This window comes from Leptodactylus fuscus, chromosome 3 (genome assembly GCF_031893055.1).
Source record: "Leptodactylus fuscus isolate aLepFus1 chromosome 3, aLepFus1.hap2, whole genome shotgun sequence".
Taxonomy (NCBI): Eukaryota; Metazoa; Chordata; class Amphibia; order Anura; family Leptodactylidae; genus Leptodactylus; species Leptodactylus fuscus.
Window position 1 is genome coordinate 36,225,453 of NC_134267.1, and position 125,751 is coordinate 36,351,203.

Below are 125,751 nucleotides of genomic sequence, written 5' to 3' on the forward strand. Positions count from 1 at the left end.
CATGCCTATGAGGAGGGCCAGCTCCAGATTTGTGTGGGCTTTTGAGCGACAGATCCTCAGTGGGCCGCTTTTGGAATAACTCTTATGCACTGTAGCGAAAAGAGAACCGAAATTGGGTGGTTTTTACTCAGGCAGATGTACTGGAGTGGGCTGTAATATAGTCCATTCCATACAAGCGGATAGAACCTGTTCAAACATCAGAAAGTATTGCGGAATTTTCGGCAGACATCTGCCTCCAATGCCTCTTTATTTTCTGCCATTGGCTCACGGTAGTGGAATATATACGCACATATAAATGTATTTATACAGGGGCATAACTAGCAAAAACTGGGTCCCATAGCAAACTTTCATCTTGGGCTTCCTTCCCAACATACACACAGCATAGCGCAGTGGCGGATCCAGGGTTTGCGGGGCCCTGGGCAATTGACTTTGGCGGGGCCCTACTTACTGGGGGTCTTGCACTTCTAACCTGTACTTCCCAACTGTTGAAGACTAGAAAGAGGGAACAAAACATGCGGCGTGCACAGCGCGCCGCAACAAATTAGGCCCCGCCCACTTTTATGTTGACTCCACCCATTCTCATTCAATTTTCATGTGATTCCACACAGTATAATCCTCCTACAGTCACCCGTAAATTATATCCCCCCATTTTCATATACACCCTTCATCTACCTCTAGTTTCATGTCCCCCCCTCTATCTCTGTCCCCAGTTTCATGCCATTCTCCCCCTTTATCTGCCCACAGTTTCATTTCCCCCCCGTCTCTGCCATAGTGTCATGCCATCCCCCCCTTCATCTGCCCCAGTGTCATGCCGTTCTCCCCCCCTTCATTTGCCCCAGTGTCATGCCATTCTCCCCCCTTCATCTGCCCCAGTGTCATGCTGTTCTCTCCCCCTTCATTTGCCCCAGTGTCATGCTGTTCTCCCCCTCTTCATCTGCCCCAGTGTCATGCCGTTCTCCCCCCTCCATCTGCCCCAGTGTCATGCTGTTCTCCCCCTCTTCATCTGCCCCAGTGTCATGCCGTTCTCCCCCTCCATCTGCCCCAGTGTCATGCTGTTCTCCCCCCCTTCATCTGCCCCAGTGTCATGCCATTCTCCCCCCTTCATCTGCCCCAGTGTCATGCTGTTCTCTCCCCCTCTATCTGTCCCAGTGCAATGCCGTTCTCCCCCTTCATCTGCCCCAGTGTCATGCCATTCTCTCCCCTTCATCTGCCCCAGTGTCATGCTGTTCTCCCCCCCTCCATCTGCCCCAGTGTCATGCTGTTCTCCCCCCCCTCCATCTGCCCCAGTGTCATGCCGTTCTCCCCCCTCCATCTGCCCCAGTGTCATGCTGTTCTCTCCCCCTCTATCTGTCCCAGTGCCATGCCGTTCTCCCCCTCCATCTGCCCCAGTGTCATGCTGTTCTCCCCCCCTTCATCTGCCCCAGTGTCATGCCATTCTCCCCCCTTTATCTGCCCCAGTGTCATGCTGTTCTCTCCCCCTCTATCTGTCCCAGTGCAATGCTGTTCTCCCCCCTTCATCTGCCCCAGTGTCATGCCATTCTCCCCCCTTCATCTGCCCCAGTGTCATGCTGTTCTCCCCCCCTCCATCTGCCCCAGTGTCATGCTGTTCTCCCCCCCTCCATCTGCCCCAGTGTCATGCCGTTCTCCCCCCTCCATCTGCCCCAGTGTCATGCTGTTCTCCCCCCTTTCATCTGCCCCAGTATCATGCCGTTCTCCCCACCCACATCTGCCCCAGTGTCATGCTGTTCTCTCCCCCTCTTCATCTGCCCCAGTGTCATGCTGTTCTCCCCCTCCATCTGCCCCAGTGTCATGCTGTTCTCCCCCCCTCCATCTGCCCCAGTGCCATGCCGTTCTCCCCCCTCCATCTGCCCCAGTGTCATGCCGTTCTCCCCCTCCATCTGCCCCAGTGTCATTCTGTTCTCCCCCCCTCCATCTGCCCCAGTGCCATGCCGTTCTCCCCCCTCCATCTGCCCCAGTGTCATGCTGTTCTCTCCCCCTCTATCTGTCCCAGTGCCATGCCGTTCTCCCCCTCCATCTGCCCCAGTGTCATGCTGTTCTCCCCCCCTTCATCTGCCCCAGTGTCATGCCATTCTCCCCCCTTCATCTTCCCCAGTGTCATGCTGTTCTCTCCCCTTCATCACCTTCATCTTTAACGCTGAGCTCAGTTGGAATCGGGACATGCCGACCGGGACCATTTTGTTAGGTCCCGGCCGCGCCGCGGGGCCCCACTAAGTGCAGTGCCCCGGGCGGTTGCCCGGCTCGCCCGGCCCTGGATCCGCCCCTGGCATAGCGCCCCCTTTCCTCACCTCCACATGGTGTAACACCCCATTTACATACAATGTGAACATAGTATAATAGCCCAAGGTAATCCCTCTACACAGTATAATGTCCTATAGCCATTTTTTATATTGATATAGCCTGAGACCCCGCAGCGATCAGTTGTTCCAGACAGTCTTCAAGTTGCAGGCACAGCTACTCCCCATTGTAAGTTCCAGCACCAGCATTATTGAAAACAACGGGAGGAACAACCAGTGACAGATCTGGGGTTGTGGCTCCTCTTTTTCCCAGTCCTTGATTTCCCCAGACAGTCCGTCCATATACAATGAATTGGTAGTATATCAGGATTAAAAGAAGAAAAAATGGAGAGTGTTCCTTGAGTAATATCTCAGTACAGAAATGGACAGTGGTTGGAAATGCTATTAAGACATACACTTACATAGTACTGACGCTAGATTCACACTAGCGCCCGGAGTCTGTTCTCAGCTTTCTGTCTTATGCGCTCCACCACGAAACTGTTTTTTTAAAATCGGACACAGAGTACTGCATGTCCAACTCTGTGTCCGGTTTAAAAAAAACGGTTTCATGGCGGAGCGCATAAAACGCTCACCGGCGCTCACGGATGGACATCTTTCAAACCCATTCAAATGAATGGGTATGAAAGAGTCCTGCAGGTTTCCGTCTCCTGCTCAGTTTTGTGCAGGAAATGGAAACCTGCAGAACGGAGATCGGGCGCAGATGTGAACGAGCCCTGACAGGTACATTTCTGATACAAGCATTACAGGATTTGTTGCTTGAACTTTTCTCTGAACTCCAATGGGAAACTTGTAGTCGTGTCCTTTCTGGGTAGGTGAGGTATCCTGGTAAAGCAATTCAACAGCGAGAGGTGACAGTGCTCACTTAAGCCACAGGGGGTCCTACTCAAGAAAGATCCAAATAGAACGTACAACATCTTCAACTCTCAGAAAGAACGCTATGATGGGTTATACACCAAAGATATGCAAATAATAAGCATTATATGGACGGCCACAATGGGTTCCCAATACAGCAGGCGTGACTAGCGATTAGTCCAGTGATGTCATACAGTATATACAGAATAAAATAGATAAATGAGTAAATAAGTAAATATATTGCCACACAAACAATTCATCATAAAAGAGTTAGATAGTTACAAAAAGCCTGAGAGAGCCCAATAAATCATTTCATAGTCCATTGCAAGATATACACCAAGACCAGATCAATAAGAAAATCAGTAAAAATACATAAAGTCTGCTCAAAAGCGCAAAAATCATTGTAAGAGTTGAGTGGATTAAATCCTGATTTAGATACCAGTAAATCTCCACTAGATGTCAGTATTGCTGAAAGTAAGTCCAAAGATAAGACTATTATACCCTCCTATAGGCTGGCATTGTACCTTGTTACGCCATTTCATATATCTAGTGGACTATTTTATTGTGTTGTCCTTTTAGTTAATATTTATTAAAAGTTATGTTTTATATTATTCTTTAGTAGAGATGAGCGAACGGCGTTCGATCAAATTGGTATTCGATCGAACACCAGGCACTAAAAATCTGTATCCCCTCCCACCTTCCCTGGCGCTTTTTTTTACACCAATAACTGCAGGGGAGGTGGTATAGGAAGTAGGAAAACGGAGGCATCGAAAAAAATCGGAAAAAGTAATTGACTGGCTAAATCAGGTAACCTCCACTTTATACGAATGGTGGATTTCAGATTCGGTTCATATAAGACTGTGAACTATGTGACTGTGAGACAGGGATAGATGTACTGGCAGGGTTAGCTAGGGATTAGCTTTATTTATGTGGGAATCTTACTCAAACAGCTCTTTGGTGCTCTATATACCTTCCTTGCCAGCCCGAGACACATGCAAGAGTACAGTCAATGCATTCCTATGGGAAAAAGTCAGCTCCCGCATTATTGCTGGTGTAATACAGTGACTTGGGCTTGTTAGATGCCCCCAGACATGCTTTCCCTGCTGTCCCAGTTGCATTCCAGGGTGTTGTCATCATTTCCTGAGGTGTCATAGTGGACTTGGTGACCCTCCTGAGATGAATAGTGGTTTCCTCTGAAACAAAGCTTTTTTTCCCCATAGACTATAATGGAATTCGATATTCATTCGAATAGTCAAATATTGAGGGGCTATTCAAAACAAATATCGAATATTTCACTGTTCGCTCATCTCTATTCTTTAGTAAACACAATTCCAATTGAGTAACCAGCCGTCAGTGATATTATCAAATATAAGACTAGACCACTTTTATATTTCCTATATTGGGAATAAGGAACAAACAAGTAAGGCTGTGTTCACACAAACAATGTTAGCAGCCATCACATGGTTGTATTAAAATCAATTCATTTGAATTGGGATATTGATGTGTGATTTTTTGGAAGGTCCGTCAAAACATAGAAGATAGATGTTTTCCCAAATCTTAAATTATTTAGTTCTTGAATGGGAATTTGAAGATCTTATTTTAAAGGAAGTCTATCATTAGAAAAACACCTTATTATTTACTAAAAAGGCTATTGTACTTTCCATTCTTTTCTTCTTCTTGCTGTTTCTGATAAAATCTGTTTCTTCTGTTATGCTAATTACGATCACGGAGTACCAGGGGCGTTCCTCCTGTGCACTGAGCACCCCCGCGTTAAAACTTTCCACTGACCCTTAGCTCATCGTGTTCAATCACCTCTACCTCTTCTCAGTATCTTCTGACTTTTGCAAGAATTGAATACAGCGCTGTAACAGGCCACCAAACAATGGCGGCCCGGGAAGAATCAACTGCGCATGTCCGGGCCGCCATTTTCCAGTGGTCTTCTACAACAGGATCCTGAGGCAGCTAAGAAAAAAATGTTTCCCAAATAAAGCTCCTACACATTTCCCCATAATCTGGTTCATCAGGGGACAATTTCTATGGGAGCAACATTCAAATACCTCCGCCCAGATGATGGTTCAGGACGGCAATGGTGCGGGATGTTCAGAAGATTAATATATAGTTCTGTAGGTAAAGGTTTCAGAATAATTTGTCATGTAGAGAAGATGGGAGTAGAATGGTCTTATTAAAGGCTATTCCAACGTGCCATTAATAAAAAGGTGTTTTTCTAATGATAGACTCCCTTTAAGTGGCTGCCAAACCACATCTAGCGCACCATCCAAATAATACAACGGTCCATATAAAGAAGGCAAACAACATAAAATGATATAGTCCTTTCCAGAGTTTATAAAGGGAGTCTATCACTGGTAATTTACATTTGTAAATAAGCCCGTTATTATATAGTCTTTAGAAAGGCTATTTTGGCATACATGTGCTGAAGAGATCCATTCATCCGTTTTCTCCCAAAATCGATTTTTCTGATTATCCCTGTGCTCCGAGCACCCCCGCGTCATCATCCAGGAGCGTTGTTCCCCGCTCCCTTCTTAAAATCAGGACACCTCCTTCTTCTCCTCTTCACTGCTTTCATCATCAGCCTTTCTCATCAACACAAATGAAATCTCACCCATGTGCTGTACACTCAGCCACTTTGGGCCGAACGTTCACCACATGCTCCGTGTACCATCTGTGATTTCTCCTTACACAAGCGTACTGTACTCATCTGAGCTACTAACTAAACTGATTGTGTCTTAACTGTACATGTGGCCTGATTCAGCCGCGGAATGCCGAGACTGGATGCCGGTGCACCGTATGCATTGCAATGGCATCCAGTCGAGGCTAGCCGTTTTTTAGACCGAATTCTGAGGCAACCTCTGCGTCAAAATCCGGTTCAAAAACTCCCATGTGAACCCGACCTAAGAGCTTTTTATATATTCCCATTTCTTTTGTAGACATTCTTGGCTTTGGCTCAAAAAGCCGCAGCAAAATCTGCAACAAAAAAAGCTGCAATGTGAGGCCTCAGCCTATGACGGTGTTGTGTGTCAGGATTTGGGGCCTCGCATTTAATTTTGCCCAAGGCCACACTTTGTCTAAAACTGACCCTGACGACCCCTTTATAAAGTTGATGTAGAATGTAGACTCTTTTGGTGCTTGTACACAGGGCGGCCCCGCTGCGGTAGCTGAACGTGGTTTATCGATAATTGTCAATCTTCACAAGTGCATCACTGAGAATGTAGGGGCCGAAGTGCCACGCCACCATTAACGGTAACAGTATGTAATCCGTGTAGCTCGGACACATCAGCTACCAGCACACTTAGGCTCTCTTCAATAATTCCTATAAAAAAAGTTCCGCAATGACCAGAACAATACATAAGCGCCTAAAGAAGCCCAGGATTGCTAGGTAATATACAGTGGCGTAACTACCACCATAGCAGCGGTAGCAGCTGCCACAGGGCCCGGGACATCAGGGGCCCGGTGACAGCTGCTACCGCTGCTATCATTATGCTCGGAGGTCTTTTCGGACCCCCGAGTATAATGATCGGGGCCCCCTGTTGGTGGAATACTTTCCACCAACAGGGGGCCCCGAAGCTGCAGCAACGGCTGAGACACAGGAGCTGCAGCTCTGGCTCCTGTCAGCGCTTCAGGACGATCCCCCTCTCTCCCCCCTCCCTTTCTCTGTCTGTCCTCTGCCCACCAATGAGAGGAGGCGGGGCTTATCCCTGCCGTCCAGCGCAGAAGAGAAGAGGAAGAAGCTGCTCCAGGAAAATGAAACTGAAGCTACACAGGTACGTACTGGAGTTACTATACTTATTACTATCAGGCATTTGGGGGGATTACTTGTGTTTTAGTAACTCCATGTGCCTCATAGTAATAGCAGTTAACCCTATCATCTCCCTCACATTAACCCCTGTTTGCCTCACCATAAGAGTTACTGATATGTGAGACATTTGGGGGTAATAGTAATGAAGATACTTTATTATTACCTCCATGTCTCTCACATATCAGTAACTCTTATGTGAGGTACACAAGGCTTAATGTGAGGGACATGATAGGGTTAACTGCTATTAATATGAGGCACATGGAGTTACTAAATTGTAATGCACAGGACCAGATTTTTTTTATCCACAATTTGTCCTGGTATAGCGGTCAGTGGTGACAGTATTTAGTCCTGTAGGGGCCACTAAGGGACATAATACTGTGTGCAGGGGGCCACTATTGGGTATAATACTATGTGCAGGGGCCACTATTGGGTATAATACTATGTGCAGGGGCCACTATTGGGTATAATACTGTGTGCAGGGGGCCACTATTGGGTATAATACTATGTGCAGGGGCCACTATTGGGTATAATACTGTGTGCAGGGGCCACTATGGGACATAATAGAGCGCGCAGGAATGCGTAGGAGGGACTCGGTCGAGATCTTCGGTGTCGGGGGGGCCCCATGTCAAAAGTTCGCCACGGGGCCCCGCCATTCCTAGTTACGCCACTGGTAATATAGTAAGGGTGATGATGAAGATGATTAATCTCACCCTACTACAAGTTATTCAGAAACTTTATAGCTTCTTCCTTCAGGAGGGTGTGAGAATTTGTTGCAAGATGGGAGTGAGCGCTCAAAGCCTACCAGATAAGTAACCTCACCCAATAGTTTAGCAACAATAGAAAAACTCTAGCACTGTTTCTGCATGTCTCATACATGTCTATTGGGTAATGTGGAGGTAATATTGTTATTAAGTGTGTCAATGCATGGCGGAGACTGTACGTGAGAAAAGCCAAAGTCTAATGTCATTTAACCAGTATGTCATGTTTTTGATACATTATACAGGACAGTAGTGATACTGAATACAGAAATAAAGGAAATACATAATTTGATTCAGGTGACACTAACCTATCTATCTGCAGGGATGGGGTGATATTCTGGTTCTGGTGACAGTAACCTATCTATCTGCAGGGCTGGGGTGATATTCTGGTTCTGGTGACAATAACCTATCTATCTGCAGGGCTGGGGTAATATGTTGGTTCTGGAGACACTAACCTATCTATCTGCAGGGCTGGGGTGATATTCTGGTTCTGGTGACACTAACCTATCTATCTGCAGGGCTGGGGTGATATGTTGGTTCTGGTGACAATGCCCTATCTATCTGCAGGGCTGGGGTAATATGTTGGTTCTGGTGACAATAACCTATCTATCTGCAGGGCTGGGGTGATATGCTGGTTCTGGTGACACTAACCTATCTATCTGCAGGGCTGGGGTGATATGCTGGTTCTGGTGACAATAACCTATCTATCTGCAGGGCTGGGGTGATATGCTGGTTCTGGTGACACTAACCTTTCTATCTGCAGGGCTGGGGTGATATGCTGGTTCTGGTGACAATAACCTATCTATCTGCAGGGCTGGGGTGATATGCTGGTTCTGGTGACACTAACCTATCTATCTGCACTGCTGGGGTGATATTCTGGTTCTGGTGACACTAACCTATCTATCTGCACTGCTGGGGTGATATTCTGGTTCTGGTGACACTAACCTATCTATCTGCAGGGCTGGGGTGATATTCTGGGTTCTGGTGACACTAACCTATCTATCTGCAGGGCTGGGGTGATATTCTGGTTCTGGTGACACTAATCTATCTATCTGCAGGGCTGGGGTGATATTCTGGGTTCTGGTGACACTAACCTATCTATCTGCAGGGCTGGGGTGATATTCTGGGTTCTGGTGACACTAACCTATCTATCTGCACTGCTGGGGTGATATTCTGGTTCTGGTGACACTAACCTATCTATCTGCAGGGCTGGGGTGATATTCTGGGTTCTGGTGACACTAACCTATCTATCTGCAGGGCTGGGGTGATATTCTGGGTTCTGGTGACACTAACCTATCTATCTGCACTGCTGGGGTGATATTCTGGTTCTGGTGACACTAACCTATCTATCTGCAGGGCTGGGGTGATATTCTGGGTTCTGGTGACACTAACCTATCTATCTGCAGGGCTGGGGTGATATTCTGGGTTCTGGTGACACTAACCTATCTATCTGCACTGCTGGGGTAATATTCTGGTTCTAGTGACCCTAACCTATCTATTTGCAGGGCTGGGGTGATATGCTGGTTGTGGAGACACTAACCTATCTATCTGCAGGGCTGGGGTGATATGCTGGGTTATGATGACACTAAGTTTGCTTTTCAAAAAGGCTTACGGTAGTTTGATGAAGAATTGGTTAATATTATCTTCCAAGCTGCCATTCTTGGAGGTCTCATTATTTTCCCACTTTTTGGGTATCAGCACTCATGCACTTCAGGGCAAAGTCAACAGACATTTTATTATCATTACAGGCAGGATTACAATGAAAGTTAACACCTCTAATACAAACCTGGAGACACAGGATTCACCGTTGACAATAGGCGCTGAGACCTGCTCCCCCTGTGTACATTGACCTCAGGAAACCTGTCACATGGAACATGTAATCTGCAGGCAGTACGTGAAAGAAGATTAATATATATTCTGTAGGTGAAAGATTCAGGGCTAGTTCACACGTGGGCAAAGGGGTGGATTTTGACAGCGGAATTCGCTTCAAAAACCGCCCCTTTACAATGGTGGTCTATGTAGACCACTAGCTTTTTTTTTCCTCCTAGCGGTTTATCACCGCTAGCGGAAAAAAGAAGCGACCTGCCCTATCTTCAGGCGGAAGCCACGCGGGCTCAGCCGCGTGGCTTCCGCCCGCGGCAGCCCCCTCCTATGTCGGCTCATTCATTTGAGCTGACAGCGGAGGAGAAAGCCGCGACCGTGATGGTCGTGGCAGGCGGGTTTTGACAAGAGAGAGACGCGGCTCGCCACGTCTCTCTCGGTGTCAAAACCCGCACAGGCAGTTCACGTGTGAACTAGCCCTCAGAATAGCTTGTCATGTATTCAATTCCTTGACTTGAAGCTAATTGGCTCCAATGCAAATACAGAGGAAACCCACACAAATATGGGGAGAAGATACAAACTCCCTTGGCCAAGACCAAACCTATGACTCCAGCGCTGACCACTGAGCCACTGTCATCTCAAATTATGATGGTTGTAACTTCCAATGGTCATCATGGAAACAACTAATATTGTAAGTTGAAGGGTGGCTGAATTTCTAAAGAAGTCATTCAGAAAATTAAGGCAAATTGGATACAAGAATATATTTCAGTCCAATTTCTTAATAAAAAGTAATAAAGCTGTAGTGTAAATTTCCATTAAAATGGCTGGCAATAGAGAATGCCAACACAGCATTAGCCATACATTAATATTGGCTAGTGACTTGGCATTCATTCAAATGAATCATGCGGCATTTCTAGTGTTAATAGTGCAGGCGCCGGGTTTTACGTGCTGGAATTGGTAAACATTACAGGGATGGTCTGTTTGCATTCACCTTCCCAGATCTGGAATTACAGTGAAAGGAGAGGCTTCACCAACCTCAATGTCTTGGCATTTGTTAAGGACATATTGTGGCACTTATTCTGCACAATGTTATTCTTGGTAGGTGAAACATATTGTGGCCCGAGTAACAGGCTAAAAGGGTATTTCCATCTCAGTATTTCTATATGTCATAAGTGCCTGATATACATAGAGGCCCATAGAAAAGATGTCCAAAAGTGTGACTCTCCATTCACTTCTATGGGTGTTACAGCCAAATAGACACGTTCATTTACTTCTATAACCCTCCTAGAAGTGAATGGAGAGATGCCCACTTACAAAGCTCTTCATCCACTTCCTATATGGGGCTCACAATCTACAAAAAAACAAACACCGGTGGATTTCCTGTAGATCAGTGGTTCTTAACCTTGTTTGAGGTACTGAACCCACCAGTTTCATATGCACATTCACCGAACCCTTCTTTAATGATAAATCAAATATGATTTTTTTCCAAATTCAAGACACAGGTATATGTTTTTTTACTGGTACACAAAATGAACCGTGCGCAGGGCCTAGGGTTCGATCGAACCCTGGATAAGAACCACTGCTATAGATATAATGGAAGCAAGAAAAAAAGTGATATGTTGCCGTGGTAGTTTTTCTCGCAGCGCTTTTTTTTGCCACAGCCCTGTTCATGGACCATTAGCCTAAAGGAAGAGAATAGGGAGTAATCAGAGGTATTGTAAAAAAAAAATCTGTGTTTTCTGCTTCTTTATATTGTTTCTCAAAGATTTCAAGAATATTACGGCATTAGAAATAGAATTAATGGTTTATATATACCAGTCCAGAATTGTCCTTCAAAATACTTCCAAGTATCGGTCTCACCTTTAACCAGTATTTACTGCAGTATTAAAGGGAGTCTTCAGCAGTAAATGTTACAAACTCAATCCTAGGACCTTGTAGAGATGATTCTACAGTTTGCAAATATGACACTGGTATTCAGCCCTATATATATCTATATATATACAGTGGCGTAACTAGGAATGGCGGGGCCCTGTGGCAAACTTTTGACATGCCCCCCCCCCCCCCAACTGACACCGACGCTGAAGACCTCGACCGACCCCCTCCTCCGCACTCTATTATGTCCCTTAGTAAGCCCTGCACACAGTATTATGTCCATTAGTGGCCCCTGCACACAGTATTATGTCCCTTAGTGGTCCCTGCACACAGTATTATCCCCCATAATGTCCCCTGCACACAGTATTATCCCCCATAATGTCCCCTGCACACAGTATTATGTCCATTAGTGGCCCCTGCATACAGTATTATGTCCCTTAGCGGTCCCTGCACACAGTATTATCCCCCATAATGTCCCCTGCACACAGTATTATAGCCCATAGTGGACACCCATAAAGAATTACCTCTGCCAGTCCGCTGATCATTATACTTAGGGGTCTACAAAGACCCCCAAGTATAATGATAGTATTTGTGTGGCCTGCGGTGTCACTTACTGATCCCGGCCCAACCAGGATTGGCAAGTAAATAGGGCCCGTAACGGCCTATTAAAAAAAAACAAAAAAAACGCAGCGGTAGTGGCTGTCACCGAGCCCCCTAATGGCCCGGGCCCTGTGGCAGCTGCCTCCGCTGCCTCTGCGGTAGTATATATATGTATATATATATATTTTCATGTATATGGGATAGTGCATTGGCAGTCATACCTTAGCCTGCCTGGGCTTTGATTCCCATGCAAAGATTACCCCCTCCCCATTAGTATCTAGCATTCATAGCATATAATCGCTTTTACCCTCTACCCAATAACATATCCCTTATCAATAACTAAGACATTACACGTCATATTCCGATAGCTTTTTATTGTAAATTGCCAATCCACACAACACATTACATAGTCACAACAGCGGCTTTGATCACAGGTCCACAATCCACTTTTAGTCCAGGGTCCCACATAGCGAAAATACAGCTTTTTGGCACTTTACATTACCTGCAAAGTAGATGGGATTCTGGGTAATCCCATCAACATATTGCAGAAAAAATCTGCAGTGGAAATGCTGCGGTTTAAAAAATGCAAATCGCAGCATGTCCATTATACCTACGAGAACGTTGGTGTTATTCCGTATGAGTACAATAGAAGCAGAAAACGCTATAGGCTTTCTGGTTTTTTGCAGCGTTTCACTTTGTGGGGCCTTAACCTAAATCTACATTGAAGCTTGTTATTGGTGAGGGCTATCCCTTAGGTACCTGCTGAAAATAAATGACATTTCATAGGTTGCCATCTTAGATGACGTTGTGACACAATATAAACATTCATTTTATAGTTTTATCCTCTTACTCTACAGTTAAAGGGATTGCCCAAAGACTCCGAATATTATATAAAAGGAATACTCACCCCACCAAGTGCTTATATTTCCAATGCTTTCTGGGTCTCTGCACCTCTCTACATGGGATTGGGACTACTCAGCCAATGGCAGGTTGTAGTAGCCGGTCACCACTGTAGTCAGGACTTGACTGAGTAGTCATATGTCTACATCAGAAGGGACCAGCATATATAGAGACCAGCCGGGTAATATAATTGTCAGAGCAGGAGCGGCAGGGCATCAGTGATGTTAGAATTACTTTTACCTATTTTTTAAGCATTCTAATCCTTTAATATAACAAGTATACTCACAAAGATCTTATACAATCTATTCCTTATTAGGCCTTATACATGCACCATGAGTCTTCCACCATTCATGGCCGTAGATGGATTTACCTCCTACTTGTTTGAAGTACCTTAAATCATGATATCCCAATACAATTGTTTCAGGATCGTAACATAGATAGACCAAAACAAGTTATTCTAGATTCTGCCTGTATTCCAAGTCTCAGATTATTCCTCTAATTTTAATTCTAATCCTAAAGTCTACAAATTTCGCAGAGATTGGGTAGACACTAAATGACCCAAAGACTCTGAAAATGACCCAAATAGCAATTCTATAACGTAATCTTTAAGACAAATTGTCCAATTCCATTGCAGAGCAGCTGGGAACAAGTAAACTGCAACTTCATTACTGGTCAGGAGGCAATGGTATATTATGGGACTTTGAGTATCCTATTGGTTCGGCAAAAAACATGACTAATATGGGATATTCCAACAAGAACCTTTTAGGGATTTGTAAAGGAGGAAAGGGTTACAGCAATTTTAAATGGCATCATAGTGGTCGGCAATAACCCTAGGATAGCAATATATACAATTAATATTCACATTGGACAGATACAAAAGGAAAAAAAAAGTTCAAGTCACAAAATCCCTTTATTGTGTACATACCCTTATAAACATTATTACCCTTCCGGTACACTATATTAACTTGTTGCCATGCTCTAATACGTTACAATGTGATTGTAAGACGTGACTCTTCTATAGACTGAATATCTTGGGTGTCTAATATAGTTAAATATAGAAGTGAAACCAGTGTGAAACCGGTCCACTTATGGGATAGGACATGATAATAATGTGGAAATCCTAAAAATCCATTATATTTCTGTTTTTATTACATAAGCTGAAGAAGGAATAGTAAGAGCAATAAGTACGAAAAAAATAAATATAATAATCATTGCAAACGGAGCATAATACAGTGAACGGTGCTCGTACTAAATAAAATCGTGTCATAATAATACTTTTCATGTAACCGTAGTGTCATGAATGTAAAATGGCGTTCTAATGGATCTATCATAGCCTGGTTTATACTGTATCAACCAAGCTCATGGGTTAGCAGATATTTGCCATGGCCTATGTGTCTTATAAAACAACGGGTGCAGCCCTGGTTCTGTTAGTACAAAAGAGGCCGTGCACATCCCACTGTCATATAAACATAGGTCTAATATAATGTACAAAAATACACATTTTACATTCTAGAAATTTACACGGATCATGGGACTCTTAAGAATTCTTATATATACTCTAGGGTGGATGGGGAAGTTTCAAGTTGTCACATTGAGGAACTCTGTAATCCCATCTAATCTGTACATTCACAAAATAATCTACGAGTCTTCTTGGAAGTCTTTAGTGAACGTAGGAATGGAAGCTGTGTAGGATGTACACCAGTGTTGTCAAGAAGGCAAAGATCTGGAACAAAGCATACAGTAAGGTGTGAGATTTCTATACATGAACCAAAGAGTTGGATCCATAAAATGATTTGGTCCTGCAATTCCTTCAATCAATAAATGCTAATTTTTATAACAAAGGAATGGCGGATTGCATAGACGGATTGCTGGACAGCGAGAAGAGCCGTGAACTCTTCATTGGGAAATCTGCAATGTGTTGCTGCTGCGGTTTGATGCTATGTGGGGCCTTAGCCTTAATCTAACTAAAGACTGCTGTATCTTGCAAGTATTACAATACACTGCACAATACAATACAATACACTGCACAATACAATACACTGCACAATACACTGCACAGTACAATACACTGCACAGTACAATACACTGCACAATGCGATACACTGCAAAATGCAATAAACTGCACAATACAATACACTGCACAGTAGAATACACTGCACAATGCAATATACTGCTCAATACAATACACTGCACAATACAATGCACTGCACAGTACAATACACTGCACAATGCAATATACTGCACAATACAATACACTGCACAATACAATACACTGCACAATACAATGCACTGCACAATGCAATATACTGCACGATACACTGCACAATACAATGCACTGCACAATACAATACACTGCACAATACAATGCACTGCACAATGCAATATACTTCACAATACACTGCACAATGCAATATACTGCACAATACAATACACTGCACAATACAATGCACTGCACAATGCAATATACTGCACAATACACTGCACAATACAATACACTGCACAATACAATGCACTGCACAATGCAATATACTGCACAATACACTGCACAATACAATACACTGCACAATACAATACACTGCACAATACAATGCACTGCACAGTACAATACACTGCACAGTACAATACACTGCACAGTACAATACACTGCACAATGCAATATACTGCACAATACAATACACTGCACAATACAGTGCACTGCACAATGCAATATACTGCACAATACAATACACTGCACAATGCAATACACTGCACAGTACAATACACTGCACAATACAATACAATACATTACACTGCACAATACAATACACAGCACAATACAATACAATACAATGCAAGCTGCTCAATTCTGTTCAGTCTCAGTCCCATCAGTTGGGCCAGTGTTCAGCCCCGTATCTAAGCTCATCTGATTTTATGAAAGTTAACTTTTTTTTTAAAGGTATGACTTTTTTCTAAACTTTTTATTTTCTTACTATAGATTTTCATTCTACTTTCTGTACATGATTACAGCGGCCATCTTGTCTGAGCTTCTCCTCTGCTCTATTCTGCTCTGTCCGCACAGTCATGACTATAGGTAGCAATAGACTGGAGCTGAGTCACAGAGGTCCATGGAAGAGTTTTCTAGACATTTTCTGTGCAGGAAGGGGGTTGATAAACTTGGACATCATCTATTGTCAGCAGTGTATGCAATGTTTGGTGTTATCTATAGAGGTGTTATCTTCAATAGTAATTGTGTCTGTGATGTAAATGATGTGACTGTTACTAAGAAAACTGCTACAAAGTGTCAGTGTATTATTAGGCTTAGTGGCCGGGGTAAAAAAAATTGCAGGATATAGTACTTTTTTAAAATATTCACAGTAACATGAAAAATATGATGGATTGATTGGTAACACATTCCCTTTAAAGCATACATACCGTGGCTGCAGCATCCAAGTGATAATATACAGGAGTGCACTGCCTAACAATTGGAGTGTTATATGGTATAGCGGAATCACATAATATTGTAGCATTAGCTTGCAAGACAGCACAACTGAGATAGAAAATTGCTGCAATTCCATTGTAGATGACGTCCTATGAAGTAAAGATAAATGTTTTAGTACATTTACGCACAATGGTGGCAAAAGAAAGCAAGATCCTTGGCCAAACATCATTCATAGTCACAACAAACCATATGCAACGCTACAAGAAATGCAGGTGTCTTCTCAAGGGATAGGAGCATGGTAGGCCTGTCTACATATACTATATTATACAATATACAGCATCTGTGCAGCACAGACTATATAGAACTACCAAGTACGGGCAAGACATACTGGTAGCAGAGTAGATACGTACTGCAGTGTATAGCATACGCCAAATATGTATACAATATATTCATAGGAACCAAAATTGTCGCTGTGTCACAGGACACCAATGTACAAAATCCATTAATCTTCACATCCAACTTTGCAAAGGTTTGTGCTTTTAGTAAACAGTAAAAGACAGTCTTACCACTAGTCTCCATGTACCGCAGTTGTTTCTGTGGAATCCAAACACGTAGACCATCAGGAGCAGCAACGTGAAGAAGAAACACGACACTGAGACGTACATGACCCATCCTTGGCTGATAAAATAATATACTCTAGTAGCAGCGACCAGGATCCAGACCCATGCTCCTAATACCTGCGGAAGAGAACGAGAGTGATTGTACAACATATACCAAGTACTATGGATAGTATGTGGCTAATGGCGGACAGGATGAGCCCCACCAAAGGTCTTGGTTAGGACGTAAATCCATTTATAGCTGAACTTTCACCGTAAAATCCATTATAAGGGCCTATATTTTTTAGATTGACAACAAGGTACACCTTACACATGACGTAAACATGAAACTTTATTGCCCTGCAAGACATCTCAGAAGTCATGTGCGCACTCTTGGGTGTGAGAACTTGGTAAAGTGTGACTATAAATGTTTCATTTAGGGTGTGCACTCGCTGAACTATGTGCCAGGTACTGTAGGAGCAAGCAACGCTCAATAGGTATTATAGGACTCTAGCACTAGTAATGTACCAGTACTGCAGCTTCCAATGGAAAAGAAATAGGCCTAACTTACAACCCAAGTCCCTTTCCAGGCACAAGCATGGCCAAAAACATTGTAATAAATAGCCCTTGAGTAGACCTTATGGATTCGGGGAACGTCATGTTACCCCACGTCCGGTGGGAGGATTCTCACTGATCCCCGTGTGAGTGGAATGACTGGTGACACACGTGTGACTTCTATGGGACTGCCGGAGGTCGGGCTTGATGCATGGTTTAACTATCCAGCCATAAGCTGTTTCAGTGTCTGATATACTGAATATTTACAGGGTAGTCTATCAAGTCAGAACATTCTTACTATACAAAGGTTATCTGAATCAATTCTAGAGAGCGCCTGTCGCTGCCTCCTCCAGCTCCGTGCTTCGTATTCCCCAAATAGGTGCCGCTCCACTGATACCGGGGCTGTTAGATTTTTTTTCTCTAGCCCCCACCCTTCCTGAGCTTCAGCACCCAATATGCTAATGAGGCACACTGTTGTCAGATGGGTGGTCCCAGACTGTCTATTTCAGCTTAAAACCATCTACCTAACAGTAGAGAGCCTACCTGGCATATTGGGTGCTGAAACCAGCAGAAATTATTGCTGGGTGCTAGAATGGTGGGGGCTAGAGGAAAGTATAAAACTGCACTGAAATCGGTGGAATCGCATCTATTAGGGGATGCAAATAGTAGGAGTTGGCAGACATGGTGAACATGATTCAGTTTTGATGACACAAAGATTTGCTCTATAATCATCTATGTCATTGGAGGGGAATGGATTGGAAGCCCCCATAGACATGAATGTATAACGGAATAGACACGGATATCACCTGAGTGTCATCCAAGTGCATTGTACTATAAACTTAGCCCCACATTGGAAACACACTTGGTCGTGTGCATGTGGTCTAAGGAATCGCCACTTAATTCGTATTCCCATCTTCAGGATGATATTCAGACTTGTAGCTTAAGCTAACTGAAGTGTTTTACTTAATACATTGCTTTATCTATTGCTCCATTCGCCAGATACAGCTAAATATGCCTGCTCAGTGTATACAGCTGGTTGTCTAAGTTACAGACCAGTTCTCTGATCCGGCTGATGAGTCCCTATTCCCAGCCATCTATATTCTCTGCTTCCCCTCTGTATATTGCTTTTGGTTGCTGATCCCTGGTAAGGACTAGAGGAGTTTCTTGATCAATGTCTCTGTTATTGTGAAAACTGTGCAGTTTATAACAAGCACCGGCATGCTGAAGTACTGTGCTGAAAACCACAAAGTGCAGGGGAGAGGAGTCAGGTGAACGGCTGAAATCCTGAGCTGGGAAAACTCCTTTAGGCTGGGGCCCCACATGGCGCAAAATAGATGCAGTGTTTTACAGTCCCTGCGTTTCCACCAGATGCTTTTTCATAGCGCTTTTTTGCTGCGGCCCTCCATGTGGGGCCTTAGGCTTAAGCCGGGGTCCTATATAGAGAGCCACAGCCAAAAAACACTGCGGAAAAGACTGCAGCATAAACGCAGCGTTTTATACAGAATTATACCTATATGAAAATCTCCTTCATCTCCATCGGTATAATTGACATGCTGTGATTTCCACTGTAGATTTTTTTCTGCAATGTCTGGGTGGGATTTGCAGGCATATGACATTGGGTAGCGTTAGGTATACTTGATAGGTAATAAATGGGATAAGAACACAGGGCTGATCTATAGGTTCCTGGGAGTTCCCCAATTACTACACTAAAGAATCTTATTATTGACAGTCAGATACAATGTTTTCCTCGCTGGTATGCGGTAAATGGCAGTTTCACAGGCAGGCGTGTCTGGTATTTCTTAGTTAATATATCATCTGAAGTTCAGCAGACAAAAAACAAAAGAACAAAAGAAAATTATTCTGTGCAGAAGGGAATTGAGATCAGACTGCTTATCTATATGTGTAGCCCTTGTTACAGAGACTTTGTCACCGTTCATTCACTTCCTACTAGCATGGGGTGAAGCAGCTGAGAGTCCGCAGCATTCCTGTACTGTCTAAACATGAACACATCGACCTGAATGTTTCTTTGCTTCAAGGAAAAATGTAATATAGCATAGAATCCCGGGAGAACATTAAATGCATTATTGTGATTTTTTTCTTAAACAGTCCTGCGGGATCTCTAGCGATCGAGGCAATGAAATTGAGTGGACGGCGCAACATGACCAGACATATCAGTTTCTATATATACGCTAGGTTCACACCTGTGTTGGGGTTTCCATTCTTCAGGACCCAAAAAACGGAAACCCAATCCACTTAAAAGACTATAATGCGGTCCGCTGGGTTTCCACCCATAAAATGCGGAGAGAAAAGTCCGGCTTGCAGGACTTTTCTCTCCACGTTTTTCAAGCGTAATGGGGACAGAATCCTCGAACGGACACCGAGCGCAGATGTGAGCCTAGTAAACAAATAAGGAGCCCTTTGGGTGTCCTCAGTGTGGGTCATTGGGGTCAGACCTCTAGTAGCCAAGCACTGATGGTCGATAAAGATAGCCATTCATGTTTTAGACTCCAAGAACCCTCTATTACCCTCTAGAAGAGGGATGGATATTGGATGTAGCTCTCAATAGAAAGACAACTATGACCTTAACTCTCCCCCTTACTAAAGCCTTAATAGAGATGAGCGAACACTGTTCGGATCAGCTGTTCCGAACAGCACGCTCCCATAGAAATGAATGGAAGCACCTGGCACGTACACTTTGCCAGCGGCCGGTCGCTTAACCCCCCACGTGCCGGCTACATCCATTCATTTCTATGGGAGCGTGCTGTTCGGAACGGCTGATCCGAACAGTGTTCGCTCATCTCTACATAACGTTTTACACACAACAAATGTTCCTGAAAAATGGATGTAAGGATTTTTTTGTCTTTATCTACTTGACGGTTACAAACATCCATGTGATGTTTATTTTTTGTATGGAAATCATAAAATTGTTGGTTTGGGGTTTTTTTTTAACTGTAATTTTTATTGAAATTTTTGAATAAAGGAACAGGAAATAAAAATGTTTTAAAACCCGTGGAAGTCTATGGATGTATTGCTATGTCTATTTCTTTTAACCGTCAGACAACCATAGGACATATCAGTTTTTGTTGGACCATTTTCACCATCTGTTTCATAAAAATGAACCATGTGAATATACCGATAGGCTTTTGTGGGTTTACAAAATAGCCAGATGATGGCGCTGAAAAGACGGACATAATGCAAAAAAAAATATGAGCTCTGGCACAAAGCAGAGCTGGCTCTCCATGTATGACTTGTAATGGAGGAGACTTGGGTAATGTGGCAATTCATGGAGCCTGATTTTGTTTTTTAGATACCATTTAGGATATGGGTGCTGTAATACAGCTACAGTCCTATGAAAAAGTTTGGGCACCCCTATTAATCTTAATCATTTTTAGTTCTAAATATTTTGGTGTTTGCAACAGCCATTTCAGTTTGATATATCTAATAACTGATGGACACAGTAATATTTCAGGATTGAAATGAGGTTTATTGTACTAACAGAAAATGTGCAATATGCATTAAACCAAAATTTGACCGGTGCAAAAGTATGGGCACCTCAACAGAAAAGTGACATTAATATTTAGTAGATCCTCCTTTTGCAAAGATAACAGCCTCTAGTCGCTTCCTGTAGCTTTTAATCAGTTCCTGGATCCTGGATAAAGGTATTTTGGACAAACAATTCAAGTTCAGTTAAGTTAGATGGTCGCCGAGCATAGACAGCCCGCTTCAAATCATCCCACAGATGTTCAATGATATTCAGGTCTGGGGACTGGGATGGCCATTCCAGAACATTGTACTTGTTCCTCTGCATGAATGCCTGAGGATTTGGAGCGGTGTTTTGGATCATTGTCTTGCTGAAATATCCATCCCCGGCGTAACTTCAACTTCGTCACTGATTCTTGAACATTATTCTCAAGAATCTGCTGATACTGAGTGGAATCCATGCGACTCTCAACTTTAACAAGATTCCCGATGCCGGCATTGGCCACACAGCCCCAAAGCATGATGGAACCTCCACCAAATTTTACAGTGGGTAGCATGTGTTTTTCTTGGAATGCTGTTTCTTTTTGGACGCCATGCATAACGCCTTTTTTTTATAACCAAACAACTCAATTTTTGTTTCCAAAATGAAGCTGCCTTGTCCAAATGTGCTTTTTCATACCTCAGGCAACTCTATTTGTGGCGTACGTGCAGAAACGGCTTCTTTCTCATCACTCTCCCATACAGCTTCTATTTGTGCAAAGTGCGCTGTATAGTTGACCGATGCACAGTGACACCATCTGCAGCAAGATGATGCTGCAGCTCTTTGGAGGTGGTCTGTGGATTGTCCTTGACTGTTCTCACCATTCTTCTTCTCTGTCTTTCTGATATTTTTCTTGGCCTGCCACTTCTGGGCTTAACAAGAACTGTCCCTGTTCTCTTCCATTTCCTTACTATGTTCCTCACAGTGGAAACTGACAGGTTAAATCTCTGAGACAACTTTTTGTATCCTTCCCCTGAACAACTATGTTGAACAATCTTTGTTTTCAGATCATTTGAGAGTTGTTTTGAGTAGCCCATGATGCCACTCTTCAGAGGAGATTCAAATAGTAGATCAACTTGCAATTGGCCACCTTAAATACCTTTTCTTATGATTGGATACATCTGGCTATGAAGTTCAAAGCTCACTGAGGTTACAAAACCAATTTTGTGCTTCAGTAAGTCAGTAAAAAGTAGTTAGGGGAATTCAAATCAATAAAATGATAAGGGTGCCCATACTTTTGCACCGGTCAAATTTTGGTTTAATGCATATTGCGCATTTTCTGTTAGTACAATAAACCTCATTTCAATCCTGAAATATTACTGTGTCCATCAGTTATTAGATATATCAAACTGAAATGGCTGTTGCAAACACCAAAATATTTAGAACAAAAAATGATTAAGATTAATAGGGGTGCCCAAACTTTTTCATAGGACTGTACAAGCAACTTGTCCTTAAAGGGGATGTCCAGTTATTTAAAATATTATAGAAAACAGCTCAGAATTCTGTTGCTTCCCCGTCCTCTGCCAGTCTCTGTACTTTCTGCTCCAGTGATGATGTTCTAACATGGACGTGTGACAGATGAATCCAATCTCTGGCTATGTCCGGTGAGTGACCATTGGCAGCAGACACATGTCCACTTCAGTACGTCATGGCTGGAGCAGAAAGTAGAGAAACTGGCAGGGAACGGAGAAGTTTTGGAACAGGGGTGGTGAAGGATTGGTAAGATGCCTATGACTTCTTATATGACTTTATAACAGTCCAAGCTGTTTTTGGAACATTGCAATGGCTGACAAGCAGATGAATGTATAACCTTTATAACTTGAGTGACATCATTGACTACAAACATGTTGTAAATTGCTAGCAATGTAGTTGTCCATACATATTATACATAGAAACTCCTTTGTCATTCTAGATATCTATTTTAATTACAAAGAGGAACTGGCTCTGTTTTGGATCTGTCAGCACCAGTCTGCTCCCTATCCTTACATGTATGGAAAAAAATAATGTGAATCCAAGGGATAATTGATCAGTACTCTACAATAGGTACCGGTGTTTGTGTATATGTATAATAAAAAGGGAATCCTAGATCAATTGGCAAAATGCAATAAAAAGGTTGTTGGGGATTGTAAAAAAAGGGTCTTCAAACTTTTTGGGGAGCACCACTGTTGTCCAGGGACTATAGGTGTTATACTAGGTTCACCTTAACACTGTGTTCTCTGTCGTTCGAGTCCACTGAAGCCGAGCAGAAGTTACACACGGACACCATTGGACCCCATTGACTATAACAGGATCCACTAGGTGTCCACTATTTTAAAACTGAAACCGGCACCTCCACCAATTTTCAGCGGTTTCTTCAACAGAGTCTCCAATGGAGTCTCTGGCGTAGATGTGAGCCAAGCCTAAGTCAAAGGAAAGGGACCATGTTGCAATAACAGACTCAATGCATGAACAAAACTATCACAGATTCTGGGGTTCACCATTTGCACAAAATCAGATAACACAACAATGATTCATCAGTGGATTAAAGGTCCAAACAATCCCAGAGAGTTGAGTCATGGCAGGAATGCAGAGCAGCTGTGAAATTCTGACCAAATATGTGATTAAAAGACATGTGGCATAAGACCAAGTAACACATACATTCTGGATACCTGCATATCAATGTCAATGCAAGGCTCCCCAAATAGTCGCTGACTAGGTTACGCGCTTGCACAATCAGCTTCATCTGTCATAGGCAATAAAACGTTCAGACTCTTCAAACATCGCGTCAAGTGTATCAGCAAATCCGTATAAACCAACTATGTATTCCAAACCTTCCCAACAGCAGAATACCGCCACAGAGTCCAAAAACCACTGCAGCTTAGGCCCTTGCAGATGACCATGGCGTGGTGTAGTGTGCTATCTAGGTTATTCCTTCATTTCTGTCGGCCTACGCACATGACCGTGAATTACTGGGACCCTTGTGCAGGTCGACAGTCTGGGCCGCAAAACTCAGGACATGTCCTATGCCTGTCTGTTTATGCGGCCATGATACTGCAACTTCTATACAATGAATGAATGGGGCCCCAGAAGCATGGCCAGTGCACGGTGAACAGCACGACCGGCGGCAAGGACACAGTCACGTGCAACCAGTGATATAGTCCAAACACTCATTTTCCAAAGCAGTCAACCTGGAAAACCTTAAAGGAGTTACCCACATTTTTTTTTTTTTTAATTGATGGCCTATCATTAAGCTAAGCCATCCATTTTAGATCATTGGAGCTTTTTACACAAGTGCACAGAACTGTTTGCATCCTGAATGGAACAACCGATCTGATCAGCACCCAGAATGTAAACAATGCTATGAGCTGCTCTCTCAGCTGATCTGCAGGTGTCCTGGCGTCCAACTCCCACTGATCTAAAGTCTATCTTAAAAGATGGATAACTCCTTTAATGTTAACATCTGAATGATATCAATTGATTCACAATTTATCAGTTCGCTTATGTCAATAACTATGATCGATGAATCACTAGGAAGACAAGATCGACTAGTCTGGTCAATGCATTGCAGATAATGGGGTGATCGGCCAATAACCCCGCTGATCTGTGCCCCGCAGATTTATAAGATCAACAACTTACTTGAAGGAAAGCCTGTGGGATAATGACACGAAGAGGTGCAAAAGGGTGGATAAGATACTCATAGCACAAACACGAAATACGAGGTGAGTCACTCTCATTACCATTGTGCAGCCTGTTTTGTATGAATAGATGTAACATTGCTTTAGTATTTTACTAATTCACTTGTAATGAGTTACTTTTGTACAGAACATGGAGTTTCCCGATTCCTTCAGTGTATTGGAGGAGGCTATGGACATAGCATTTTGGGACTTTGAAAAAGTATTTGACCCTCTACATCCCTTACATACGTACTGAGTAAACTAAGGTCTATAGGTGTAAGACCAGCGCCGCACCTCCTATGAGGCGACCTGAAGCAAGCGCTTCAGGCGGCGCTATGTCAGGACCCCAAGGAGGGCGGCATTTTTGATTATCTAAGCCAGTCCAGGACAAGCTGTACAGGACTGGCTTAGCACCAAGCAGTGGTTTGGGGAGGCCACTGAAGCAGCGCTGCTCCAGCAGCCTCCCCTCACGCTCAGGCAGAGAGCAGGTCTTCTCCGTGCCTGCTCTCTGCCTGCGAACGGCGCTAAGCTCCGCCCCTAGCTCCACCACGCCCCCTTCACTCCGTCATGCCCCCTTCGCTCCGCCACGCCCCGCCCCCTCCTCCCGGGGGGGGGGGGGGGCTTTCTGTACTTCGCCTCGGGCGGCGAAAGGGGTAGGTTCACCCCTGTGTAAGACATATAGCGTATAACTGGATTACAGACCGACTTACAGGAATTGGCCCACCAGTACCATTTATCCATTACTTCAACTATCTCTGGCAGTCCTATAGAAAGGAATGGAGTGGCAGCAAGCCTTGAGGTCAATGCCAAACCCCCCTCCCATTCCTATGATGACATTTACTGATACATTTACATCATCTATATCCTATCCCATCTTCCATCACCCATAGTAACTATGTAACAGCTTATCATATTGAATGACTTTACATAATTTTAAGAATTGTCTTAAATGAACAAAGCAGATGTCTTTATATAATGGGAATAATATACAGTATGTTACTGGTCACGAGCCTGTAGAGACAGGAGGAACTATGCAGATGGAAGAGTAAGAGGTTACAGACTAGCCTAGGGAAACGCGTGGTGACTGCCATACGGTAGAGGGTTAAATGAAGATATGGAGCCATGTGCAGTATAGAAAGGATGAGACCAGATGATAAAACAGCTCAGGTTGGATTCTTTAAATGCTTATAGTCATCAAGTCTTCACCATCATTGGTGAAATTGGTAATACAATGTAATTACTATATAGCAATAGCAATGGATTATTCACACTGATGACCTATGTAGGTAAGTGTAAGTTACCATCAGCTATATAAATATATGTTAGTCTGTTTCTAGGTGTCCCATCTGTATTTTCATAAGCCAATATATTATATAATATATAATACAGAAATCACATAGATTAGAAGCATTGCTATAACTAGAATAGATGTGAGACAGCAAAGCTTCAATGTAAGAGATCTTATAAGGCGGATGCTCTGCTTCAAGGTAAAAGACCAATTCACCATGTACAGTATGAAATAAATCCAAATGAAGATGCAAACCCCAAAGGAAACAATATAACGGAATGAATACATAGAAATAAAAAACATATCTTTTTATACATCCATATTAGGCATTTGCCATGTGCAACTGGCCTGCCATGATTTAAAAGCACAGGTGGCACAAGGTGGGACATGCGGATGTCACCCGTGTGCCGCCGTGCACTGGCCATGCTTCTGTGGCTCCTTTCATTAAATGAATAGGAGCCACAGAAGCAAGGACCGAAAAAAAGGACAGCAATAGGACCTGTTCTATATTTTGCAGCCCAGTCGACATGCACACAGGACCATGAAATTCACGATCGTGTGTACAGGCCCATAGAAAAGAATGGATCAGTGCGCTATCCGGGAAATACACAGATAGCACACTGACCACGGCCACGGTCGTCTGCAACCGGCCTTAATTCTATATGTTCTACAGAATCTTCTTTACTAAATAAATTGAAACTGCAAATATGGCATTGGTCACTTAGTGACAACCCCTAGCACCATATAGTTGGTTATACTAGTTGTCATTCTTAATAACATTACCATGAACAAACGGAGAAAAACTGAAGGACATACATGTCATTGGTGAGGTTTCTGTTCTTTAGAGCTAGAACAAGTGCCCAACATTGGAAATACATCAGAGGATTTAAGTTCTTGCTGAAATGTCATGTGTTGATCTCATAAGCTTGCCAAAATGTACACCCAAAATTCCACTAACACACCCATCATTGTAATTTGTCATGTTCCTGCTCCTATTCTTGACAAACTGGCTGACAATATATGAAACTGATTTCAGTTCCCAAAATGACAAGAAGGAAGAAAGAAGAATTATAAGAAACATTGAAGAACATGAAGGTTCTATATCAGGAGCCTTGTATAGAAATGTAAAGGAGACCAGGCCTAGCACTAGAGGATCCGCCATATTAAGATCTTCATGTGCCATACACTGGTGACTTTTACCAGGAAGAGCTACCTTTACATATGCCGAATATATCCTTAGGGCTTTGTGTTTGCAAGAAGAGCGTTGCACTTGCCTATACAAATATATGGCAGACCGTAAACTAAAAAAACGCAGTATAGTTTCTTTCAATAAAAAATCTATGCCAGCTATGAGCTAGTGTAGATTTCAGTCCAGGTGTATGGCCTGGCATAAGGTGTGCCATATCATAAATGAGGGGTAACATCCACCAGCGCAGAGGATATGAAGACATTGAAAACGTCAGTCTTGATAAAGTCTATGAACTTGTTACTAGGGTTGAGTGATTGGGAAAGATTGGATCCCGAACGGCGATCGAGCAAATTTCACGATCGGTATCGGCTAGAAAATGATCGAAAACCGTATTTTAAAAATGATCCTGAAATCTCAAGATCGGCTCAACTCTAGTTGTTACACATTAGGACTAGAGATGAGCGAGTACTATGCGAAACTCCCGTTTCGAATAGCACGCACCCATAGGAATGAATGGACGCAACCGGCACGCAGGGGGTTAAGCGGCCGACCCCTGGCAAAGTCTGCGTGCCGGCCGCTTCCATTCATTCTTATGGGTGCGTGCTATTGGAAACGGCCGTTTCGACTAGTACTCGCTCATCTCTAATTAGGACACATCTCCTAATACTATTTAATAGTCAGACAGTGCAAAGTTGGACTAAACCGTCTTAAACTGCAATAGATTTATCCAAGTGTCCAGTGCTACCTGATAGATCTTCTGCATTTTAGACAGCATAGTCTAACTTTACACCATCTACAGTATTTATTGGCTTAGTTTACATAAACAAGGCACCAACATAGTCCTACATGATGCTACCTCTTGGCCACAGCCCCTCTCCTGATTGGCCACGCCTCTTCCCAAATAAAATAATTGATAAATATGGTGCAGGGCTTTTGTATGGCAGTTTTTGGTGCAAGTTGCACCAGAATTCCAGAATTTCGTCTTTAATAAATATGCCCCATAAACTTTGGCACTATAGGTTTATAACGTCTCAGTATCATAAGCCGCGTGTATACCATGAAAACTGCAGGGCAGATCACTAGTAGCATTTCATGCACCTGAATAAAAACTATTTCTGAATCAGTGTTCTTTCCATTGGGCGTGAGACACAAGGTGTGTCACAAAATGTCATTACTAAGGCGTGCTCATCTTACTATGGAGCATAAGGTATGGGCTAGCCTGAATATATAAATACAAATAAATGTGAGCCGATCCTTCATTTAGGGTTATTATCATATTTAGTAAACTTACAATTTGCAGTCTATGTTGTCACATTGTTGATATATGTGATAATATTTATGACCATAACTTTTATATTATACTAGCAGGAGGACCCAGCTTCGCACAGGTATATTTCATTTTTTGTTTGTGTAGAGGCCCCATAAAAATTGTCACTGGTCTATTTTGTATGTTGTTTGTGTCAAGTTTAAATGTATTTCAATTTCTAAGAATGCTGACATCCAGTATGGTAGTCCAGTATTGGTACAGTCTATTAATGGCTGATTTGTTATGGAAACCTGGTAAATTAAATGTGAACTTGGCTGATATAACTGAATATTTAAGGACCTGTGAACTGCTATTGACTAATACAGGTCATATATAGCTTGGTTGCTATAGAAACCTGGTGTAAAGCTGTGTGTATGTCAAGACTGAAGAACCTGCGAGTTTCCATAAGTGTCATGTGATCATGTGTATCTCAATTTGGAAATCAGTGAAAAACCTGCGATTGGTTGTTATGGAAACCTGGAGTAAAGTTGTGTGTATGTGACCTTGTGTAACAGTGTCATCCACAGTGCCATGCCCCTTTAAATATGACCTACACCAGTGAAGAGCAATGGCTGGGTTGTTATGGAAACATGGAATAAAGCTGTGTGAATGTGGAGACTAAGTGCCTGCAAGTTTCTATTGGCTGATAAGGGACATGTGACCATAAGACAGTTGGAATATGAGTGAAAGACTTGCAGGTTTATATTGGTTAATGCAGGTCATTTTTTTGGGAATAAGGTATCTTAGGAACAGTATGTCTTAGAGAGCTGAAACCTGGTCTAAAACCTTCCTGGACACCCGATGTATCTGTGTGCCAAATTTGGTGAGGATCAGTCCAGTTGTTTGGTCATGCATGAAGAACAAACAGACAGACAGATAGAAACTCATTTTTATATATATAAGAGAAGAGATGACATTCCGGTTTTTATGTTCCTATTGATATCAATATATTGGAGCAATTTCATAAAAACATTTGAGCCACTAAAGATCTACATTGTGCCAAGTATTTTGTGACCTTGTAGCCCACTGTTGGATGGTATAAAGGGAGTCTACTACCCCCCCATGCATATTCACCTGCCCCTTAAGGGGGAATTCACACGTAGTAAAGTGGAGCGCAATCAGGCACATATACGCGTGTGAGCAGTTTGCGCGCTCTAAAAGATCCCATTGATTTCAGTGGGAGTTACGAGCATATACGCCGTGTAATTTTGCGCCCGTAATTTGCAGCCTGTAAGCAGAATTTCAGGGATCAGAAGGATCTTAAGAAGTCCTGCAGGCATCGTGTGGCTATCACTTGTCATAAGGCTACTTCTATTGTCTATTATTGATCGGAGACACTTCTTGAACACCACCCATGCTAGATGAATGAGGAGTTTATAAGGAAGGGGCATTACAAACAGATTAAGGAGTGGGAAGGGTATGATACACATGACTCCAGGAGACATAGATGACATATAGCTGGTTTTTCCCATTCCGTTTTTCACTATATACTATATACTTTCATTTTTGCTATCAATATCAATAAAAGCTCTTTTATAGAGCAGATCGTCCACGCCTAGCCAGCCCAACAGTGACTTGCTATAGTTCAACAGATAACAAAAACATCTCTAAAGCCAAAGATAATATCACAGTATTGAGCAATCCTGCCTTTCATTACTGGGCATTTTGCCTTCATTCAACGCAGTCAAATCCACCCATATGATGCCATGTTAAATACACAACCGAGCGGGCACTGCCAAGGTATATACAGAGAGGAGTGATCTTGTGGCCACTCTATTGACAGACGTGATGTTGTCATTGGAAACGTATTAGGATGAAGATACAACAAGCCTATAATTTATAGTGGACATTACATAAAGCATGAGGTGTGCTGGCGTGTTACTACAACTTCATATCACAGTATTTAATGTGGGAGTTGTCCCTTATACAGCCTTGCCACCCTTTACTATTTTTATATGGTTGTTATCCTCATCCACGTGTAACATACAGCATACCATGTCATGTCCAAGCTTCTAGTCTTGGCCAGTTCTTGTTGCCATAGACTAGTAAACTCTATTCTCCCTCTGCTACAGTGCAGGGACAGGGATGTGACACCAAACACACCTAAAATTCAGAGTACAAGTACATACAGACCAGACCAAAAACAAGGCAACTCAATAGAAAGTAGCAAACAAAAGATTCATAGTATCTTGAGATAACCTCCGATCTCGATCCCGCTGGAAAAGATCGGGTCGGAATTCCGATCGCGATCGTGAAATTTACTCGATCGCTGATCGGAATCCGATCTTTTTCAATCCCGATCGCTCAACCCTACCTATGACCCATCTAACAAGTAGGGGATATCCAAAGTAGATAATCCCATAAAGATCATGTTCCCCTGATAAATCAGTTTAGCACTAATAGTCTTGGTTTTGGATAGTAACACATTAGGTGTAGAGATGAGCGAACACTGTTCAGAACAGCCGATCCGAACAGCACGCTCGCATAGAAATGAATGGAAGCAGCCGGCACACGGGGGATTAAGCGGCTGGCCGCCGGCAAAGTCTGTGTGCCAGGTGCTTCCATTCATTTCTATGGGAGCGTGCTGTTCGGATCGGCTGATCCGAACAGTGTTCGATCATCTCTAATTAGGAGCACTTGTCACGTACATTTCATTTGTGCTTACATTTTATTTGAGCCATAGGGCATTGTTCTACTTCCTAAATGATCAGTCCATCCCTCTTTTTATGGCTTGTGTCTCTGTAGATTTTCTAGCTATGGCTCCTGTGTATCACATCCTACAATATTAGTCTTTGGGTGTGTAAGTGTTCATGTAATATGCCTGTCTATTCCAGTCCTGCTCTGCCGAAAGCTGTATGGTGTACGACAGGTTCTCTATTTACTAGACAGACTAACAAAATTCTGTTTGGTACATAAATATTCTCAGGTGCAATTGAAAAAAATGAAGTCAGCCGCCGATTCCAAATATATCTATGCTGATGTCATGGCTGGCGTGGACACACAAGCATCTAGAGTAGCATCAATCATACTGAAATTCTTAAGATAACATCTAAATGGAGACTTAATATGCCGGACTGACATGCCATTTTATGGACGAATGTACCAGCTATTGTAAATTCTAACTAAAGGATAGAAGCGGATAAAACTTTTCTATTTTTCTAGCCAATAAATGTTACAAATAAAGACAAATAAGAGAAAAACAACACTGAAAAAGAAATAAAGGGACTAACACACACATTATTCTAGTACGTGGTCACCACCAAACATAGTGGACATGTAACATAAAAGAATAGCAACTCCATTAGAGATGAGCGAACACTGTTCGGATCAGCTAATCCGAACAGCACGCTCCTATAGAAATGAATGGAAGCAACTGGCACGGCGACCGGCCGCCGGCAAAGTGTACGTGCCAGGTGCTTCCATTCATTTCTATGGGTGCGTGCTGTTCGGATTAGCTGATCCAAACAGTGTTCGCTCATCTCTAATCTCCATATAACTAGATATAGCATGACATGGATAGTTTATTGGAAGATGCCATCTTTGGTAACTAAGATACATCATTCTTGTCCGCTTCTTGAGATTTAAGCATTGCACAAAGGTATAACCTAGGAAGACCTTATGTATCATAACAACATATATTACAGATTCCATGAACTCTTTAAGTGAAAAATCCCTTTAAGATCTACATAAGGGTAAGGATTCAGCAAAGTTAAAACCAGGACTGGGTTGATAAAAAGGAAAAGTATAATAAGTTCTTACCCTTCACAATCCACATCTGGCTTCAAAAAACCTCAACATATGGACTCCTTACCATAAGACTCTAGAATACTGGATCACATTCTATCAACCCGTACAGAGACTGTATACAATAGAAACCACAGCAGAAGCTACAATTAAGTTCCCGTATCTCAGCTGGGTTCAAGGTTTTTGACCGGCTTGTGAAAGGCAGAAGGGCAATCTCAAAACTTGGTGGATTGTGGTCTTTACCAAAGAGTCTTCCAAGAACGCTCAATAGAATACAATATATACAGCTCCCACATAATGACGGTTTATTGGCACTTTTTGAGATTGTATAGACTGTCAATGTGCAAAATCGAGAAAAAAAAATTGAAATATAATATAATAAAATATATGATAAAATATAATACAAATATGACCACTACTCTACATAATACTCCATATGATAAAAAACATAATTTCTAGGGGATGTCCAAGGTAGTTGTATTATCCATTTATAAATATACAATGAAATCCCTCATAAAGAGCACCAGGACAATGCCGCCCCTGATATTGGTAGATCTGATGGATTTATAGTTTGCTTATATCATGTTTTGATAGGACCAATCCTCTAGAAGACCATATAAGTGAAATTCTGGAATACATAGCATATACATGGGTGAATAAAAAATTTTTTTGCCAATGTAGGGTGGCTCAGTTATCATAAAGTAAAAGCTACAAAGAAGCCCATTCTATCAAATTCCTGGTCCCCAAGTAAAAGCCTATATATTATACGCTCATCTCTGTCAATGCTTTCTACTTGTTATTGTGAATGTTGAGTTTATTGCTAATAAAATTGCTTTTATGATATTTAATGCAAATTTTTCATGGCGGAAATATTTTAGAAGCCGATCATTATCATTATTATTTATGCCAAGTTTCCCGAGGTGTGGCCATAATTACAAGACGGTAGATTTTGTTTCATCGCCTAATGAATCCACATTCTTGTAAAACTAACATATGTCTGAAGTTTTACAGCGTTTATGTAACATGTACTGTACTTCGTGTAACTAAATATATAGATCTGGACAATGAGTATTAAAAATAGCCTAGCGATTGAGTCATTGGTACCGTAAGGATATCCATTGACAGCACAATAACTGGGGAACTGGGGAGTTATGAAATGTTGGATGTGTATAATGGGCTGAAGACGTCAGAATCACAGAGAAATAACAAATCAATGGAAAATGATCTTCTTTAGAGTCTCTAGGCAAAGAAGTTTCATAGCAGGAGAGGTTTCAGTGGTCATAGATGTTGGAATATCTCACCATGTATGGTCAAATCAAGGTTGACAAAACCAAGACTTTTAACTACCATAGCGCACCAACTCTACAAGAATCTCCACCCAACCCTTTTCCTTCTGAGAGGACAACGTCAACTAAATATTACACCGAAGATAACATCCTGGCTTGGATGTCAAATGGGAAGACAAGGATGTGGTTGAGGTGTATACTGAAACATTTCGGAATGCATTCATTGAATTGTGACACTACCATACAGACTGAAGGCTTATCGAAATAATAAGTCTATAACTCATAGCTTTGTAATGTGTACGGTAACTAAATGCGTTGCAATAAGGAATACGAAGATACGATGAAAAGAATGTCATACAAAAAGCGTACTGTATGAGTCACGTCTGTTTGGTTAATGCCATCCATTGCCAAAAAGTAACAAAGACACTTGGAGAAGAAGTGAACATTGCAGAGTCTGCAGCCAACTCGAGAGTACACACTGGTGTGTGTGACCCAATGATATCTGAACTGTTACCAAGTTACTAAGCTCTTCAATCAGCATTAATATTCCTAACAATATGTCCACTCAGTATCTATAGGAAACTGTAGCCATTGGCATGATGAAAGTATCCAGCAGACTTCATTCTCCAAACTTTATATCCACATGGACAGCTGCTTGGTGGGACCAGTGTCAAATTTTTGATAGTTTCCTTTTGGACCAATAGGGTGTGTCTTAAGACCATGTGATGGGTACTCCTCTTTATCCAGAAACGGGGTATTTCATACACTCCTACTTTACATCACATCATAAAAACACCTCGCCAACCCAACGTGACTCCCATTATCCCTAGTAGAATATTTGTCTATCCGTCCTCTCCAGTTCCACATCCTTACCTGGATGCCTTCTACCACTTACTCCTCTCCATACTCCATCCTTTATGGAGATGTGAAATACTCCTTCAATATTACCAGGAGAGTTTCTGCACTGCTGGATATGAGGTTTTCTTCATCTATTCCCAGTCCTATCGCTTTAGTCTAAGAAATCTATCGGGTTAAGCATCCAATAACAATGATTGTATATTAGGAAATTCTAGTTTGCACGGCATATGGACATTCGACCTCTGTGAGTCTAGGATAATATTACTTATGAGAACCTATAATTTGTCTTAATTTTTTTTTTAATCTACCAGCTGTAAAATCTGCTAAAAATGTTAAAAAAAAAATAAAAAATAAATAAATAAAATCAAGTATTTCCTATAATATTGGATAATTTTTTTCTGGTAAATAAAGTATAACATATATATATATATATATATATATATATATATATATATATATATATATTACTAAGGACGCTGTCAGTTCAGACTTGTTAGGACCTGCTGATTTTTTAGAGAAGAATTTGGGAGAAAATCCAAGTCACAAGTAAAACTAGAATAAGTAACTTACCAGTTCAGGGACCATAAATGCATATGGAAGTGTTCTGAAAACCCCAAGTCCATAGGGAATATCCGGCACTTCACAGCTGGTCGGTATCTGAATTCCTTGCGATGCCATTTTGCCCTTAGTTCACTGTGCTATGTACAGATGTGTCTCCTGCGTCGCTCACCTGGCTATCTGTACAGCAAACATATCAATCAGGTAGGTTTAAGATGTTGTACTGCACAGGGACACACCTACACCGACGTACCGGATGGAAAAACCTGTTTTGTCCCTCTCAGGTCCATTGAGATAGCAAAGGTGAGGTGATCTGTGGTTAATTCATCAGGTAAGGAATGATTATGAAATGTGCAATTAAATGATGACCTTCTCAAGTGTCTCTACTATGTGCAAGCATTTAAGGAATGAGTCTGGGGGCCGAGCAATGTAATGGTGGGAAACAGATTGTATACATTTGACATTAAATTGAATATAGTGGCCTGTAATACTACTATTACTCATTATTATTACTACTAATAATAATAATAATTATTAATTATTATTATTATTATTAATTATTATTATATCTGAATTCATAAACTAACAGTTTCAGAAATTACAAAAAAATGGAAATACCAAATTTACATTTTTGGCAAATCACTGGGATAGGCTATAACTAACCTACAGTATATATTGTTGAGTTAAACTTTGTAGCATCTATAGTCCCCGGCATACAATCAAGGAAACACAGAGTTTCAGTATGGGCCCATAGCAGGCTGTGTTATGGGTCTGTTCCTCGTATATCATGGCCATGTGTATCAGCCCTAATGTTAAAGGGAGTCCTCCACTAAAATCACTTCTGAACCCTTATATGCTGTTGCAGGGCCAGTTACGCTAGGTTCACACCTGCGTTCTTCTTTCCGTTCTGTGCTTTCCGTCTTCTGCATTCCAGAAGACGGAAAGCACAGACCGGGTCCGGCCGTGAGCGGCGGTGAGCGTTTTAGGTTCTCCGCCGCGAAACCAGATTTTTTAATCTGGACACAGAGTACTGCATGTCCGACTCTGTGTCCGGATTAAAAAACCTGGTTTCGCGGCGGAGAGCGCAAAACGCTCACCACCGCTCACGGCCGGACAGCTTTCTCACCCATTCAAATGAATGGGTGAGAGAGACTTCTGCAGGTTTCCGTCTCCTGCCTCTGTTTTATGCAGGAAACGGAAACCTGCAGAACGGAGAGCACAACGCAGATGTGAACGAGCCCTTAGTCACATAGTGAACATATAATTCTTGTTTCAAAGTGCAATGAACATTCCATATCCAAATTAGCTGTTTGGTGCACTCAGGGTGGGGCCAGGAGCTGCTCATTCTCGTTTGTGGTCACCCCAAACAGAAAGACGGTCCCACGGACCACAAAAGAATATGGTGCTCCAGCAGATGTGGCTCTTCCCCAAGTGCACCAAATAATTAATTTGCATATGGAATAAAAGTTAGATTTCTCAGCCGCAAGATTACACATTGATACAAGAAAGTCATGTTTACTATGTCACTAACTGCCTATACAACATCATATAAGTGATTTAGAAGCCATTTTGGTGGTGCTTGGATTTTGGTTTTGGGTTTTTTTTTTGGAGAAATTCAATTTGTTTCAAATTTTGGAGTTATATCACATAAAAATCTATTCTCTTGAATAATGGAATCCTATGTCATTTCAGGATATCACTGCTTACTATGTCAGATAGTCGGATCACACACGTAGTCATGTGAATGAAGCTTGATTTCCAATCTTCCATTCCATTTTGATATTTGTAGAGCAAGTCCTATTCAGATCTGAATAAACAAACACATAGATTGAGAAGACCTGGAAGACACTCACTTTCCACCCAGGCTTCATAAAGGCCATGAGCTATCAATATTTGTATTGCATTTGAGAACTGCTGAGATTCCTAAAATGTGCCATTTAGATACATCAAACAATGAGAATGCACTGAAGCCCACTATCGTAAGATTTAATTCTGTAGTTTCCCCACTTTCGCTAGGTTCATACTTGCGTTTGGGTTTTTCGTTCTTCAGGGCCACTTACAGACTCTAAAAAAGGAACCCCATTCCACTTAAAAAACGGTTACTCGTGGAAACCCAAATACCCCATATAATATAATGGGGTCTGCTGGATTTTGGCCAAAAAATGCGGAGATGCAATCTATGAACGGAGATTGGGCACAGGTTTGAACATAGCCTTCCCATCATGGGCAAATCTGGGTTGAAACAATGAGCCAGGAACTGCTCTATGAATAAACCACAGTGCCCAGATAAACAATGAAGGAGTCACAGTTCTCACTAGATATATTCAACATGCTACGTAGTGGGGGTCCAGTGGTCAGACAACTACTAATGTCCGCCATTTCTCTCTTAGCCCACAGTGGGTCCTCCTTTTTTTGTCACCACTTCTTGGAGCCCAAAAAACATGACCGATCCCTTTCCCTTTTGCCCCTTTTCTCTGCTTGACTGAACTGACATAGACATAACTATTGTTATTTGCATTAAGGTTACTGACCATCGTTACCTCTACGGCTACTTTTAGGTAGAAAGGTTATTTAGACTGACTTTAGTAAGGACTCTCAGTTCTCTCTACACTAGATTGAATCCAACTCCTTACATAAACAAGCTTAGCCCTACCCAGGGGTATAAAAAGGCAAGGTACCATGTCACGCTGAGCTTGGCCTGCCAACTGTGATTGTTTTATACTGTTTTTATACACAGTTCTAAGTAAATGTTACACAATCTTAAAACTTGTTACACAATGTCGTTCTATTGGTGCTCTGTTATTAAAGGGGTATTCCAGTAACAAGAAAGTACCACCTATCCAAAGGCTAGTGGGTAACTTGGTGGTCACAAAAACTGAACTTTTTTTCACCCCAGCTTGAAAGGAGCAGCAGGTTGGGCAGCATGTATACCACTTGAATCATTTTGGTGCCGGAGATAGTCGAAAAACACAAATGTGGTGCCCACATTTTTGACCTTCTGCTCCATTCAAACTGGGATACAAAACACCCCAGTTCTCGTGATCGGTGGTGATCGAAGTGGTCAAACCTCTTTAATCAACAGATCTTCTGTTGATACTAAATATTATAAGAATTTGGTTCCTGAAAGAACTACAAATGCCAGAGCATTGCAGAAACTTGAAAGAGATTACACTGAGCAATTGACCAAGTATTTTTGCGCCTCTTCTTGGTGCCAATGTGGTGAGTCAGCTGTAATTACCTATGTGTGACCTAAGAGAGACTGTTGTAGAAGTGTTGCATCCAAGCCTGACTTTTTTTTTAATGGTTTAGGACTAGAGATGAGCAAACACTGTTCGGATAAGCCGATCCGAACAGCACGCTCCCATAGAAATGAATGGAAGCACCTGGCACGCAGACTTTTCCGGCGGCCGGACGCTTAACCTCCCGCGTGCCGGCCGCTTTCATTCATTTCTATGGGAGCGTGCTGTTCCGAACGGCTGTTCCGAACAGTGTTCGCTCATCTCTATTTAGGACTATTGATCCAAGTACATACTTTTAATACATTTCCTAGTTATCAGATGGGCGAACAAGTTGGTAACAAGCTGGGTTTGTCTCAAATATTCCAAATTATTCTTAACAAAAGTGAACAAATGATTTGCTTTGGATGAACAAAAATGTCTGCACTACAAGAAATGACAGGGGTGGATGGACCTAAATGCTGATGTCATGTGGTATATAAAAAGCTTGTGCATTCCTATGAAGCCTTTTGTTGCTGTAAATGGAGGACAAGCAAACAGATCTGTGTTCTGTCTCTCATAGCTAGTAGCTAGGCTATTGGCAGCACAAGTCAGAAAAGTGAACAATAGTTATATAGGAATACTTAGAGAACCAAGCGAGAATTATACACAGGCAGATTAGGAGTTCTAGAATAGAACTGCATAGACAGACATAGATAGGACACAAAATCTGCTGCACAAAGTTAACCCTTTCAATGCCAAACATTAATCTATGTTGTTTGACAGTACTGGCTGGCAATAGAGCAATTTCATCTCTAAACACATTCTTTAAACATATGTTTGCACTTTAAAATGATTTGGTAAGGACTTTTTTTGGGTGACAACATTCTTTCATTAAATATTGTAAGCCGATGGCTGATCAGGTAATGGAGAGGGTGTACATCTGACCCAGACTACTCAGGTGGGTGAGATGAGAAAACTCCAGGAGTGTTTGTTCTCAGCAGGCAACTTTCGTCTGCTGAGCATTTTGGTAAATCCTCAGTATTGGGCTGGATTTTTAGGAATGGCAGGTAGGTTGGTAGTGGGACCTGTCATTCCACCCCCCTCTAGTCCACACTTTGGGGATGATCCGGCAGCGACTCAGCTGCAGAGAGTCTCCTCGTCAAGGAGGCTTAAGAAGTCAGCTCCAGCAGCAACACTTTGGCAGAGCTTGGCTGGAGAGCTGACAGAGAGGTCATATTTTTGGGATTTTTGGGAGCTGTGTCCTGTATGATTTTACTGAGGTTTTTTTTTTTTGGATTTCTGTTATTCTAGGTGAGGTAACCTATTCTATGTTTAGTTAGAGCCTAGCCGGGCAGGGATTTATTTGTGTATTGTTTCCTTTTGTTGCTGCACTGTATTTTTGAGTGAAAATAAACTCTACCTTTGATTTGGACTAAAAGAAACTGGACCTGTGTGTCTATTCCACCCCACCTAGCAACTTCAGACCCTGACAATATATACTACTGTTTTTACAGCTAGCTTGCCTGCGCAAATCTTAAAAAAAATACTTTGGGGTATAACAGTGTTATACACTATGTTTTATAGATAGGTTCCTAGGAGCCTTGACAGTGTTCTACGCTATGTTTTATAGATAGGTTCCTAGGAGCCCTGACAGTGTTATACGCTATGTTTTATAGATAGGTTCCTAGGAGCCCTGACAGTGTTATACACTATGTTTTATAGATAGGTTCCTAGGAGCCTTGACAGTGTTCTACGCTATGTATTATAGATAGGTTCCTAGGAGCCCTGACAGTGTTATACACTATGTCTTATAGATAGGTTTCTAGGAGCCCTGACAGTGTTCTACACTATGTTTTATAGATAGGTTCCTAGGAGCCCTGACAGTGCACTACACTATGTCTTATAGATAGGTTTCTAGGAGCCTTGACAGTGTTCTACGCTATGTTATAAGCCAATTTAATGTGTGGTCTGTTCCGAACTTGTTTGTCCAAAAACAAACCAGGGACCCCAGCAACCAAATCCAAACATGAAAAAAAATCCATAGGATGGAGGATAAATTGCTGATCGGTGAGGGTCTGACTGATGAGCCTCCCACCAATACTGTAAACAGTTTTTTTTACATCCCTTGTGAATGTGGTTGTGCCAAAGGCAGTACAATTCATGCTGGATAGTCCCCCATCTCTATTTGCTTCAATAGGAGTGCTGCATATAGCCAAATTATACCAATTGGCTGGCTCCAGTGCTTTCATTAATATGCAATTGTAGGGAGACAACTGCATCCACCTGAGATTCAGCAGTGACAATGGGATTAAAGCATCGCCTTTCCTCAGGATCAGTGGGGGTTTCAGCAGTCGGACACTCTCCGATCAGCAATTTATCTTCTACTCTATGGACAGAGGAAAAATATTTTTCATGCCATAACCTCTCTAACTAACTGGAATATTGCTCAAAAATATAGTCACAAAGTTACCATATGGTCTTACCTCCCTCCCGGAACTAAAATGAACCTGTTATCGCTGTAGAATAACACACCATAATAAATAATGAGAAGTCAGAATAACCTATGTAATACAACATACAATGAGCATTTACAGTGTATTGATTGATTGTCCGCCACCTCGGCCCTTTACCTGAATATACATTGGTTTAACACATAAGCTTTTAATAGTTACTGTTCGCCCCACCCAGATGACGTAAGACACGAACAGCAGGGGAGACTGTGTAACAATACTGAATAGACAGGCTAAGGCCTCATGTAGCCAGAATCCTGTCCACTTTGCAGGTACTGTAAAATGAAGTGGTTTTTTTGCCGCAACATGGGGCCCCGGCCTTAACCAGCCACTCAATATCCACAGACAACTTAGTTCTTAGCGCACGTATTATATGTCTGTTTTTACAGGATTATTAGAATTGAATCACAAAAGCTTTATCATCTGCAACCCTGAAGAGACCCCCAATAAATAGCATGGTTTAAAGGTTATTTCCATTTTTACAACTACTTTTTTATTGTTGCAATGTATCAAAATTTTGCATTCATTCATATCATTTAGTTTCCACAGCTCTATACAGATCTATGTATCTCCATGGTAATAAACACCCACCCCATCCCTGCTCGCACTATTATGCCCCATAGTGGGCCCTGCACACAGTATTATGCCCCATAGTGGCCCCTGTATATAGTATTATGCCCCATAGTGGCCCCTGCATATAGTATTATGCCCCATAGTGGCCCCTGCATATAGTATTATGCCCCATAGTGGCCCCTGCACACAGTATTATGCCCCATAGTGGCCCCTGCACACAGTATTATGCCCCATAGTGGCCCCTACACACAGTATTATGCCCCATAGTGGCCCCTGCACACAGTATTATGCCCCATAGTGGCCCTTGCACACAGTATTATCCTGCATAGTGGCCCTTGCACACAGTATTGTGCCCCATAGTGGCCCCTGCACACAGTATTGTGCCCCATAGTGGCCCCTGCACACAGTATTATACACCATAGTGGCCCCTGCACACAGTATTATGCCCCATAGTGGCCCCTGCACACAGTATTATTCCCCTAGTGGCCCCTGCACACAGTATTATGCCCCATAGTGGCCCCTGCATATAGTATTATGCCCCATAGTGGCCCCTGCACACAGTATTATGCCCCATAGTGGCCCCTGCACACAGTATTATCCTGCATAGTGGCCCCTGCACAAAGTATTGTGCCCCATAGTGGCCCCTGCACACAGTATTGCGCCCCATAGTGGCCCCTGCACACAGTATTATACACCATAGTGGCCCCTGCACACAGTATTATGCCCCATAGTGGCCCTTGCACACAGTATTATCCTGCATAGTGGCCCTTGCACACAGTATTGTGCCCCATAGTGGCCCCTGCACACAGTATTATACACCATAGTGGCCCCTGCACACAGTATTATGCCCCATAGTGGCCCCTGCACACAGTATTATTCCCCTAGTGGCCCCTGCACACAGTATTATGCCCCATAGTGGACCACTCATGAACAATTATTATACTCTGGGGTCTTTTCAGACCCCAGAGGATAATAATCGAAGACCAGGGGAGGATACAAACATAAAAAAATAATGTTACTTACCTCTCCTGGGCGCCGATGCACTCCCTGCTGATGTTGGCCATCTTCAATGCTGGAAGAGATGTTTCTCGAGCCCGGTCCGCATGACGTCTGGGATGTCTGAAGCCTTCCAGAGCCAGGAGAGGTAAGTAACAGTGTTTTTTATGTTAACCTCACCTCCCCTGGGCCTTCGATCATTATACTTGGGGGGTCTAAAAAGACCCCCTGAGTATAATGATAGTGTTTGTGGGGTTTAAGAGCCGCAGCCTTACTTACCGATCCCCCTCCTGCTCACAGCTGCATCTGCAGCAGCAGCGGCTGCCGCCGGGCCCCCTAATGTAGTAGTGCCCCTGGTAATAAACAACAATCCTTGTGTATTAGACAGGAAAGAAGAACATATATAAGACATTAAGTGTCCACCACAACCTATAATAAATGTAAGAACAAACACAGTACAATGCAATATCAAACACTTTCATTAAGTATATGTCACAACTATAAGTAAGGTCTTATTCACACATCTACAATTTAAGTACATATGCCATTCACACTTTCCACAGAGGTCTGGTAAGAGAGCACTTAGCCAAGTTACAGGAAACCAAGTCCCCAGGACCAGATGATTTACACCCTAGAGTCCTGAAAGAGATAGCAGAGGAAATAACAGAACCCCTTGCTATAATCTTCGGTAAGTCATGGGAAACAGGAGTGGTCCCTTTAGATTGGAAAAGGGCAAATGTTGTCCCCATCTACAAAAAGGGGAAAAGGGACGATCCAGGAAATTACAGGCCGGTAAGTCTGACCTCGATAGCAGGAAAAATCTTTGAGCAAATTGTCAAGGAACATTTACTTCGGTACCTGGATGGGAAGGCATTAATTAACCAGAGCCAGCACGGCTTTAGGACCAATAAATCTTGTCAGACTAACCTGATTTCCTTCTACAACAAAATCACTGAATGGTTGGACCAAGGGAATGCCGTGGACATAGTATATCTTGACTTCAGTAAGGCATTTGATAAAGTATCACATAACCTTCTTATTGAAAAAATGATTAAGTATGGCTTTGACAAAAATCAGTTAGGTGGATTCACAACTGGCTTAATGATCGGGCACAACGAGTAATACTAAATGGCTACACATCCAACTGGAAGAAAGTCAAAAGCGGAGTGCCGCAGGGCTCTGTTCTGGGCCCAGTACTTTTTAATATCTTTATAAATGATCTGGACGATGGAATTATTGGGGAACTCATAAAATTTGCAGATGATACGAAGATAGGAGGAATAGCCAACACTAGAGAGGAGAGAGAGTGTATTCAAAAGGACTTAGACACACTGGAACAATGGGCTGAGGCGAACAAAATGGTATTTAACAGGGACAAATGCAAAGTTCTACATCTGGGTAACAGAAATGTAAAAAACATATATAGTATGGGAGGAATAGAACTAAGTGATAGCATAGGGGAAAAGGACTTGGGCATAATAGTAGATCACAAATTCAACATGAGCCAACAGTGCGGTGCTGCTGCAAAAAAGGCTAATAAAATTCTGGGATGTATTAAGACAAGCATTGAATCTAGATCAAGAGAGGTCATTATTCCGCTGTACTCTTCCCTGGTCAGACCACACCTGGAATACTGTGTACAGTTCTGGGCGCCTCAATTCAAGAAAGACATCGATATATTGGAGCAAGTCCAGAGAAGAGCAACCAAAATGGTGGAAGGTCTGCAAACCATGTCCTATGAGGAGCGGCTAAAAGAACTGGGACTGTTTAGTTTGCAGAAGAGAAGGCTGAGGGGAGATTTAATAGCAGTCTACAAATATCTGAAAGGTAGTCACAGTGCAGAGGGATCTACCCTATTCTCATTAGCACAAGGAAGTACAAGAAGCAATGGGATGAAACTAAAGGGAAAGAGATACAGATTAGACATTAGGAAAAACTTTCTGACAGTGAGGGGAGTGAGAGAGTGGAATAGGCTGCCACAGGAGGTGGTGGGCGCTCCATCAATGGAAATCTTCAAGCGGAATCTGGATAAACATATAGCTGGGATGATTTAGGAAAACCTGCACTCGCAGGGGGTTGGACCCGATGGCCCTTGAGGTCCCTTCCAACTCTACCATAAGAATAAGAATAAGATGGCATGCATAACCATTCATTTCACTGCATTTATTCAGACATACACTTTATTATGGTTCTGTGAATAAAAAAATGGAAGGATGTTTGTTTTATTTAATTGCTGCAGATGCAACATATCAATGCAAGTCTATGGGTTCAAGATTAAAAAAACCAAAACAAAAAAAAACATTGGATGGCGTCCATGTGTAAGATGTGAGAAATAGATCGACCACAGACAGCACATAACCTGCAAACAAGCAGGATGGGGTGATGTCCATCGAAGGTATCATGTACAATGCGGAAGTGTCAACATGGCCGGAAAGGTGATTTCTAGAGAGATTATAGCAAAGGGTCAGAATGGGTTAAAAAAAAAAAAATTTCACCTCTTACCAGCTTCCCATTCGTCTCAACTTACTGGCCCATCTTGGTGCACAGGAAATGCCAAATTACCAGCTGAGTTGGGTTATCGCTGCAGCCAGGGATAGGCTAAGGGGACATCTCCTATGAGCCAAGATGGGATCAGGAAGCAGAGGCAAACAGGGACCTGGTAAGCACCTGGATGACGGGGGGATCCATTGGTTGTTTAAGCTATGCTACTCCTTTACTCAACTATTTCCTAGCATGTATTGCACAAAAGACACTTGATATATCAAAAGAATTATGGAGAAACCAACCAGGTAATGTCAATTAGAATCTACCAGATAATATAAGAAAGTAAGATACACCAATGTGCTAGCCAGTATACACTGTGAAAAAAGGAGTCATACTGTACAGAAGGAATCTAAAGCTAAACCATCAGACACACCATGCCATAGTCACCACCGTGCATACAAGAAGGATATATACATTGGCAATATAGAATACCAGTAGTTACCATTCAGTTTCTTATCTGGACACGTCTTGTTGGTATACCAACTGGTGAATGTTGTATCTTCATTGAGAGTCACTTGTGGCGTATCTGCAGGCAATTGGGATTTTGTAATAGGTTGACTTTAGGATGGTCAAAGAATGACTATAATTATACTATACTATAATAAAATGTGTTCAATAAGTGGAAAGTGAGAGGCTCAGTGGTTAGCACTGCAGCCTTGCAGCGCTGGAGTCCTGGTGTTCAAATCCCGCCAAGGGCATAAAACCATCTGCAAGGAGTTTGTATGTTCTCCCTGTGTTTGCATGGATTTCCATCCCATATTCCAAAAAGACATTCTGATATGGAAAAATGTACATTGTGATCTCTATATGGGGCTCACAATCTACATAAAAAAAAAATAAAAAAAAAGTGAAAAGTGATACAGATGTTACAGAAGACGAGTAGTTGCTTCCTACAATGAAATAAGAAGCCCCATTGCATATTATGCACCGATATACACCTATTTCATAGTCTCAACTGAGGCTAATAGCAAGTACAGGCCCCTTCACACGGAGTATATGTTCCGAATCAGTGGCGTTAAAACAGATCCCATTACTTTCTATGGGAGCTGGCATACGTGCGCTCCCCATAGATATGAATGGGTTGCTCTTTTTCCCTATTGCTTTCAATGTGATACGCGATTTGCGGCCGCAAAATTACGCCCGTAACGACTCATTGAAATGAATGGGATCTGTTTTGAGCGCTCAAATTCTGATGCGTGTATACGTGACAGAACGCGTGCCCGTAAACTCCGTGTGAACTGGCCCTTTCATGTTCAGAATCAGCGAGCGTATACTCCGTGTGAAGGGGCCCTTACTGTCCTGTTCAGGATCACACTTCATCCACTGGTGTCAGCGACACAATGCTAAGGCAGCCGACTATCATGGCTTTAATTACCCAGAGGATACTAGTTTGATCCTGGCTACCCAAAAAAGGGGACAGTGTTTTGTATTTCTGTACCCCATTTGTTATTTACCCTTCAGTTTTCTGCAGTTGCAAGAAAGTAGGTGCTTTAAGTGGTAACATGGGACACTTTTCCTAAATTTTAGTTGTTCCTATAAAACAGGCTGGAAAATGTTGACTGATTTACCACGCTGGATGCAGTGCCTAAAATACATAGCTCCCAAACGTCCTGGATCCGGCGAGACAGTCCCGATTTTAGACTGCTGTCCCACTATAGTTACATAGTTAATGAGGTTGGATGAAGACATCAGTCCATCAAGTCCAACCTGTAACCCTACAATCCCTACAGTGTTGATCCAGTGGAAGGCAAAAAAAACCATGAGGCTCATGCCAATTGCCCCATTCCAGGGGAAAAAATTCCTTCCCGATTCCAAATCTGGCAGTCACTATAAAACCCTGGATCAACGTGTCCTTAAAATCTAGAGTCCATAGCCTGAAGTGTTAGGCCTGGTTCACATATGCGAACGGTATTCTGTTCAGCGAGTCTGCTTGTGGACCCCCCGAATGGAATACCGAATGTATTAAAAAACGGTGAAAGCACACAGACCCACAGACCCCATAGATTATAATGAGGTCCATGTGTTTTCCGCACGGTGTCCACATGAATCATGCTGAGGGAAATCTAGTTGTTGCAGCACTTTTCTCTCCACATGATTCATGCAGAAACCACGCGGACTCCATTATAGTCCATGCAGTTTGTGTGCTATCACTGCTCACCACTTTTTAATGCGTTCGGTATTCTGTTTGGGGGGTCCCCAAGCATCTTCCTGAAAGGAATACCAAATGCAGATGTAATCCAGGCCTGAGAACCCCCATATAATATATATAATAGCATTTGTTTCTTGGAATCTAACATAAAGGTTTGTGAATCTGCTGCATCAATAAAATGTGTAATGCAAGTACCTAGGTGCAAAGGATAGTTGGATTAAGATAAAATAAGATAATCCTTTAATAGTCCCACATTGGGGAAATTTCAGCATGTTACAGCAGCATAGTAATACAGGTACAGGATAATACACAGTAATATATTACAGACGTAGACACACGTATGCTGAGAAGAGAAGATATACTAGGAGTCCATAGCAGCTAAGGAAAAACGGAAGAGAAAGAGGAAGACCTCATGGTCATCGTCATAATCATTAGTTCTCTGTGCGGAGTGATTACGCTAGATTCCCACTAGTATACGTGGATTCCACCCCCCATTCTACTTAAAATATGCAGAGAGAAAAGTCCTGTTCAATTTTGGGCGGAAACCTGACAGACCCGCGGGTAACCGATTTTTAAGCAGATAGGGTTTCTGTTTTTTGGGTTCCTCAAGAACAGAAACCTGAATGCTAGAGTGAACCTAATGTTAGAGATACAAAGATAATGCTGCGTTTTACATATTACAAAACCACTTCAAGGGATTGTCCTCACAGTATCACCTGCACACATACTCCACCACACCGTCAGGACTCTGCATTTGGTGTACCTAGTCATCCATACTAACATCTGAGCTCATTTGTAAACCCGTCACCAACACATTGTGCTGCACATTAAGGAATTAATGAGGAAACACCCAGAAACTTGTTTGCTATCCAGAATATAGAAAACCTGCCGATCAGGCAAGACACACCTCCACTTATAGCCAAGTCCTCCTGTACTTCAAACATTCCTTTCACCTGACGGCCGTATCGTATGGAACACCCATTCTATTTTTGACCCAGTGTGACATGAGATTACGCTGGTAACAAACAGCCGTCACCATGAGAACAGCCATTTGTGATGTCTTACTGCATATCACAAGTAGTCATGTTCCCATTGAGAAAAAGAGAAAAATAGCTGAGAGATGGAATTGATCATTTGTGACATCAATGAACTTTGTAACAGGATAAGGACACATATTGTAGACTATTGCTCACCCGTTTGGGGCTCTTACGTTCCAGTTCGTTGCTGAGGACTATTACTCACCCACTGGGGGCTCATAAATTCCAGTCTAATGTAATAAAAATGTATACACTGTCTATACTTTTTGATTGACCAATGACCCTTAAAATTTTTGGCAAACATTGGTGGGTCTTTGGCTATTTTAACCTAAATGCATAATCTTAGTTGAGCGACACAATTGAACTGCGACCCAGCAAAAGTCTTCCTGTCCATTAGGGCATCTTTTATGTGCTGTTTTTGGTAGATTGTAAGCTCTTGCGAGCAGGGCCCTCAGTCCCATTGTGTGAAATGACTTTCTTTGTAATGTATCTTTTTGTCTGTATTTGAACCCTACAAATTGTACAGCGCTGCGGAATATGTTGGCGCTATATAAATAAAACTTATTATTATTATCATGGCGGCTCAATGGTTAGTACTGTTTCCTTGCAGTGCTGGTGACCTAGTTTTGAATCCAGTCAAGGACAAGGAGTTTGTATGTTCTCCCCTTGTTTGCGTGGGTTTCCTCGGGCCCTGCTCGCAAGAGCTTACAATCTACCAAAAACAGCACATAAAAGATGCCCTAATGGACAGGAAAACTTTTGCTGGGTCACAGTTCAATTGTGTCGCTCAACTAAGATTATACATTTAGGTTAAAATAGCCAAAGACCCACCAATGTTTGCCAAAAATGTAACGGGTCATTGGTCAATCAAAAAGTATAGGCAGTGTTTACATTTTTATTACATTAGACTGGAATTTATGAGCCCCCAATGGTTGAGTAATAGGTTTCCTCCCACAATTTAGATTGTGAGCCCTACTTGCCACTGCTATGACATCGCCCATCCTACTCGAGTAGTCAGAGCAGCGCTCCCATGGTGGAAGTCAGGTTGAAGTCTGATCCAGTGAGACATTGCTTTACATTTTAGCTCACCTATGGCAGATATCATCTACACTGTGCATTGGTTTTCCTTGAGCAAATTCCTAGATTATTTTATAAATTAGATTTATAGTTAGTTATTTTATTTATCTATTTAATATAAAATAATTACAAATATGAAAATAAACACCAACTGCGGTTGGACATACCCGAGGCTGTCCTGAATGTCTCAGTAGTCTCTCACCATTATACATACTGTACAGGCAGAGTCAGGCTTTCCAACACCCCGGGGCAAAGGATCATTTCACGGCCATTACTCTAAATACGTAAAAGTAGTTTTCTGACCCCACCCTGACAACCAGCACCCGGGGCACATCTCTGACTTCCAAAATTCGTAACATCTTTACTCTGCATTAAAAACAACATGGGAACTTTGTCTTTTGATTTTTTTTTTTTTAATTGTAAAGGTGGAAGACAAGCATGCAGGACAACAGTGGCCTTTTGGCTACCAAAGCAACCTGTCAGACCACGTGAACTCATCATGGTAAAACTGAGGGTTAGAGATGAGCGAGTACTGTTCGGATCAGCCGATCTATTTCCAACTTCCTAGTACATTGTACAGAATAAATAATGGCGGCACCATGAAGAAAAATTTGTCCCGCGAACATTACGACCTCATATGGCTCTGAGAGCAGAAAAATAAAAAAAGTTATGGGGTTTGGAAGGGGGGAGACAAAAACAAAAATCGAAAAACACCTGTGGCGGGAAGGAGTTAAAACTCCAAAATTTGTAATTAACTCATATTTGCAACAATTGTTTACAAGGTTGAATATTCGTATGTTCAGGCAAAAAGCCATTTAGCTCCCAGGTTAAAAAAACCCACCCCCATGAGTATTAGCAGTCATGTCACCCGTCCATGGAAATTTCCTTTGACTTTTTATTACCTATTGCATGTTTGAGTCGCTTTTCAAACAGTGACATTGCTTTGTGTGCTTAAGTAATCTTGGATTTCTAAAACGTTACAGCTGCCAAAGCTAAAAATATCTTATCACTTTCTGCAATGTTGTCTTCTAAGTGATGTAGCTGGAACAGAAAGTGAAATGGTGACGGCTATGGCCACCTTTCCCTCCGCAATACTAGGAACATGCCTCTTATAAAGAACCTGTTCTCAATTTTTTCGACTGTCATTTCTTAGCGCTATGTGTTCCTCAGTAATTCCTGCTAAACATCTGCAAATAAATTTTACAAGTGGGTGTTTTCTGTTTTGTCAAAGGGGAGGGTCGGTCAGCACTGATTGGACAATGTCAGATTGTATAAGGACACACCCCAATTGGTAACACCCAGATGTCAAATTATTCATAGTAAATATCTAATAAGAATAATAGAGGAACACATTAACCCCTTCTTATACCTGTCTATCTATCCCCTTTATCTATTCTCCTGTCGCTCTACCTTATGTTTTATAGATGCTGACCATGGTGGCCATCAGCATGTTTACTGACATACATCTAGAAAGAATATATATATATATATATATATATATATATATATATATATATATATATATATATATATATAGTGTATGAGCTCATTCTTTGCTACCCTATGATTTTTCATTAGTTATCTGATATGTTATGACTGGATCAGCCCTTACAATGGTACAGTCACGTCCTTGTGCTATTGCAAAACTAAATTAAGAACATGTTATCATCATAATGTTTAATGACAGGTTAGGGCTACATTCACATCTGCACTGGCGACAATGGATACCTTATAGACACCATTATAGTCAATGGGGTCCCTTGGGGATGTGTTGTTGCCCCTGTTTAGACAGACCAGTTTTATTGTTTAATCTGTTTTTCTGGTCCTACAATGGAGCAGAAGAAAGGACCAAACCACACAACAGAACAACACAACACAGATATGAAGGCACTTTTTTTTTTTTTTTTACAATTTTTTGTTATATTTTTACAAATATTATAAATCTTACAAGAAAAGTGAACAAATACTAACAATAAATGTGTGCTTAAATCAAATAGCTACTAACAATACACACAAAATCTATTTAAATAATTTTTATAAAAAATATAATTTTATATTGTGCAATATTTAAAGGAATGAAGAAAATGCATACGTAAAAAAGAGAAAAAAACACAACAATTCAACCTGTTCAAATCTGTGGTGTAAAAAACATGGCTGTCAGAGGACACAGTCTCTGAAATAGTCTCCCATCCCTGTATAAAAAAATAAAGTGACGCTGTATCATAGAGTTCAGCCTAGGCATAATGTACTGAATGATTGACACTGTGTTATATCACTCCTGAGAAATCCTTGGGCTTAACCCTGACCAGCCTACCACCAGTTACTGGAAGGATTTTCAGGTACTACATGGTAAGACAGTATCAATTATTCAATATAGGAGAAGTTCTTGCAACCTTACAGCAACTCCTTACTGACTCATCAATGTCTTTTTCATGCACAGTATGACCCGACTACTGAAGACGTCCCCATACGCTCATGTGTTGTCAGATTACAGGTTCCTCCATAAGTGAAGTTACAATATGGCAAGGGATGTCCTTGCTGCTTCAGGAAAATCATATGTAATCTCTGAGACATCAAAAGGCTTGTGAAGACTGTCAGGCGACAGCAGGAAATGGACGGCTCCTTCTTTCTCCCGGTTTTGTTTTAGGAAATCAGCGATTGCTTTCCAGCGTGCGGCTTCTGCTTCATCGTCTGCCCATCTAGGTGCCCGGAGGAACGTTGATTGCAGAAGAGAGTAGGCCGTGTCATGGTACACCTGGATGAATGAATTCTTCATGAATTCTACATCTCTCTATAAAAAAAATATAAGATCGAGAGTGAGAAGCAATAGCAAGCTAAGTTCCCTGCACCAGATAGAAGATGTCATAGAAGAGATGTATAATAGGATATGATATACCATACAAAAAGAAGTGGTTAATAAATCAGAGTATGGCCCCCGGATATAAATCTGATTTTGGCTGAGTTCACATCTTTGGAGACCACTGCAAGGCTGCTAACCACTGAGCCACCGTGTGGCCCCCAGCAGCTTGAGATTTTGACATACTGGTGGCATTATCCCAGTAAATAGATTTTGCAGTGGAGTTAATGGCCGATAGTGGCAAATACAACTCAATTCTGGTGGAATTGTTAATACTTTCTTTTACTATCAGGCGTCCTAACAATGATTGACAGCTATCTCTATATGCTCAATTATTACCAGGACCACCCAGTGAGATACTGCCTCCAAGAATGGAAAAAGCAAAGAAAAGAATGGATATGTGACAGGTTATACTAAAGCTTTTCTCACAAAACGATATATCTACCTGCTCACCTCCTTCTGCTCTATAACATGATGCCTGCAAACTAGACAGCACTATCCCTTTAAGTTCCATACGCCATTCTCTACCTCCTGATCCCTCTCACACTGGATGTGCAAGTGGGACAAGAAATTAGTGAATGATGGGATATCCATCCTTTGGATAGATCATCACTACGAAACATCAGTTTGGGGCTGGAAAAAAACTCTTTAAACCTGAACAGTATTGTAAGCGGTCATTTTGTTGTGGCCAGGGGGCATGCGCAGTCGGCTTTGCCCTAGGCCTAGCAGTTTGAAGCCAACCCCGGGAACAAGACGCGTGAAGACCCCATTCCTGAAGAAGATGGAGGCGGCGCGGGAGAGTTCTCTCACAGCATTGGGGACGCCCCTAGTGCTGTTTGAGCGCTGGGGCCCGCCCGCAGTGCTGCGAGATACCTCATTTGCATACCAGCGAAAAATGGGATTTTAACCGAACGGCGGGGCGGAGAAGACATCTCATGTAAATGAGAAAAAAAAAGGTTTTTAATGGTAGGATCCATGCAGACAGAAACCAAACACGCCTGACTATACACTTCTATGTGTTTTATAACAAGCAGACTGTACTGCATTCTAAAAGAACTACAACATAAAACCCGGCTTTCTAAAAGTCGCTGGCAGCCATGCCACATGTCACATAGATCTCAATGATGTCATACAGGAATTTACCTTCTCTGATCTCTTTAACGTGTTCTCTTTTTCGGCCCATCCGCTCTAAAAGTTAAAAAGGGAATAAAGATACAGATATTAATAAGATATCAATGTATTTATCTGTCACCTGGTCAGATCTATATTTTGTTCGATATACAGACCGGAGAGATGGAACTAATGTAAGACTCGGTTTTGTTTGACCTCAAAGTGACAACCTGGAGTCAGCAGATAACTGCCCCGCAGATCACTATAATTATCTACCTGTACATCTGAAGAACTTCACCTCTGCCTTTAGGACAACCATAGTAATAGTATAGGATTAAGGTGTGGGTGACAGCGCCGGCACTTCACATGCTATATTTACTGCAGTAAAGACAAACATGCACTCTTTGACACCAACTACTATTTTGGGGACCAACATATACTCCAACTCTTATCAAAGTGCAGTTCCATCTCCTGTAACCCGAATAAATGTCCCTCTAGTACCAACTAATAACTGAGGAAGTATGCTAGAGATTATGGTAAAGTAAACTAGATACTTCACATGGATCAAAGGGGTATTTTGGTAATGACACGTTAACCTGGAGAAACTGTCTCATTGGTCGGGGTCCAACCTTGGGACCACCAACAATCATGAAAAAAGGGCTTCTGAGTGCCCTATAATGAAAGAAACAAGGTACGCTATTCAATCCTATGGTTTTACTGGAGAGGCTGTATGTATGCAGGACACTTGTTTTCATTGATGGGGGTCCCAGGGGTTGGATCTTGCGGATAGGGGATGTCTTGTAATGACTAGTGTTGAGCGAGTAGTATTCGACTGAATACCTCACCGGCATAGGAATGCGTGCAATCGACCGAACACAAAGGGGTCAAACGCTTTGAATGTTCAATGCGTTTAACCCTTTGGTGTTCGGCCGATTACACGCATTCCTATGCGGGCGAGGTATTCGATCGAATACTACTCGCTCAACACTAGTCATTACCGCTGTACCCTTGTAAGGACTTGAGATTACTGACAAAGGTAGGACTATGACAACTATTTACTAGTTTTCTGGATAAAGGATAAGGGTCATCAACATCTGATCATGAAGACTTAGGGCCAGTTCACACGGAGTTAACGTGCTCGAATTCTGGCAAAATTGTGCCACAAAATTACGCGCATTATACGCCCGTAACGACCCACTGAAATGAATGTGATCTGCTTTGAGCGCTCACATTCTGACACGTGTATACGTGCCAGAATGCGAGCGCGTTAACTCCGTGTGAACTGGCCCTAATATTGGTTTGTAGACGAGATGGATCACTGGACTGGAAGTTGTATTGAAACATGAACTGTAACTGTGTGCACTGTGGATTTTTTTTTTTATTTACGTCGAGCATCTCTGGGTATATAGGGAACTAAGGTTCATCATGAGATCTAGATACTGACGAAATACTGGCAACTATTTGAAGTAATAAGAAAAATGTATCATTTATCTTTCCATGACGTTAACTTAAAGTGCATCTCCTAAGGAAAACGCAACATTGCTAGATCCTCAGTGAAGTCTCCCATTAAAACTCTATCATGTGTGCTACAACCCTCACTTTGCTCCTTGTCACCTTTGTGCTCAGATTACAATTACAACTCAGCTCTCCACTATTAGTGCTTTCCTTCACACGTCCCAAATCAGTGCTGAGGCTGCTGTAATTACAGGGCTCCCTCTAAGGGCTCGTTCACATACCAGAAAAGGTTTTCCGCCGTTTGTTTTTTTGGCGCGGCTAGCCACGACAGGATGCCTATGTGGTGTATCGGCATCCCGCTCCGAATTAGGCCTGAATGAATGGGCCTAAACAGGAGCGTGTCTCAAGCTGCGGACGCCATGGCCGATTCAGCCATGGAATCTGCGGCAAGATATGGCATGTTGCTTCTTTTTTCCGCTACTAGCTAGTGGGGAAAAAAAAGCGAGCGGCTCCCATTGACGTCAATGGAAGCCATTTTTGCAGGCGGATTTAGAGGCGGATTCCGCGTCAAAATCCACCTGCAAAAAAAACTCGCCCTAAAGACTCTCTCTACATATCTGTCTGTTCTTCCAGGAGGATTCCTGGATCTCAGCAGAAAGGAAATAAAACACTGCAGCTAATAATACGCTCATGCATTTTATACTGACCAAGGAACGGCCGCATTTGTTACTTGCATTGCTTTTTGACAGGTAAAAATCAAAAAAACTAACCAGATCTTTACCCTTTGTTGCCAGTCCGCAATTTACTTCATAGAAAGATGGGGTCAGTTTCATTTCAGCTTTTTATCTACTAAGCATAATGAAAAACGAACACGAAGCATCAGGCTTAAAGAGGTTATCCGGTTTCTAAGATTGAGCAATATTAGATAGACCTGTAGTTTCCGACACCCAAGAACCTCGTAGATCATTGATGCCAAGACAGCGCTGCAGTACCTACACTCACCACTAGAGTTTGTACAGTGAGTGAGCAGCACAGCTCTCCTGTGCTATCGTGGTACCGGTGATTGAGAGGGTCTGACACCCGGGACCCCCGCAGATCTAATACAGGCCATCAATCTTAGAAACCAGATATCCCCTTTAAGCCTTGAATAATGGCTTGTAATACAGAACATTTTTGTTGTAACTTGCCTAACACTGAGGTTCTGTATGTAAGCAAGTAATTGTGAGAAGTAGCTGCAGTTCCTCGGAGTCCATCCCATCTATAGTACTTCTGTCATCGTATAAGACACAGGGGCCTTTGGGTGTGCCTGTATCCTGTATGTAAGTTCATTATAAGGAATGCTTCCTTAAGAACACATCAAGTCTCCACAAACAAGTCTTGCAAGAACTTCTATTTTCATGATGCAATAAATATTAGCTGCGTCTTCCAGGGTGGACTGCATATATTATCAGTTTCATAAACATGCCACCTACTCCTTTGTATCTGCATTTATGTACAGTGCAGAGGTTTTTCTTTAGGATCACATATTTCACTATCACATGTATGAAATTTTTTTTCACATCATAATGAATAGTACCAGGGAATTATTAACCACATCAATGTATTACTTCAAGGAAGTCCTGCTTCCTTGTTATCCTTGGAATACAGCTGAATCCAGACAACTAAATTAGTTAAAGGGGTTTTCCAGTTCTTTATTTTCTATCAATGATCTATACATAGGATATGTCATCCATCAAGCTGTGGGAAAGGGCCCTGGCACTCTGGTTACATTGCAAGCGATTTATTTAAAGTTCCATCTCTTCTGTGTATGTGTCGTGGGCATCTTCAGACTGCGCATGCGCTTGCAGAGAGGAAAGGGGTGGGGGGTGGGGGAGTCATTCCCAAAGAGGAAGGTAAGTATTAGAGACGAGCGAGTAGTATTCGATCGAATACCTCCCCTGCATTGTTATTGGTGTAAAAAAGTGCCCGGGGAAGGTGGGAGGGGCATTGAATTTCTACTGCCCCTTCCACCTTCCCTGGCGCTTTTTTTACACCAATAACTATGCAGGGGAGGTATTCGATCGAATACTACTCGCTCGTCTCTAATACGTACCGGTAAGTATGATGGGGTTGGTGTGTGTGTTGGGGGTGAAAATGGTGAAACGGAACATCACAGGATTATCTGAGAGTGTGCCTGGGGCAGTCACATGACCACCCCAGGGATATGGGTGATTGTAGATTTTAATATAAGTAAATTAGACGTTAGGCAGGGGGAGGGGGTTTAGTTTAGGGGTTCATTTTTATTTCATCCTGGACAACCCCTTTAATAGCATAAACACCTCTGCCATCAGCAAATGATTCGACCAATATGTGATTAATATGGGGTAAATTCACCTTAAGGTCATAGTTGTTATCTTTTGCTTGGATGGTGCAATTTAGGAAGGGTCTATAACTTTCATAAGTCATTCCCTGTAATACGTTATGAAACTACCTTGACTCTACAAAAATAAGGACTTTGTGTCCGGCCAAAAAATTTTTTTCCCCAAGGAGAGGCCGTATACGAACACCGGCAGTTTTCAGTTTTAAAACTGACCGCCTGGAAGCCGTCCCCTTATCCAGTTTCACCAGGGGATTAGGACGGAGACCTGACGGACTGACACAGAGCACACAGAGGCACAAGTGTGACCACCCCTTACTAACCATAACCATTTTATAAGATTCGTCTGGAGCAAAAAATAAAGTCCCTGAAAAAATAAGACCTATCCCAAAAATAAGCCCTAGCCCTTTTTTTGAGGCAAGAAATAATATAAGACCCTGTCTTAATTTCAGAGACACACAGGTATCTAATGTCACTTGAAAACATGAGACATGAGCCTTGTAATCCCAATGTAAAAAGAAATTGTGTTTAAACTTAAAGGAGTTTTCCACCACTAAGACATCGATGACTTCTCTTTACGATATGTCATGAATATAAGATTGGTAGAGGTGCGGCACCCGGCACCATCGCCGATCAGCTGCTTGAAGAGACTGCAGCTCCTAACCTGTTCACCGAGCACAGAGCAATAGACTGTATATCGGCTCTGCTTGGTATTGCAGTTTAGTCCCAATTACTTACAGTCCTATGAAAAAGTTTGGGCACCCCTATTAATCTTAATCATTTTTAGTTCTAAATATTTTGGTATTTGCAACAGCCATTTCAGTTTGATATATCTAATAACTGATGGACACAGTAATATTTCAGGATTGAAATGAGGTTTATTGTACTAACAGAAAATGTGCAATATGCATTAAACCAAAATTTGACCGGTGCAAAAGTATGGGCACCTCAACAGAAAAGTGACATTAATATTTAGTAGATCCTCCTTTTGCAAAGATAACAGCCTCTAGTCGCTTCCTGTAGCTTTTAATCAGTTCCTGGATCCTGGATAAAGGTATTTTGGACAAACAATTCAAGTTCAGTTAAGTTAGATGGTCGCCGAGCATGGACAGCCCGCTTCAAATCATCCCACAGATGTTCAATGATATTCAGGTCTGGGGACTGGGATGGCCATTCCAGAACATTGTAATTGTTCCTCTGCATGAATGCCTGAGGATTTGGAGCGGTGTTTTGGATCATTGTCTTGCTGAAATATCCATCCCCGGCGTAACTTCAACTTCGTCACTGATTCTTGAACATTATTCTCAAGAATCTGCTGATACTGAGTGGAATCCATGCGAACCTCAACTTTAACAAGATTCCCGATGCCGGCATTGGCCACACAGCCCCAAAGCATGATGGAACCTCCACCAAATTTTACAGTAGGTAGCATGTGTTTTTCTTGGAATGCTGTTTCTTTTTGGACGCCATGCATAACGCCTTTTTTTATAACCAAACAACTCAATTTTTGTTTCCAAAATGAAGCTGCCTTGTCCAAATGTGCTTTTTCATACCTCAGGCAACTCTATTTGTGGCGTACGTGCAGAAACGGCTTCTTTCTCATCACTCTCCCATACAGCTTCTATTTGTGCAAAGTGCGCTGTATAGTTGACCGATGCACAGTGACACCATCTGCAGCAAGATGATGCTGCAGCTCTTTGGAGGTGGTCTGTGGATTGTCCTTGACTGTTCTCACCATTCTTTTTCTCTGCCTTTCTGATATTTTTCTTGGCCTGCCACTTCTGGGCTTAACAAGAACTGTCCCTGTGGTCTTCCATTTCCTTACTATGTTCCTCACAGTGGAAACTGACAGGTTAAATCTCTGAGACAACGTTTTGTATCCTTCCCCTGAACAACTATGTTGAACAATCTTTGTTTTCAGATCATTTGAGAGTTGTTTTGAGTAGCCCATGATGCCACTCTTCAGAGGAGATTCAAATAGGAGATCAACTTGCAATTGGCCACCTTAAATACCTTTTCTTATGATTGGATACATCTGGCTATGAAGTTCAAAGCTCACTGAGGTTACAAAACCAATTTTGTGCTTCAGTAAGTCAGTAAAAAGTAGTTAGGGGAATTCAAATCAATAAAATGATAAGGGTGCCCATACTTTTGCACCGGTCAAATTTTGGTTTAATGCATATTGCACATTTTCTGTTAGTACAATAAACCTCATTTCAATCCTGAAATATTACTGTGTCCATCAGTTATTAGATATATCAAACTGAAATGGCTGTTGCAAACACCAAAATATTTAGAACAAAAAATGATTAAGATTAATAGGGGTGCCCAAACTTTTTCATAGGACTGTAAATAGGACTGAAAACAGATTGTGTGTGGGCGAAAGACATCAATGGCCTGTTTTCAATGTCAGTCCTCCACCAATCATATATAGATTCCTATCCTAAAGAAAGATCATCAATATTTAAATCCTTAAAACTCCTTTCATAAATGTTCATGGCATAAAAAATCATGAGATCACGTGCATTTGGAATGCTGGAGTGATTTTGGAAGAAACATTAACTTAGTGTAATGGTGATCAAAGCGTAGGCAATGGTAATTGTTGTTTGTAAGGGTATGCTCACGGGGTGAAATTAGTCACTGAACTCGAGGCGTATTCTGCCTCAAAATCAGCTTCAAATTCTGCCTGTAACCAGCTTTCACTGATTTTAATGAGAGGCAGAGGCTGATTTTTTTCAGCTAGCAAAAAAAGTAAGGGCCAGTTCACACGTAGTTAACGCGTGCGCATTCTGGCATGTATACACGTGTCAGAATGTGAGCGCTCAAAACAGATCCCATTCATTTCAATGGGTCGTTACAGGCTTATAAGTTGCGGCTGCAAAAGTACGCGTGCAAAATTAAGTGCGTTATACGCCCGTAACGACCCATTGAAATGAATGGGATCTGTTTCGAGCGCTCACATTCTGACATGTGTATACGTGCCAGAATGCGAGCGCGTGAACAACGTGTGAACTGGCCCCAAGTGTCATGCTTGACCTTCAGGTATATTCCACCTGATAACTTCCATTAAAGTGAATGGGAGGTGGAAAAATTCTGCTTGGTAGGTGCGGAATTTGACGTGGAATTTAGTCACGTGGAAAAATTCTGCTTAAAATTCCTGAAGCTGAATTTTTCAGCTTGGAAAAATTCCTCTGTGTGACCATACCCTAAGGCCAGGTTCAGACAGGGAGTCTGGGGCTGTATTTTGACACGGAATCCATGTCAGAATCTGGCTCAAAAAAGCGCCCATTGATTTAAAAAAAGAAGCGACATGCCCTTTCTTCAGGCAGATTCCGTGGCTGATTCAGCCGCAGACGTCCGCCTTGCAACAATCCCTCCGGACTAGGCCCATTCATTTGGGTCTAATCCGAAGCAGAATTCCACGACTGTATGCACTGCACCAGCATCCAGTCACGGCTAGCCGCTTTTTGGACTGAATTCTGAGGCGGCCACTGCGTCAAAATCTGGTTCAAAAAACTCCCATGTGAACCTGGCCTAAGGCCAACAGCAATATTTATTGACTACTAAAGAAGGGATGATGGAACTGAGCATAAAAGAAAGAAATGTGTGCTATATGTAAATTAATACTGACCCTTAAAGCATCCATGACATCCGGCTGCTCCATAAGTCTGGGAAATGTTGCGAGCAGAGGATTGCAAATCAAGTCTGAAATAGAAAAAACATAGAAAACATGAATCATATCAGCCAGGGAAAGTTTGGGAAATAACTCCGACCATCTTTATTAAGTCCCAAACAGGAAAATATCTGAAACGTGAGAAAAAAGATATAAATGATACGTATTTGTTGCAATCAGTTGTCTTGGTTCACATTTTATATAGACACAAATATACTGTATCTTTTCAATTGTATGGGAGGTGACGGTCACCCTAAAGATTGCCTGTCACCTCTCCTGACATGTTTGTTCTGATACATAACTGTACTCCACATAACACAATTCTGGATCATGGTTTTGTAGAACTCTGTGTTGTATTGCGCCATTCCTCTATTATGCCTAAAGAAATGTAAGAATAATTTGACAAATGGGCGTTACCTTAGTCAAAGGGGTGTGTCAAAGCATAGACTCTGGAAATTCCAACTGGGCAATGTATAAGGTCACACCTCCCCCAGTAACACCCAGCTGTCATTTTTGTTCATAAATTCCTATAAAATAAAAATTTTTGGGAGAAGTCTCCAGTAGTTGATACCTTTATTAATGGCTAACTTAAAAAAAGATGACCTATTGCGAGCTTTCGGGAACAACTAGAATGGTCCCTTCATCAGCCCTGATGAAGGGACCATTCTAGTAGTTCCCGAAAGCTCGCAATTAGAGATGAGCGAGTAGTATTCGATTGAGTAGGTATTTGATCGAATACTACGGTATTCAAAATACTCGTACTCGATCGAATACCACTCACTATTCAAATGGAAAAATTCGATGCAGAACCAGCGTTAATTGGCCGAATGCTATACAGTCGGCCAGTCAATGCTGGTTCTTCTCCTACCTTTAGAAGTCTTCTCCGTGCAGCTTCCCCGCGGCGTCTTCCGGCTCTGAATTCACTCTGCCAGGCATCGGGCCTGGGCAGAGCCGACATCGCATGCCCGCGATGACTGTAAGCGGCCATTTTCTTGTAGTGCGGGCATGCACAGTCGTCTATGCCCAGGCCCGATGCCTAGCAGAGTGAATTCATTGCCGGATGACGGCGCGGGGACGCTGCACGGAGAAGATTTCTCGGAGAATCCAGCCCGACCCTCACTCGTGGACTTAGTAAGTTCAGTTTGATCGAATGTCACCTACCCCTGAAACGAGCATTTTTCCCCCATAGAGTATAATAGGATTCGATATTCGATTCGAGTAGTCGAATATTGAGGGACTACTTGAAACGAATATTGAGTATTTAACTACTCGCTCATCTCTACTCGCAATACGTCATCTTTTTTTAAGTTAGCCATTAATAAAGGTATCAACTACTGAAGACTCTCCCAAAATTTTTTATTTCATATCCACTGGCTAACACAGTACAAAGATATTTCTCCTTATACATAAATTCCTAGTAACAATAACATTGGGATGACACAACACAGACATGCTATAGAACCAGTATATTATGGGAAATACAATTATTTACTGTAGAAAACAAAAATTGTACCGTGTTAGCCAGTGGATATGAAATATAAAAAAAAAAAATTTGAGAGTATTTGAGGAAGAGGCTTAGAGCCTCGAAAGCTTGCAATCTGTCATCATTTTTAGTTAGCCATTAAAAAAGGGCTCAACTACTGAAGACTCTCAAAATTTTTTTATATTATTTACAGAAACAGACATATCCCGTGTCGGGGCAGGTCCCCTTTAAGCAATATAATACTGTATATGTTTAACCACATCCTGTTGGAAAGAGATATAAGGCACCAGCGGCAGCTTCCGGAATAAGCGATAATTCCGATCCTGGGTGATTTACCCCATCAGTTGTTGTGGTTGTGGTCAACAGGAATAACCGCATCTAAGTGGTTACAGGAAATGGATGTGTCAAGAAGGCATTAAAATATATACCGATAACAAATCACTAAAACCACAAGCACTGAAAAGAAAACACAAGACCAGACATAAACATAGTTACACACACAGTAACGGCACAGAACTAATTAAATACTGTACGTCTTATTACACTGATTAAGCTGTAAATGTGAATGACGGGGAGAGTTACTCCTCAATGGTCCTATTAACAACCAAAATACGAACATAGTGGTGCCTGGTTGGAAGAGTCTAGTTTTCTGCTGAGCCACTCAGAATGTAAGGTCAGAATTTGCTATGGACTACTTGATAGAGTACTACTTGATCCATAGAGTCATCTTGCCTTGTTTCAGAAATTAAAGGGGTTGTCCAGTTTCAGATCAATATCAAGAGACAAAGATTTTTGTTTTTATAATGAAAAGCTGTAGAATTTGCTAATATACTTTTTGTTTCTATTCCTCATGATTTTGTAGATCTCTGCTTGCTGTCATTCATTCTTCTTTATTCTGGTGGATAAAAGTCAGACCATGGTCATGTGATATACGGTTCATGGTCATGTGATGAACACATGGGTGCAAAGCTTGTTATAGTCACAGCACAGTAATTAAACATTTGACTGGTAACAAGCTGTGCACCTGTGTGTCCATCACATGACCATGGACTGTATATCACATGACCATGGACTGTATATCACATGACCATGGACTGTATATCAAATGACCATGGACTGTACATCACCTGACCATGGACTGTATATCAAATGACCATGGACCGTACATCACCTGACCATGGACTATATATCACATGACCATGGACTGTACATCACATAACCATAGACTGTACATCATCTGACTATGGGCTGTACATCACATAACCATAGACTGTACATCACATAACCATGGACTGTACATCATCTGACTATGGGCTGTACATCACATAACCATAGAGTGTACATCACATAACCATGGACTATATATCACATGACCATGGACTGTACATCACATAACCATGGACTATATATCACATGACCATGGACTGTACATCACATAACCATGGACTGTACAACACCACTCTACAGCCAAAGCTGGAAATGCCCACCACAATAAAATCCATGTGCATCTGCAACCCCCATACAATGATCTACTGCTCCTGAGCAAAATTTATTACAACAAACATTCAGTTCTAAATACATATTTTGATAAAATTGTATGAGCCTACTTGCCACTATGAAGTGTCAGAAGTTTCTAAACCGATAGGTACTATCTACAGGTAACCAATATCATGAAAACCACATTAGTTCCAATCCTGCACTCACCTCGATAAAATAAGTTTACTTCACTACTCTCATATGTTCCTTATGCCAGAACCCCAAACAAATGTTTAATACCTTTAATTCCCCACCCAGTGCCCCAATGCTCCATCCACCATTACCTATCTCATTACTGACTTAACCCCCTCCTGGATCTCTTCATACCTCACCAACCATATGTTTAGAGTCTCCCATTCAAATCCCACCTCCTCACCGCACCTTCTCTCTGTAAGCGTCCCCCTTGAGACCCCTACTCTTCTTCATCTATACCCTCAGTCTGGCCAACTCATAGTCCCATGGCTTTTCATACCAATGTTATGCTGATGACATAAAGACATTTATCGATTCTGCAGTTTCCTCACCCCAAGACTATAAAAATCCTAGTCCATGCCAACTTCATGTCCTGCTTAGACTTAGACTGCAACACGCTGCGGCTGGGCAGTGTGCGTGTACTGAACTGGAAGACGGCAGAAAGCTTAAGTTAAAGGGATGTTCCAACACCCACAACTCGCACAAATCAGCTTTTGCAACAGCCTCGGGTGCCACAAGCTGCTATCCAAAGTAATAGGAGTGCGCAGGAACCCCGTTCACTGCATAGTGGATGTTCCAGGAAATTGCAAGGAGCCTCTAGTGGTTTCTGGCACCCTGGAGACTGCTGCAACAGCTGATCTGTGCAGGGCCTGAGTGACAGACATCGACAGATCACATACTGATGACCTATCCACTGGTCATCAATATGAAAAAAAAAAAATCGATCTGGGGCCAGAAAGCCCCTTTAAGACTCTCTTAAGATGGCACAATGACATCTTTTTTAGCACCAAAAAATCATGTCAGCCAATTACAAAATGATTGGCTGCCATAGAGAAATGGAGCAGGATGATACCTTAGCGCACTGTGAATACAAGAGAAGGAAGATGTTGACCCCAATGACTAACAACACGGAAGTGGCAAAAAATGTATTAGATTTTTTTATAATATTTAGGAGAAACCCCTAATACAAACACTGGATAGATAGATAGATAGATAGATAGATAGATAGATAGATAGATAGATAGAAAAAGGTGTTCAAGGGTAGAAAATATCAGGGGTCCTATTCCAGATGTACAAGAAACAAGGTGATATAAAATAGAAAATAATAGATTGGTACCTGTGCTCTGCATACTTGTCCTTTCTTTCAGGAGCACATCACCAAGAATCTGGCGGTAGAACACCAACATAGGAATCTGGCACATACTGCCAAGCAACGTCTCTGGAAGCAGACTGCAATAAATTCAAGTTACTCATCATGTCTAAGGAAGGCATTTTTAAGAAAACCTATAATAACAAGTTGTAGGCGTCCAATTCTCTTTCTAACTTTTTACGAGCTGTATATTTAAGTTTAAGAGTCAATGTGAAGTGAAAGGAAGCTCGAAAACTCGATGTATATTATATGAGACATTATACTGAGCACCATCATACCTTATATAGTCCTATAGATGCACTGGGCGATATGCAAGAGAGGCTTAAGTGCTATTGGGGTGTAACAGAGCCTCAAGTTTTCAATCCTGAATGCAGAGTCCTTGAAGATTCTATCACACCCATTGCACGCAAGCTTCGTTGGAAAATGAATAAAAATGGCTTTTTAAAGGAAATGGTGCACCTATAAGACTATCTAAAGAGATGCTTTGTTTAGCATAATGTACCCTACAAGTTTCGTGGTGAAAGGGGCAACATGGTGGCTCAGTAGTTAGCACTGCAGCCTTGCAACGCTGGAGTCCTGGGTTCAAATCCCGCCAGGAAGAACATCTCCAAGGAGTTTGTATGTTCTCCCCGTGTTTGCATGGTTTTCCTCCCATTTTACAAAGACATACTGATAGGGAAAAAAATGTACATTGTGATCACTATATGGGTAGAAAAAAAAAAAAGTTTTGTGGTGAAAGACTCCTTATAACCCATTAACTGGCATGATTCCCAATTAGGGATCAGGTACTTTAACCCACCTACAAACGCCATCTGTAATTAAGGATTAGAAACAAGTAGGGATACAGACTTCGTCCCAGTGTTGAAGCTAGGGTCCCACCCCGTATCAAATAGGAAAAAGAGCTTCACACAAAGATGCGTGCCAACAAATCAGGTGTATTTTATTGGTAGAGCAAACGTTTTCGGTCTTGAATAGACCTTCCTCAGGCTCTACATAAAGAAGAATATCACAAACAAAAAAACGGGATATTAACAACACATCCCAAAAATAAAATAAAGTGCATGACACCAAATGAACACAGTATATACAATTTACATATCCGCAGACAGGAAATACAATATGTACAAAGAACCATGTGATAACTGGTCTAGATGTTATCTAAGGTAGACGCTTGGAGATATATACGGACATTCAGTCAAGGTGAATAACATGTCAAAGGTTGTGAACACAAGATATAGTAAGGAAGCCTAGTTTCCATGTTATTTCAAATAGCAAAAATAAATAAATAACCATCATGCAAACCAGGGTAAAAGGTAAGAAAAAGCATATGTAGAAAGATTTCAGTACCTGTTCAGTGTAATTAGCAGTTACAGATGTTGGTCTGGCAAATAAAGTGGGAGGTAAATGACCTAGAAGTATATAGGGTACACATTAGTCCCTAAATGAAAATACACCCAGGACAAAATATGGGTTCAATATGGATTCCAGACCAGCACATGCTCGTTGTATAGGGGGACCTTACCTCTGCCGCCGCTATTCCGGGGCCCGCTCTCTCAGTGGAGGAATGAAATGTCGCGCAAAAAGAATAAGGCACAGTCTGCCACAGGGAAGCGCACAGCTGCAGCGTCTCCCCTGTCTTAAAAAGGGCGCCGGACCGAACCTCATTGGTCCATCGGGCGCCTGCGCATCTCCGTGCGTGCGGAGGAAATGTTAATGCGCATGCGCGAGTGCGCGCTCAGTTCAAGCCCGATGTACGGACTAAAAAACAGTCTAGGCTTCCTTACTATATCTTGTGTTCACAACCTTTGACAAGTTATTCACCTTGACTGAATGTCCGTATATATCTCCAAGCGTCTACCTTAGATAACATCTAGACCAGTTATCACATGGTTCTTTGTACATATTGTATTTCCTGTCTGCGGATATGTAAATTGTATATACTGTGTTCATTTGGTGTCATGCACTTTATTTTATTTTTGGGATGTGTTGTTAATATCCCGTTTTTTTTTGTTTGTGATATTCTTCTTTATGTAGAGCCTGAGGAAGGTCTATCCAAGACCGAAAACGTTTGCTCTACCAATAAAATACACCTGATTTGTTGGCACGCATCTTTGTGTGAAGCTCTTTTTCCTAAGGATTAGAAACAAGACATTCAGGTGCTCCAGCAGGATGTCGGCCGTGATAGGAAACCTAAGCTGATCACGTGCATGCATCGCCTTGCGCACACGAGGTCATTTTCACTGTGCAGTTCCATAGTGTTGAAAAACTATTTGGCAGTTAATGGGTTAAGGTGATATTTCAGCTTCACAAAAATAGTGAAGCTAAAAGAGACCTATTATTAATGGACTACTAAATGAGCAGAATTAATAATTATATATATGTAAAAAAATACCTAAAAAATAAATTTGGCACATTTTCGGAACATATCCATTTATTTTTTTTAACACTGAATTGTGATCAATTGCAGAAAGTGGACGACCCCTTTAAAATCTTCTCCCCGTGATTCCCACCGACTGTGTTAAGCACTCACTTTAACATCTCTTTTCTTCTTTTATTCAGTGATCTAATTTTCACTAGAAGTCGAGGTTGTCTCCTCTGTGTTATCATTTGATGGAAGACACCAGTGGTTGCTAGAGAATAAAAGCAGAAATGACACGAAAAAGAGAAATCTATTAATTCACTGTTGGCACTTGAAAAACCTTTATGTCCGAAAAAATCATTGAGGCTTGGAATAAATTTCCTGCAGATGTAGAAGTGAAATCTATTGTGAATTTATACATGTCTGGGATATACAAATGTCTATTAGATCTATCATATTTGTTGTATCAATGGATACCTAGTTAAAAAAATAAAAATAAAAAGTTCTTTGGTCATATTCACACAGCACATCTAAGATCTAACCCTTCTACAATGTAGATTGTAAGCTCTTGTGAGCAGGGCCCTCCCCTAGAAATGAGTGAGTACTATTCGAAACTCCCGTTTTGAATAGCACGCTCCCATAGGAATGAATGGACGCAGCCGGTTAAGCGGCTGGACACCGGCAAAGTCTGCGTGCCAGCCGCTTCCATTCAATCCTATGGGAGCATGCTCTTCGAAACAGGACTTTCGAATAGTACTCGCTCATCTCTACATAATGTCTCATTTCGTCTGTACCTGAAACCTATGATTTGTAACGTGCTGGGAAATATGTTGTTGCTATAAAAATGTATTATTAATATTTTATTTTATAATTTTTTTAGTAATAATGAAGGACCTGAAAAAAATATATGGTCAGTGAATACCTCGCCTTGAAATTGATGGATCAACTTCCACTCCTCGCTCATATGGAGTCCCACCATTTAATGTCAGTTCATAAGTTCTAAACAGAAACAAAGAAAGAAAGCAAATAAACTCAAAGACATGTCATGTCCAAGACAACAGCAGAACTGGAGGAGAAACCAGTGTCACAAAGCACATGCTGTGACAACTCTAGTTCTTAGCATCTGCTAATAGGCACCACTCCACTGATTCTGGCACAGATGGAATTTTTTCTCTAGCCCCCACCATTCCTGAGCAATCAATGCTGTTAGTTTTGGTGCCTGATATGATACTTAGACTATGTATTGTCAGGTGGGCGGTCTCAGGCAGAGGGGGTGCGACTCATAGGTCCAATCAGAGGCAGCCAGTGTCAGAGCTCAAAATCACACCCCTTGTCTACTCCTGCCTGACACCGCCCTCCTGACAGTACAGATATTAAATAGCATATAAGATACCAAAGCTAGCAGCATTTGTTGCTTGTAAATAGTGGGAGCTAGAGGAACAATTACAACTGTGCTGGAATCAGTAGAGCAACACTTACTAAATAATGCAAAGAACTGGACTCGGCGGCGGTGGTGAAAGGTCATAAATCATTTTGCAATAAACAATTGAGATATGACCGCAACATGTGAATACACGCTCATTGCTCTATATTGGCCTATGATTTGCCTGATGGATGACAGGAATTAACAGCCCCGGCAGCAATGGACAATAGTCAAACTTTGCATTTCAGTGCAGTTTTCGTGCTGCTTTTTTGCACAATTTGGAAACTACCACTTTCAACTGCATAACAATGCAAAGTGTGAACAATTCCTAGGATGTTTGTGAAGGTTTACCATGCAATAGGGATAGCTTGCAGCTCAAGACCCCTATACTTATAATCTGACAATGAACATGTTACAGTGTACACAGAGACGCACAACTACTCACCATGAGAGTTACCCCAACACGTGTCTACTGCTTATTAGTTTTCTGGTAGAACAAATACACCCAGAAAACTCCCATCTGTATCCTCCGTTCCCTTTTTCTTTTTTATTCCCCCGTTTTCTTCCAAGGCCTGGGTTTCACAAGTATATCTCTGGTAATAGTGCAATAATTTGTTAAGCACCAACCCTTGTACACTGAAATTTATAGACACTTGAAATTGAGATCTCTAAAATTAAAGACGTATGAGGATACTGGTCTTGCCAGGACATACACATCCAGAATAGGGTTGAGCGATCGGGATCGGAAAAGATCGGATTCCGATCGGCGATCGAGTGAATTTCACGATCGAGATTGGCTGGAAAATGATCAGATATCCGATTTTAAAATCGATCTTGAAATCTCAAGATCGGCTCAACCCTAATCCAGAAGCTTTCACTACAGAACCTACGCATGTACCACGTACACACATGCTAGTGTGCTGCATTGTATGGACACGTGGGTAGACAAACGTCACCCTGTAAAGGTGGTCCGTGTTCTGGGATCTTCAGGACTATCAGTGAGTCCTAGGATAGTTCATCAAGATCAGATCTGACACTCGGCACCCCCACTGATCAGCTGACGTGGGATACCGCAGACACCAGAACTATACAGTGGATGGAGTCAGAAACAGACTGTATAGTTCCAATGTCTACCCTTTACAGCTGATAGAGTAGGGGTGTCGGATCCCTACTGATCAGCTGATATGGAAATATACTGCAATGGATGAAGCTGACAGCAAAGATGTGGGGTGTCAGCAAAGGTGCTAGGTGTTGAACCCCCACTGATCTGATATTGGTGACCTATCCTAAGAACAAGTCAGCAATATACAAAGCTAATGAACCCCATTATATTCGATACATGTTTAACAAATGTGCCAACTAGATCTTTATATGTGAGCTGAATATACCAACTATATCACATTTTACATGTCCATTGACAGTTCTTCTGCCTCATGGCATCATCTGGTCCCATATTTGTGTTTGCAAAAATGAATACACCCTTGGGGGTAAACGGGATTTCTCCACCTGTTTTTGTTACGATTGACTGTGAATGTTCCACAGTCCCTATGAAGGTTATGTCAATATATAAGAGCCTTTCATTGCTACATTTTATGATCGCACTCCATTCATCTCCAGAACATTCCATGTCAGTTAATAGGTTATTAAATCCTCATAAAACCTAATGGCTACAGAATATCAATATGCCATATAGTAATAGCACCGCATTGCCAGTAATGAATGAGGAGCCAGAAATGGGGAGAGTCTGCTCTTAGCTTCTGGCCAATAAACTTCTTAAAATTTTTCTGGCTTGTATAGTCTACATTACAATCATATAAATGACATGACTTCAGTACCATGGACCTTAGTCATAGATATGCTGGACATCACCTTCAGATGACTCCATTGACTCATCCTTTCCAAAGAGCACATAGCAATAAGTCGTAGACACTTTTTGCAACTTGCTTAAGTTTTTCCAGGTTGTCAAGACAATATTTTTTTGTTTTTGGAAGCTTTATAATATAAGATATATAATAACATGTTATATACATCTAACAATACTGGTGAGAATTTCTGCACAAAGGCAAAAGCACCAGTCACTATGAGATTCCCGAATTTGACTTGTTTTACTTCAAGTGGTGAGTGACACTATTTTTTTCTTTAATTCTGGATTGACTTATTCTGTATTGTTGGCTAAGCCACCCCCACAGAGCTCCACTATACATATTAGCTTTGCTTCGAGCTCGATAGACCCTTTCCGGATTGGGGATTTAATTACTACATCCTGAATCTATGAGCGTCAATTTGGTTTTTGGTTTTATGTTTTTCTAGTATGCAACTTAAATAAAAAATAAATAATAATTACATCAGAAAAATGGAGACATATGTAGGCCGCCTCAGGTTCCGATCCAAAAGTCAGGTAACCGCGACTGAAAGCCAGTGCACTGCAACGGCATCCAGTCGCGTGCTCCGCTCCGGATTAGGCCCAATGAATGGGCCTAGTCCGGAGGAGGGAGTGTCCTCAGGCTGAGTCGCCTCGCAATTCAGACTGTGCATCTCGCTTCTTTTTTCCGGGAGCCGGAAGAAACGGCTCCCGGAATAAAAAGACCTGAGAGGCTCCCATTGATTTCAATGGGAGCTGTCTTTTTGGTCAGGATTTTGAGGCGAATACGGCCTCAAAATCCTGACCAAAAAAACTCTGTGAACTTACCCTTTGAGGCACACTCACTTTAGTCACAGCAGAGATCTTTAACCCACCTGGTAGGTAATGGAATACCATTCACATCAAAGAGCTTTAAGAAGGTCCAGCCACAACTTAACTCTCCCCTCTCCCCCGTTGACTGCAAAGGAGATATGGAATAAAATCAACCATAGAAACACCCAAAATCTACAATGCAAATTCTGTACAAGGACACAAATACACAACAACAAAAGGTCAAGCAGACGTATACTGAACCTAATTGCATGGATATTCCAATTTTGAGTTTTTAACTGAATTTGTGCAAATACCCATACCTGACATTCATGGCTATTCTAGTTTATGCAGTATGCTGGCCATACATATAAGCCCATCTGCCACATAACCAGATATGAGGGATAAGCAAGTACCATTAACCTTGTGTCACAGCTTAAATCCTACAGACACATAGTATTGTAGATAGTAAAAGCCAGCATCCCTGAACAGACAGGTTGTCTCCATCTATTCAAGTTCTTATCATTTGTTAATAGGTGCTGCTCCACTGATTCCAGCACTGTTGGAATTTTCTCTCTAGCCCCCATCATTCCTGAGTAACAAGTGCATTTAGTTTTGATGTCTCATGTACCTTTTAAGCTCTGTAATGTCAGGTGAGCAGTGTCAGGCAGGGGGCGTGACTGAGAGCTCCAATCAGAGGCAGCCAGTGTCAGAGATCAGAACCACACATCTCTGCTCCTGCCTGACACCGCCCTCCTGACAGTACAGAGCCTAAATAGTATACCAGGCACCAAAACTAACACCACTACTTAGGAATGGTGGGGGCTAGGGAGAAAATTCCAACTGTGTCTGGATCAGTGGGGTAGCAACTATTAATTGATATAAAGAGCTGGGCTTGTTGAGGGCGGTGAAAGGTCCTCTTTAAGTAACACACTTCTATCCAGAGATGTTACTCCACGCTTTCTACGTCATTCCAAGTGATAATGTTTACATTTTTGTAAAAACAAAAAAAACGTGTGTTGGATAAATCTGGAGTACATGAGCTGGAGAGGATAAGGCCTCGTTCACATCTGCGCCCGGTCTCCGTTCTGAAGGTTTCAGTTTCCTGCACGAAACAGAGGCAGAAGACGGAAACCTGCAGGACTCTTTCTCACCCATTCATTTGAATGGGTTTGAAAGCTGTCCGGGCGTGAGCGGCGGTGAGCGTTTTATGCTCTCCGCTACGAAACCGCTTTTTTTAATCCGGACACAGGGTCGGACATGCAGTACTCTGTGTCTGGTTTAAAAAAACCGGTTTCACGGCGGAGAGCATAAAACGCTCACGCCCGGACACAGTCTGTGGTTTCCATCTTCTTGCATGCAGAAGACGGAAACCACAGAACGGAGACCCGAACGCAGGTGTGAACCTAGCGTAAGCATGACTGTCTGATGCCCGAATAGGGCTTCATAAATTTGGCCACTGTACTCCAAGCACAGCATCGTCAGACTGTTGATGCCGCCTCCTGGGCTGTTCTTTCAAGGGAACGCCCCCTGTGCTCCCAAAGCTTCATTTACATTTTGCCAAAAACAGTATATTTCAAAAATGGCTGTGAGCAGGAGTGAAAGAAAGGTAGGGCTGGAATAGCCTTTCAAAAAAACACTGCTGGTACACCATTGGGCCATCGGTTAGATTGAAAGTCATCTAAAGTATATACAACATGGCCATAAAAATGTTTAAAGCACCCTACGGTAAATGCATCAAAAAAGGCAATGGGAGTGCTACATTAGACAATTACCCATTCTTCTCATATCAAGGATTACTCACATTACGAATATAAGTAACTCCAACTTCAAAGAGGATTCCTATTTCGGGGGACTGGCTGTTAGACCTCACAAAACAGTCTCCATCCAGCAGACTTGGAAGAATACCGGTCACCTAAAGACAGAAAGTCGCAAATTAATTGAATGACATTTCTGTAACAATTTACAATATCTTTATGTAATATTTTTCATTTCAGGCCAGAGTAAAAATGTGATGTAAGTTAGAAAAAAAAGCACTTGTACCCATCTCTATTCCCTGTATCTGCAAAACACTGCAGAGCTCATAGTACTATATACCTGCCAAGACTTTATACTGTGACAATGATGTCCCCACAGGTCCTGAAAACTGCAGCGGATAACACTGGCAAAGGTAATGCAGGCATGGTGACCTGAATGTGAGGGTGGGGGGGAATATTAAGTGAGGACAGAAGAATGGAAGGGGGGAACCTCATGAATCTGAGGTCACATGGTTCCTCCCAAAAGCAGCAAAAACAATACCTATTTACACAGCAACCCATGCTAGAAGAAAGAGGTCACATTGCAATGACTCAACTTACTGAAAAGCTGACATACATCTAATGTCTATGAGGTGCTATAATATTATATGATGTATCCAGTAAGCAAGGCGACATGCCCATAACTGTGTATGTGTCTCCAGGCAATGAATGAATGGCATGGACGGCACATAGATGACATCCATGCGCCCCCGGGGCCTCCACAGCCCCATTCATTGAGGTCAGTGAGCACGGGCCTATCCCGAGTTTCGCTCATCGGTCAAGGCCCCATACACGGGACCGTGAGAATACATAGAAAGGCCATAAAAATTAATGGGTCACTGTGCTAGTCATGAAAAACAAGGCTAGCACACTGACATTGCACACAGAGTTATGAGGCCCAAATGGTTTTCTCCTGTCATCTTTCACAAATAAGCAATTTCCATGCCATAAATCACACAGCAATGTACTGAGCTAATATAAACCGAGTATGGATGACACATTTACCCTTGGGGAAAATGTCCACGTTCTGTAGTTTTTGGGTAGCCATGTAGCTCTCACGGTGTGAATGTTGCTTAAGACCTGAAAATACAGAATTAAACAGAATATTATACATATTACTTAGGCTAAAGGGAGTCTGCCAATTCCTCCAAGTATATTCAACAGCACCACAATACCAAGCTTTTACTATGTATGTCACTTCTGTACATTTTGAGAAAAATAACCATGAAGTCTTACGCAAATAAGGCAGTGGGTGCACCGAGGACGGGCCTTCAATCCTGGGGGTACTGCTCTTGCCACTCAGACCCCTACCATCTTTTACCTGTGCCACCCCGTGCAGTGATCCTACCACTGCTATGACATCACCTATTATAGTTTAGCAGCAGGAGCGGTGTCCCCAGGACTGGGAGAACAATAGGTGTCCAGTTGGTGACACCCTTAGCAATCCCAAGTCTCCTGTGTGAATGGAACCGTAGGGTATATATGTGACCATATCTCCATTCATTTCTATAGGAATGACAGAACACTGTGGTCAGTGAACTCGGTCAGTCTGAGAGAAGTGAAAGGAGCAGGGGTCCTGCACATATACTACTGTGTCATTCACAAAGTGGACTCAAGGACTGTCATTTTCATAGTTTCTGGGAGTCTAATAAGTGGAACACAAATTTACAATTTAAGTGCTAAAGGCAGTCTATCACCTCCCCAAGCATACACAACTGCCACCACCATGTTACAGATGACGTTACACTGATAAAGAACATAACCCTGCTAGCTTTCATAGATTGGAGTTGGTCTACTGGGACGAGCCTTCAGATCCCTAGAGAACAGCTCCTCACAGAACCCTCTCCTGCCCGCACCACTCTGTGGGAATTGATCCTCCCCAACACTCATCCAGCTAGAGCAACAAGAGCAGTGATCCCAGGTCTGAAGACCCACCCCTAGTGCAGGCCCACCCCCAGTGCAGACCCCACCCCCAGTGCAGGCCCACCCCCAGTGCAGGCCCACCCCCAGTGCAGACCCACCCCTAGTGCAGGCCCACCCCCAGTGCAGACCCACCCCCCAGTGCAGACCCCACCCCCCAGTGCAGACCCCACCCCCAGCGCAGACCCACCCCTAGTGCAGGCCCACCCCCAGTGCAGACCCACCCCCCAGTGCAGACCCGCCGCCAGTGCAGACCCACCCCCCAGTGCAGACCCACCCCCAGTGCCCCAAAAATTCTCCTAGTGAATGGAGCACAAGTGCGCTTGCATGACCAGCACTCCTTTCACTTCTATGCGGCTACCGGGAATGTAATTTCTATCAGTGGCTGGAGCCCCATAGAAGTGAATGGAGATGAAGGCACAAAAGTGCAGTGGTGCTCTATTCACAAGGAGGCCTTAGGGCTCGTTCACATGGAGTAAACGCGGCACGCAATGTGATGCAATGCGATTTTGACGGTGCATGTTTGCGGTCGTGTTAGCGCCGCATAAACGCGCGTTAACGCGACTGCAAACATGCACCGTCAAAATCGCGGCGCAAACGTCCCGTAAACGCGGCACATTGCGTGCTGCGTTTACTCCGTGTGAACGAGCTCTTAGGCAGACTTTCGGTCCTCTGTCTTCCTGATCACTGGGAGAACCAGGGAACCCACTGATCAGACACTTATCCCCTGCTCTGAAAGTAGTGGATAAATATTCCTAATGGGACAACACCTTTAACTATAAGCTATCCCTTACCACAGAATGACTGTCAGATCAGTCAGGGTAAGACTACAGTTAAGCCCACTGATCATGAGAACAAGTGTACTTTGTGCCCCAAATAAATACAGTGGCAGGTCCAGCTTGCATGCTGCTACCATCACAATTTTTAAGGGACTATCAAAGAGAACCCTAGTACAGCATTAGCGATCTCCTGCAGTCCCTCTGAATTGAATAAAGCAGCAGCGGCATGTGCAACCTGTTGGTCCATTTACTTGGGCCACATGTGACCCTTGTTCTTGTGATCAGCGTGGGTCCCAGTGGTCAAACCTCAATATATGGCTATATTTAGGTATTTGAGCTGTAAGGTTTCTTTTTTTTTTTTTTTTTAATTCAAAAGTTCATTGAACATAAAAGCGAAATAAACAAAGGGTATTACAAGAACAATAGACTAGTGATAAATCAGTAAGCATATGTATAGGATCACATCACAAGGCTATAAATACATAACCGTAGTACGACCACCAAGTCCGGGAATAAAGTAGAGGGGAGGGGGAGAGGAAAAAGAGGGAGAGAGAGGGTAGCGGTGAGGTGGAAAGGTAAGAGCGTAAGTAGAAATACAGAGGTAGAAAATGAGGAAAAGTGAGGCAGAGGATATCAGATCAAGACAGAAACATGTCCACACAATGTTCGGATATAAGAACCAATAAACCATCAGTTGTTACTGAGGTAGGAACGGATCAACCATGGTGTCCAGACTTGTTTGTACGTTTCAATGGATCTCTGTGAGCAACTAAGGAGTTCTTCAAAGCGAGCAATCTGCGAAACTTTGTCCTCCCAAACGGTATAGGGAGGGGTGATTTTTTCTAACCAGTATAGGGGTATTATCAACTTAGCCGCAGATAGGAGATGGTTCACAAGTTTGTCCTTTTTTGGGTCATAACCCGTTGAATGCATGTTGAGAAGGATCATCTCCGGAGTGATGACAAACGAGTTGCAATATATGGAACGAATCAGAGATTGGATCGAGTCCCAGAAGGGTCTAATGAGGGGGCAGTCCCACCAGATATGCACATACGAACCCTTGGCGGTAGAACATCTCCAACAAAGATCATCTGGTGCAAGTTTTTTGTGGTGTAGCCACATAGGAGTACGGTACCATCTAGTAATTAGTTTATAATGATTCTCTTGGATCCGTACACACGGGGATATACCGTGTGAGTGGGATAAAATAGACTCCACTTGTTCGGGTGTGAGATGTAGGTTTAGTTCCATTTCCCAAGAGGTCAGGAAAGCAGGTTTATAGAAAGACGCAGGGGAAACATGGTGATGTAGGAGGTGAGATATTTTCCGAAGCATTCTGGTGGGCGACTGTAGGATCTTTTCAAATGGCGTTAGCTCAGCTCGTAGATGTACCGAAGATACTAATTTGGAGAAAATCTGCTGAAGATGAGCTTTGTGCAGAAAAGAGAGTGACAGGTCAGGAACTCGGGAAAGGATTTCCTCAAGTGGCAAAAGGGTATTCTCACTCAATACGTCCAATATAGTAAGAGAGTTGAGCTTGTCCCACAGTGAACGGTAGGGGTCAACATCAATACCTAGAAGGTCTGGTATGAGGCCCAGTGGTGTCAGAGGAGAAGGCTTCGGTGCTAACGTTTCACCCATAAGAGACCAAATGAGAGGGGCACTATCAGTGAAGTGATCTGAAGTACTGCGTCTTACTGTAGTATGTTGTGGGAGCCAGAGACGTCTCAGATAAGAGGAGCCGAATAATTTTGAGAATAAGACAGACGATGACGGAGATTGCAATGGAGCAACGAGTTCCAGCCACCAGCTCAATAGAGTAGATTTGTAGTAGTCATATAAATTTGGTAGTCCCATTCCGCCTTCGGACTTACGTTTGGTGATGAGTGACCAAGCCAATCTGGGAGTTTTGCCGCGCCAGATAAATTTAGACAGTACTGATCTAATAGATTTAAAGTAAGACTTCGGGATAATGACAGGCAACATGGCTAGTTTGTAGAGGAATTTTGGTAGAATATATGTTTGTATAATCGCTTTACGACCAAACCATGATACAGGTAGGGTAGTATACTTAGCAAGTAGTCTTCTCAGTTCATCTAGAAACGGTGGAAAACTTCTAGAATACAAGGTAGCGGGATCAGCGGTGAGTTGAATTCCAAGGTATTTGATCTCCGAGTCTGCCCAAACAAAGGGGGTGCGAGGTTTGAGCCTAGTCACCATATCTCTTGACAATGTTATATTCAGAATCACAGACTTAGAGAAATTGGTCTTGTAACCTGATAATCTCCCGAACTCCGAGAGTCTGTCTATAAGAGCTGGGAGGCCATCTTCCGGGTTGGTGATTGTAAATAAAATAGCGTCCGCAAATGCAGTGGCATAGAGCTCCGAGTCATGCAAAGGAACACCTTGAATTCTTGGTTCTTGGCGTACTGCTTGTAAAAGAGTTTCCATGAATAGGGTAAAGAGGGTAGGGGAGAGTGGACACCCTTGTCTCGTACCGTTCAGTATCTTAAAACTATCGGATAATGTTCCATTGACACGTAACCTTGCAGAGGGTTGGTGGTAGAGCGAGAAAATGGCAGAGATAAATCTGCTGGGAAGGCCGAATTTGGCTAGTGTTGCTTCAAGGAAGGACCATTCGACTCTGTCGAATGCCTTTTCGGCATCGACACTAAGAAATATCAATGGGAGTTTGGCAGAGCGAGCATAGGTCATAGCTGGGATAAGTTTCATTAGATTATGTCTGCCTTCTCTCCCTGTGACAAAACCTGATTGCTCATCCTTGATGAGTCCAGGGACAAAGGGTTGAAGTCTCTGAGACAACACCTTCGCCCAGATCTTGATATCTGTATTTAACAGCGAAATAGGTCTGTAATTCCCACATTCTGTTGGGTCCTTCCCTTCCTTGTGTATCAGAGTGACATAAGCTTCCTGTGCCTGAGTTGGAAGAGAGGCCCCATTAAGTAGAGCATTACACCACTGGGTGAGTTGGGGAATAAGGAGATCTCGAAATTTCTTAAAGTAGCGCAAGGGAAGTCCATCAGGGCCTGGGCTCTTCCCTACATGGAAGCTGTCAAGGACTAAACCAACCTCCTCTTGGGTAATAGGTGCGAGAAGGTCCGCGGATGTCTCAGCTGGGAGCGTTGGCAGGGTCAGGGAGGCTAGAAAAAGATCAATTTTAGACTTTTTTTCCTCTATTGGCATATCCGGGGATTCAGCAGCCAAATTGTAGAGTTTGGTGTAAAAAGAAAGGAATTCATTGGCGATGCCTTCGGTAGAGGAGACCATAGAGCCGGCGACAGAGCGGATCTTAGGGATAAAGAGTTTTTTCCTCTCTTTCTTGAGGAGATTAGTCATTATGCGGCTCCCTTTGTCGCCATGGGCGTAGAGTAATTTTTTATAGTGCAGATGGTATTTAGCTGTTTGACGGTTAAGGTGATCTCTCAGACGTTCTCTCAATGTGCACAGTTCTTTTTGGGCAGCATCAGCAAGGGAACGTTTGTGAAGTCTCTCAATATGTGCGATTCGAGACAATAGGTCATCTAGGGTTTTTCGGTTGTCTTTCTTGATTCTGGAGGCAAGGGAGATCAGGAATCCTCGAATGTAAGCTTTATGGCTTTCCCATAGAATGGTAGGGCTACACTCAGGTGAAGAGTTTAAGGCAAAAAAAGTCCGAGATCTTGTCTCCTATCCAAATAGCATTTTCCTCGGAATCCAGCAGGGATTCGTTGAGTTTCCATGACCATTGAGGTTTAGGGAGTTGGTGCATTGTCAGTTTGAGATTGACCGGAGCATGGTCGGAAAAAGTAATATTTCCAATGGATGTCTCTACCACATTCTGAAGCAGTGGTTGTGAGATCATAAAGTATTCGAGACGGTGGTACGTTTTTGCCGTAGGAGAGAAAAAAGTAAAGTCTTTCACAGACGGATGGAGAGTCCTCCAGCAATCTAGTAAATGTAGGTCTTGTAGGGCAGCCGAGAGTCTGCCAAGAAGCTTCTGGCTGTGGGTGGGACGACGAGCTGATGAATCCAAAGCAAAATTGAGAGCTACATTCAAATCTCCACCCATAATAATAGAACCTTCAGCAAACAACTTCAAAGTGCGAAGCATGTCCATGAGCCATGGGATCTGATCTTTGTTAGGAGCGTAGATTGAAGCCATAGTGTAAGTCACAGATGCAATAGAACCTTTTACGAATAAGAACCGACCCTCTGGATCCAAGTATTGGTTTATGAGTACAAAAGGGATGGAGTTATGAACCAGAAGAGACACTCCTTTAGATGCAGATGAGGGGTGGGTACAATGGAACTGTAGGGGGTAATGCTTTTTCGAGATATAAGGAATCTTATCACCCTTAAAATGCGTTTCCTGCAAGAAAATTACATTAGCTTTCTGACGTTTGAGTAACAAAAGTAGATTATTTCTTTTGTTAGGGGTATTGAGGCCCCGTACATTCAATGAAATACATTGTATAGTAGCCATTGTGCAGCGAAATATATAACGTATCGCGATGAAGAAGGAGAGAGGTTATAAAGAGAAACAAAGTAAGAAAGGAGATTAAGTTCAGTAAATAGACCGAATAAAGTGAGGGTAGATAGGGACAGAGAAAGGTGTGAGAGAGGCTAGAAGGAGAGGGGCGGAATATGGGGAGAAGGGGGGGGGGGGGGGGAGGAAGAGGTGGTCGTAGAACGCTATAAGTACAACCAAGGAACAGTGGATTAAATCTGTGGGTCCACTGGTCACAAAACCGGTAAGAGGCAAGTTAAGAAAACCAGGTACCAAGATCACTCAACCGGTTACGGGGTGGGTAGAAAGAATAACAGCCTGATCAAACGTGTGCCCATTACACACTCTCCAGTCAGGGTAGGCTTCAAAATATGGTCATAACCAATGAACGATTAAACAATACTAAATGAAACTAGTATATTTGATAATATTTAACAGGCAGGACTAGATGTAGTCTGGGTAAGGATTTCATTACCTAAACCTAAGGAATATTACATCCAGGTATAACAAGCAAATAAACGGTTAAAAGAGGTAAATGACGGTGATTGGGGGGGGGGGGAGCGTGGATGCAGGGGAGAGAAAAGGGGGAGAGGGGAATGAGCTAGAGAGCGTAGTAAACCGATATATCAATATCAGAAGGGCCCGGTAGTAAAGATCTCTGGGGAAGCCAGGAGATAATAACAGCAGCGGCTCAGTAAGGGGAATAGCCGAAAATACGTGATACCTAAAGAAGATCCCCCAGTCGCATGTGAAGATAATACAATCGTAGGTGGATAGGAATCTCTGTGGCAACTAAGCATTGGCGGGGAACTATGCACGAGATATTAAGTCTCGCGTTAAGCTAGGAGTCTCGAGCGGAAGGACCCAGTCGTTTAAAGAAGCGTCAGTGGGACGTACGCGTACGGGATGACGTAAACCCCGGAGGAGTATGGGAAGAAGAAGGGAGGTTTAAAAAGGCAAGTAGGGGGTAGGAGTGAAGGAGAGGGAGGAGGGGTATAGAAACGAAAGTAGGCGGGAAGAAGGGAGGGGACAAAGGAGAGAATAAACATACAAAATAGGATAAGAGCGATAGGGAAAGAGTTAAATCATGTTATAGAAGGGGAAAGAAAAGGAAAACAGTGCAACAGAAAGAAATAAATGTAAAAAGTAATTGCTTCAGGTATCACATAAATGCTAGACATATACGTATCATATATAGCAGAGGGACAAGCTCCAGAGAGCTATCATTTATCTCTTGGGAGTAATTCTCTGCGGTGCGGAGTGCTTTTCTGAGCGCGAGGAGATCTATATCTGCCAGGGGTTCTCGGGGAGGGAGGAATAAAGCCCGCACGGAGGGAGTCCAAGTCCTCTGGAGGAATAGGGAGCCAAGAGGGAATATCAACTTGTGGAGCACCAATTGCAGCCCAAGCAGCCGGCAGATCAGCAGGTGAGTAAACATTGAGACGACGGTCATTGTTGAGGATGGAAAGGCCAAATGGAAAAAGCCAGGAGTATGCAATTTTACGTTCCTTAAGTGCGTCTAGAAGCGGTTTAAGGGCTCTGCGCTTTTGAAGTGTGGATGGAGCTAGGTCCTGGTAGATTTGGATCTTAGTATCATCCAGTGATAATGAAGAACAATCTCTAGCGGCATGTAAGATAGCCGTTGTGTCGGCTGAGGATAAAAAGGCACACAGAACATCTCGTGGAGGGTCATTCGGGCCCGGTTTGGGTCTAATAGCTCTATGGATGCGCTCAATTGCGGCTATAGTAATTTTACCTGGGCCGAGCAAGGTATCAAAGATTTTGCAGGCAGCGTCCGGGAGAGCATCAGCCAGTAGGGATTCAGGGATACCTCGGATACGTACATTGCGACGACGATTTCGGTTTTCAAGATCCTCTAGCTGTAGGAAGCTTTTATTGATTAGGTCTGCTTGAGTCCCCAAGTGAGTGGATATAGCTACAGAAGCACGGGAGGATTCACGATAGGCAGATTCCAACTTCTCCACTCTTTTGTCTACAGAGCGCGTATCAGTCCGGAGTTCGGCGATCTCCGCCATTACCGGAGCAATCGCTTGTGAAAGAGCTTGCGATAAGGTCTTCCGTAGGAAAGCCTGGGTGATGACCGTCTGATCAGAGTCAAGCATTTGGCTATCCACATCTGAATCGCGATTCGTCTCCCCAGCACTGCTATCATCATCATCGGGCGCCATCTTAGAGGTAAGAGCGGGAGAACGGGAGTCCTTCTTCCGAAGGTATTTCTGCATGCCCGACTGTGTCTGCTGGGATCTGGAGTTACCTGGAGTTTCCCCAGGGCGATTGATACCCGTTCTGACCATATTTGCTAGAAAATTGCCGGATTGGAGAGTGTTTTCGGGCGTACGAGTGGCAGAGCTACAGATCAAGCAGCCATCTCGTTCGACGGTCAGGCTCCGCCCCCTCGAGCTGTAAGGTTTCTTATTCAGCCACCCCTTAGCTACAATTGTATATAAGAAACCTAGGTAACAACTACCAATACTTGTGAGACTTTTAAAAGGGAACTTCATCCTGCGTCACTATATATCTATAGAGTTATAAAATAACCTATTCTTTCAGATGAATTTTGTTGCCGTTTTCTTTATCTTAGATGGAAGATATTTCACATAAATACATACAATACATTTATAAACAAAGATAGTATTTATACTGAACTATGTAATGCAATGCAATAAGCCCATGATCTAATAAAAAACACTTACCTTATTGCCATCAAATAGGCAGAGCCGTATATGTCTGCTGAGAATCTGGATACTTGCCCCAGGCAGCGGCATCATCTTACAGCTCCATAATGTCAAAAACACAGAGACTCGGGTGGGCAGGGGCAGAATCTACAATCATAAATGTATATATCATAGTTACACATAACAAATGATTAGAGATGAGCGAGTAATATTCGATCGAATACCTCCCCTGCATAGTTATTGGTGTAAAAAAAAAGCGCCAGGGAAGGTGGGAGGGGCATCAAATTTTTACTGTGTTTACCGCGTGGTATTCGACCGATTACACCAATAACTATATAGGGGAGGTATTCGATCGAATACTACTCGCTCATCTCTAAATGATATGGCAGTGATATAGCAGTGATCATTATTTCATTAATAAAGCTGAGATCAGGAGACAAAACAATGGCGAAGAACGTCTAACATATATAATAGTAAATAATACAAGGCAGGATACAGTATAAATACTCATTCATACGACAGGACTCAATGGCCAGTAGGCAGCCCCATAGATATTAATGGATCAATTTACATGACCATTAGTTTTTACGGCCCTCGTGATTGATGCAAGAAAAAACGGAACGTGCTATTTCCTGTCCCAATTTCACTGATCCGTCGTCAACAGACTCAAGTCAATGAGGGATCCGTGTAAACAGGTTACCCTTGGGTGTATACTCGGCCGTGAAGGAAGTGCTTCTCCATGGTTAAGTGCACGGAGTGTTTTATAGACAATAATAATTGCAAAAAATCTAAAATTAAAAAAAAAAAAGAAAGAAAATAGCAATTAGTTTTGATTTTACAAATGTTATCCTTAGCAGATATACTGAATGGTCACAAACTACCAGCAAACCCCGTTTTCATTCTGAACCTGGAGTCGTTGTATTAGGCCTCAGTTTACACAAGAGTATTAGCTCATTTTACATAGGGTCTATGGAGTTGGAGTCAGAATCAGAAGAAAGCTACTGACTAGAAAATAAAATGATTATTTATATTGTATAATTAATTGGTTACATAGTTTGTTACATTGTTTACTTTCATAGGAATTCAATCTGTGGCTTCTTCATGAGCTTTTGTCTGATCGTGGACCACAGCCATTTATGAAGGGCCGGGCTGCTGAAAAATAGAGGAGTCGGAGTCGATGGTGCGGCCTAACAAGGCCACAATCCCAGTGCTGTACTCTGATGATTCATTCTGATCCATTATTTTCCATCATTGGAGCTCTCATGTTTTTAGGTCCGCTTTACTGGATTAAATAGTGAGGAATACATTGCAATTCTGAACAGCCAAAAACAAAGGTAAACTATAATGTTAACACAACCAGCGACTGCTCCTTCTAGCACCTGCTTCTTGCCAAACTTCAGACAGTAGGAGATAGTTCTATGTAAGGGGCTAAGGAGAAGCCAAACTGCTAAATTCAACGTGATTGTCCGACCACCTAATGTTTAATGAGTCGAAGGAAATAATGATAGAACTGTCGCATTATATAAAGTTTCATGAGTCCTCTTGCAGCGGCTCCCCCCCGTTGCCCAAACAGTATTTTGGGGGGTACAGCTGGACAGATATCAGAAAAATGATTATTTAACGGCTATCATATGTGTATAGCCAGCATTACATAGGACTCCAGGGTTAGACTACATAATAAAATGCCCTGCAAAGCCAATTGCAGGACTGGTTGGTCAAGTGAATAACAAGCCATCCACAGAGGTCGTGCACTTTGAACCCTATGTCACTGATTCGATGAATAAAATAATTTATCATTCTGCAGCAGTTTTCTGGAGTAAAAATGTGCAAACTCAGACAAAGCCTGGGATAGGGTGGACCTCATCATAACTGAGGAAGGGGATAGGAAGACAGACAATGAAAGCGCCAGTCTGCATAAATCTCCCTCATTAGGGCTCCTTCACAAGGGGCAAGAGGGGGAGGATTTTTACACCGAATCCACCTCAAAATCGGCCCCCTCACAATAGAGGTCTATGTAGACCACTAGCTTCCTTATTTCCGTGAGCGGTTTGTCCCCGCTCACTGAAAAAAGAAGCGAGCTGCCTTTTCTTCAGGCGCATTCTGCGGCTGATTCAGCCCTGGCGTCTGCCTCGCAACAGCACCCTCCGGACTAGGCCCATTCATTTGGGCCTACTCCAGAGCGGGAAGCCGCGACTGTCAGAAGCCACGACAGATGCATTTTGGACCAAAATACGCGATCACTAGTCCCGTATGAACTAGCCCTTAGTGCTGAGACTCAAACCTTTACTTTAAAACATCCATTATTTAGGTTTCCAGGCAACTTTCACTTCATTAGACTTTTATCATTTCTGCACCAGTAGATTTAAGCAAACGTTTATTAATACACAATCACAACTCCAAAACTGACCAATATACAGAAAGGACAGATAGCAATATAATAACAGATTAACACTAGGTTCACGCTAACGTTTGGGTTTCCCTCCTTTGGGTCCGCTTGGGGACCCAAAAAACAGAAATCCGATCCACTTAAAAAGCGGTTACCTGCAAACGCCATGGACTATAATGGTGTCGGCCAGGTTTCTGACAATCTTTCCGGAATGGAGGACCCTGAATGTTAGTGTGAACCTAGCATAAAGAAGGTTTTACATAGGGCAGTAATGGGTCATACAGACGTTCCTTCCCGATCATAAATGGTAATGGTAATCCACTTGTTTGACCTCAATCACATTTTTAATAACATAAAGATAATTTTGTTTTTCGCAGAACATCTCCTCGTTTAAGTGCTGCCGGCAGTAATGGAAACTGTATGGGGATGGGGGAGAACAATCACATGAAGGACTGTACGTACCTACAATTATTGTGACACATACAGTAAATGAAAAGCATCAATCATCATATAGGTGAGCTGGTGAGAGTTCAGACTGTGCATAGCTGAGCTTTACAAGAGATACTTAGTACAGGCTTTTGAACCTGCCAATGTTTTATGGGTAATAGTAGGACATTAATACTTTCTGCTCCTGCTTGTAAAGTGAAGGTTTACAATGAAATATATGAGAAAATTGCTCCTCTTGGTGTTACATAATCTTTTATATGGTAAGGTCAGACAAGTGCAATGCTTACTGGCTCCTAGGTATGTAGTGTCATGTAAGGATAAGGATCATATTTATTTTTTCCAGCTCCCCAAATCGCACACGACAGGTTTAACTAATACATTTTAAGCTGAGCCTATGGCTTGTCTATTTAAAGGGGTTAAGCCACAAAAATTATTCACCCCATATCCATAGGACAGGGGGTAAATTGCTCATTGCTGTTGGCGGATTGACTGCTGAGACTCCCAACGATCCCCAGAGCGAGGGTGCTTTACCCCTATTGTGAATGTTAATACAGAAAATGCAACCCAGGGGAAAAATGTCATTCAGGTAAGTCTAAAAGGAGTCTATGAACAAGGACCCGTAGTCTAATTTGGGGTGGGAGCCTATCTTCAATAGGCAACGAGTAAAGCTGGAGGTCTTGGTATACTGCAGCACAGAAACCAGGACGAAATTTGGGGAGGGGGAGAAGGTCACAACTATGTACAGGGGAAGGTGGTGGAGGGGGAGAAATTGAAGGAAAGAAGGAAAAAATAAGGGGGGGGGAGGGAGTGAAGGGTAGCAAGGCATTTCTCTCTAGTCTGGCACCACCTCCTGGTCCCAAGGGGGGTCACAAAGAAGGTCCATGAAGTGGGCAGAAGAAGAAAGGTCGGCCAGTAGGATCATGTTTTTTGGAATTGGGGAGCAGTAGAGACGTCAAAAGTGAATCCCGCTTCCATGCGGTAAATTTTGCTCATCATAGCCATTGGGATGTCGTGAGGGGTTCAGGAGATTCCCAGCAGGCAGAGATGCAGGCCTTCACAGTATTCAGGACATATTTAAGTAAGCAGCGTTTATATCTGATAAATACGGAGTCTGGTGCAGCTCCAGAATACACGCAGGAGGGTCTCCTCCTCCAAATCACAGTGTGCAAAGACCCTTTTACACTGGAAACATAAAAACAGTGGCGTAAAAAGAGAAATTTTTTGTGTTTATTATATTTGCGCCAGGTCTTTTTTTCCCCAATTTTCCACCATGCATGCCAATTACTTAAAAAAGTGGGCAAAGTGGCTGATCTTTGCAAACCAATTGAATTACTGTTACTTATAGCAGAAAACAGACAAGGATATCACCAACTTGCGTGACGGCGTGCTAGTCAACTTTACAACTCATTGAGTACAATTGTAGTCAATGCATTCAATATCTGTGTTCAGCATTTAATACAATTACTAGCCTCTGCCCGCGGCTTCGTCTGCGTGTTGTTGATGTCAATGATTCACCTATGTTCAGCAAATTGCTGCCGCCGATAGTTTGCTTGCTCCAGCGTTTCGGCAGCTCTTAAGCTGTCCTGTTGCTGAACTTGTTCCTCACGAGTTCCATGCCTGTGATCGTTCCAGCATCTCAGCAGCTCGCTGGGACACCATATAATGAGCATGTTCTTGGCGACGATGATCCCCGTCAGCTCCACTTGAGGAGAACTCTGTGACTTCTGGCTTCCTTCATAGCTCTTTGTTTTAGAATTTTGAAACAAATTAGATCTTTTTCCCGGCATGTTTAAAAGTAGCAAACTGCCAATTTGGATTAAAGGTGTTTTCCCATCCAGTGTGTCAGCAGATCAGATAATATGCAAATGCATGTACAGAATGGACTGAGGGTTAGCTGAGTTTTTACACAAAGAGATAACAGACCTGGCTTTATCAGAAGCTGAGATAAGCTGCTGCAGTGTAATATAGTATGTGAATATAAATTCATAACAGTCGTGAAGCCATGTCATTTACCGGGATAAAAAGTAGCCTATGTGTTAATCGAGGTTAAAAACTATGTGCCAAATTTCATTCAAATTCGTTCAGCCATTTTTGCGTGATTGAGTAACAAACATCCAAACACACAAACTTTCACATATATAATATTAGTAGGGTAGGATAAATGTACTAGAACATACCCCTCCTTTCTCGGAGTCCCACAACAGATCCTTAAAGCCCAGCTGTGAAGTGGTGAGTTCAGGCTGGAGGTATCGGCCGGCTTTGTACTGATCTCCTATAAAAGAAATATAACCCATTTTTAGTTTGTTATATCAATATATTCCCACTTCAGATTATCCAGCAGAGAAGTAAAAACATGATCAGGTCCTCAACAAAAACTTCAGCAAGAAAGCTGCCATTTCTTGGTCAAATTGTTGGCATTTGGGAATAGTAGTGCTAGTAGTGAGTATGACTAGCGCCTTATTTCAGTGTCATATATTAAAGGAGTATTCCCATGACGCTTGTTCACTAACCTGCAGTGCTCTCTTCACTTCCTGCTTTTCTCGGGCACATAGGTGGGCGGGGTTTCACTTGCACGGGATTGGTTGTAAATGAATTACCACAGTGTGAAGCTGATGTAGCAGAGCTGGATTTGAGTCAGTTTGCATTACATACAGAGGTAACGGACTCCCTATCTCAGCCCTTATCAGCCAAATTCAATTAAACCGACTGATAAGAGCTCATAAATCTCGGAGCTCTCACCTCCCCTATCTGAGAAGCTCCGCTACTTCAGACACAAACAGCTCAGAGCTGCACCCAGCCCCTCCCTCCCCCTGAGAGCAGGCAGCTACATCACTTGACAAATGAGCAGATAATCCCAAGGTCCATAGAAACGGAGTGTAAACAATGCAGTGAATAAATTAAGATAGCGGCCAAACAAAGCAGTTTTGATAAAGCAATGCATTTAGGAAAAGTCTTATATTCACATAAACTAGCAGTATAGATAGGATCCTTGTGATGGGACAACCCCTTTAATAAGAATAAATAGTCCCACAATATAAAAGAGCCAGTGATTGAACTACCATTATGGCTGCTACGGGGCCCACAACCTTAGGTGTTTTTTTGTTTAAATAGGCCATTACCTGCTGGAGTTACTCCAACAGGTAACAATCCCTATTTACTTACCAATCATGCTTCTTGTTCAGCTCTCTATAGGGCTCAATGGTCCCATGATATTGGATACACAGGCCACCTGGAGGGCTGAATGGGAAGTGGAGGCAACTGTGTGCTGGAGCGGGGTTGACAAATAGGGCCAGGGGAAAAGAATTTGTTGGGCGAACCTAGGGAGATTCATCTCATGATGTTCACCTGACAGTTTAGTTCGTACCGAAAACATGTCTGAAACTAAACTCTTATTATTCTGTGGGGTCTCTTCAGGCCCCAGGGGTATAAAGATTGGAGGCCCAGGGGAGGTGCTTAAACGTAACTAACAGTCTCTGCGATGTCACTGAAGAGGCCCAAAGATCAGTGCAGGAGCCCAGGAAAGGTGAGCGATGCTGTTTTTTACGTTTAATCACCTCCCCTGGGTCTCTGCTAATTATATGTATTACGGTATGTAATCTAGTAGATAAGGATGGATAACGACACAAGTCCATCAGGTCCAACCAAAAATCTTAAACCTATAATCTGTAGTATTTTTCATGCACACAGGTGCGCACCAATACTACATTCACATGATGGACCTCATTTTGTGATCACTGGGGGCCCCACAGACATTTTGATAATTGAAAACCTCCCTTTTAAGCCATGCCATTCATAAAATATCATTCTGCATAGTATAAACAGTAACAGGAGATTTACATCATTCCTACCATTTTCTAAAAGCTGTGATAAAGTCGATGTTCGGAACCCGGGAGGGACTGTGCCCATTGCAGCCAACGCTTCTGCAGCACTCAGCTTCGATGGAAGAACAGATATGCTTAGTAGCCAAACTCAGGAACAAAATGTCACTAACAGAAATGCTCAAACCATAGCCATGACACACTGCTTACCTCTTGAGTTTTCTTAGAAGTGCTCATCTGAGATATTGTGTCTTCCGCAGGCCTTTTCAAATTGAAACAAAAGAGTCAGAATATATTTTCCCAATATTACAATTATAGAATCCAACATGTACAAGTACATCCGCCAGTCCAAAGAACCTGCAATAAACACATCTGTAATAAACTATCGTATATTTGTGATGACACATTGTTGAAGCAGTAGTACTGGATTTCTTGTTAAATTATAACTTAGCATGCTTCCCTTAAACAGTATATACCTAAAAAGAGTTGTGTACCTCTGTATTACTTACCTTGCACTAATCTAGAGTTCTAGCGCTGCAATAAAGCAACCTAGCGGTCCACAAGTGTATTACAATACATAAAGCATAGTACCATCCTATTTTTTTTGGTGACCACAATTCCCAGTACCCCAGACTATGTTCACATGCTTTACTTTGATAATCTGACACTACATCTGCTTTTGGTTGCAACAGTTGAGAGCCAGAGTAAATGCTCAAACTACTACAGGCTGGACAAAGCCCTTAAAGAGATCCGATCATTAAAACTCAATTATTTATCCCTAACACGTAGGAATAGCCTTAAGAAAGGCTATTCTTCTCCTACCTTTAGATGTCTTCTCTGCGCCGCCGTTCGGTAGAAACCCTGATTTTCGTCGGTATGCAAATGAGTTCTTTTGCAGCACTGGGGGCAGGCCCCAGCGCTCAAACAGCACTGGGGGTGTCCCCAATGCTGCGAGAGAACTCTCCAGCGCCGCCTCCATCTTCTTCAGGAATGGGCTTTCTTTCCGTCTTCTTCCGGCGCTGGCTTCAAAATTCTAGGCCTCGGGCAGCCAACTGCGCATGCCTGCCGGCCACAAGAAAATGGCCGCTTACAGTACTGTGTAAGCAGCCATTTTCTTGTGGACCTTCTTTATGATCTCAGAGATGAAAAATTTCCATATAAACCAGTTTTGGAGAGAAGTTGAAATCAAAATAAAGATAAAGAGTCCGCACAGTTGCACTTATTTTCCTGAACTTAAAGGGGTTTTCTGATCCCAAATACATGATTCCTACTCAAGATTTATCCAAAGGATAGGTCATCGGTTTATAACCTGTGGGGTCTGACACCCAGACCCTGTATAGATCAGCTGCTCAGGGCACCCCGGCTGTTGCAGGAGAGTAGAAGCAGCTCTGCTTTTGCTCAAGCATTAGGAGCGGAGCTGCAATTCCCCCAGCGCCAGCACTATACAATAGATGGGGCTGCTACTCTGCTCCTATTAGATGCAGCCAGGACAACTGATCCGTGCAGGGTGTGGGTAATGGACCCCACAGATCTGATCATGATGACTTATCCATTATGACTTATACAAACTACTCAAGGGGAATAGGTTTTTGTGGCCTGCCCCATACTTGCTCCATTTAATAGGTATATTTTACTTTATCATAAGACAGACTGACTAAGAGCAATATTCTGCTATACAGATAAATGGGACATGGGGTGGCATAGCTGCTGGCTTTTGCGTATGGGCAGTATTACATTCCTGATGATATATTGATCTAATTTTGGAAATTGAGTTAAATCTAGCAAGAGTGAAAACTATATTATTACCTCTTTGTACTGACAGTATTATCTTCTGCTGATTCATCCTCCTCATCTTCAGTGTCTTCTTCACTGGGCACTGGATTTTGGTCAGCCCCTGTGTATACCTGTCAATTATAATAAAATATAAAAGAAATAACTTTCATTTAGTAATCAAAATGATCAGTAGCTGAGGCATGAGAGTGGCTGGTTATCCCTTTAGATTTTACTCCTGTGGCTGGGCTGGTTTTCATCTTTAAAGGGGTTGTCAAGAGCAAAAATGGACAATCCTTTTAACTTTTAAATTAGCCAATCAGTGAAGGGCCTGCAATGTCACTACCTGTGACATCACAAGTCCACTTCCTGAAGCCTGATGAGGCCGCTGATTGGCCTCAGTGGTCACATGATCACTAAGGCCATGTCTCGTCTTCAGAGATGATTTAAAAGTTAAAAGGCTTGTCCATTTTTGCCTGGGCAACCTCTTTAACATTGCATATATATTTTCAGCAGTGTATGAATGGGATGCCACTACACTGCTACTGTATACTGCAACAGATCAGCCGCTGGCGACTCCACCAGTAGCCAACCCTCTGCGACTATGCCACATTTGACCCCAGTCTTGTGGTATTTTAAAATGGGACTTACCTGCAGGTAGGTCTTGGGTACTAGACCCTGAACTCCCTTAGAGTTTTGGGCCACCCACCAACCATCAGGCTTTTTGTCAAGGATCTGCAGCACTTCTCCCTTCTATAAAAGACAGAAAATTACCCTTACACAACAAATGAAAAAAGACAACAACATTATGGCTTTATTCCCATTTATTCTTTTTAGTTCATTTTTAGATGATAGGTGTGATCAAGAAAATGTTGGAGATTGATTTTTTTTTTGTAGATAATGGAATTTTGCTTCACATTTTTATGTCCTATATATTGCATGGGCCATTTTAAAGGGGCTCTAGCACTAGATATACATGTTATGAGCTAAAGATATTCTTGAAAAAAAGGCTATTCAGGTGCTGCTATTAGTTTGTAAAAAGAACCCCTGTTTTTGTTTCCTACCTCGGAAATCGGTATGCAAATGATCTTGATCCTGCACGGTGGGCGTTCCGTGCACCCCTTAGCGTCATAGCTTCTGGATGCCCACCGCTTCCTCCAAGCCCTCCTCCTCCTGCTTGTTCACCGCCTCCATCATCGGTGGTTTCTATTGAAATAACGCGCTTGCGTAGTAGCGCTCCCTCCGCGCGCACCTGAATAGCCTTTTTAAAGGCTATTCAGGCATATTTTTAGCTCATAAAACGTATATCTAGTGATAGAGCCTCTTTAATGGCTCGTGCTCCTTGACATTGGAACGGAATGGAAGCCCGATTGAAATCAATGAGGGATGGAAGGAACTTGAGTGCATGCCGCTAAAAAATATGAACTAACTCAGACTCTGTATTTTTTAATCTAATGTATATTCCAAGGGAGGATTTTATGTAACTGACATCAATTCTACTTCAAGAAATGACAAATCCTTACTTGAAATGTTAAGTCCTCCTTCTGCTGCGCCTGGAAATGTCCAAGTGTGATAAAATGTTTTGCAGTTGTATCTAATTCATCCTCATCCTCTTCCTCCTCCTCTTCTTCTTCATCATTTTCCTCCTCTTCATCCTCCTCTTCTTCTTCTTCACTTTCTTCTTCATCATCACCTGTGTCTCTATTAGTTTAATAAAAAGTGTACACATAATATTCTTAAAGGGACTTTGTCACAAATTAAACTTATCCTCTCTCCATTCTTTAACGTAATTTAAAGAGGACCTTTCACCACTTTTGGGCACATGCAGTGTTATATACTGCCAGAAAGCCGACAGTGCGCTGATTTCAGCGCACTGTCGGCTTTCCCGATCTGTGCCCGGTGTAAAGAGCTTACGGTGCCGGTACCGTAGTGCTCTATGGTCAGAAGGGCGTTTCTGACCATTAGCCAGAGACGTCCTTCTGCCTCGCGGCGCCAATCACGCAGTGCTGTGGAGCGGGGAGGAACTCCCCCCTCCCGCTCCTGATAATGCTCGTCTATGGACGAGCTGTGTGAGCAGAGGGAGGGGGCGTTCCTCCCGGCTCCACAGCACAGCGTGATAGGCGCCGCGAGGCAGAAGGACGTCTCTGGCTAATGGTCAGAAACGCCCTTCTGACCATAGAGCACTACGGTACCGGCACCGTAAGCTCTTTACACCGGGCACAGATCGGGAAAGCCAACAGTGCGCAGAAATCAGCGCACTGTCGGCTTTCTGGCAGTTTATAACACTGCATGTGCCCAAAAGTGGTGAAAGGTCCTCTTTAAGTGGAGTACAGTGTACAGTGCTATCTCTGCCATTCGTTTAGAAGGGAATGGAAGAACAAATATGCATGACACAACTCTATTTAAAGGGGGCCCAGGACCTCCATTCCAGTATATAGGAAGACTATAGTTCTCTTTGAGCTGGAAAGTGCTATACACTACACACAGTAACTGAATGAGAATCTGTTCTATAACTGTGTCTCTATCAATCAGAAACAGCCTCAGGACCATGCAGGACATATATAGAGAAGTACTGACTTGTTGACCACCTTTCTGCACCTTCATGAGGCTTTCTCTTATGCTCCTGTCTCTGTAGGGAGCACATTAGCTCTCTCTGCCTCCTAAAGGGCCAGTATGCATGACGGGGTTTCTGTTCCCTGCCAATTCTTAACCTTCTAGCACTATTTAAACCCCCTCCTCCAGGCACTCTATATCTGAGCAGTACAGCTATACAGCTCTGCTTGTGCCTGTGAAATTATCTGCTGCTTTGTGCTACATTCTGACAGTTCTCTTGTGTAGCTGGCCCGTTTTCTATCCCTATATCTGTTTCTCCATCCTTATCTACCTGAACACAAACTCTGGTTGTACTTGACCGCGCTCTGGCCTGTCCCCTGGTGTTTCACACCAACATCTTTCTGGCCTTTGGCCAGCTGCCACTTATACCGAGACCCCTTTGACAGGTAGTGACCTGGCAGTCTCCTCACAGGGAAATCCAGATCTCCATATGAGAGCTAAAGGAAGAATAATGGGAAGACAATGCTCTTTGGAGTGCCCCAGAGTCAACCACTTAGGCAGCACGTCCATGACAACCCACTGTCCATTAACAATAGACACAAATCATATAATCGAGTCATGTAACCTGCAGTCCATCTCGAGATGAGTAGTGCAGTGATTTTCAGAGTGAAAGTCAGATTAACAAAAGGAAAAGGAGCCGAGAAACAGCCTGACAATAGCAAAAAGAAGCATTTCATTCATGAAAAGTTTGTTGGAAGGTCAGTGCAGTTACAGTAAGTTATCATTGATTCTGAAGGGAAATTGTGTTTTGTCTATTCATGATAACTTACTTTGCATCTCCTTCTCCATGTGCCAAAGTCTTTGCAAGATTTTGCAACTGATGAGACAACGTCACCAATCTCCGATCTTCATCCTCTTTTCTCTGGTCATAATTCCCAACAGGTCCGGGTTCATCAGTCTCAAAAGAGAGAATGATTTTGCTTTTACAAAGCATAACTTATAATATACTATACATATACATCTACTATTACTATGTTAAGATAATGTGGGTGTAGGTAGTGGAATAACATAAATATTTCAATACATAGGCACAGATAGGAACCTTGGTTACATTTTTAGTTCAGTCTCTTGGTTGGAGAGCTGCAGCAAGATAGTTACAGTCATAACTTTGAGCAGAGGTCAGGAGCTGTGATTCAGCTCAATGCAGTGAGCCAAGTACACTTCAGTGTGAAGGACCTGCCTGGTAGGACTGTGTGAAGGACCAGCCAGGTAGGACAGTGTGAAGGACCTGCCAGCTAGGACAGTGTGAAGGACCAGCCAGGTAGGACAGTGTGAAGGACCAGCCAGGTAGGACAGTGTGAAGGACCAGCCAGGTAGCACTTGCGGGAACAGCATATGCTGGATTGACATTTCTCCTTCTTGGTAATGCTGCTATAAAAACGTTTTGCTGTATGTTTAAGGGGATTTTCCAGGACTATGATGTTGAATGATTTGGCCTCTTTACTGTTCATATTGCTTGTATAATGGCTGTGCTTGCCATTGCAGCACAGCCCCATTCATTTTAATGGCACTAAGTTACAGTATGGCTATGTGATAAATGGAAGTGCAGACACTGGCCTGAGAGGAGGAACTAACCCAAGAACTGCAGGCTGACTGGGTGTCAAACTTTACCAATCTAGTATTGATGGCCTATCCTAAGCATGCCATGGTTACAGAAAATCCCTTTAAGTAAAAGGGAGGATATACTGTAAATATTTATTTGCCCCAAATAAAACCCAATAATGCCTTGAGTGGATGGACCTTAAAGACGAATAAAAGAATATTCCAATTTACTGACAAAATTTTTAAGAGTTTTTTTCCATGTCAGAACGTGAAGTCATTTTCCTACTATGTAGCACTTTATACAGAATTACATATGATATGACTAGCCTCTTCCCGCGACTTTGTCTGCGTGTTGCTGGTGTCGATGATCTGCCTATATTCAGCAGATTACTGCTGTCGATGGGTCGTCTGTTCCGGCTTTTTGGCAACTCTCAAGCTGTCCTGCTGCTGAACTTGTGACAAACTATGTGCCAAATTTCATCCAAATCCATTAAGACATTTTTGCGTGATTGAGTAAGAAACACACAAACTTTCACATTTATAATATTAGTGGATACACAAACCTTATCTACAAGAATCCTACTAATATTATAAATGTGAAAGATTGTGTGTTTGGATGTTTGTTACTCGATCACGCAAAAATGTCTGAACAGATTTAGAGATGAGCGAACAGTGTTCTATCGAACACATGTTCGATCGGATATCAGGGTGTTCGCCATGTTCGAATCGAATCGAACACCACGTGGTAAAGTGCGCCAAAATTCGATTCCCCTCCCACCTTCCCTGGCGCCTTTTTTGCACCAATAACAGCGCAGGGGAGGTGGGACAGGAACTACGACACTGGGGGCATTGAAAAAAATTGGAAAAAGTCATTGGCTGCCGAAATCAGGTGACCTCCATTTTAGACGAATAGTGGATTTCAAATCCGGGTCATATGAGAATGTGAACTTTGTGACTATGAGACAGGGATAGCTGTACAGGCAGGGATAGCTAGGGATAACCTTTATTTAGGGGGGAATGTTATTAAAAATAACTTTTTGGGGCTCTATCAGGTGTGTAATTGTGATTTTTGTGAGATAAACTTTTTCCCATAGGGATGCATTGGCCAGCGCTGATTGGCCAGAGTACGGAACTCGACCAATCAGCGCTGGCTCTGCTGGAGGAGGCGGAGTCTAAGATCGCTCCACACCAGTCTCCATTCAGGTCCGACCTTAGACTCCGCCTCCTCCGGCAGAGCCAGCGCTGATTGGCCGAAGGCTGGCCAATGCATTCCTATGCGAATGCAGAGACTTAGCAGTGCTGAGTCAGTTTTGCTCAACTACACATCTGATGCACACTCGGCACTGCTACATCAGATGTAGCAATCTGATGTAGCAGAGCCGAGGGTGCACTAGAACCCCTGTGCAAACTCAGTTCACGCTAATAGAATGCATTGGCCAGCGCTGATTGGCCAATGCATTCTATTAGCCCGATGAAGTAGAGCTGAATGTATGTGCTAAGCACACACATTCAGCACTGCTTCATCACGCCAATACAATGCATTAGCCAGTGCTGATTGGCCAGAGTACGGAATTCGGCCAATCAGCGCTGGCTCTGCTGGAGGAGGCGGAGTCTAAGGTCGGACCTGAATGGAGACTGGTGTGGAGCGATCTTAGACTCCGCCTCCTCCAGCAGAGCCAGCGCTGATTGGTCGAGTTCCGTACTCTGGCCAATCAGCGCTGGCCAATGCATTCTATTAGCCCGATGAAGTAGAGCTGAATGTGTGTGCTTAGCACACACATTCAGCTCTACTTCATCAGGCTAATAGAATACATTGGCCAATCAGCGCTGGCCAATGCATTCTATTAGCTTGATGAAGCAGAGTGTGCACAAGGGTTCAAGCGCACCCTCGGCTCTGATGTAGCAGAGCCGAGGCTGCACAAGGGTTCAAGTGCACCCTCGGCTCTCCTACATCAGAGCCGAGGGTGCGCTTGAACCCTTGTGCAGCCTCGGCTCTGCTACATCAGAGCCGAGGGTGCGCTTGAACCCTTGTGCACACTCTGCTTCATCAAGCTAATAGAATGCATTGGCCAGCACTGATTGGCCAGAGTACGGAATTCGGCCAATCAGCGCTGGCCAATGCATTCTATTAGCCCGATGAAGTAGAGCTGAATGTGTGTGCTAAGCACACACATTCAGCACTGCTTCATCACGCCAATACAATGCATTAGCCAGTGCTGATTGGCCAGAGTACGGAATTCGGCCAATCAGCGCTGGCTCTGCTGGAGGAGGCGGAGTCTAAGATCGCTCCACACCAGTCTCCATTCAGGTCCGACCTTAGACTCCGCCTCCTCCAGCAGAGCCAGCGCTGATTGGCCGAATTCCGTACTCTGGCCAATCAGCACTGGCTAATGCATTGTATTGGCTTGATGAAGCAGTGCTGAATGTGTGTGCTTAGCACACACATTCAGCTCTACTTCATCGGGCTAATAGAATGCATTGGCCAATCAGCGCTGGCCAATGCATTCTATTAGCGTGAACTGAGTTTGCACAGGGGTTCTAGTGCACCCTCGGCTCTGCTACATCAGATTGCTACATCTGATGTAGCAGTGCCGAGTGTGCATCAGATGTGTAGTTGAGCAAAACTGACTCAGCACTGCTAAGTCTGCATTCGCATAGGAATGCATTGGCCAGCCTTCGGCCAATCAGCGCTGGCTCTGCCGGAGGAGGCGGAGTCTAAGGTCGGACCTGAATGGAGACTGGTGTGGAGCGATCTTAGACTCCGCCTCCTCCAGCAGAGCCAGCGCTGATTGGCCGAATTCCGTACTCTGGCCAATCAGCACTGGCTAATGCATTGTATTGGCTTGATGAAGCAGTGCTGAATGTGTGTGCTTAGCACACACATTCAGCTCTACTTCATCGGGCTAATAGAATGCATTGGCCAATCAGCGCTGGCCAATGCATTCTATTAGCGTGAACTGAGTTTGCACAGGGGTTCTAGTGCACCCTCGGCTCTGCTACATCAGATTGCTACATCTGATGTAGCAGTGCCGAGTGTGCATCAGATGTGTAGTTGAGCAAAACTGACTCAGCACTGCTAAGTCTGCATTCGCATAGGAATGCATTGGCCAGCCTTCGGCCAATCAGCGCTGGCTCTGCCGGAGGAGGCGGAGTCTAAGGTCGGACCTGAATGGAGACTGGTGTGGAGCTATCTTAGACTCCGCCTCCTCCAGCAGAGCCAGCGCTGATTGGTCGAGTTCCGTACTCTGGCCAATCAGCACTGGCCAATGCATTTCTATGGGGAAAAGTTAGCTTGCGAAAATCGCAAACTGACAGGGATTTCCATGAAATAAAGTGACTTTTATGCCCCCAGACATGCTTCCCCTGCTGTCCCAGTGTCATTCCAGGGTGTTGGTATCATTTCCTGGGGTGTCATAGTGGACTTGGTGACCCTCCAGACACGAATTTGGGTTTCCCCCTTAACGAGTTTATGTTCCCCATAGACTATAATGGGGATCGAAACCCATTCGAACACTCGAACAGTGAGCGGCTGTTCGAATCGAATTTCGAACCTCGAACATTTTAGTGTTCGCTCATCTCTAAACAGATTCAGATGAAATTTGGCAAATAGATAGATTGTAACCTCCATTAACACATAGGCCACTTTTTATCCCGGTAAATGACATGGCTTCGCGACTGTTATGAATTTATTTTCACATACTATATTACACTGCTCTTGGCAGAAGGCTGATAAAGCCAAGTCTGTTATCTCTCTATGTAAACACACAGCTAACCCTCAGTCCATTCTGTACATATATTTGCATATTATCTGATCAGCTCCAGGCAGTGCTGACACACTGGATGGGAAAACACCTCTAATCCAAATTGGCAGTTTGCTACTTTTAAACATGTCGGGAAAAAGAAAATCTAATTTGTCGTAAAATTCTAAAACAACGAGAGCTATGAAGGTAGCCAGAAGTCACAGAGTTCTCCTCAAGCGGAGCTAAGGGGGATCATCAACACCAACAACACGCTCATTATATGGTGTCCCAGATGCCAGAACAATCACAGGTAAAGCGTGAGGAACAAGTTCAGCGGCAGGCCAGCTTGACAGCTGCCAAAATGCCGGAGCAGGCAGATCACAAACACAAGCTGCTGAGATGCCAGAACAATCACAAGCAGGGTGCAAGGAACAAATTCAGTGGCAGGCCAGCTTGAGAACTGCTGGAACGCCCAAGCATGCGGATTATCGACGCCAACAACATGCTCGTTATATGGCTTCCCAGTGAGCTGCTGAGATGCCGAACAATCACAGGAACAGCGTGAGGAACAAGTTCAGTGGCAGGCCAGCTTAAGAGCTGCTAAAACGCAGAAGCAGGCAAACCATCAACGGAAGCAATTTGCTGAATATAGGCGGATCATCGACGCCAATAACACGCAGACAAAATCGCGGGCAGAGGCTAGTAACACATAAATTATTGGCTTACCTTTTTCAATCCCTGAAGGGTCTCTCTGTTTTTCTGGACCAAATTCTTAAGATGAACACATCTAAAAATGAAAAAACAACAACAACTTAACAACTGATCAAAATAAGACATTAAAGGGGTTTAATAGCAATGAAACTAGACCTGACCAAAAGGCCAAGAATCTTGAGGAAGGAAGTACCAGCTTCCCCTATTTTTGGTATGCATGTGAAGTCAATGGAAAGTATATAAGTCGCTGAGTGAGCACACTTGACCGTTTCCATTATTCCTCAAGTCTGTACATGAAGAGACATTGTTCGTGGCCTTTCAACTATTCAATGCAAAGTGATACAGGGAATCTGGAGAAGACACGACAAGAAGCCATATTTGCTTTGTTTTTAATTCGGATAGGCTCTTTAAAGGATTGTCCACTTTGAATAATCCCCATTTTTCTTAATAGAGTCTCCCTACAAAATGTGATTACAAGTTGTCCCAATGCTGGAACTCCCAGTGATCTTCTGCAATCTGTGGTGAACACAGCAATAGTTCAATGTCCCAGCAGCATAACCAGAGAGAAAATGAAGAAATACACTATTCTCTATGAAACCAAAGATCCGCCAGAGTGAGAAATACTCATTCATTCATTCAATATTCTGGTTAAAGGCGTTTTCCAGGATACAAAATTCATGACCTCTCCTTAGAAAAGGTCAATTAAACATTGTCAGGGAACTGAAACCGGGGCCCCTGCTGATCAGCTGTTAGAAGAGGCTGCAGTACTCGGGCAAGCGCTGCAGCCTTTTCACTATTTCCCCAAGCACAGCATCGTACATTTGTATAGTGGTTGTACTTGGTATCACAGCTCTGCCCATTCACTCGAGTGGCATTGAGATGTGATCAGGCCACGTGACTTATAAATGTGACGTGACATTCTCTGAGAAGTGGAAGCAGCTCTCATGAAGCACAGCGGCCACTTCATTGGGCTGATCCATGGGGTCCAGAGTTTCAGACCCCAAAGGTTACATACTAGTTTATAGTAATATACTTTATTAACACATTTTGTTCTCCTTTCTGTGAAAGGCCGTTCCAGGCGAAGATAGAGGCGTCACTGGAGATTTCTTTTGCAGCATTGGGAACGCCCCCAGTGCTGTGAGAGAACTCATTTGCATAGGGGATTTCAACGAAACAGCAGTGCGGACAAGACATCTAAAGGTAGGAGAAGAATCGCCTTTCTTAAGGCTATTCCTACGTGTTAGGGAGGAAAAATTGAATTTTAATGATTGAATCCCTTTAATATTATACTACTTTTAATAAATGTTACTGGCAGCATTTCTTAACCAGCTAGTTAAACAAGAAAAGCAGAAAGTTCCGGATTTTAACTGTAATACTATTCGTCAAACCTCTCCTAATCCTGCACGCTAACTCTATGGCTATTACATAATAAAGCGTGCCGTGGAGACTGTAAATGATGGCCCTATTCCTTTTATTAATAGACATTACCTTTGATAGACATCCTTCCTGATTCTGGGCTCCAGAACATCCTTCTCTAAGGTCTCCTGAAGAAGATCATCAAACTAAAACAGAAAAATTAGGGTAATGTAAATGTCCATTTATGTTTTCTGGTGATACAAACACTGATAGAAATAAAACCTACACAAGGTAAAATAATGGAGCCCTATAGGATGATGAAACGGTGACCCAAAAGCTGGGATCGGGAAAGGATCTTTTTTTTTTTCTTTTTTTAATACAATCTGCAAATTTTGCCTCTGTATATTGATCACAGTAGGGCCGACTTATGAATACTGGAGTTACTCATGCCAGTCTTCACAGCCCCAAGGTTGGCAAAGGGTGCACTACTCTTCATACATCAGGTGCACAATCCACTGGGTTGTACACCTTGGGGAATATGTGATAAGTGATTACGTAATAACACGATCGGTGGGACTAGTGGTCCTGTGCAGTGCACTCCCCCTTTTTGGGAAAATGGAGAAGGCATGGTAGAGCTAAAGAAATACGACTTTTTATGCCTTAGAAACCACAAAACCGTAACACACAAGGCATAATAAATCAGCTCTACTGATCCAAAGTGCCAGCACTATAAGGGGGTCATACAAATGGTAAGAAGTAAAGAAAAATATGAGACCTGACTTCCACCTCAGAGTCCTCTCCGCTTCTGATCCAGAGCTTTCCACCTTGGCTTTCACTCACTGATTAAGGGCGGGTTCACATCTACGCCCCGGTCTCCGCTTTGTGGGTTTCCATCTTCTGCCAACAGGAGACGGAATCCCAGCAGTCAGTGTCCGCCCGTGAGCGTCTTCTGGTCTCCACAGCGAAACCGTTTTTTTTTAACTGGACACAAAGTCCTGCATGTCCGATTTTGTGTCCAGTTAAAAAAAACGGTTTCGCCGTGGAGAGGCAAAAGACGCACACAGGCAGACACTTTGCAAATCCATTCAAGCGAATGGGTTTGAAAACTGACTGCCGATTTCCGTCTCCTGTCCAGTTTCTCGGGCAGAAGACGGAAACCTGAAAGTGGAGACCGGGCGCAGGTGTGAACCCGCCCTTAGCCTGAGATCTGTGGTAAGATCAAGAACCACGCTTTTTTTTCAGCATCCTGCTTTGGACTTTGCCTCACACTGAATATAATGGGAGGCAGATTCAGATCATGTGAACTTATCCTAAGTGCTTTTATATACATAAAAAAACATTGAAACATTTCTTTATAGGAGCCTATAGTTCTGTTGGATTTTACATGGATTTTTGGCATGGACCCTGTACCTAAAGCTGATGAAAATCTATATCTAACAAATCTAACAAAGTTGTCGGGGGCACACTGCTTAGATTAGTGTAGGAATTAGCTTTCCTCCTGGACAAACCCTTTAAGCTCTGTAATGTCAGAAGGGCGGTGTGAGGCAGGGGGTGAGATTCAGAGCTCCAATCAGAGGCAGCCAGTGTCAAAGCTCAGAATTACACCCCCTTGCCTGCTCCTGCCTGACCCCGCCCTCCTGACAGTACAGAGCCTAAATAGAATATTGTCAAGTCTGAGAACATGAATCAATATTCTTATACTTTATGTTGTGTTTAGCAAATACAAATTTTTCCTGAATGAAGTTAATCAGCTCTGAGACAAAGAAAGGAATTTCCAAGATGGCACCGACATCCTGCTTGCCACACCTTGTAACAGATTCCACAGGCCGAGATGAAATTGGATCTGGCTGGACATTGAAGTTTGGAGCCAATGGGGGATGGACAGCAGCTCAGGAATGTCAGACAAACTCCTGTATTAACCCCTCCTTTCCTTTGTTGTATAAGTGTGTGAACTTTGAATAAACGCCAGCAGTGTAGACTTGACATGGGTGAAGGAGCATTTAGCTGGTATTGAAACGGAACTTAGTGTCTGTGTCATTATTAGCAATTGTGCACAAACATGCTCATTAATTTGGACTGACAGATTGATCCAAGATATAGTCGATTACGACCACAACAATATCAGGCAGCAAAACTAACAGCATTGATTGCTCAGGAATGGTGGGGGCCAATTGCGATATGAAAAAAGTCATGGCACATCCATATGAATAGTATTTAGCTATACATATATTCCTGAATATGTAAATTGTTTGAGCATATTGAGCAATGTTTTGTCATACTTCATCATACGTATCTCTCTTCCTTCTAGTCTTCCACCTGCAGGATGGCTCCTCCTTCTTTTCTGGCTGTTCGTACACAATAGTCCCAGCACTCATCCGCAGCCAACTATCCATCTGTACTGCGCAGCTCCCACGCCTAGGCAGTAGAGGTGGATCGTCGGCTGCAGAGCACCGAGCAGCGCTGGGACTATTGTGCATGCCGGCAGAATCAGAAAAGAGGGAGGGGCCATCCCGCAGGAGGAAGAGATGTTAGTATAATGGGTTCAGGTGATGGGCTGAGTAAGGTGGAAAGGGCAAGTAGTTGGCGGGATAGCTAGAGACACATGGAGGGGTGTATGTGAGGATGGAGTGAGGTGAGAGGGAGCTAGTGTGGAAGCTACATAGCAGGAAACTGAACCGTGTAAACAAATGCAGAAGATACCAGGAGCTCCCAGAGATACCTAGAAATCACTCAAAACACTGTTAAAGGTATATGGGCGCATTTATTAACCCATTAATAGCACTAACAGACCTTTTTTTAAAATAAATTAATTAATTAATAAAAACCCTTTAAATAGCACATTAGACACCAAAACTAACTGCACTGCACTTGTTACTCAGGAATGGTGGAGGCTACAGAGAAAATTCCAACTGTGCTGGAATCAGTGGAGCGGCGACTATTAACTGATTCTAAGAAATAGAATTCGTGGAAGTCGTGAAAGGTCCTCTTTAAACTGTCCAAATGAAGAGCTGAAAGCTGCATTATGATTGGCTGCTACGTTGAACTTTTGATAAGATAATACTATTAAAGGATTATCTTATCTTATGTTGAACTTTGACAGTTTTTCTTTTAGACGCCTACCCCAGTAACTTTAGCAGATAAAAAAAAAAATTCTCGAATACGAAATCAACCATGAAAATTCTTAGCCAAGTATTTGTTCTGATCCTCCTGCTACAATTTTGGAATCAAGTCATTAAAGGGATATGATTAACTTGTTGATACCAACATCAGTCTTAGTTGTCTAAGAAGGTGGAATACCTAAATGGATTTCAGAAGCTGCTCTGTAGGTAACATAAAGGTGTGGTCATGTGTTCTCATAATGCTGACACTCCTAGTATCATATGAATTACAATGACTCATTAGCCCTTAACGTCCTATAAAACATCACACCCAAAAATACCTTATCGATGCAATGACAATAAGACAGCTCGGTCATTGGTTTCTCTCTATTGCATAACTGACTAGAATTCATTCATTTATTTTTGCATCACAAATATGTAAAAAGCTATTTATGAGGATTCCCATCACAAAAATAAAAATACACAAAATGTCATATATACGATATACACATGGGCCTCATTACGCCAATAACCTCAGTAGAAGTCCCGTGGAATGAGTCTACTTAATCTTAACCCTAGGTAGCCCCTAGGTGGGCCTACACTAAAATACCAAACATATTTAGTGTAACTAAAATTCTGACAACTTTTGATTTTCTGGCAGTGTTTGTATCATTAATGAATTCTGTAATATACTTTATTAATACATTTTGCCTCCTTTGTGTGAAATCCTGCATATTTTCACTCTTTTCCTTCTCTATTGAAACCTTTGCCTGCTTCTCCCTTTCTCACTGTGTACGGAGTACGGGGCTGTGCGAAGAGAAGAGAAAATGAGTGAGGGGAGAGGTCACTTCAAATGGCTATATCCCAGACATTATAAAACGTATAAACTTGCTTTTGTATCATATGAAAGAGGAGATTCTCATCTATCTTATGACACTAATGTTACAGTTATAGCTCTATGATCTTCAGAGCTCTATCTGGTTGAAAACTAAGCAGGGGTTGGGAAATTTATATGTAGCTCTCATATGACACCAAAAGCAAGTTTCTATGTTCTAGCCCAGGGGTAGGGAACCTTCGGCTCTCCAGCTGCTGTGAAACTACAATTCCCAACATGCTCCATTCACTTCCATGGGAGTTCCAAGAACAGTAGAGCCAGTATGCATGCTGGGAGTTGTAGTTTTGCAACAGCTGGAGAGCCGTACGTTCCCTACCCCTGTTCTAGCCAATTGAAGCGACCCTCCCCAACTCCCAAGGAGGCAGGGACAGCTCTCAATAGAGGAGCAAGGGAAGGAGTTAAAAATGCAGGATTTCACAGAAAGGAGCCAAAATTTGTTGATAAAGTAAATTACAAAATCGATTAATGACACAAATACTGTAAGAAAAGCAAAAGTTCAGTTACACTTTTTAATATGAATATGAATAGCTATTTTATAAAATATTCTCATTATTGGAGTCGTTTTCTTTATAGGAGCCAATAGTTCTGTAGGATTTGACATGGATTTTTGGCATAGACCCTGCACCTAAATTTGATGAAAATCTATATCTAATGTATTTGAATAGGGTTTGCACAACCCTGGTAAAGTGTTGCAGATATTTTTTGTGCATTATTTTCTACTTATTTCTATAAATTCCGCGTGGAAATGCAGAGGATTAGCTTCGCTGACTATATGGATCCAGGTGGCAACCAAGAATTTGCAAATGAGAGCCAAAAAAAATAAGAGCTTGGACTGGCAACTTCATCAGATCAACACATAATCTGCTAAAACCGCTAGTCTGGTGCTGAAACGCGTAATGAGTTAATACGTTTCAATGTTACATGTGTCCCTGGGTGATAGATAGGGTTTCTAACCTTCGTGCTTTCTCCAGAATTCTCAAGATACTCCAAAGTCATTCCTCCCACCTGTTATGGGTAATTCCCTAATATACCGTATATACTCGAGTATAAGCCGAATTTTTCAGCATAGTCTTTGTGCTGAAAAAACCCCCTCGGCTTATACTCGAGTCAAGCAAAAAAAATTATTATTATTTTTTTTTTTTGGTGGGGGGGGATGGGGAGGTCTATGACCAGCAGCAATAGTAATGTATAGAATCTCCCATAGAATAGTGGGGGGAAAAAAAGAAGCTTTAAAAAAAAATAATTAAAAAATAAAGTAAATAAAAGTTCTAAATCCCTCCTTTCCCTAGAATACATACAAAAGTAGAAATGACTGTGATACACATACACATTAGGTATCCCTGTGTCTGACAGTGCCCGGTCTACTGAATATAGGGGATCTGCAGTGCTCCTGTTCTGTCGGGAAGGGGTTAATAGGAGCACTGCAGATACCCTATATTCAACCAGGCCCCCTTCCCTTCCCCAGCATCTACTGCACCCAAAAACTCCAACCATTTTAATTTTTGAAATTTTCCAGTAGCTGCTGCATTCCCCCCCGGCTTATACTCGAGTCAATAAGTTTTCCCAGTTTTTTGTGGGAAAATTAGGGGCCTCGGCTTATACTAGGGTATATACGGTAATCTCAGGCTGCAAAGGTTCATCCAGAATCTAAACCAGTAATTTCCAATAGGAAACCCGCCAGGGGGCTGCAGTACTCTGCTAGGAAAGATGACCACATACCTTCATGCAACATTATCTGTGTCCTTAATAGGTTGGTAAAAATTATTTGGAAGTGGTGCGCCAAGGAATATTATTAAAGGGGTTGGCCACTTTCAGACCAATATTGACAAACAAATGTACACTAAAAAGATATACAATTTTCCAATATACTTTCTGTATCAATTCCTCACGATTTTCTAGATTTCGGCTTGCTCTCATTCATTCTGTTACTTCTAGAGGATAAAACTCTGACCATGGTCATGTGATTTACGGTCCTTGACCATGTGATTTACGGTCCATGGTCATGTGATTTACGGTCCATGGTCATGTGATGAGCACACAGGTGCACAGCTCATTACCAGGCAGATGTCTGATTATTGTGCTGTGACTGTAACGAGCGGCACCTGTGTCCTCATCACATGACCATGGACCGTAAATCACATGACCATGGACCGTAAATCACATAACCAAGGACTGTAAATCACATGACCATGGTCAGAGTTTTATCCTTTAGAAGTAACAGAATCAATGACAGCAAGCAGAGATCTAGAGAACGGTGAGGAATTGATACAGAAAGTATATTGGAAAATTGTATATCTTTCTATTGTACATTAGTTTGTCAATATTGGTCTGAAAGTGGCCAACCCCTTTAATAATATTCCTTGGCGCACCCCTTCCAAATAATTTTTACCAACCTATTAAGGACAAAGATAATGTTGCATCTGAAAGTGTCCAACCCCTTTAATTATTATGGATGCATTTACTATTTGAATTGGTAAACTGAAAGCTATCAGGAAAAAAAATGCATTTACACAATGTAAAAAATGATCACAATTATATAAATGCTAATGGTTGCCCAGTCAGTGCCAAAGGCAGCCAGCACAGGTATGCGGTAATTTCCAGACCTATAATTACCTATCTGTAATGGAACAGAGCTGGGAAGAGATTTCTCTGAATGCTAAAGTAGTAGAGAATACTTTGCACATAGCTGGCATTCCATAGTGAATACTGTATGATAACCTGCATTGGTATGGTTACCTACAACAGCTCATTGTCTGCTACATAATACAGTTTATGGTCGCTATATCATCAGGAAATATTCAGTAATGAGATAGAAATATTTGAAGGAAAGGTCAGTACAAGCGCCGGTTCACACTTGTGAAGGCAAAGGTAAAACTGTACTTGTACATTGGATAACTGAAGGAGAACTATGATGGGAATCCAAGAAGGAATGTGAGAGATACGGGCTAGTTCACACGTGGGCAAAGAGGCTGATTTTGACAGCAGATTTCGCTTCAAAATCAGCCCCTTTACAATGGAGCCCCATGTGAACAGCTAGCTTTTTTTCCTGCTAGCTTTTTTTCTGCTAGCAGAAAAAAGAAGCGACATAACCTTTCTTCAGGCGTTTTCCGCCTAAAGAAAGCAATAGAAGTGAAAGGGAGGTGAAAACCGCACGTTTTTTTTCAGCGCGTTTTTTTGCAATAATAAGTGATGCGCTTTTTTTTGCAAAAAAAAAACGCTAGCAGTTTTTTCAGCCCATTCACTTTATGGGAGGGGAAAACAGCCTGGCTTTTTTTTTGGAAGCTTTTTTTACAAAAAAAAAGAAAAGCTCCAAAAAAAGCTTGGCAAGGTCAAATAAAAGCTTCCTAATTAGGAAGCGTTTTTTTTCAGGACCAAAATAAGCCAGGCGGTTTTTACGTGTGAACTAGCCCGTACAGAGAAGGGATTATCCCACAATGGGGGTGGATTCATTATCATTTTATACTAGCTTCGGCCCACGACTTTGCCTGCGGCTTGTTGGTGTTGATGACCCACCTATAGTCGATGATCTACCTGCTCCGGCATTTCGGCAGCTCTCAAGCTGTCCTGCTGCTGAACTTGTTCCTCATGCCGTGCCTGTGATTGTTCCGGCATCTCAACAGTTCGCTGGGATGCCATATAATGAGCGTGTTGCTGCCATTGATGATCCACCTGCTCCAGCGTGCCACCAGAAGCTCAAGTGACCACTGACCGGTTGCTGGTAAGGAGTCAGTGACATAAGTGATTGCTGTTGTCGATCTCTCTCCAGCAACCACTGAGGCCACTGACTGCTTTCAGCAAAAAACTTCCAGTTATGCATCATCTGCACAAAACCGAAAGGGCACCGGGGATGGACAATGGAGCGCCTGGGACCTGGAAGCATGCTTTTTTACTTTTAAACTTCTCCAGGGTTGTTCCATTTTACGGTCAACCCCTTGTGTGGCCAGCCACTCATTTCCGCTGCAGGACACATTTCAGTTGCAAGTATCTAAAAAAAGATCCCTGAATTTGATGATGTGGATGAAGATACAAATATGGGTGTAAAGCAGGGGCCATTCTATCAGAGAACATACAGGAAAGGGTTAAGTAGGGGCAACACGGTGGCTCAGTGGTTAGTACTGCAGCCTTGCAGCACTGGAGTCCTGGGTTCGAACAACATCTGCAAGGAGTTTGTATGTTCTCCCTGTGTTTGCATGGATTTGTAGACAATTAAAGGGGTTATACGGTTTTTAATTTTTGGACCCCCAACTAGCACCAATAGCTACTGCATCCAGATTTTCACTTTTCAGAATCAGGTCCCTCAGTCATCAAAGTTTCAAAATTCATTTCACCATAGGCAAATATACCTAAACTAGTCATAGTGGGCACCATATCAACACTTTAGTCCTGGTTCCTTGGCGCTTACTTCAGTACTGCATCACTGACTTTAATGGGAGATGAGCCACAGTACAGGTGCCCAGCCCCTACACAGGGATTGGAGGCAACTGCTTCCTGCCCCAAGCTGTGTGTAGTATGGGTGTCGGAAGCAGCTGATCTGTGCAGTGCTCATCTGTTGGCCCCCTCCTTTGATCAACTATTTATGGCCTGTCCTAAGAACAGGCTCCAAAAAATTATTCCAGGACAACCCTTATAATGTTTAAGCAATTCTCTGCCTAAGACTGCGAGGTCTCCTTTAAGTGACTCATAATGACTCTTAGTTTCCATGTCCTAAATTCTGAAAAAGTTTAAAAAACATTTCAAAACTATGTGAGAAGAAACAATCCAGCACATACAAACCTGTATTACTCATAGGCAAGAAACAATGCTCTCAATGTCATTCTCTGCTGCCAGGCCATGATTCAGTGTGTGGATAGAATGACAATACAAGGGAAGATTGACGGCGTCATAGCAGGCCGGTATCTGAGCCATCTAGTATGTACACACGGTATGATTTCATTTATATTTATGCAGGATTTATCTCTCTATCTCATGAAGACGCAAACGAGAACGTGGCATTAGCAATAAGGAATGTGGCCTATAACGGTAACACAGGAAAGGTTATTCTAAGAACAAAATGCAGAACACAAGCTTTTAGTGTAGTTTATGGAATAATAGATTTCTTCATATAATGCAGGGAAAAATCAGTCTTACCAATGCACTCCCTGCATTACATGGGTTTACGTACTAATATATGTCCTGGTCACCCATATCCCCCATTCTTAGCTTTGGAGAGCACAGAAGGGAACAGAAGTCTTAATGTTCTTCCCCCTGCTAATGTATGTGCTAGCATGGAGTCTAGTGATGTAACAGAAAGCCGAACCTGAGCACAGTGAGTTCCAGCACACCGCTACAAACCTGTATAAATATATATATATATATATATATATATATATATATATATATATATATACATATATATATAAGTAAGCTTATCCCGTGCAGGGAATGTACCAGTAAACTTTTTTTTTTTGCACCATAACCCATTTTAATGGTGCATGTTGTACCACAAACTAAACTTATTCCCTATCCACAGGTATCAGTGGGAACCCGACTGCCTGGACCACAACCATTCATGAAAACTGGAGTTACAAGTCCGTTGTGTGACTAAAGTGGAGGTTGCACAAGTGCACTGCTGCGCCATTCAGTTCTGCAGGACATATCATGTGGAGATGTCATATACTACTGCATATCAATAAATTAGAATATCATCCAAAATTTCTGGACTGTTGCTCAGTGGTCAAAGGTGTTTTCAGATGAAAATAAATTTTGCATTTCATTTGGAAGGTCCCAGAGTCTGGAGGAAGAGCGGAGAGGCCGCTGTACACAATCCAAGCTGTTTGAGGTCTAGTGTGAAGTTTCCACCATCAGTGATGGTTTGGGGAGCCATGTCATCTGCTGGTGTAGGTCCTCTGTGTTTTATCAAGACAAAAGTCAGCACAGTCGTCTACCAGGAGTTTCTAGAGCACTTCAGGCTTCCCTCTGCCCACAAGATTTTTGGAGATGGAATTTTAATTTTCCAACAGGACTTGGCACCTGTCCACACTCCCAAATGTGCCAAGACCTGGTGTAATAACCACAATATCACTGTGCTCGATTGGCCAGCAAACTCACCTGACCTTAACCCCATAGAGAATCTATGGGAGACCCCAGCCCCAACAATGTAGATGAGCTGAAGGCTGTTATCATACAACCTGGGCTTCCATAACACATGCTCTGCAGTGCCACAGGCTGATCCCTCCAGGACACATTGCCGCATTGATGCCGCCATTCACGTAAAAGGAGCCCCCACCAAGTACTGAGGACATTTACTGGACTGACTTTTCATTTGGCCAACATTTCTGTGCTAAATAATTATTTTTACAGTTGGTCTTATATAATATTCTAATTTTCTGAGATAATGACTTTTGGGTTATCCTTGGCTGTAAGTCATAATCATCAACAGTAACAGAAAGAAATGCTTGGAAAAGTTCCCTCTGTTTGTAATGACTCAATATAATTTATGGGGGTTACTTTTTCATTTGAATTACTAAAAAAAAAAAAACTTCTTGATGAGATTCTAATTCATTGCGATGTGCTATAAGGTCTCAGGGGGTAAACTTCTTTAAAGCTGAATGCTCATTCGCATGTCCTTTCAATACACAGTCAAACAGCCAAGTGTGCATGTGTATATGCGAATAAGCTGTTGTCAGACATCTTCATCAGCAGCTTTTCTGAACAAAAAGGATCAGGCATGTTATAATTCAACATGCCCAATCCTTATTTCCTCTGACATTTGTAATTAGATAAGAGTCAGGACACCCAAATACACATTAGATAGGCACCATTTAGTTACATTGTAATGTCATATATACCTGACGTTTCAGGTCATCTGTCACTTTTTTGACATTCTGCAAAGGTCCTCTTGTCTTTTTCATAGACATCGTCTTGTTCGCTTAAAAAAAAGAAAAAAAAAAAAAAGATGTAAACAGAAGGAATAAAATATGTAACAAGTGATGAAAATGGATAATACATAAAGGGATCATCCAGATTTTTTAAAACTGATGGCTTATTCTTAGAATCCACCAACCATATTAGATAGCAGGAGATCTGTCGGCACCCTGACTGATCAGCTGCAGCATGGTCTACATGGTCCTATACTGCACAATGCTGTCATTTTAGTAGTAGTGCCTGGTCTTGGTTCTTTAAGTGAATGGAAAGCTGACAAACTCAAGGAGAAGTTGGCTGGCAACGGCACATCTCTAAACTTTTGGGATGGTCAAAGATGGACACTCTGGCTAAGGTTATACAGCAACTTTGCGGCGGTTCCTTCATTAATGTTAGTGCAAGGAGTCGCTTTGCAGCTCCAAATGTGCCACAACCCTACTTCAGACTTGAAGTTTCGTTTGTGGCGCTCTCAGAGTTACAGTACAATTCTATTAACTAACATTAGTGAAGGAGTTGCTGGACAAGACAGCCATCTTTGGCTGCATGGTGGAAATTGAGGGCAAAATTGCTGTGAAGCCTTAACATTAGCTCATTACCTTACAGATCAGGAAAAGTGTTCACCCTAGTTCTAGTTATACGTATCTGCTCCCCAACATACTGGAGATCTTCACGTGGGGCCCTGGCCTCAAGTGGCTATTTTATCAATCCACAGAATGACCTACAGTCCCTACTGAATATTTTGGCAGAATGTAAATGGGGTTTTGTAATAAGGTCACCTACATATAGTTATGAGGTCCAATATGTCAGTAACCAGGTCCAACATTGACCTTCTTTCCACTGACATATGCCTCCAAACACTAGAGTACCTTTAGTTCTATAATGGGTGAAGTATATCCTTAGGCGTATATATGACACTTTACATCATCTCATGCCACTTTTATGTCATTCTGTAGAAGTCTTCTTGTTTCTGGCACAATACAGTATGTGTTTATGAATTCTGTATAAATGTTAAAAAAAGGGGCATTTCCATGTTGGACATTTCTGATATATCTACATGTGAACTACTGTGAACATTGAGACTAACAGTTTTTTTTGTCCACTATAAGACTATTTTCATACTATCATGGTTACCGTATATAGTGTTGCGCTGATACATGATCACTACAGTCATACTCCATAGACAAGGGAATAAGTGTCAGATTCCTGGGACCCCCAAGTGATCAAGAGAACGGGGTCTGCCTCCTCTATGTCAATGAGGCTCTAAAAGACTTACGTGACCTTCCTCCATTCACTTCTATGAGGCATCTGGGGCTGCAAACTTCAGCAACCTCATAAAAGTCAATGGAGTACAGGTCGGGTAAGTGCACTGGCGTTTCATTTATATGTGGGAATTCCCTCCTGTGGTTAGTGTGTAATGACAAAGCCTCCTTAAGATAAGTTCACACGGTGGAATAAGAACTCCTGTTCCTTTTCTGCCTCCAGTTATCCGATACAGGATGCCAATGCGATACCTCTGCATGCAGTGCTGACTAGGCCCCAATAAATGGACCTAATCAGTAAGGAGTCTCAGGCATCCGTGGCAAGATGGAGCAGACACTTATCTTTCCCGCATCCTGCTGCAATCTGTGCGTCCCTTTAAAAACAACAAGAGGCGGAATCTGCTGCTGATTTGGAAATGGAATCCGCAGAAAATTACCTTAAATATGTCACTCATATATACAACCCTAATCCGCACACAGGGGTGGTGCCTAATACTAACAGTCACAGAAGATGGCATGGACATTGGCATCGAGACAGCGCCACCTATTGGATGCAGACCAGGGAAAACCTACGTTTATCCATTCTAGTATCTATTGTAAGGGATCTGCTAGCATCAGGGCAGCGGAGGGTTAAACATGCTGTGACCCTGACCCTAAATATCTGTATATTGAAGTCCATATATACAGCTGCAAAAACCTAAGAGAGCCCTCAATGGGCCATGATGTATAGGGCTGATCATCTCTAATGTACAAGATGCAAACAATAAGACTAGGAGGATTCATTCATTGCTGAAACTCATGCACGCTGAGACTTGTAGTTCGACAGCAACTAAAGAACCTGAGCACAGTGCAAGCAAACACTACAGACTATACCCCGGATCCTGCAGCTTTCCAGCGTCCTTACAGCCCGAAGCGCTGCCACTACGTCATCACGAAGCGCCGCGCTTGGAGCGTCTGTGTTGCCTTAGAAACAGGCTCGGCCGTATTAAATGTGGCAGATTGTATTCATGCAGTTCTGCTTTTTACCACTTGATGGCGATAGAGCTCTGTGCTGTACATCTGATGGGCAGTGATTTTATATATACAGAAGAGAATACACTCACCGGCCACTTTATTAGGTACACCATGCTAGTAACGGGTTGGACCCCCTTTTGCCTTCAGAACTGCCTCAATTCTTCGTGGCATAGATTCAACAAGGTGCTGGAAGCATTCCTCAGAGATTTTGGTCCATATTGACATGATGGCATCACACAGTTGCCGCAGATTTGTCGGCTGCACATCCATGATGCGAATCTCCCGTTCCACCACATCCCAAAGATGCTCCTCTATTGGATTGAGATCTGGTGACTGTGGAGGCCATTGGAGTACAGTGAACTCATTGTCATGTTCAAGAAACCAGTCTGAGATGATTCCAGCTTTATGACATGGCATTGCATTATCCTGCTGAAAGTAGCCATCAGATGTTGGGTACATTGTGGTCATAAAGGGATGACATGGTCAGCAACAATACTCAGGTAGGCTTTGGCGTTGCAACGATGCTCAATTGGTACCAAGGGGCCAAAAGAGTGCCAAGAAAATATTCCCCACACCATGACACCACCACCACCAGCCTGAACCGTTACCGATACAAGGCAGGATGGATCCATGCTTTCATGTTGTTGACGCCAAATTCTGACCCTACCATCCGAATGTCGCAGCAGAAATCGAGACTCATCAGACCAGGCAACGTTTTTCCAATCTTCAATTGTCCAATTTCGATGAGCTTGTGCAAATTGTAGCCTCAGTTTCCTGTTCTTAGCTGAAAGGAGTGGCACCCGGTGTGGTCTTCTGCTGCTGTAGCCCATCTGTCTCAAAGTTCGACGTACTGTGCGTTCAGAGATGCTCTTCTGGCTACCTTGGTTGTAACGGGTGGCTATTTGAGTCACTGTTGTCTTTCTATCAGCTTGAACCAGTCTGGCCATTCTCCTCTGACCTCTGGCATCAACAACGCATTTCCGCACACAGAACTGCCGCTCACTGGATGTTTTTTCTTTTTCGGACCATTCTCTGTAAACCCTAGAGATGGTTGTGCGTGAAAATCCCAGTAGATCAGCAGTTTCTGAAATACTCAGACCAGCCCTTCTGGCACCAACAACCATGCCACGTTCAAAGGCACTCAAATCACCTTTCTTCCCCATACTGATGCTCGGTTTGAACTGCAGGAGATTGTCTTGACCATGTCTACATGCCTAAATGCACTGAGTTGCCGCCATGTGATTGGCTGATTAGAAATTAAGTGTTAACGAGCAGTTGGACCGGTGTACCTAATAAAGTGGCCGTTGAGTGTACCTTCACCTATAGAAAGTGAGACCTCCTATAGCAATGCTCAGAAAAAGCAAAAAAGTCATGGTTTGTGCAATAAAGGTCAGAATTAGCCATGCACTACTATAACCAGCATGCTAAAGGAGTCTCCTGCCTTTGAACAGTTATGGTATTTTAGTTATTTTTGGGTGGGGGAGTCTACAGTAAGAAACCTTTGGGGCAGGGAGGAAGTCAATTCATCTTCTTCCAAACGCCATCACTTTTTTATCTTTCTGTTCACAGAGCCATATTACAAAAATTAGAAAAAAAGTGTATTTTTGCAATGTTCTTACTTTTGTTTTTAGACCGCCTTAGGGGTCTTGAACCCAGGGGATCTGATCCCTGATACAATACATTGCAATGCTAATGAATTGCAATGTATAATAAAATCACTATACTTCTGTCATAGGCTGCCTAGTGCAGGCTGTAATACAAGTATATATGAGACAAACTCGGGAGCCTCAAAAGGAGGTTGGGGGTGGTGGAGGGGGGTGGGTACAGGGTCCGTGGGTTTGAGTGTCCTCGTATCTGTTTGGGGCGTATGGGTGTCGGTGGGTATCTGGTAGACAGGTGATGAGGGGCTTAGGGGGGTTTGATAATCCATGCGCCTCATCTTCCTCTTGTTTGGTGACAGATGGACACGTATTGGGCAGCGATCTCCACAGTGGCCTCTTCTTCTCCCATTAGGATGTAGAGTTTCCTCTTCTCGTCTGCAGATGTGAAGTCTGGGATGTGGGCAGAGAGTCTTTGGTAGTAGACGGCCCTCACAGCTGAGTATTTGGTGCAGTATAGCAGGAAGTGGGTCTCGTCTTCTAGGGCCCCTTGGTCGCAGTGCTGGCACAGTCTAGTGACCTAATAGTAGCCCTATTTACAGCTCCATGACCAGAGCCGTAATACTCCTCTATGAATTATCTCTAATACTAATAATTGTGGCTACAATGTTACACATGCACAATAACTTCTTTATAAACAGATGTCCTTGTGTTTGATGGATGATACATTCCGAACTGTATCAGAAAAATTCCAAATGTAACAGTGTAATACAAAGACTAACCCCGGCTTCAATGCCAGAGATTAACTGTGTATAAAGAAAAGGACTTGGAACCCACAATAAATTGAAACTGAACAATAAATGTGGGTCACTGCTGCACAACTGGCTAGAAGCTGTTACTTTGGCTTGGGACTCATTTAGAATATATGCATACATGTGCTAGGTATGTCATAAAACGGCAAGGACAGCACATGGATGATAGCTACTGTATGTGCTAACTCTTCATCCACAGCCACATTCACTTCCTTCAATGAGTCGGGGCCAACAAATAGAGATTTTTGATTTTGCCCCAGACACACGACTCCATTTGCAGATCTATAATATCCCCACCCCGAACAGATTACCGAACACATTTGCAAGCAGTGTTGCAGTGAAAGCATCCAGATCCCCATAGACTATAATGGAGTCTGTGTGCTTGCTGCGAGATCTCTGCACGGAACATGTGGACAGGAAAATTCATCACAATCTACTTTCCTGTCCGCATGACTCCATTATAGTCTATGGGGTCCATGTGCTTTCACTGCACACCGCTTGCCACTGCGTTCGGTATTCTGTTCGGGGGATCCCCGTGCTAGCAGAAAAAGGAACCCCTTGAAGTCAATGGAAGGCTTTTTTTTCAGCGCTGAAATTCCACACCAAAGTCCTCACCATTTTCCTCCGTGTGAATGGACCCTTAAGTGCCATCTAAGGCCGGGGCCCCATGTAACAAAAATCCAGCCTTTTGACCATAGCAGGAACACCACAGAAAAAAAACATGGTGTTTTACAGTAGCTGCAAAGTGGATGGGATTCTAGCCAATCCTATTCACTCATTGCAGAAAAAGATATCTGCAGCAGAAAAATGCTGCAATTTAAAAAACACAAGTCTAGAAATTGCAGCGTATCAAATATACCTACGGAAACACTGGTGTTTTCCGTATAATAGGGACAGAAAGTCTGTAGAGGAAAACTCTGTGGACTTTCTGTGAAAAATGTTGTGGAAAAAAAACACATTTTTGTCCACAGCAGTTTTTTTTGCTGCGTTTTGCTATGTAGGGCCTCAGCCTAATGGTGAGTGTTTTGCAGTTGGAGTGAATAGTAGGTGGATCAATGGGAGGAAAAAAAAAGCAAGACACGGTCAGAATGCATCATGTGTTTTGCTAAGTGGATTTTCCAGGTCCATACAATATGCTGGAGTCAAAAAAGCATCAAAAACCACATTGTACAAAAAAAAATTCCTTAACATCAAAAAACTCTTTAGAATTCCTGAAGCAAATTTTTTCAGCCTGCAAAAACTCCATGTGAACAGACTCTAATATTCTGGTTACTATGGGACTTCCCAGTTGACCAATTGGAACCATCTGTGAACTTTGATCCAAACTAATAGTTGGTTCATGCAGGTTTATGTGCATTACCTTATTTGATGGCCGGACCATTGTACATAACAAGCATTTTCACCATAGATTTAGCAGTTGCGAACAGGTCCCTAGTTCCTGTTATTTAGCCTACTATTTTGCTTTGTATGATTTTGTCTGTACTTATACTATATAATTTGTAAAGTGCGGCATAAGGCCCGGTTCACATCTGCATTCAGGCCATTCCGTTCCCCTCTCCACATGAAAAACACGAAGCTGCGCCTTTCTCTCCGTACTTTTTGTGCGGAAACCACACAGACCCCATTATAGTCTATAGCAGTGATGGCGAACCTATGGCACGCGTACCAGAGGGCATGCAGAGCCCCCTCTGCCAGCAAGTGTGCGGTCGCCTTGATCGCTCACTAACGGGGAATCCAGTACAGGATTCCCTATTAGTGAACTATCGCTGCCTTCAGCTAGTTGTGCAAATGCACATCCAACTGAAAGCTGTCAGTGTAGGCTGCGCGTACCGACTACAGGGTATGACCTCTGCACCGGCGCGGGCGTGATGAAGTAAGTCATCAGCGCCCACAGTGAACAGAAGAGAGGACGCCCGGCAGCTCTTCAGGTAAGTATATTTGTGTTTGTACTGTCTGGGGAGGGGGCTACTGTGAACCATTTCATGTTGTGTGGGAGGGGGCTACTGTGAACCATTTCATGTTGTCTGGGAAGGGACTACTTTGGACCTTTCATGCTGTGTGGGAGGGGGGCTATTGTGGACCTTTCATGCTGTGTGTGGGGTCCACTGTGGGGCAGATTGTACTGTGTGGGGGTCACTGTGGGGCAGATTGTAGTGTGTGGGGGCCGCCCACTGTGGGGCAGACTGTACTGTATGTGTGGGGGCCACTGTGGGGCAGATTGTACTGTGTGGGGGCCACTGTGGGGCAGATTGTACTGTGCGGGATCCCCTCACTATTTATATCACACAGTATCTGTTTTATAGCAGACGTGATATTAGTACAGACTGTAAAAACATTGCACGGTCACTATAAAACAGATCCTGCGCGATGTAAATAGTGAAAATTAATTGTTCCAAACTACCAAATGCAGAGACCTTCACCTTTCAGGACAAGCTCAGTAAAGCCCCAGTCACACGACTGTCATTTGTGGGCCCATAATTATCCGCAATTGTGGATCCACAGAGTTTTAAGGTTAAATTGCCGTGTTGGCACTCCGCGATAATTTATTGGGTTTTGGGTTGCCGTTTGGGCACTCGGTCTCAAAAAAGTTCACCATCACTGGTCTATGGGGTCCGCAGGATTCCTAAAGTAGCCACTTTTTTATGCGGATTAGGTTTCTGTTTGGGGGAGCCCCAAAAAGACTCCCCCAATGAAAACCCGTGCACAGATGTGAACCGGGCCTAAGAATATTGTTATTTTTCTTACAAATAATGCAATGTCTTTCTAAAATGACTGAACTGTTTATGTAGATATTATTATACTTTATATAGACTGTAGAAGACTTTCTAATAAATATCAGGAAAAAAAAGCAAAAAACAGGGTGATTCTTCTAACAATATGGCATTTACTTAAAATTATGACATTTTTGTTGTTTACAAAAGTCCAAAGATAAAAAGGGTTTGTTTGTAACAATAGGCAGATCTTCTTTTATCTTTTCTTCAAGTTCTGTAATAAAAAAGAAACAAAGCATTGAGGTTATTTTTTATACAGACACACTATGGGGTTGTATAACATTAAGGCTGGGGCCACACGTATCGCAAACAAACATTGCAGAAAAAAATCCACAGTTGAAATGCTGCGAGCTTACAATTTTGCACATTGACTCCATCTATTCATTTCAGACAGGTTCACGCATTTTTTAAACCCCAGCCCCCGTTGAAGTTGTGGTCAAAGTCGCCGTGTATCGCTAGTCTAAAACTTGCAATCAATTGAATGCACTTGTGTTGCGACTTACTAACTGATGCAACAACCATGTGGTCACAGCAGCTTACAAGTCACAATGTAAGTAAATTTTACTTTGATTACCTGCAGGGTAGGCATTTCTATAATATGATGTGCGTCATGGCCACAGTAGCCATATTAAAGGTGTAATGATTTATCTCCTATCCACAGGATAGTGAAAGAACCTCTGATCGGTGACGGTACGACCGTTGAGACCCGCTGGAAGTGGGCGCACATTCTACATCCACTATTAGAAGACCCTCATTCATGGGGATGGATGTGGTCTCAGCAGTCGGACCCCCACTGAATACAAGAATGAGATTGTTTTACTCCAGTTCAGAATGCGCGCCCCCACCCCATTCATTGCAGATAGTCGAGTGCTGTACTTTGGCTATTCCCATCGTCCCTATTAAAATGAATGTAGTTGGGGCATCCACCGCTACATTCTTAGCAGTGGTTCTTGGGATTGGTCATGGTGTCAGAGGTCAGACCCCCTCCCCATTTATTAGTGTGGCCCTCATTGTACAGAGAAGCTCTTATTGTCTGGGGTCAGTGTAACCCTTTATTATCTGAATGGCTGCCATGCCACCTGCTGCAGCTCCCTGTGTCTATGTAGTGAATACCTGTGTTGCAGTGACCCGGGGCCACCACTGACAGGGGACAGGGCACCATCTTCCACCTTTAGGACAGGTCTAGCTTCTTCTGAGTCTCTGCTAGCTTGTCCTGCAGCCTCTTCTTCCTCCAGTCCAGGAACTTCCTGCGCTGCCGATTTGCCTGCCAACCTACGAGGACTCCGGCGGCGAAACTGATCAGCACGGCCAGGTACAGACTGCGCTCAGACACCTCGGCCATGTCGTGCCCACACTGTGAATACGGGATTACCGGGCTCTGACACACATGTAGCCCCACCAAGGTCGCGGTGAATGAGCTCAGATGTCAGTGTTGTCTCCAGTAGCCGTCCGCTAGAGGCTGCGCTGCTACCGAACTCCTATCTGGCGGCCATTTTGTTGGAGCCCTTCTTCTTCTGTAAGCTGTCGGGACGTTGTGTGGCCCTAATGTGTTTCGTGAACGACCCTGACCCATTTATTGGGAGCCAGTTGCAGTTTTGTAATGGTCACCAATACATTCCCGTGTCATGTCAAAAATGCAAAAATAAAATCATTGTAATGTAGTGCTTTTCATATACTCAAAAAACGCATCCTGAGTTAGCCTTTGTACACATTTGCGTTGTTATTGTCATTTTTCTCCTCCATAGGAAAATAATGTATACTTACCAACTCTTGCTAGAACATTTAGGAGGCTCACAGAAATAAATGAAGGGGCAATCGCTTTCCCCACCAACTTTTTCGACTGTCAAAGAGGGACGCTTTTGTTACATTCACACATAGAAAGTTGGCGTCGATTTCGAGGTGTTTTCCACTTCAAAAATCAGCTCCTAATTCTGACTTGATTCTACCTCCCATTGTTTTCAATGGGAGTCAGATATCAAAGTAGGACCCTAAAATGAAAGTGACCTGCTCCATCTTGCCACAAATTCAGCAGCTGATCAGTTTGTCTCAAGTATTCTTCAGTTTCCGCCGTGTGAACTAAAATGCACCACATTTTTACATTAAAAAAAAGTTTAGGTCTAACGTAAGATAAAATAAGATAATCCTTTAAGGCCCCGTTCACACGGGGCAAGAGGGGGCGGATTTTGGCGCTGAATCCACGTCATAATCCGCCCCCTCACAATAGCGGTCTATGTAGACTGCTAGTGCTCGGTGATTCATGGGGGCAGTGCGAGTCAAGCACACTGACCCCATAATAGTCTATGGGGTCCGTGTGCTTTAACTGTTCAGCGCATGCAGTTGCGATTGTATTCTGTCCGGGGGGGTCCTCATGAGGACTCCTTCCGAACAGAATCCACCGCTAGTGTGAACCGGACATAAGAGTCATAACAAAAAAGAAAGAACTTCAGGATCATTTAGTTCTCTGTGCGGAGTGATCTCCGCTTAGCCTGGTGTTGATTATACAGCCTGATCGTGGTTGGGAGGAAGGATCTCCGATGGCGCTCCTTCTCACACTCCAATATCAAAAATAGGGACCTTTAAGGAGCCAATATTTCAGCATTTCACTGGAAAATACAAGCTGTACTATTATGCAACCAAAATGCACTAAAACAATCCGCACCATCTATCTTACTGACAGTCCGTGCGTCATCATGAATCTGCCGAATCCTTCTCCATCACAATGCTCACAATAATACGCCAGTCTTGATGAATCTGTCCCAATGCTCCAAAATATAGTGGACAGCTTATGTTTGATGTTAGTGGATTCATTTGGGGCAGTTCCAAAATTGAATTGGAAAGCACTGGACGCATGGAGGTTTTTTGTTCAATATTGTCTAGTTTTCAGTTGCAAAATTCATTACTGAGAATTTATCGCTAAAATTAAACCATATATCTACCATTACAGGGATTGTTCATGGATATAAAGAGGTATTTGTATCTATCTAAACAAATTCATTTAACTTCCTAATATAATTTATGAAATTGGCATCTACGTGCCAGAGCAGCCACCCAGCCACACTGTCTTCTTTGCAGGACACCTACTGGACACAAACACTGGAGACTTTGCTGTAGGGCTCTTTATAAGATATTTAGACTATAGCAGACAAGACAGCAGCTGGACAATAGAACTTAATAGTTGCATTAGGGTATTGTTCACAAGGCGGAAAATGCAGTGCATCGGCATCCCTCGTAGCATTCTGCTCCGGATTGGGCCTGAATTAATGGGCCTGATCGGGAGGGAGTGTCACGCCGCAGCTGAGTCCGCCACGGAAAACGCAGCAAGATAGGGCAGCTCGCTTCTTTTTTCCGCTACTACCCTGTTTCCCCGAAAATAAGGCATGTTCTTATAATTAATTATCTAACAAAATATATGACCTTTCTTATTTTCGGGGGATGTTTTATGCAGCGGCTGGAGCGGGGAACAATCGGCAAACAAAGCGGGGAACAATTAGCGGAGTGCCGGCATGACTGCCGGTTGTATGTGATCCAGAAGCTGAAGGGGGGGGGGGGGATGTCTTATTTTCGGGGAAACAGGGTAGCTAACAGAAAAAAGAAGCGAGCTTCTCCCATTGAAGTCAATGGGGGCCATTTTTGGCTGCGGATTTTGAGGCGGAGTCCGCGTCAAAATCCGCTGCCAAAAAACTCAGTGTAAACAGACCCTTGGTGAGAAGCTCTGTGGGCCTCAGCCACCTCCTGTGAAACTGTGTCACTGCTAAGCAGTGTGTGGCTGGTCCCCATTCCAAAAGCCAGGTGAAATATCAGGGTCACTAATGTGCCTTTGGCTGATAATGTCTGTGGCAGGGAAGTGCAATTAGTGCTGAGCCGCAGACATTACAGTCGGAGCCTGCCGGTCCGTGGGAACATGGTTCAGTATTGTGTTTTATTCAAATGTAACATTGGTGGTTGAGGAAGGCAAGTGAAATGACGTTATGAGGACTCGGGCAGAGCCAATTGCGCATTAGCGGCAGCCACAAGAAAATGGCCGCTTACACTAGGCGGGCATGCGCAATCGGCTCTGCCCAAGGCCCAACCACAGAGCCGACTGCGCATGCGTAGAACTTTGAACCCAGCTCCGGAAGAAGACGTGCAGAGAGGCCATTCCTGAAGAAGATGGAGGCGGCGCTGGAGATTTCTCTCGCAGCATTGGGGACGCCCTCAGTGCTGCAAGAGAACTCATTTGCATACAGACGAAAACTGGGACATCTACAGAAAGGCAGCGCGGAGAAGACATCTAAAGATAGGAGAAGAATAGCCTTTGTTAAGGTTATTCCTACATGTGTCCAGACGTTCAGAAGTAAAATTCCAGCACAGCCATAGCTCCTTGAATAAAACTTAACTTTTATTGATTGTAGACAAAGTTCATAAAATCATGATGATCTGTGCGGTATAACACACTAGATGCATGCAATCGATGGAACAACAGCTGACTTCATGAAATGAAATTTTGTGTTGCTGACTAACAAATTGCGGACCGCAAAAACCACTACGGTCGTGTAAGACCAGCCTAAGGCCGGGTTCACATGTGTGTTTGGTGTCTCCACATCTAATCATTTTTTGTGAGTCGTCAGAAGATTATATATACTGACTATAGAACGGGTCCTTTTACAAACCCATAGATTTCAGGTGTGCGTTTGAGACATTCTGCCATAGACGGAGACATGCTCCATCCAAGTTTGCACGACGGACAGTAACGTATTTGTTTTTTTTTTTTAACATTAAGGTCTATAAAAGGCAAAAACAAACAGATTATAAATGGATGGTAATCATGTGTGTCCATTTTGCAATCCGTTTTTCCCTCTTTAGTCTTCTCTGCATATGGAAGACAAGGGGAAAAAGAAAAAAAATGGATCTTCCAAAAAAAGACAATATTTTTTTGACGAATCAGACGGATTCGCAACAGGCAAATACAACGCACAGATGTGAACAGGGCATAAGTTTTTGTGGCCGCTCCACAGGGTATCCAGACTTTTGTTTTCTACACTGCAATGTGTGAACATGTCTATATCAGTAGGTGATACCTTTTTAATGGCTAACTCATAATGATGACAGAATATAACATTTCGAAGCTCTCGGCTTCTTCTTCAGATATATCTAAAATCACTTTCTGCAGGCTGCATATTTATGTACAACTGGACACATAGGGATAGGATTTCAGGAGGGAGGGGGAAGAGGCTTATTACTATATACATATAAATATAAACAATTCACAGTTCCCAGGTCCTTTATCTTTATGGCTGTCTTAGTTCAGTGATTTGTATAGAATGACATGAACCCATGTGATGCATTCATTCCATTATCCAGAGTGTTAAATAGGGTCACGCACCTGTACTCATAAATCCGTCTCTGTTTCCTTGATTTAAAATTCCCTCTCAAAATCAAAATTTTTATGTCATTGGTGATATTATGATCTTCCTGGCAGAAATGTTTTGGCACGGGAAGGTCCATTCTTTGTTGTTTAATTGTATGGTTAACACCATACCTCCCAACCGTCCCGATTTCCGCGAGACATTCACGATTTCGGTGACGTGTCCCGCGGTCCCGGTTGGAGGGAGGTATGTCCCGATTTCAACTCAGATCTGCGTCTGGAGGACGCAGATCTGAGTTGAATACATACGCGACTAAAGCAAGGAGCTGTCACAGCTCAGCTCCTTGCTTTGCCACTGCAGTCCGGCTAGTGGCTGTGTAGACGTGCTTACAACTGTGTTAGCGAGACTGCGGAGAGAGCGGCGGGGGAGCAAGGAAAAGGTGAGTTTTAAGTGTTTTTTGTGTGTACACATTGAGGTGGAACATGAAACTGGGGGCAGAGATGGAGGGACATGAATCTGGGGGCAGAGATGGGGGGACATGAATCTGGGGGCAGAGATGCGGGACATGAATCTGGGGCAGAGATGGAGGGGACATGAATCTGGGGGCAGAGATGGGGGGACATGAATCTGGGGGCAGAGATGGAGGGGACATGAACCTGGGGGTGGAGATGGGGGACATGAATCTGGGGGCAGAGATGGGGGGGAC

The 125,751-nt window shown here is 42.8% G+C and overlaps 3 protein-coding genes across 3 annotated transcripts; all 3 read right to left on the minus strand.

Moving 5' to 3' along the window:
• Positions 1–13,667: 13,667 nt before the first annotated feature.
• On the minus strand, positions 13,668–35,107 carry LOC142196574 (MAL-like protein). The gene is made up of 4 exons (XM_075266544.1): positions 34,916–35,107; positions 16,917–17,087; positions 16,344–16,499; positions 13,668–14,655 (listed from the first exon to the last, which is right to left on the minus strand). Exons 1-4 carry the CDS (start codon positions 35,021–35,023, stop codon positions 14,593–14,595), a joined length of 498 nt encoding a protein of 165 aa, XP_075122645.1. The 5' UTR covers positions 35,024–35,107; the 3' UTR covers positions 13,668–14,592.
• Positions 35,108–51,184: 16,077 nt separating this feature from the next.
• NPHP1 (nephrocystin 1) lies at positions 51,185–112,246 on the minus strand. Its single transcript, XM_075267421.1, has 20 exons — positions 112,174–112,246; positions 101,486–101,559; positions 100,013–100,073; positions 94,775–94,902; positions 92,915–93,092; positions 92,043–92,144; positions 91,428–91,525; positions 89,832–89,883; positions 89,652–89,736; positions 87,981–88,075; positions 82,989–83,117; positions 74,074–74,148; positions 73,077–73,187; positions 71,338–71,420; positions 68,101–68,177; positions 67,350–67,449; positions 64,787–64,899; positions 60,417–60,490; positions 53,008–53,052; positions 51,185–51,798 (listed from the first exon to the last, which is right to left on the minus strand). Exons 1-20 carry the CDS (start codon positions 112,240–112,242, stop codon positions 51,520–51,522), a joined length of 2,028 nt encoding a protein of 675 aa, XP_075123522.1. The 5' UTR covers positions 112,243–112,246; the 3' UTR covers positions 51,185–51,519.
• A 7,547-nt stretch (positions 112,247–119,793) lies between these two features.
• On the minus strand, positions 119,794–121,162 carry MTLN (mitoregulin). Its single transcript, XM_075266545.1, has 2 exons — positions 120,814–121,162; positions 119,794–119,914 (listed from the first exon to the last, which is right to left on the minus strand). Exon 1 carries the CDS (start codon positions 121,040–121,042, stop codon positions 120,872–120,874), a length of 171 nt encoding a protein of 56 aa, XP_075122646.1. The 5' UTR covers positions 121,043–121,162; the 3' UTR covers positions 119,794–119,914; positions 120,814–120,871.
• Between the last annotated feature and the right edge of the window lie 4,589 nt (positions 121,163–125,751).

Excerpts from the sequence above, each read along its gene's own strand:
- LOC142196574 (XM_075266544.1), bottom strand. The coding sequence starts at position 35,023 with ATGGCATCGCAAGGAATTCAGATACCGACCAGCTGTGAAGTGCCGGAT. Across the intron at positions 17,088-34,915 it reads CATTTATGGTCCCTGAACTG|GTATTAGGAGCATGGGTCTG; the intron begins GTAAGTTACTTA and ends TCTCTTCCGCAG. Across the intron at positions 14,656-16,343 it reads ACTTGGATGCTGCAGCCACG|ATCTTTGCCTTCTTGACAAC; the intron begins GTATGTATGCTT and ends GCTTTGTTCCAG.
- NPHP1 (XM_075267421.1), bottom strand. The coding sequence starts at position 112,242 with ATGTCTATGAAAAAGACAAGAGGACCTTTGCAGAATGTCAAAAAAGTG. Across the intron at positions 89,884-91,427 it reads AATACTGTCAGTACAAAGAG|GCCTGCGGAAGACACAATAT; the intron begins GTAATAATATAG and ends CAATTTGAAAAG. Across the intron at positions 88,076-89,651 it reads ATCACAGCTTTTAGAAAATG|GAGATCAGTACAAAGCCGGC; the intron begins GTAGGAATGATG and ends TTTCTTTTATAG.
- MTLN (XM_075266545.1), bottom strand. The coding sequence starts at position 121,042 with ATGGCCGAGGTGTCTGAGCGCAGTCTGTACCTGGCCGTGCTGATCAGT.